This window comes from Oncorhynchus tshawytscha, linkage group LG13 (genome assembly GCF_018296145.1).
Source record: "Oncorhynchus tshawytscha isolate Ot180627B linkage group LG13, Otsh_v2.0, whole genome shotgun sequence".
Classification (NCBI taxonomy): Eukaryota; Metazoa; Chordata; class Actinopteri; order Salmoniformes; family Salmonidae; genus Oncorhynchus; species Oncorhynchus tshawytscha.
In genome coordinates, this window is record NC_056441.1 from 50341481 (window position 1) to 50485659 (window position 144179).

The 144179-nt window shown below is 44.4% G+C and overlaps 4 protein-coding genes across 7 annotated transcripts; all 4 read right to left on the reverse strand.

Moving 5' to 3' along the window:
• Window positions 1-1433: 1433 nt before the first annotated feature.
• Window positions 1434-7365, reverse strand: LOC112244716 (probable zinc transporter protein DDB_G0282067). Its single transcript, XM_042295865.1, has 5 exons — window positions 7173-7365; window positions 5442-6257; window positions 4935-5306; window positions 2995-3451; window positions 1434-2898 (listed from the first exon to the last, which is right to left on the reverse strand). The coding sequence occupies exons 2-5, from the start codon at window positions 6250-6252 to the stop codon at window positions 2580-2582; spliced, it is 1959 nt and encodes a 652-aa protein (XP_042151799.1). The 5' UTR covers window positions 6253-6257; window positions 7173-7365; the 3' UTR covers window positions 1434-2579.
• A 3506-nt stretch (window positions 7366-10871) lies between these two features.
• Window positions 10872-65219, reverse strand: LOC112244683 (protein phosphatase 1 regulatory subunit 37). 3 transcript variants are annotated; one of them, XM_024412414.2, is made up of 14 exons: window positions 64962-65219; window positions 63342-64112; window positions 31205-31302; window positions 26814-26859; window positions 26623-26723; window positions 24749-24868; window positions 22812-22962; window positions 22533-22688; window positions 22136-22248; window positions 18178-18319; window positions 17870-18036; window positions 15660-17634; window positions 15424-15522; window positions 10872-15264 (listed from the first exon to the last, which is right to left on the reverse strand). In XM_024412414.2, the coding sequence occupies exons 2-13, from the start codon at window positions 64060-64062 to the stop codon at window positions 15434-15436; spliced, it is 3879 nt and encodes a 1292-aa protein (XP_024268182.1). In that variant the 5' UTR covers window positions 64063-64112; window positions 64962-65219; the 3' UTR covers window positions 10872-15264; window positions 15424-15433. The 3 variants fall into 3 exon arrangements, with proteins under 3 accessions (XP_024268182.1, XP_024268183.1, XP_024268181.1); XM_024412415.2 differs by having other exon boundaries at window positions 15660-15939; window positions 15970-17634; window positions 63342-65219; XM_024412413.2 differs by having other exon boundaries at window positions 63342-65219.
• Window positions 65220-102186: 36967 nt separating this feature from the next.
• Window positions 102187-112684, reverse strand: LOC112244718 (bone morphogenetic protein 4). 2 transcript variants are annotated; one of them, XM_042295866.1, is made up of 4 exons: window positions 112105-112684; window positions 107529-107634; window positions 105707-106059; window positions 102187-105033 (listed from the first exon to the last, which is right to left on the reverse strand). In XM_042295866.1, the coding sequence occupies exons 2-4, from the start codon at window positions 107594-107596 to the stop codon at window positions 103949-103951; spliced, it is 1506 nt and encodes a 501-aa protein (XP_042151800.1). In that variant the 5' UTR covers window positions 107597-107634; window positions 112105-112684; the 3' UTR covers window positions 102187-103948. The 2 variants fall into 2 exon arrangements, with proteins under 2 accessions (XP_042151800.1, XP_024268242.1); XM_024412474.2 differs by lacking the exon at window positions 107529-107634 and having other exon boundaries at window positions 112105-112681.
• A 23860-nt stretch (window positions 112685-136544) lies between these two features.
• Window positions 136545-138064, reverse strand: LOC112244709 (gem-associated protein 7). Its single transcript, XM_024412454.2, has 2 exons — window positions 137884-138064; window positions 136545-137624 (listed from the first exon to the last, which is right to left on the reverse strand). The coding sequence occupies exon 2, from the start codon at window positions 137603-137605 to the stop codon at window positions 137219-137221; it is 387 nt and encodes a 128-aa protein (XP_024268222.1). The 5' UTR covers window positions 137606-137624; window positions 137884-138064; the 3' UTR covers window positions 136545-137218.
• Window positions 138065-144179: the final 6115 nt, after the last annotated feature.

Sequence of the window (144179 nt, forward strand, 5' to 3'; positions counted from 1 at the left end):
CACAACTCTTAGTACAAAACTCAAAAAAGAGCATAAAAAAACAAAAAACTTTAAGCATATTTACGATTGAATAAGTACACCAACACAAAATCACAGGGTGACTTTTTTCACCAAACCTAATCAGTGTTTCATCTAGAAATAACTTTCATACAAATTATATTCCGTTCACAATACAATGCTGACAATACTTTTCACATGATTCTCTTCTCATGTTTAAATACATTTGATCATCACTGCACTTGATGGTTAAAGAGATGGGTTGGGCTAAAGCTTAAGAGGGTGTGAACAATGCTGAATGGGTGTAGACAAAGAATAGCTCTCAAGTAGGTACCAAAACATACAAAGGCCATTTTCTCAAAAGTGAGGTTACAAGTTTATCAATTTTCAAAGTACAATTACTTTCCAATTGTTCCTCAAATGCAGTGTATGATTCACAATTTTGTAGTTCTGTGTCTCTGCTTTAATCCAATGTAAAAAAACACAATTTCAAATTTTCCTACATAAAAATGAATCAAGGTGGTCGGTCACAGTTGTTTTTTTTCTCACTTACAGTACTCAGCTAGCAAATGCAGCTAGTTAGTTTAGCCTACTCAAACACCTTGCTCAAACAGAAGGATGCTATGTTAGCTAGCCTGCTGACTTTCCAACACAACACTGGAACTCTTCCAACTCAAGGTAAGCTTTTGGTTTGATAAATGTATTGCCACCGGGGCCTGCCAGTGTAAGTGCTAAACTGCATACTGACTGTACACTGTAACGTTACTGCATGATTGTAGCGGGTTACCTAACACGTTAGTTCTATTAGCTATGTTGACTATGATGTTACTTTAGCAAATATGGTGACAACGATGTAGGCTGTGTATAGTGGTTATGATATGGTTTGGCTTGGAAAGTTTTTTTTGCCTGATCACATATAGCTGATGTGTTGTACATTGAAGTCCACAAGCAAAAGGAAAAGGTACGAAGAGGAGAGCGTGAACTGTGTTTACACGTGATCAGGGGTGTATTCATTCGGCTGATTCTTTTGAAATACATTTCATGAAGGGAAGCAAACCAAACGGTGTTAAACATACCTGAATTTGTCCATTAGAAACTCTCGTTTGCAACTGTTGGACTAATGATTACACCCTATGTTAGTATTATCCATGGATGAGGCATGCGACATCAATACAGACCAATGTCAAGCTTGGATTCGCCATGCCAAAAGGCTTTTCCCACGGTGCATGAAGAATGAGGACATTCACTGTGATGTGGATGATCATTTATGGCTAAATGCTCAAGACAGGCTTGATGCAAATGAATGTGTGCTTGTTTTATTTTCATTCATTTAATTTGTTTAATTTAATTTCTTACAGATAGTACACCTATGTTGGTATTATATATATATATATATATATATATATATATATATATATATATATTTTTTTTTTGCATGAATGATTGTAGAGGATGTCTTCATTGATCACACGTTTGATTACACATTGGATAGATACTGTATTACGGAAATGATAGATTTTCTGTCAATTTCGTTGGGTAACGTAAGTGTATCACCTAATGTGAAAACGGTGTAATCTACTGTAATTTACAGTACTGTAGCATATTACTTTCAGCACTTCTAAGGGCGATTTGAAACATGTACTTTGCATTGTTTACTATTGGATTAGCTGCTAGTTAAAACGACTACATTGAAAAGATATAATGATGTTGTGTTACGGTGATTATTACAATGTACTCATTACATATTCAAAGCGCTAAAAAAAACTAACAGCACTTAAAGCTGTTTGTGTGTGTGTGTGTCTCTGTGTGTGAGAAAGTGTTAAACTTCAAGAACATTGATAAGAGGGAGTACTTAAACGCACTTAAAGGCCTACTTAAACATTGGGAGCATTAATAGCTAGCTGTATGTTTCCGTGACTTCTGTTGTTTATGGTGAAAATACTCCTAAAAAATTCTGATGCCATTAACTTGATTCATTCCTGTGATCGTTTGACAGCACCTGAACGTTCAATGTACACAAAATGTGAATGACAAGACAGAACTATGTCATCAATGTGCAATAATGGAAGTGAAAATATGTTTGAAATGGCATTATTGAATAAATTCTTCATAGGGTGAGTGACTTGGCTTACAACCTACTGTGTCTTTGGTATGGCACCGTGTTAATACAATGAAATACAATACCGGCATAATGATGTACTACATGCATAGATTATTCATTATATACAGTAAACATACAGGCACTTTCTGAGCACCCATAGGAATGATGTTAATTATCCCATCCCAAGACACACACACAAGCATAATGACTACTGTGATTTCTACTCTTTACCTGAGAGCCTAATTCTTACATTAGGCTATCTAGCTCTCTAAAATGACCTCAATGACATGGGGATGAAGTCTTTCAGAATATTCTGACAATAATAATATATTATATTCATTCCCCAGGCTGTATCTTAATTTCCCAAAGTGGTTTACTCCCCTTCAGTCCTCAACATCTCACATCACATTCATATGAAGGAAAGAAGGCAAGGAGCCCACTCTTCATTACTGAGATACATCCTAGGGCAAAGGTCCTTCCCTCAAAGAAAGGCATTCTCTATAATCAGCACGTGAGGCTCCTCAGTTTCCCCAGCAGGGGGTGCCAGTGGCTCTGTAGACCCTTCCTCCAGAGGAGCACAGCACATCCTCCCAACACAGCCCTTCCCACAGGCCAGGCTGCAGGCCAGGTGTGAGGGCAGTGGGTGAATCTCCCTATGGATGATGGTGCGGTTGGTGTTGTTGTTATCCATGTTGCCGTTGGCTGAGGGAGTGGAGAGGAGGAACTCTGGTTGTACGGTACAGCAGCTCACACCTACACTCTGTAACACCTTGGTGACCCCCGACATCAGATCACCACACCTGTGGGAATAGATGCATATTGAGGTAACTGTATTACGGACCTTCCAACACCATCTCCCCAACATCAACATTCATCGTATAAAAACAGATAAAAACCTGTGTATCTGGAACCCAGCGTGGCAGTGGACATGTACAGACGCCACCAGGTAGCTCTCTGTCAGCTGCCACACGTGGAGATCGTGCACCGCCTGCACCCCTGGCACACTGGCAATCTGCCGGCCCAGATCAGACACACACACCTGGGATGGGCTGGCCTGGAGCAGCAGCCAACCGTAACGGCACACCTGGGGCAGAGCGGTGGCCAGCAGCACCACCACAGCCACCATGGAGAAGCCAGGGTCCAGGTAGATGAAGGGGCCACAGGCCCCAGAGCCATGCAGGCAGTCTGGGCCCAGGAGTAGCAAGGTAAGCCCGTTGGTGAGGGCCAGGATGGAGCCCAGCAGTGCCTGGGTGAGGGTGATGATGGATGGGAGAAAGGTGGGAAGTTGAACCCTGAGCCTTGTGGGGCTTTCTGACTTTAGGGCTGAGACTGTGGTGGGGCCTGTCTGATTATCTGAGGAGACAGGATAAAAAGGGGGTAAGTCAGGAAGAACTAGACAAAACTGAAATAGTTAGTCTGTCTGCCACTCATTAAATGGCTTAAGATTATTAGTATAGAACATTTTAAAAATGTCTCAGTTTCACTTAAAAAGATTTCACTTTTGTATACCCAGTACCCAGTAGTTCTGAAAGTAGTGTTCACAAGCCAAAAATGTGCAGATATGTGCGCCACGTCATGGCTCTCTCTGTCGTGCTGCTGTGCGTGTGCATCATGTGCATCTTGCTAGCTGTCACTCATATGGCAAAAGCTCATTGGTTGAACTCGAATTAGTGGGGGGCTGGCCCAGGTGGGGGGAGAATGGTGCAGCACAGCTTCCAGAAAAAAAGTTGGGATTAGGGATTGTGTGGCTAATTGAGGTATTCTGCTCATATATTATGCATGTGTGAACTACACATTGATACTTCCAGCCCACTACTAAAAAAATACTTAGCCAAAGTTCTGGACCATGTCTCTAAGGTCCAAAAATTTAACAGCAATGCCATCAAATTAAAGTCAGTTGGGAACAGGTCTTTGATGTCCCAATACCTTGGCATCGGATCTATGAACTGATATGTGTAAAACAACAATTGACACACATTCATCCGTTCACTGCAATCTTAAGATATTTTATACTTGCTACAAAAAGAATGCTCAATATATACACAACATTGTCTGACCGGTGCAGCCTGGAGGAAACATAAGCAATAGAGCATATTCTAGTACTGTCCATCGGTGGCTGGCTTTTGGAGTCAGGTCCAGGAATGATTATGTCCTAATATCAGGGTTCAGATGGACCAAAATATTGTTGGGGGGGGGGTCTGAAAAATTACAATCAGTCAATGGGTAATACCATTGTAGTCTTCGGTAAAGTATTTATTTTATAGGGCAATATCGGTAAGGTTCAGAAGCCTCGTAAGACGTAGCAGTAAAATAGAGGGATGTAATTGCAAAAGGAAATAGCAAAATGGTAATATACTTGGAAAGATGGGTTAATCTGTGGACACCAGTGGGTTGGAGTTCAAATCAGAATTAATGGTGGATTGGCCACTGTGATTGAAAATCCAGCATTTGCAGGAAGAGGAAATTAGGGACATACAAGTATGTATAATCCTTTAACTACATGTACCGTACATGAGTGAAAATAGCTGTAAGTAGCAGTACAAGTATTGTTGCGTGTTAGTTTACTCCAATCAGGGGAGGAGTGTAGGGTTAAATAAAACCATAATAAAAGGGAATTAGAAATGATGCAAACAATTAAATTGAATAAACCCAAAATCTATCTGCAATATTAAAGTTGATCTACACACTAGTCCTCCTTTTGATTTGCTGTTAAATTCCAGACTAGGGCGGCTAAGACCACAAAATGCAACATCTTCCCCAAGCATAGAAATGACTCATCTACCAAATACCAAAATGTACTGGGAAGGCCAAAGACAGGAAAGATAACATTTCTCACCTCTGTGTCCCACACACTTAGACATCTCAGAGTTGGGGTACTTTGGATGACAGCCACTGGCCTCTTGATTTGGGAAGTTGTTTGGTGTCTCTGCAGTTCTGCAGTCTGCAGGGAGTGTGTGTGAGTCTGCAGGGGGTGTGTGTGCTCCATGGCAGTGGTCTGAAAGGGGACCCTGAGGGGCCACGGTACGGAGTAGGGATGTCTGGGGTGGGTGCTGAGAGTCACTGTCAGGGTTCAGGACACTGGAGGTTCCAGGGTTACAGAGTACAAGTGTTCCATCTTGGAAGGCACCATGCAGAGATGTAGTGAGGTTACTGAGGTCATTCTCTCCACCCACTCCAGTGCTGTCTTTGGTCTGGACCTCGGCCTTGACTGTGGTGTGTTGGAATGAAAAACAAACAGACGGTCATTGCTTATATTCCAGTTAACCTGCTAGAATAATGCAGAACTTGTACACAATTCCCTCCCACACTGACATTAATAATAAAAGCAAAGAATGCTCTGTGCCTTTTCCATTCACACCAAGGACAGATCTCTCCTCCCCCTCCCAGGCAGCTCTAGTCTTGGTCCCAAGCCAGCTACCCCAGCTGAGCCCCAGCACCAGGAGGTTGTAGAGCAGGCTGACAACCCCCATCACCGTGGCCAAAAGAGGGTGCTGTATAGGGTGGGGCTGCAGGGTGTGGCTGAGGATATCCAGAGAGACAGAGACACACAGGGCAGCCAGCAGGAGAGCTGAGATCAGAGCCCCCAGGGGCTGGACCCTCGCTTCGCTGTAGGACAGACCACACAGGGAGGCCTGAGGGGGGAGGCGTCGGGGAAAAGGGTTGGCTGGAACAGACAGGGTGGGATGGGGATAAGAGGTTAGCTGGTTGGACTCAGAGTGGTCAGGGGAGAAACAATGGGTGGTTGTAGGGGTGAGAGGTTTGGAGGGAAACTGGGAAGTGGTGGTGAGGACAGGGGTTGAGAGGGGAGGAGAGGGACAGGAAGCTGAGCTGGAAGGGATGGGGGAGACACAGGAGATGGTTAAGGCATATGGGGGAGATTTGACAGGTGACTGAGTGGGGGTGGAGGTGATGGAGGTGGAGGTGGAGAGAGGGGAGGCAGGTGGCGGTTTTGGGGGGCCTCTGCCCAGGGTGGGTTGAGCAAGAGGAAGAGCCATGTGCATGAGGATGAAGAGGGTGTGGAAGACGTCCACCATGGTGATTAGGGAGTCACAGAGGCGGCTGACAACAATCTCACACAGCAGGAGCAGGAAGGTCAGGACCAGCATGCACCTGTGCAGGGAACTGCCGTGGGGGAGCCCCAACCTGCAAGCCATCTCACCTGTCAGACGATACAGACACATTAAAAAAAGTAACATTTCGTGCTCAATATTGATGGAGCAGCCCATCAGATGCAAGTTAATGTAATAATTGTATAGCATTTTCTATCAATGTTCACTGTTGCAAAGGTACAACATACACTGGGTTCCTAAAGGGTTCTTCGGCTGTCCCCATAGGAGATCCCTTTTGGCTTCCATGTAGAACTCTCTGTGAAAAGCGTTCCACCCGGAACCAAAAAGGGTTCTCCATTTCTCCAATGGGGACAGCCGAATAATGCATTTAGGGTCTAGATAGCACCCTTTTATCTAAGACTGTACTGTTAGAAACAAAGTTACAGACCAGGCAAATCCTGTAACCTTTAGTTCTAGCTAATCTGCCCTGTGCTATGAATTGACAAATTTGATTTGAAATGTTTCAAAGGAGCTTTAGCACGTCTCTTGTTCAGTGGAATGTGTTACCTTGCAATGGTCCAAACCAAACTCAATAACCCTCTAGCCTAGCTGATCCTAAAAAGTCATATAGGAATTAGTTTCACAGCATGAATAACCTGCTTGGAGCACACACACACACACACACACACACACACACACACACACACACACACACACACACACACACACACACACACACACACACACACACACACACACACACACACACACACACACACACACACACACACACACACACACACACACACACACACACACACTCTCTGACTGAAATACATAAATCAAAATGTGAAAAACAATTACCGGTGGTAGCCTAATGCAATGAGCAATGATGTGCTTCTAAATCAGAGCAATTAAAATTAGGCTAGTCTGACGACAAAAAAAATCCCTGACAAATGGTTTGCCACTATCACTTTTAAATAGTGTGAATTAATATTTATATTATTGTTTTAGAGTTTCTTTACCTTTGACGCGCGGTAGATCACAGGCGTCAAATAACCACCTGGTAAATGGTGGCGAGGTAATACGTCCACATTCGCGCTTCTGCGTACCGAATTAAAACGTTTCCTCGTCCTGTGTGTTCTGTTCTGCTCTCTCTCCTCTCTCTCTCCTCTCTCCTCTCTCTCTCTCCTCTCTCCCACGCCCACCAAACTCCCAGGTTATAATCGCTGTCATGTGAGGGGATTCGCTCTCATCATCCTTCATTATCCCCAATCTGCTGTCCCGTTCCCTTGTGTGGGTTAAGAGGAAAGCCCACCCACCCATTTAACCCGTTACTGCCAACACATCAAGAAAAGGTCATGCTGAGTGAAAGTAATTTAAACCTGACCAAAGATTATACTATAGTGAACAAAAATATAAACGCAACTTGCAACAATTTCAACGATTTTGTCTAGTTACAGTTCATATAAGGAGATCAGTCAATTTAAATGAATTAATTTGGCCCTAATCTATGGATTTCACATGACTGGCCATGGGTAGGCCCCCCCACTTGGGAGCCAGGCCCACCAACAGGGCAGCCAGGCCCAGCCAATCAGAATTATTTTTTCCCCGCAAAAGGGATTTTTCACAAAGAAATACTCCTCAGTTTCATCAGCTGTCCGGGTGGCTGGTCACAGACAATCCTGCAGGTGAACAAGCCGGACGTGGAGGTCCTGAACTGGCGTGGTTATACATGGTCTATGGTTGTGAGGCCGGTTAAACGTACTGCCAAATTCTCTAAAACAATGTTGCAGGCGGCTTATGGTAAAGAAATGAACATTACATTCTCTGACAACAGCTCCGGTGGACATTCCTGTAGTCAGCATGCCAATTGCACACTCCCTAAAAACTTGAGCCGTCTGTGGCATGAGCCGTCTGTGGCATTGCGTTCTGTGACAAAACTGCACATTTTAGAGTGAACTTTTATTGTCTACAGCACAAGGTGCACCTGTGTAATGATCATGCTGTTAAATCAGCTTCTTGATATGCCACACCTGTCAGGTGGATGGATTATCTTGGCAAAGGAGAAATGCTCACTAACAGGGATGTAAACAAATTTGTGCACATAATTTGAGAGAAATAAGCTTTTTTTGTGCGCATGGAACATTTCTGGGATCTTATATTTGAGCTCATGAAACATGGGACCAACACTTTACATGTTGCGTTTATATTTTTGTTCAGTATATATAGTATCAATAAGAATAAAGCTGTGTCATAATGTCAGGGGGAAAGTTCCTAATAATGTCATATTCATCATAAAAACTCATTGTCATACTTGACAAAAACTCATTGTCATGCTTGAGCGACCACATCTTGTTCTCCAAGACCTGAGCGGATTCTTGTGGCCACCCAAATGGCAAGTTGTGATGAGACAGAGAATAAACAATAGACACTTTAAACATATTTTTTGTTTAACCTGTATTTGCAAAAATTTATTTTACCTTTATTTAACCAGGCAAGTCAGTTAAGAACAAATTCTTATTTCCAATGACAGCCTAGGAACAGTGGGTTAACTGCCAGTTCAGGGGCAGAATGACAGATATGTACCTTGTCAGCTCGGGGGTTTGAACTTGCAACCTTCCGGTTACTAGTCCAACGCTCTAACAACTAGGCTACCCTGCCCTAGTCAAGTCAGTTAAGAACAAATTCTTATTTACAATGGCGGCTTACACCGGACGATGCTGGGCCACTTGTGCGCCGCCCTATGGGACTCCCAATCACGGCCGGTTGTGATACAGCCTGGAATCGAACCAGGGTGTCTGCAGTGATGCCTCTAGCACAGAGATGCAGTGCCTGAGACCGCTGCGCCAGTCGGAAGCCTGAGTCCAACTCAAGATTTATTGACAACCGGTCAGCAAGAGAAGCATATGAATAGCATACAATCTTCAAAATACATGTTAGATTACATCTTACATTCAGCAAGCTAGGGACCTTCCTTGGTCTCAGCCTATGAACTTCATACAGGATTGTCCAGGTTTGTCTTGTGATGGTCATGCTGACATGCCATCATCCCATGATACACAAATAGGAGGCTTAGTCGTGCCCTGGACATATTATGCTATTACAAACAAAGGAGAACCCTTAGATTGAGAAGATCAACTCACCATCCCATGAGCGCCCCTGGATACTGGATACATACTAACCCACATGAGCACCACATACTGAAAAACACAAACCTATCCCTCTGTAACAGAGTGAGAATTCCAATCCGACCTGGGTGCGAACTCACAGCCCTTTTCTTCCCCTCCATCCATGCCAGTGTAGATGCAGCGGTGCCAGGGCCCCATCTCAGACAGGTCCTCCCTGCCAGGAGCTTGGTGCAGTCCAGTGAGCCAACAGGCTAGATGAGGGTTGACACCACAGAAAAGTCCCTTTCACTCTTATACCAACACGCCTGCACATTCCTCAGGCCCAGGGAAAGGCCTGGCGAGGAAACATTGGATCACTTGCCACTGTCCTTAGAAAATAAACTCCTTATAAAGGTTGAATAGTTGGATCCTACAGATTTTATGACCCTTTAATAAAAGAGAATAAGGTATGCGTGACAACAGCCAGAGCAGCAGGTAATTAGGTAGCATGTTATCCCTCATGTTGTCTGCAGTGGTGGAAAATGTACCCAATTGTCACACTTAAGTAAAAGTTAAGATACTTTAATAGAAAATGACTCAAGTAAAAGTCAAGCAGTAAAATACTACATGACTAAGTCTAAAAGTATTTGGTTTTAAATATACTTAAATATCAAAAGTAAACGTAATTGCTCAAATATACTAAAGTATCCAAATATAAGTGTAAATCACTTCAAATTCCTTATATTAAGCAAACCAGACGACACCATTTTCTTGTTTTTATTTATTTAAGCATAGCCAAGGGCACACCAACATAATTTACAAACAAACCGTGCTGTATCTATTATTTTCTTCAGGAATGTACTGAAGTAAAAGTTGTCAAAAATATAAATAGTTAAGTACAGATACACCCCCCCCCCCAAAAAAAACTACTTAAGTACTTTACACCACTGGTTGCCAAAGGGAAACAATTGCCATAAGGGACACATGAGACTGAATGAGTTTGGTCTGTCCACTGACACTCAAATAGTTTAATAGCTAACACTGCTGACCCTTAACTTTCCAAGACAACCACATTAGTTGATCAACTAGACACCAGATTGTTGACTTATGGCACTCCTCTGTCCGACCTCCGGTTTCACTTAGTGTGCTGGGACAGAAAACTACAGCAGCGTCAACCACAACAATTGTACTAAACACAGCTGAGAGACACGGTCGACACTGTGCAGGTGGTCAATTGGGTTTCGGTCTTACAAATGCTACACAACTCATCAACACAACAACTGGGGCATATACAGAACATATAATGAATACATTGAAATATGTATAACGCTTTTCATTACAGAAACTCTAATCAGGGAAAATAAATATAGATGCAATATACAATAACAACAACAGTGGGCAAGCAATCTAGGCTATGAAAATGACAGTCTGTAGAAGTAGGTTTTTAAGGCCCTTTTAAGTTCTCATGGATGGAGTGGCTCTCGGATGGTCAGGGAGAGCATTCCATAGGCGAGGGGCAAGGCAGCATGGAGGCTCGGTCCCCCATAGTTTGGAGACGTGGAAAAGATCCTAGCTCAAAGGGCAAGGCAACAAACATGAAACCAAGAGACATGAGAAATTAGGAAACCCTTTATTTCAACCAAGATTATACACAAAATCCATAAATGCAGTAAAACTTGAACCCAAATAAACAAAAACATGACATTGTACCTTCATAGATAGTTTAGAAGAACACATTATGAGATGTAGGTGAATCTACAAAAACACCCCAGGTCACAATATTGCACAATATCATTGCTTATATGATTCTACCTCATAAGTCTGCCTGTACTCTAAAGACAACACTAGTGTATTTCAGGTGAGGTGTACTGAGAGCAGAAACCCACTGCACTACTTCTAACTTTACTGAAATTAAAAGGTGAACGGGGAGGCTGAGAAAAGCAGACTTAGAACTGAAGGTCACTTTTAATTAGTTTTCAGTGTTGCTTTCCTTGTGGATTTAAGCCTTTTCATGGGTGGCAGTTTGGGCTGGGGAAAAGTAGAACAAAAGAAATACTTGCATAGATACAGTAGGGAAGGGACGAAACATGAAGGAAAAAGAGCTATTACATGTTAATGTTCGCATGGGTGTTGAGTTAAATTTATTCCAGAAGGTCCTGCCCTTAGTCTCTCTATCCAATCCAGATCACGCGTGTCTACTATACAGAAAGAGAATGGTCCTTAAATGTATTTTTACCCTCTGTAATTCAGGGAGCTTTGGAGATGCTGAGTTTCGCTTATGAAGTTTATGTTTAAGGCTTTCTCTAGCCCCCTCTCCTCTCCTCTTTCTCATGATCTTTCTTCATATAAGCAGCGGGGGGGGGGGTTGGATTAATATTGGCTGGAATTCCTTCAGAACCAGATTAGTAATGAAAAAAAAAAAAAAAAAAAAGAATTACCCCCCCCCCCACACACACACACAATCCCCCACGCCCCATGAGCCTGTCTCTGAGGGGGGCGGTGAACTGCCTCACCCCTCAACGTCCCATCTTAAAGTTTGGTCACATTTTTGGAAAGTTCAGATTGAGCCATGCCATCCCAAGAAATCTGGAGAAAAGACAGACCTTTTTGAGTTTTAACATAGTAGGGAATAACATCCATACCAGAATAGTACTGAATGCTTGGCCAAGATGCCACTTCATACTTCAAGTATGCCATGTCATAGTAGGACACGATCGCTGATCCGAGTGGTCTAAATGTTTTTTTTAAAAGAACCATCTCTATATCAGTACACATGTCCTATTGGCAAAAAAAAAGGAGAACATTTATGATAGGAATCCATAGAATACATTGAAATAAGATAAAACAATGGCAAGCATCAAACAGATCCTGTTCTCTCAATACCTCTCTTGAAAGAGGGGTCACTAGTCTGGCCAAGCTATCGGTCAGCTCTTGTACTGGGCCTTGGACCTGGTATGCAAATCAGATTTCCACTATTGTTATTTGTAGTTCCACATTGTGTCCGTGGATTCTGTGTGAAGTGGATTACTACTTTTGTCTTTTAGATCTCGGACAGGTAACATGGTACCCTCTTACATTAAGCCTCATAATTCCTTCAATACAAAGCAGTATCACCTTGCCTAATACAACTCAGACCAGGTCACATCCCATCCGAACGAAAGACGACAGGACAACACCCATTGAGATACACAGTATTCTTATTCCATCTCTCTGACACACCAGAGATCATCACACCAACCTGATACCAACAAAGGTGATAGTCATTTTGCATAGGCAGTCTCTCACTCCATCCATCCCTGCCTTCCTTCCTCTCTCTAGTCTGGTTCTAATGTCTCAAAGCTCCAGAACTTGTTAAAATGTGGGTTAGAACACTCTTGGAGCAGGCTTATGAAACACTACCAGCAGGCTTATGAAACACTACCAAAGGCCTCCTACAAAGACCTTTAAAAAAAAAACTTGAGTCTCTAAAACTGATGTGCTGTGACATTGTCAGTTAAAGCCATACCATTTCCTTCCTCGTATAGAAAGCCATTTTAGGTCCATGTCACCTTGACCAATAAATTCTTCTTCTCTACATCTGAATAACTGGAATATGGCCATTGGCTAATTTGCTTAAACATACAAAAGAAAAAAGACAAAAAAAGAAGAGAAACATGGAAACACTAGCAGCATTTAACTTGCTTGTTGATGGGATGGTACTAACCAGCAGAATAGCAGTGCAAAATAGACTTTCAGACCTACAGTACTTTGTCCTAAATATGATGGTCCGTCAAATTAAATATTTTCCGAAAATTCCAAATCATTTCCACGCAGAACATCCAATGCAGTTCCCAAAGAGTATTTCCAGTGAAACACTCCGTCACTTCATTAGTCAGTACATGCATTTATTTGAGAGAGGAACAAAAGTGATTTGCCATACATATGTGATTACCAGCACATTTCGATTAATTTAACAAATAATTAAAAATGACTAAAAATGAAAGCATTACAAACAGCAGGGGCAGCACAGACATGATTACCCGGGCTGAGAAACAACCTGGTTGACCAGGGGAGAGAGAACAGTGGGATTGAGACAAGGGGCTCTATTCAACCAAAACCTATATACAGAGGATCCCGCAGCTGAGACAAACCTGTCTTCTTCTTGCACTGTAAGAAATCACCTTTTTTTGCCTTACCCTGGAACCTTCTAGATACCGGTTGAATAGGGCCGTTGGTACCTGGCCCATAGGTTCACAGTGGTGGGCATTCAGGCTCACATATGTCCCAAGATGGTACAAGACAGAGGTACCCCTGTGTTCACTCAAAACTTTTACCCACCTGTTTGTGTTCATATCAATGTCCTCCTGGCCTACAAGGAAAACACCAATATCCCCAGCGCTCCCACGTGGCCTTAGCACAGTGGTGTTTAAGATGTCAAGTTTCAACACAGGAAGTCTCTCAGTCAGCACAGGAAGTCTCTCAGTAAACCATCCCTCACATAGCTCCTCCTTAGGAAAACATTCATTTTCATAACTGCACTCTCCCCCCCTCCTTATTGCCATATCCGTTGATACTGCCACCCAGCATACTCTTATCTACCCCTCCCCCCCAACAAAAAAACACCGAAACATAATAATTGCTCTAATTTGAATCTGAAATATACACCAAAATGGGGAAATCTTTAAAAGCAAACCCCACGGAAAATAACTAATAAAATGAGGAAGAGAAGGGGAGAAAAATAAATCACACGAAGAAAAGGCTCATACAACTATAAAATAAATACAAAACGACTGATTTCTCCAAGCAGCAAAACAAAAAGAGATGGAATTAAACCTAGTCGAGTCGAAGGCAACATTTATCCTGTGTTGAGTTGGGAAATGAGATGGCACAGTGTTGTACCTGCAAAATACAAAGAAAGAGGGAGAACTTGAAGGAGAGAGACGGTCAGACCTGCTTTTTATTTATACTCCTATTGAGTGTCACACTACATTTAAATCACTCTGGTCGGAGACCAAAAAAAAAATATCCATCTGGAAAAGAACGTCTGATAACTGTCCAGTCGAGAGAGAAAAAAAGAGAAGAGAAAAAAGGGTAGACTTCCTCCGTAATGAACGGCATTACTCCGTCAAGGCAGACATTTTGTTTTCCAACATTTACAGAGGTTTCCAGAAAGCTTTAGATTGGAGTAACTCCGCTATCTGATTCTTAAAGGAAACCCAACATAATTTGTGACTGAGACCGTGTGCTTTTGGCAGATGACAGATGGTTTGGGTGTTCCCAGGGCGTTGCTGGAGAGACACTGGAGGGGACGATTCCTGAGGGGGCCAAAGCCAACGGAGGGGAAGGAACAGAAAAGAAAGCAATCACTTTGGCAGAGATCCCTTACGAGGTGGTGGTGGGGGGCAGGTAAAACTGTAACACACACATTCCTTGGTTATAAAACCATCTGTGCCCCACTGTCATTGTCAGAGAATGACACACAAAGCCAGTGGGTCCTCTTGTCTGAGTCCCACACAGCTGTGCACACTCTTTCGTCCAGCAGATGGCAATAGTATGGTTTTGTGTCAGTGTGCATACCCACGACACTATGAAGAACACACGTCGGGGTGGAGCTGGGGGTGAGCAGTGTGTGTCCTGTGTCTTTGGTTACCGCAGTGATAAACCCCCTCCGTCCCTCTCTCTTTCTCACCCCCCCAGCATGAGTGTGGTTTCCTGATTGACGGAATGTAGTGACAGGCAAAAGGTTAGTGTGATTTTCTTAGTGTCCGTTCTTGTTTATTTTGTTAAACTTTCTTTACAATACAGTGTGCGCGCGTTTCAGTTGAAGTGAATTCCTTATATGCTGTGACGAAGCTCAATGATTATTGTTTTGGGTCTTTTTTTCTTTTTACTTAGATGACAACTGGTCCTCTGTTTTCATAGAGAGGGGGTGGTGAGGAGTTTATGGTAACGACAACAAAATCGGAGGAGCAACAAGCCGATTCACCGAGACGATACGAGTCCTGTGTTCCTCTCTCCTACAGAACCACTGCAGAACAAACAGATAAGACCGACATTAGAGCACACATTGCATTACTTGATATAGATCGGCCAATCTATTTTTGGGGTGTGTTACCACAAATGTGTCTAGCGTGTGTTGACTGTACATTGTAAAGAGATCCAGGAGATTTAGTAAGTGTAGGTGTACCATGACACAGCTATGGTGCGTCTCTCCCAGTCTCCAGGCTGGCCTCCAGCAACAGCTCCTCCAGGTCCTGACCACAGCTCAGCTCTCCTGTGACACTCACTGCAAAATACACACACACACGTTCTGTCAGACTGTGTGCGTGTCTGCGAGTGTACCACGTGTATACCGTATGCATGTGTCGGTCACACCCGTTGTCCCACTACAGTCAGGGTGTTCCCCCAGAGCCTGTGACTCACCGTGCTCCATCACACAGCTGCCAGGCCCAGGCTTGGGGCCCTCGGGGTCCAGCAGGTGAAGGGCAAACTCTGGCTTCAGGCCGTTGGGAAGGGCCGAGCCCACCACCTCCTCCACGCTCTCCACCTCGTCCGTGGAGCTCTCGTCTGGGGACTCCTCTGCCTTGGGACGGGAGCTACGGCCCTCCACCTCCAGGGAAGTGTCTGTCTCGGCTGGAACAGGTGAGGGCTCAGCGGGAAGAGTAGTCTGTGATTGCCCCTCTGGTTGAAGCTGCTGCTTCTGTAGTTCCTCTAGAACAGGATGTTGTTGTTGCAGTTCCACCTGCACAGGAAGTGCCTGTTGTGCTAGTTGCTGCTGTTCCTCCCACAGATACAGTTCTTGTTCAGTTTCTGCTTCTGCTACACTCTCCGTTGCTCGCTGCTCCGGCGGACTCTCTGGCGCCACCTGTCGCTGTGCCCGTGGAAGTGTCTCTGCAGGTTCCTGTTGTGGGGGCAGAAGCTCAGAGTCTGGCTGCACTGTTTCAGGCTGTGACTGGAGCGGTGCTGTTAGAAGCAGACTCCCCAGGGGCTTCGTGTTAGTCTGTGTAGCTAGCTGAGGTGCTAACGGTTGCGGCGCTAACGGTTGCTGAACTGTGTCACAAGCCTGTTCCGGACTCTGGTCCTGCTGTGGAAGCCGTTCTGACTGCATGTCATCTTCCTCCTCTGTGTCGGTTTGAGACTCTGCCTGTTCATAAAGTGTCTCTTCTACTAGGTCCTGACTCTCCTCCTTTACCACAACCACCTCCTCCCCCTCCTCTCCTTCCAGCGCAGCTTCAGTGGAATGCTGCTCAACAGCAGACTGTTCTAGCCGGGGCTCTGTAGTTGTCTCTACCATCTGCTCTGTCTGTTGGGGTGATGCTAGTGTTGCTGCTGCTATTTCTGTAGGAAGGGAGGGTGAGTGTGATGTCTGGGCTGCTGTTAGCGGGCTCTGCTCCGCCAGTACAGGTTGAGAACTGTCTAGAACGCCCTCCACTTCCTCCTCAGAGGGCTGGGTTAGGAGGTTGGATGGTAGTTCTAGCGTCTCCGACGGGTCATTAGGAGTCTCTACTACGGTCTCCTCTGAAGGGGGTTGCTCTGGCGCAACAGGACTCTGCTCCATCGGTTTAGGGTTGACTGTCTGTGGGTCGTCTGAACTCTGGACCAGCTCCTGTGTCAGTGGTGTGGGCGTGGCCTGGGGTTGTGTTCTCACCTCTTCCTGTGGGGGTTGTGAACCAGGATGTGGTTGCTGTGTGGTTTCCTTCACTAGTGACACCACCGACTCTTTGGAGACCTGGGGCTTGGTCAGGCCAATCTTCCCCAGGACCTGGAACTGCTGTTGGTCAGATGGGCTCTCTACTCTGGTCACCATGAAGATCTTGTGGCCCCTCCCGGGGCTCGACACAGAGATACAGCGGCCCGGCGAGGGGGGCGTACCGGGGGCCCCCGTGGACTCTGTGACGGTGATCCCTGAAATGACAGACCCCGTAGCAGGTGAGGCAGAGGGGACGGGGGGTGTCTGCGAGGCATTGAGGGGGTGCTGAGTTGTCGCCGCCCGGAGTGAAGGACCAGTGTGTTTGGGGGTGGGGGAGACGGAGGGAGCTTTAGAGAGAACCACCTCTTCATCCTCTTCTTCGTCCGTGTCCGAGTCGGACTCCAAAAGCAAAGGCAACACCACTCCCTCAGAGCTCGCTGCCAATTGGCTTTCAGTCAGGCGCTCAGTGTCTTTCACTCCTTCCTCTCCTCCCTCACACTCACTGTCTTTCCCATCGTTATCAACAAGCTCGCCGGAATCAGCTCCGTCCTCCTCTATGGTTCTGTCCTCGGTGGCGATCTCGGCCATGGAGGCCGAATGCATCTGCTGCTCGGTCTCCTCCTTCTCCTTGGCTAGGATGAAGTTCCGCTTGCAGCCGTTCTGGATCTCAGCCAGCAGGGAACGCTGCGTATCGATGAAGCTCTTCACCTGGGAGGCAGAAGGAAAACAGAGGAATGAGAACTAGGTGAGATCAGGGCTTTCTATATTGATGTTCCCTGTCTACTCCAACCCTACTCCCCCCTTCCCTACAAATTCATTTGACCATTTTTTCCCTCTTGGACAACACAACTCAACCTGACAATGTATTACAAAGGACAACTTGCATACAGTCCCCACTTCTCTCTGTACATCTCCCTTTCCCCATTTCCCCCCTCTCTCTCACAGTCTCTTTCTTGGGCTCTCGGTCCAGGTCGAGGCGTAGGAGGGAGGTGTTGACTTTGAGGGCCAGGGAGAGGGCCATGAGGCCCCCCGTCTTGATCTCGTTCTCCCTCAGGTCCAGACGCAGCAGCCGGGGGCTCTCGGCGATGAACTCAGCCACCGCCACGGCACCTGACACACAGTACAGGGGGAGAGGTGGTGGTACAGGGCTCAGCTCAATGCCCTTTCACACACTAACAGCTCCGTTTACATAGACAATGAGGGTTTTTATTTTAAATAGCTGTAAATAGCTAAATAAGGACACACACACACCCTCGCAAGACAGCTTGGTGGACGCCAGGCCCAGCCGGAGCACCGAGCGGTTGGCGATCAGACTGTCCTTCAGCTTGTGGACACCCTCGTTCCCCACAGAGTTATGGCCCAGATTTAGGGTCTCCAAACTCTGGGTACAGGGCTAAAGAGGGAGAGAGAGAGGAACAGATTTTACACATAGCATGGGATAGGGGGCAGCAAATATACTGTGACGTATGATACAAAGTACAACACACTACAAACAGAGGTCTGTATCCATCACCTTGAAAATGTATATGTGTACACAGCGCAGTCGGAAAGAATTCAAAACCCTTCCCGTTTCCACATTTTGTTACGTTACAGACAATTTTCTAAAATGTATTGAATAAAAACATATCTATCTACACACAATACCCCATAATGATAAAGCTATTTATTTTGCAAATGTATAAAAATAAGAACAGAAATACCTTATTTACATAAGTATTCAGACCCTTTGCTATTAGACTCGAAATTGAGCTCAGGTGCATCCTGTTTCCATTGATCATCCTTGAGATGTTTCTACAACTTGGAGTCCACCTGTGGTAAATTCAATTGATTGGACATGATTTGGAAAGGCACACATCTGTCTATATAAAAGGTCCCTCAGTTGACAGTGCATTTCAGAGCAAAAACCAAGTCACGAGGTTGAAGGAATTGTCCGTAGAGCTCCGAGACAGGATTGTGTTGAGGCACAGATCTGGGGAAGGGTACCACAAAATACATTTTGCAGCATTTAAGGTCCCCAAGAACACAGTGGCCTTCATCTTTCTTAAATGGAAGAAGATTGGAACCACCAAGACCCAACCATCCAAACTGAGCAATCGCGGGAGAACGGCCTTGGTCAGGGAGGTGACCAAGAACCCAATGGTCAGTCTGACATGGCTCCAGAGTTCCTCTGTGGAGATGGTTGTCCTTCTGGAAGAGTCTCCCATCTCTGCAGCACTCACCAATCAGGCCTTTATGGTAGAGTGGCCAGACGGAATCCACTCCTCATTAAAAAGGCACACGACAGCCTGCTTGGAGTTTGCCAAAAGGTACCTAAAGGACTCAGACCATGAGAAACAAGATTCTCTGGTCTGATGAAATCAAGAACAAACTAATTTGCCTGAATGCCAAGCGTCACGTCTGGAGGAAACCTGGCAACATCCCCACGGTGAAGCATGGTGGTAACAGCATCATGCTATGGGAATGTTTTTCAGGGGCAGGGACTGGGAGACTAGTTAGGATCGAGGGAAAGATGAACGGAGCAAAGCACAGAGGTCCTTGATGAAAACCTGCTCCAAACCACTCGGGACATCAGACTGGGGCGAAGGTTCACCTTCAAACAGGACAACGACCCTAAGCACACAGCCAAGACAACACAGGAGTGGCTTCGGGACAAGTCTCTGAATGTCCTCGAGTGTCCCAGCCAGAGCCCGAACTTAACCTGATCAAACATCTCTGAAGACACCTGAAAATAGCTGTGCAGCAACGCTCCCCATCCAACCTGACAGAGCTTGAGAGTATCTGCAGAGAAGAATGGGAGAAACCCCCCAAATACAGGTGTGCCAAGCTTGTAGCGTCATACCCAAGACTCGATGCTGTAATCGCTTCCAACGGTGCTTTAACAAAGTACTGAGTAAAGGGTCTGAATGAATACTTACGTAAATGTAATATTTCAGTTGAATATTTTTCATGAAATAGCAAATATTTCACCAAATCTGTTTTTCTTTTGTCATTATGGGGTATTGCGTGTAGATTGATGAGGGGGAAAAAAACTATTTAATTTCAGAATAAGGCTGTAATGTAACAAAATGTGGAAAAAGTTGAGGGGTCTGAATACTTTCCGAAGGCACTGTATGTATGTGTGTGTATACGAATATGTATATATGTATATATACACAGTACCAGTCAAAAGTTTGGACACCTACTCATTCAAGGGTTTTATTATTTTTTACTATTTTCTACAATGTAGAATAATAGTAAAGACATCAACATTACGGAATCACGGTGTTTCTTGGCCCAAGCCAGACTCTTCTTCTTATTGGTGTACTTTAGTAGTGGTTTCTTTGCAGCAATTCGACCATGAAGGCCTGATTCAAGCAGTCTCCTCTGAACAGTTGATGTTGAGATGTGTCTGTTTCTTGAACCCTGTGATACATTTATATGGGCTGCAATTTCTAAGGCTGGTAACTCTAATGAACTTATCCTCTGCAGTAGAAGTAAGTCTGAGTCTTCCTTTCCTGCGGCGGTCCTCATGAGAGCGCTTGATGGTTTTTGTGGCTACACTTGGAAGTTCTTGACATATTCCGGATTGACTGACCTTCATGTCTTAAAATAATGGACTGTCATTTCTCTTTTCTTGCCATAATATGTCTTTTACCAAATAGGGCTATCTTATGTATACCACCACTACCTTGTCACAACACAACTGATTGGCTCAAACACATTGAGCAAAGAAATTCCACTAATTTACTTTTAACAAGGCATACCTGTTAATTGAAATGCATTCCAGGTGACTACCTCATGAAGCTGGTTGAGAGAATGCCAAGAGTGTGCAAAGCTATCATCAAGGCAAAGGGTGGTTACATAAAATATATTCAGATTTTTTTTTTAACACTTCTTTGGTTACTACATGATTCCATGTGTTATTTCATAGTTTATGTCTTCACTATTATTCTACAATGTAGAAAATAGTAAAAAGAAAAGAAAAACCCCGGAATGAGTAGGTGTCCAAATTTTGACTGCTACTGATACTGCTACTGATTATATATATATATATATTAGTAAAAACAAATGTATTGTACGTGGTGCCTATATGTACATGTCTATCCCATTATGAGAGTGTATCGGAGGCAGTCATGTGATCTCGTGCATGAGCGTTAGATGAATGTCCAGAGCGTGTGTTCTGCACCACTAGATCCAGTCCGTGATGGGAACGCTAGCCGACAGGCCTCTCTGAAGACCCGGAATCTCGTGTCTATGTGCCAACATTCCCAGAAGGCCTCAGTATTCCAGACACCCCTCAACGTCCCGACAAAGGGACATCTAAAAAGGGACATCATTCTAGGTTCCTCAGTTCTTAAAGAGCAGCTGCTGCGATTTCATTTCTGTATTTTGATATGACAAGGAAGTATCAGTCGTACCAAACCTGACCACCTGGGGGTCCGACTAGACTTCATTCTAGTTGGGTGATATACAGTATATTCAGAATATCATCCACCCAGCCCTAAAAACACTTTCCCTCAGGCCTGCTGACTAAGTCCTCCGCGCGGGCAAAACAGTATCATTCTCTATGTCAAGGATAAAAGGACTGTTGGGAGCACCACTACTATGTGCATGAGCCACCCTCCCACTGACCGACAGGCCCGGATATAGACGTCACCACCATGCTTAACTAAAAAAGGCCCAGTGCTAAAAGACAGGCCCAGTGCAGCCGTTTTGATCTTGGAATGTTGACTGCACTGGGCCTTCAAAGCTAGGCCCAGTTCTCCAGGCAACCGGATCAGTGATAATGGCCTGTACCCAGCTTCTCTGTCCTGATAGGACGAGCCGAGACAGGCTGGGAAGGGGGAGATAGCAGTGGGAGGGAAAGGACACACCAAGGAGTTCCATTGCACAGCTGCTGATATCACTGGAAGTAAAACTTGACTCGACATCAGTCACATTAGCCATACGGGTGGGATTCTTCAGAGCGAGTTCAATTAACTGTACAACTTGCAGTGTTATGAACCTCATGTACAGAATGGTGTCCAATGTAACTGCCAACGCATGTCTATGGTTCCACAGGGAACCCATATGGATTCATTGTCTGTTTTATACATCGTTTCTGTGGGAGAGATGTGAGGCAGGCTCCAGGAAACAGGACTGCTTAAATCAGCAGAGTCCAGGGAGCACACGCAAACCACAGTTTCCTCAACCCCATGGCTGCATCTCATTTTGTGGCGTGTGTGTTTACCAGTGCAGCTGCGAGGTAGCCCATGCCGTTGTGTGTTAGCTGGTTGTTCCAGAGCACCAGAGTGACCAGGCCTTTCCTCTGTTCCTTCAGGCCTTCACATAGATAGGCCAGACCTGCACACCACACAGAGGGAGAGGTAGAGAGAGAGGTTAGGGGTAATGGCTGAGCGTGGGGTTAGTTTGTGATTCAAATGACATTTGTGGTTAGAGAATGCGGTTCTTCCGTTCTTTAAAACGTGTCCAGATGATTTGTTACAAGGAAACAAGAGACGGAGAGGCACTAATTTTGTACTTTGGACTGCAAGACGGAAAACTCAACACTGGTTTATGAGGTTGTCATGACGTGATAGAGAAGGTGAGAGAGAGAGCGAGATGATAGCAGTGAGCTGTATCCCTACCAGAGTCCAGTATGTGGTTGTTGCGGAGGTCCAGTATCTGGATGTTGCAGTTGAACTTGAGCAGGTTGCCCAGCTGTGCAGAGTCCTGCAGGCCGTTCAGCTTGTTATCAGCCAAGTACAGCTCCCGTAGGTTCATGTTCATCTTCAGAGCCGTGGCTGGAGAGAGGGAGAGATGAGAGGGAAGGAGAGGCAAATGAGTGAAGGATGAGGAAATGGAGGCAAAAACTTCTCGGTTAACACAGTGATGGCGCCCTGCCTCCCATCGTCCCGCAGCGTTACCCAGCAGCATCAGTGGTCGTCCAGAGAGCCCAGCGTTCTCTAGGTGCAGCACAGCAAGACTGCCGCTGATGCGGAGCGCCCGTGCCACAAACGGGGCAGAGTGATCCAGCAGGGGTGTGTTGCGGGCGTCCAGGTACTGCAGAGAGCTCGTCTGGGGGCAGAAAACACATGCAGTAATGTTTAAATCAAATTTCTAGTTAAATGTATTTTATAAATCCCTTTTCACATCCACAGTTGTCAAAGTGCTTTACAGATACCCAGCCTAAAACCACTTTATTTGTATGAATTGTGAGTGCAAAGAAAGGAGCCTCATTCTCTAGATCTCATACCCACGTCGTCATGAGTCACTGGCACATTCTTCTTACAATCAAAAAAAGGTAGAAAAGAAAAAACATGGTCTCCTCCGTGTAGACATACTAACCCATAACGGCAGACACATTCGGGAGGCCTGCAATCTGCAGCCCACGTACTGTCAGCTGTGGCTAATATGGACGGCAGGTAGTCTAACGGTTTGCGCATTGGGCCAGTAAACAAAAGGTTGCTGGTTCGACTCCCCGAGATGACATGGTGGGAAAAAAATGTCAATGTGCCCTCCAGGGGCGCTGGCCGTGACCCCGGCCGCGACCCCATTCTCCAAGGGTGTCTCAGAGAGAGTTGGGATATGCAAAAACAAAAAAAATAATTTCAAATTTGCACATAATACACATTTGTGAAATAGGACAATTATAAGTGCCCACCAAATGATTATATCTGAACACCTATGTGCTCACAAACAGACTTGTACAGAGGATGTCTTTGGAAAATATATTGGATAATCCTCCCAGCATCCCTGGGAATGGGAACACCCCCCCCCCCACCGGGATTAACTGTGACCTGACCTCTCTTCCATAATCCAGGAACTTCCCGTAATCTGTAATCGGAGCTCTGATAGTGATGACTCACGTCACAGCGCCAGTTAAGAGCATTACACCTTGCTGTCACTGGAAAGAGACATTATTCTCTAACAAATACGTGTTACGCCCAGCCTAGCGATGATGCATAGCCATATATCCAGACACACCTGTACACACAACCAGGAATGTATAGTACCCACTGCAAACGCAAAGGACGTCAAGCGGCTTGCTTCGAGAGTACTGCTTCCCCGTGATTTGGCTCAAAGAGGCCTCGGAACTCAGGACCTCTGCCTTGCAAACACATGACCTCCCTCCTGAAGCGTCTCTACCCGTCACGCTATTAAAAAAGGCCTTTTAACTGCGCAGGGGGCTGAGGACTGAGTTTCACATATCCCCATCTGCTACACAAACACACAAGCCAAAAAGCACACTTGTGTACGTACATTAAACCTCCTGCATGCCCGAGCGCCCGATTGCAGCCCCAGGGGGTGCTTCAGTGGAGACCGCAGGCATGTCTCATCCTCACACATACCCAGGGGAGATGTCTTTCTAAACCCACATGGGTTTAGTGTTAATGAAACAGGGGATAGGCTACGTTGAAAATCCAGTTGATCGAAATGCATTCAATACCCTAAACATGCTGCTGGATTCTACTCATTGTCCTTTAAAAAAACACCCATCACTTGCATATTATGATGGCTAAATACTGCACAATTTAAAAGTCTAAATATTGGACTATAAAATGGTGCCTTCCTGTACTATACTTATGCCATAAAATGTATTCTATTCTACTGAGCCATTTACTTTATGTTCCTATTTTATTTCTTCTCACCTTTGTTTGCATTGTCTAGAAGGAACCTGCAAGTAAGCACTTCATTGGACGATATCTACCACGTGTACATACGACTTAATAAAACTTGAAACATTTAGAAAATCCCTATCAATTAGTAGTGACAACAATCACGCATCACATCCACTATTTTGCCATTGATTCATCGCTCGACAACCCCCCCACCCCCCTGCCCAGAGGTCAAGACCTCTCACCTTTCTCATCATGTGGGCTGCGGCCTGCCAGCCGCGGGTGCCGATGTGCTTGTTGAAGGAAATGTTGAGGTGTGTGGCCGACTCATAATACTCAATCATGTCAAAGAGAGCGGACGCACCCTGGGAGGAAGAGAGGAGAGACAGAGGAGGATCAAATGTTAGGCCACACTTTACACTGATCTTAGTAGTTGGGATGTAAGGCAAGATCATGAAAGAGAAATATTCCCTACAAGTGTTGCCATACGTTCTAAATGGGAGGAAGGGCCGACAGTGTTGTGCACAACCTCCGCTACTATGGAAACGGCCAACCGCCTCAAGGGTGAGACCACTGGTTGGTTGGTGCGAGAGACGGACCAAAGGAAAATGGAGAAATAGGCCTATATGGTAGAAGCTGACACTACTACTCAGGCATCAACACTCCAAAAGGTCTGGGATTTTTACCCAGGAAACCTACACCCAGCATACTCATGAGCAGGCGATCATTGTGAGTAGAAGGGAATCTACACACACAGGCAGAGGCCCCATTTGCCTGAAACAGCAGAAATAGTCAAGTCATGAGCCCGGTGGGTAAGTATCTGGCTGGCTGCAGAATCTGCATGCCGACCTCAATCTAGGAATCAGCACATGACTGGGGCCAGGACAGCACAATCTGCACAGGGAACCTTTCCTCAACCCTCCAGAAATCATTAGAAACTGTGGAATCATTCATGCAAATAATACCGTGCCTTTGGAATTAATTCACGCAAATCAAACAAAACAGGGTCTTCGAATTAAATAAGTAGACAAAACAGTCGAGCTAAGACGATGTTACCTCAGGTTCTATCCGACCAGAACCACGACCGTCCAAAAGTAAAGAAACTGAACAAATAAGTCCTGACGGATGCCCCTGGCTGGTTGGTGTAGCTACAGTAAGTCACATTAACAGAGAGCCTGATGAAGAAGTGAGGCAGCTGGAAAAGGGTAACACAACCCACTTCAGAGAGACTGGGCTGATCCATGGCTCTGTCTCAACCACTGCCTCTCATTCACACACTCCTTCGCTCCCTTTCCCTCTGTCGCCCAGGTAGGGCCATCCACATCCAGGCCAGTGACAGCCAGCCCGAAAAACCCACTGTCCCCATCTAAACTCGACCGCGGTGGGGGGTGGGAGGAGAGACTCCGTGAGAGAGCCACTAAAAAAATGTCTTTAACGAGCGAGTGTGAGGGAGCTCAGCAAGTCAGTTCAGTGACATTTTCAGGGCAGTCAGTGAGTGTGGGGGGGGTGTATGTACCACGATGTATTTGTTTAGTACTGTCAGTGTATCTTTGCATGCATGAACATGCTTAGGGGGATAGCAAATGGGGGCATGCACCGTCCTCTCCGCGTGCAAGAATGTGCACTCACGTATAGGTCTACAGTATAGTCTGTGCAAGCATGGACAAAAAGTGTGTGCATTTACAGCACTTGACTGAGTAGCACATGGAGCCAAGCCTACAAAATGTGTGTTTGAGGAAATAAGAAGTGGTCAGAATAGGCAGCGTCGGTTTGTGTCCCTCTGGCCTACAGCATAGCTCCGGTTCTGACCGCCTGGTCTGTCTGCGTCTGACCACGTCTCAACCCAACCCCATCTAATGGTGTTTACATTCACAGAGCTCTTAGACTAATCGCGCGACCCTGGGAGACACTGCACATCCTGTCAGAGGAGAGCGGGACAGGAAACAGACAGGGGGAACGAGAGGACAGGGAAATAAGAGGGAAATAATGAGAGCGAGGAAAAGGAGTTGAAGAGAGGAAAGAGGGTAAAAAATATTTTAAAAAAATAAAGGAAGATGGGAGGGGAAAACCAGGAAGGGAGAAGAGGGGGAAGGAGAGTGAGAGAGGTGGATAAACGTACATCTTCATCCAGGTTGGTCTGCTCCAGGTCCACCACTTTAAACTGGACCCGCTTGAACACCTCCTCCAAGGACTCACACGCCTTATAGTCCAGCTTCTCACCTGGAGGGACACAAGCGGTCACGCCTTGAAGACAGACCTGTGTGCGCGCGTCTGTTGTACGCGGTGCGTGTGTATTCAGTATACACTTACCTTTAAGGTCCAAGCATTCATTTCGATGAGTTAGGTCTTTCAGCTCCTAAGAAAACGCAGGGAAACAGAACAACCCTCAGTAAGACACACAAAGCCAATCACTCAGAGAGACAACACAGTAGGACAATGTCACCATAGAGACAGACTGACTTTCATCACATAAAATGGGGACCAATATGAACCCACGTAAATGGAAAAAAAACAACTCCTGTGTACACAGACCTAAACCGTTGATACAAAGAACAGGTCGGCAGGACACGATTGCTCAATGGGGATTAAAGTGTGTGTGTGTGTGTGCGCCCGCTCTTGCGTCAGCAGAGTACAACATCAAGCCAAGACCTGCCTGAACAGACAGGAAAACAGCAGACAAAGCATTTCTTCTCTTATCTGAACCAGTGTCATAGTAGGATGGCCAATAATAATATCCAGCATTTTATCTGTTGAACGTCCCAGATCCCTACATAGGTAAAGGTTGACTCTTCCCGTTCAAACTCAGTGTGTCTGTGTTGTTACACACACACACACACGGCAGCCATTTTGTGCCAATAAGATGCACGAAATCAAAGGGAAATAGTGCCATCTAAAATGTAGCAGGTCCATGAAACCTGAGCTGGACACATTGTGATTACAGTGTGTTAGAGAGGCCTGTGGCAGGTATTGCCCTCAATCACATCTCTATATGACCCACAAGTCTGTTTACGTGACGCAAGTGTCCTCACTCCACAGCAACCAATTCTATTCTGCACAGTTAGTGTCATAACGCCGCTGCATTCAAAGGGGGGGGCTATTCCAATCCACCCTTCCCCAGCCCACCTCCAACCCCGTCGCCCTCCCTACCACCCCCCCAGCAAATCCCACTGCACTACACGGTGAACATGAACTCAATAACCTCACCTCCCCCACCGGCTGCTTGTCAGATAGTCACCACTGATAACAGTAGCTAAACAGACCTATCTCCTCATATTAAAAGCAAAGTACACCGAAGTGTATTTTCAGGGTATGTGATCTACACAACCAAGAGCAACATTAGGGCCATCCGTTCGTAGGTTACGGTCCATACTTAAAAATTGCAGATGAGAAATACAGCGAAGTCTGTCCAAGATCAGCAGCGATAGATAGCTGCTAGGACCTGAATACAGCCCAGCCATACAGACAGTGTGAGAAACTACAGACAGCAGAAAAACAATGGAAAACAGACCAAAGTAAATAGTCCCCTGGCCCTATAGCCTTCAGGTGGTTTTGACTGTCTGCAGGCGATACTGACAGACACTTCAGCCCAGACAAACACACCCTTCTGGAGAAAATTAAAAAGTCATTGTACTTTAAACTACAGCTGGTTTAGTCACTTGCCATGAAGAATACACAGCCATTAGCACAATATACCATGTTACCAGAAGCCTACAGCAGATGCATGTGAATGTGACAGTGTGAGAGGACCTATTCAGGTATGTGAGAGTGCGTGTGAGCAGCACACAGTGAAGACGCGTAAGACCCACTGAGGTACTGCATAGTGTGTGTGTGTCACCCATTCAGGTACAGATACATTCATCTGAGTGAGCGACTTTCTGGGGCTGATGGTGTGTGACCCTCCGTGGCGTTCTTGGATTGGCAGGTCCTCCACTCTTCTACCTGGCGTGATTATGTGTGTGTGCGCATGTGTGTCTCTCTGAGAGGGGCGAGCGAGAAACTACGTAAAGGGAACACGATACGGCACTGCACAGGCCTCCACAATAGGACTGTGTGGCCGCAGGTATGTCTGCCCCTGAATAATGAGTAGTCCTATACACCTGAATGAGTCACGAGCACGCCAAAGTGAACATTTGTGGCCTTATGAGTGTGCGTATTCTTGAGCGTGTGTGCACATGTGCGTACACATCTATGGTTGTGCGTGTGTGACAGAGGGGAGATTGAATGTCCTCGTGCCGACGGGGAGCAGCGGAGACAGAAATGTGACACAGTGCTGCCAAGCGTCTAAGCCCAGGGGCTCTGGTTGGGGCTACTGAGGCTCAGGTATTCCACACACAGACGCTGAATAGGCTAGAGCCCCTTAAAACACACACACTTAATGTAGGTAACCTGTAGGCCCCTGGCAGGACACCACGTGCACAGTACACACTAAATAAAGTGTATTTAAAAAAGGGGGGAAAAAACTAAACACATCTTTCTTGGCAGCCATTTTTTTGGGGGACGGGTATGTTTATACAGCCGTTTCTTTCAAGGATGACTAAGCAGAAAAACCGGGCCGTGGATCAGAGCAGACCAGCAGCCAACACACTGACGACGGTGTATTCACTGGCTGTTAACCCCACAGTGGAAAGTTACCCGGGCTTTATTTAAGGCACGAGCAGAAGGCCAGCTTAGCACAGTGATGAGTCTTTCCACAAGTGTGCGCAATGTCACCCTCTCTCTCACCAATGACTAAACGCCGCCTGAGTGGGGTGACGGGAGATTCCCTGAGCCTCCGTCACACACACACAAGAGAGAGAGAGGAGGCAGATTGAGCAAGGTTTTTCTTGCGAGGAATGCGCGAGGTAGAGAGGTGCAGGAGGGGTAGACAGGCGACAGACAATACAAGGGGTTGAGAGAGAAGGAAAGGGAGGCAATTCTTCCACCGAGAACATGTGTGTTTGCACAGTACGTGTGTGTGTGTGTGTGTGTGTGGGCAGTGCGAACCGCAAACATCCAACAGTGATAAAGGCTTGTCAGTAAGCATTTCGCAGTAAGGTCTACACCTGCTGTATTCGGCGCATGTGACAAATACGACAACACTTGATCACGTGTAGCTGCACTCGCCATCCCACTGCCGGGCCCCTTCTGTCACTCACCCTCTGACTCTTCCCTATGAGCTCATCCTCACACAACTGCGGATTTAAACCGCCATCCCACACGCACACACCCTGACGCCCATTGTCTTCCTAAGACGAGACACACAACAGAGAAAAACAAACCTGCTCAGGAGACTTCAGGAAGCTACAGAGGGTATTTAAAAAATAAAAAAAACATGCCCATAGTTCTGTATGCAAGCAACAGGGTGTGTATTGACCACCAACAGAAGGCTATTGACCACCGACAGAATGTTAACAGTAGGCTGCTTTAGCTTGTGTGTGTGTGTTTGTTTGTACTGTGCAAGGGTGTGTGTTTGAGAATGTCTGTGTGCATGTGTGAGTGTATGTGTGAGTGTGTTAAGTGAAGGTGGATGGGCGGAAAGAGTTCTGGGGTGGGTCTTGAAGAGTAAATATATATTTTAAAAAATATAAATAAATTGAACCTTTATTTAACCAAGCACTTCCGCAAACACTCAAACTTTCCAATGACACGGCACAGCAGACGGAGACATGCTGGAGTGTGTGGTCGCTGGACAGGAAACCGTGGCAACTTACAGTAGGAGTCACACACACACACCCTCTCTTATGCTACTTATGGCTGTGCCTCGGTCTGGCTCTTCATTTCCATCTGTGATTGCATTTTTGTCCATTTTCTCTCTCGTTCTTCACAAGCAAACATCATGGTATCAATGCGGCATTGGTCGACCTCTCACGCGAACGGAAAGGAAGGAAGACTACTGGACAGTAGAACGACAGCGATAAGCCCAGTACAAACAGCCATGAGCCCTCCCCTTGTTCTGCCCAGACACTTGAGGTGAAAAAGGCCTTTCACGGGTTTCTCCATTCATTCCTGTTGCCAAGACAAAGTGTCTACATAACAGGCTTTCAACTGAAAGAAAAACAAACAATGCCCACTCTTGCATTAACACGTTAATGTGTGGACACACACACACGGCACCGGTATTTAAAAAAAGAAAACAGAGTCGAGGCATTCCCTATCAGACACCAGGAGCTACTTTTTTTATTAGGGATTAGAGCACAAGACCGAGCAAACGGAAAACAACAAACATCAACCAACCAGACAGACACAGCACATAAATCCCCCTGCTGCTGTCAGCAAAGCCCATCTAGCTCCATGACAATCCCCACAGTGGGTGTGAGTGAGCTGCCCCAGCAGGGTGGTTTGAGGTCAGGTGGTGTTTAATTGGGTGCCAGGGTGAGAGAGGGTTCCACTGGTACCAGATTTTGATGAGGTCGTGATGGTGTTGGGGATTTAAAAGTCCAGATACAGGCTTAATCCAGCTCCACGATAAGACTAAAAGCTAAGAAAGCCTGAATTAAGTCTAGTGTTTCAGTGCTGTTATTAGTGGCATGGAGAATGTGTGAGAGAGAGAGAGAGAGAGAGAGAGAGTGAGTTGAGTTGAGTGAGTGAGTGAGTGTGTGTTACTGTGGATCCACAAACTATTAAAAGCCTACACTTTGTTCGGGCTAACCTGAGTGGGTTTCTTCTTTGGATATGAGCTCTATATCTGTGTGTGTGTGTAAGTGTATTTCATTCAAGTTTACCTGCATCTGTTTAAGCACTTTGGGGATGGGTTTACAGTTGAGTTTCACGCAGGCCTGTCTGTAGGCAGAGAGAATCTCATCCACCGTCACATTCTGGGCTGAAAAACAAGAGAGAGTTAGACCAACAAGGTGACAACATGATTACACACACACACACACGTCGATACTCAAAAGGTGGCCTGTTGACGACATCAGTTTGCGTCACAGACATTATAGCACAGTACGATTGACAACATGGTGACATAACATTCTCACATTTACCTGGCTACCTTCTCACCTCTATATATATATATTTTTTTTAAACACATGCAACTGGCGAGTGAAAATCTGTCAAAAACGTTCAGCGATATCACACATTAAAAAACATCTCCCTTGGTGGCTGAGTGAGTCATACACAAGGAGAGCATGTGGTATTTTGAGACACAGTAAGTATATGGGATTTGCAATCTGCTTAGCTAATGGACAGGAAACGAAGCCAACCGGATCCCCTCGCTATAAATGGCTGGTGAGTATTCAGACTGCATCTGGCTCATCAGTGGAGAGAGGGGCACACCGTGGAGACCCTCCGAGGTGCCTCTGTACTGCAGCTTTCTACAGAGTCCAGCGCACGTGTGAGAGACCCACTGCCATCCTAAACACTCGCTCTCAGGACTCACTGCTCAGACGACTGAGGTGCAGATTCAGCCCCGTTGTTTCAGCTCAGATAGACTAATGAGAGATGCGCAGACAAAGAGACAGGTGTGTGTGTCTCAAGTGTATGCATATGCTACGAGTCTGTGTGCGCAAACAAGACATAAAGGTCTGATATTTTGTCCTGCCATCAGCAATTTGGCTACTTACGCTAAGGTGAGACAAAATGTCCCCTCTCTTGCCTTCCTCCCGCTCTCCTTCCCCACCCTTCATCTGAATCCCGCATTGTCATTCTAGTCCCGCTCCCGAGTGGCAGGATGATCATCCTCTTAGCCTAGGTGCCAGTCTGTTTCTGCTCTCCTGCCAACTCCTAATGGAATTGTCATGTTCAGCTTGCCAATGACAATGGATCATGCAAAAGCACAAACAGATCTGGGACCAGGATAAGGATTGTTGAAGATGGTGAACGTTGAAGAAAGAAATTCAATGCACAGAGACTCTGTGTGTGGTTCGACTCCATACAGTATGGTTCAACCATAGACATTCAGGGCGGTGCCGTGGTATTTTTGTAGCTTGGGATCTTCACCCAATCAAAGCCCTCTGAAATGCATCCACAACACACAGATAACCCTTTGTCCTTAGTGGCTTTGAAGAAACCTGAGGATTTTATCAGTCATTCTAACCCCTCCATGGTCAAGTGACAATCGAACAACAGCAATGAGTCTCCAGGGGACATCCCACAGTTAGGCTTACTGTGTCTACAAGCGTGTGTATGTTAAAGAGACCGAGAGAGCACGGATGTGTGCAAACATGTTATTCGGCGTGTCTCCATATTCTCCAAATCACAGCCCAAATAACTCATGACCAGGGAGCACCATCAACGCTGTGTGTTACAGAGATAGAAACACAGGCACTGGGGTAAGTGTGCATGTGTGTGTATATATACACACACACACACACACACACACACACACACACGAAGTCGGAAGTTTACATACACTTCAGCCAAATACATTTAAACTCAGTTTCACAATTCCTGACATTTAATCCTTGTAAAAATGTCCTGTCTTAGGATCGCCACTATATTTTAAGAATGTGAAATGTCAGAATAATAGTAGAGAGAATTATTTATTTTCACTTTTATTTCTTTCATCACATTCCCACTGGGTCAGAAGTTTACATACACTCAATTAGTATTTGGTAGCATTGCCTTTAAATTGTTTAACTTGGGTCAAACGTTTCAGGTAGCCTTCCACAAGCTTCCCACAATAAGTTGGGTGCATTTTGGCCCATTCCTCCTGACAGAGCTGGTGTAACTGAGTCAGGTTTGTAGGCCTCCTTGCTGTTGTTCTGGAATTGATTTGCACTTTTCGCACCAAAGTACATTCATCTCTAGCAGACAGAACGCATCTGAACGATATGACGGCTACATGGTGCCATGGTGTTTATACTGGATTACTATTATTTGTACAGATGAACATGGTACCTTCCGGCATTTGGAAATTGCTCCCAAGGATGAACCAGACTTCTGGAAGTCTACAATATTTTTTTCTGGGGTCTTGGCTGATTTATTTTTATTTTCCCATGATGTTAAGCAAAGAGGCACTGAGTTTGAAGGTACACCTTGAAATACATCCACAGGTACACCTCCAATTGACTCAAATTATGTCAATTAGCCTATCAAAAGCTTCTAAAGCCATGACAATTTTCTGGAATTTTCCAAGCTGTTTAAAGGCAGTCAACTTAGTGTATGTAAACTTCTGACCCACTGGAAATGTGATACAGTGAATTATAAGTGAAATAATATGTAAACAATTGTTGGAAAAATGACTTGTGTCATGCACAAAGTAGATGTCCGAACCGACTTTCCACAAATTTCTTGTTAACAAACTGTAGTTTTGGCGTGGTTGAAAAACGAGTTAATGACCAACTTAAGTGTAAGTAAACGTCCGACTTCAACTACGTGTGTGTGCACGTTTCTCGACACCTAGTAGTGCAGTTGTTAAGCTTTCCCTCGAACGCATGCATTCAAAACAGATAGTCTATTTCAGATAGAAGCAGAACTAAAGCTCTCCTGCAGGCCAGACAGGCCCAACCAGTGATCAGCATCATGAGGCTCTGCTCTGCCTGCCATCAGACGCAGACTGAATGAACAACAGCCTGGCAGGCTGCTCTAAAAGGGCCCTGGAAAGCACACAGACGGAGCCAGAGCTGCGCTGCTTATGCAACACACCTACCACTCACTCACACACTGAGAAAAAGGCTCAGGGCATCAACTGTTAGGCCCAGGCTGTACTATATCAGGACTGATCTGGATACGGCGGAGCAGATGACAGAGGGATAAGGCTTTAAAAAGCAGTCAAAAGAAAACGCGTCTGAAAAGAGGGTGAGTGAGTGTGTGTGCGTTGTGTGTGTGACAGAGCGAGAAAGAAAGAGTGTAGGCTACGTGCGTGTGCTTGCCTTGTCTACCTCTGTGTGTGTGTGTGTGTGTACACACCTGTTGATCCAAGAGGGGCTGTATTGTATTAGAATCACCTGGCTGGACATCAAGGGCAGGCAGCAACCCAATAAAGCAGTCTCAATAGTCACCCGTCTCCAAAACACAATACAGTGTCTCTTATGAGATCTCCTCAAACTGACGGAGATCGAGCATCTCCCTTCAAAAACAAATATCCAGAAGCAGATTGTGAAATCACCTTCACCATCCCTCTCCCTCACATTAAGACCATTCCTTAAACAGAACACACCCAAAACACTCAACTTCACCATAGAACATATCGCTTGCTTTCCTTCTACAAAGTGTAGCCTCCTTGAGTCTCCCCCTCCCCCAACATTGTTACAGCAGATTCAAATACATATCACACATCCTCCAAATGGTCAGGACAGTGAACATTTTCATGTAGACTTAATACTGCTACCTGCTTTTTTAATGTTCAATTGTTAACCCCAATTACACCCTGCACACAAACCCTTTCAGTTCTACCTGTGGCTCCTGTTGCAACAGCCCTGAGGCTCATGTCAGCTCCTGTCAACACTCTGTGTGTGTGCGTGTGTCTGTGTGTGCGTGTGTGTGTGCATGCTTAGGTGTACAACGTGTCCTTGGGAAAGCATTAGGCCTAGCTTGCAGGGTTGTCGTCGAGCAGGAGTGAGTGTACACTCTTTCCAGGGGGGGGAAAGAGAGACGTGAGTCGCAGGAAGGTAGCACATTCCAACAGTCCAGAGGTGGAGAAACTCCCCTGGTTCTCAGAGCACGCCTCACACACATCATCACTTCGTTACCTATTCTCAGTCCTCTAGAAAACTAGTTCTCAGCAAGTAAGGCACTGGAGTAGGAGTGGGAGAGTGTGTTCTGTTGAGAAGCCAGGGCCACACTGTGTACCACACAGCTTCCCTGGCCGGAAACAGCTCAAGGTAAATAGCAGCAGGTAAAGATGTGCTATAAAAGCTACAGGGTCATAAAGTCTGGGCTGCTCCCATCCCCCAGTAATCTGAGAGTTTTACTGCAAACAGCATGGAGCACTAATTCACCTTTAAGCAGCACAATAGGGTTGGTTGATGCCTGGAATGACACGTCACCCCATCGACCTGTCCAAACATCATTGATATACAATTGTATCGTCAATTTTTTTTCCCCTACCCAGGGCGGGGGGGGTAGATCGTCCTTGCCTAGCAACGCAGTAAACAATCTGTAATGCAGCCTGCCACTCAAACCACCGATTAAAGTCTAAATAATTAGACTACAATGTGGAAATCGTCTATCCAATATTGTATTTTCTTGTGGGCAAATAAATTAATAAACCAATCATATGGTGATATGTGGTAACGATAACTTTGAACGATGATTTGGTACCAAACGTTGTAAGCCGACAGTGTGATATGAGACCCTTTCAGTGGTGATTAAGAACAATTTCAACTGAGATCGAGCGTGCATGTCGACCACAGAAGACGTAACTGGGCAGTCTCTTGGGAGAGCTAAGCAAAGTTACACTAAAATGGAATCGGAGGAGATGATGACCCACTGGCAGGGTAGTGAGGGAATGAGGGTCGCTCTCCGCTCTTGGCCAGCATCGCCCTCAAATACCATACACATCTGTGGAAAAAGCATTCCGTCTGAACTTGTTTTCAGTAGACCTCACAGCAGGTAATATTGTTACCCCACTCCGCAGTCTATTAAAGACAGAAAAGGGTGAACATTCTTGTGGTCCGTGCCAGAAACTTTAGGTAGGTTAATATAAAATGACAAGAAAAACAGTCCAAATGGTTCTTTAGTGCACTTTCGGTTTCATTTTCAAAGCCTCTATTCACAGATGCGTCTTATTCAAAATAAATGTAGCCAGGCTAGAATATTCTGTTGTGTCTTAACCAAATAAATTAGTGAAAATAAGTTTGTCATACATATTTTGTTAACTTTATTTTTATTTTTAATTTTTATAGGCAACATTTATTTTTTGTTCCCATAAGCGCTGCTGTGAGAGCTTATGTAATGCCGGTTGCATAATTGAAGGATATGAATAAAACACTTCCACAATAAATCCACATCTGTTTAACTTGTACAAGTAACGTTAACTGCACATTTTATTGACATTAGTCTAGTCTTATAATTCTGGCTGTTTGGTTTGCAAGGATTTTCCTAAAACATTGGTCAGGTGGAGGCCAGAAACTTGTCACGTTTGTTTAAACTTCCATTTGATTTTTCTATCTTGCAATTGTTCAGCCCCAGAGACTGACTGTACAGGTTCTCTCATATCTTTTGTTCTCTCATTATTACCATATCATGTTTTTATTTGGCCTATTCACAAACACAACTTTCTGAGATATAAAACTCTGTTACGGTCGTCCAAATTCATTTGAATGTTGATCATGAAAGACATGCTTCGACCAACAAGTCAACATTCAAATAAAATGGCGACAACAAGGGAAAATGCATCTTTTGGCACTCTCCGCTGTCTAAAATATATATTGTAGGCCTACTTATTGCATTAATAGTAGACTAAGTCTACCTACATATTTATTGAAAAATAAATAGGTAGGCCATTTGGCATGTCGCCCAGCTGTGAGCTGCCCTGTTGTGCGCTGCCTGCGCCCAACTCTGGCAATGCCAGTCTAGTTTAAATAGGTTAAACAATCATGTGTAAAAATTGTTTTTATTTTTTTAAATGATATGTTCTAACATCACCACTAGATGATGTTGGAACATTGCTGCGGGGACTTGCTTCCATTCATTGCAGTCAACGATGTCTGTCAAACACAGTTGATTTCCAATTAGATGGTAATATCGTCCAATCCTACAACACAAACCCGACTGTATGGAGAGAGTGGGGGTGAGCTGTATTGCACAATTCCTGGAGCTAAACAAGACTTCTAAAACCAACATACAGCTTGAAAGGGAGATGCTGTCTGTCTGAGCTCTGAGGACAAGCCAAACTGTGCCAAATACACCATTTTACCCCTCCTTAAAGACAAAAAAAATGTGCAGGCAGCAGGCACAACCCAAACAGGATTACCTATAGCCGGCATTAATAACCTGTTTGCACAAAGGCCATTAAAAAAAAATACCTGTGGGATTTGTTGGCGCTGTTGTGAAAGATAAATTATTTGTCAAAAAAAAGTAGGACATTTGCGTTCTTATTCATTATTCTTCTTTGTTACGCAGTTAGGCTTATTTAAATGTATGCCATCAGGAATAATGTAGCCTATAATGTTCACCACAAATGCAGGTATTTGAGCCATTGAACCATATTTTATGAGCTCAAGCTAACGTTGTTCATCAACAGACGGCCCCTGATTGGGATACATGTTTTAAAAAATGACAGAATTCACCTCGGTGGTGAGGTGGCCAGGCAAGGCGTGAACAAAAGATATGAGAGAACCTGTACAGTCAGTCTCTGGGGCTGCTATGCGATTACAACACTAATGTAGGTATTGGCCAGCCTTCATAAAACCGTCAAGTTTTGCTGCCAAACCTCTCCCAGCTCGTGAGCTTAGCTTGCTGATTCTAATCAATAGGCCTACAACATGTAAATTAACACGAGAAAGGCCTTGAGGGACCCCTTCAAGCCATTTGACATATTTTGGACGTCAACATTCAAAACAGTCAAAATAATTTCATATATGCTATTGCAAAAATAATAATTTGGTTGTGTTTATGAAGCTCGTGTTATGAATTTGGATTAAAACGGATGTATTTTTTATCTACATGAAAAAAACTAAAAATGGAAGAATAATCTTGAAAAAACAAAAAACACTAACACACTACATGACCAAAAGTAAGTGGACATCTGCTCGTCGAACATCTCATTTCAACATCATGGGTATTAACAAGGAGCTGCCCCCCCCCCCTTACTGCTATAAGTGCCTCTACTCTTCTGGGAAGGCTTTCCACTAGATGTTGGAACATTGCTGCAAGGACTTGCTTCCATTCAGCCACAAGAGCATTAGTGAGGTAGGACACTGATGTTGGGCGATTAGGTTTGGCTCGCAGTCGGCGTTCCAATTCATCCCAAAGGCGTTCAAATGGGGTTGACGTCAGTTCTTCCACACCGATCTCAACAAACCATTTCTGTATGGACCTCGCTTTGTGCATGGGGGCATTGTCATGCTGAAACAGGAAAAGGTCATTCCCAAAACTGTTGCTACAAAGTTGGAGGCACAGAATAATTTAGAATGTCATTGTATGCTGTAGCGTTAAGATTTCCCTTTACTGGAAATAAGGGGCCTATAGCCTCAGGCATAAAAAACAGCCCCCGACCATTATTCCTCCTCCACCAAACTTTACAGTTGGCACTATGCATTCGGGCAGGTAGCGTTATCCTGGAATCCGCCAAACCCAGATTCAGAGTCCAATGGCGGCGAGCTTTACACCCCTATATCAGACATTTGGAATTGCGCATGATGATGATTTTAGGCTTGTGTGTGGCTGTTTGGCCATGGAAACCCATTTCATGAAGCTCCTGACAGACAGTTATTGTGCTGACGTTGCTCCCAGAGGCAATCACTACAACTCAGTAGTGAGTGTTGCAACCGAGGACAGACGTTTTAAGCACGCTATGCGCTTCAGTGGTCCCATTCTGTGAGCTTGTGTGGCCTACCACTTCGCAGCTGAGCTGTTGTTTCTCCTACATGTTTCCACTTCACAATAACAGCACTTACACTGGGCAGCTGTAGCAGGACAGAAATTTGACAAACGGACTTGGTGAAAAGGTGGCATCCTATAACTGTGCCATGTTGAAAGTCCCTGAGCTCTTCCGTAAGGCCATTCTACTGCCAATGCTCGTCTCTGGAGATAGCATGGCTGTGTGCTCGATTTTATACACCGGTCAGCAATGGGCGTGGCTGAAATAGCAGAATCCACTCATTTGAAGGGGTGTCCACATACACTATATATACACACAAAAGTATCTTGATTAGATAAGTCTTCAACCCCGAGGCAATACACAGAATTCAGGGGGAGAAAAACAGGGGGAAGGAGGAAAACAGAGGGTAAGCAGATGTGGAAGTGAGGCAGGGGTGAAGAATGGAGGGAATACAGGCAGGGCACTGAGAAAGAGTGTAGAAGGCGGCATTTCTACCGAGGGTGCGGCATAGAATTAGCCTAGAAAGCGTTCGACACTTGGCCCTGATCCCGTCGCACTGTGGTGGAAAGCAATTCAGTAAAAATACTTGAAAGTACTACTTAAGTAGTTTTTGGAGGTATCTGTAATTTACTATTTATATCTTTGACTTTGACTTTACTACATTCCTAAAGAAAAGTATGTACTGTTTACACCATACATTTTCCCTGACACACAAAAGTGCTCACTACATTTTGAAATGCTTAGCAGGACAATAACATGGTCTAATTTATACAATTATCAAAAGAACATCCCTGGTCATCCCTATAGCCTCTGATCTGGTAAACTCCCTAAACATGTTTCATTTGTAAATGAAAACGATATAAACAATGTCAGTGTTGGAGTGGGCCCCTGGCTATCCGTAAATACTTTTTTGAAACAAGAAAATGATGCTGTCTGGTTTGCTTAATATAAGGACTTTGAAATTATTTACACTTAAGTATATTTTAGCAATAATATTTACTTTTGATACTTACATTTAAAACCAAATACTTTTACTCAAGTAGTAGTTTACTGGGTTACTTTCACTTAAGTACATTTCTATTAAAAAGGTATCTTAAGCTTTTACTCAAGTATGACAAATTGGGTACTTTTTCCACCACTGCCTTTGCACTAACTAGCCAGGTTGGGAGAACTAGAACAAAAGCACAGGCCAAAAGGGAGAGTAGTCTCATAACATTCTTCTTTTACTTTACGATTAGGCCTCAACAAGCACAGGAAAATGTGGCTTTGAAAACGTGCCTCTGAACACAACTGAAGAGGAGACAAAGCACACAGCAAAGAGTCAAGCTGAAAGTCAAATATACTGTGTCGAATATGGGACATAGCTTGTCATGTTGTACTGACGTAAAACCCCAAGTGGTCAAACCAACCAAAGGTCAGCCTTTCCCACACCACCTACCTCACCATTTGTCTTTAAATTACATGTTATATTTAAATGTCTGTTAATGTTTGAAATGGATGAAAAGTATTTGTCTGTTTTTTTTGTCGGACCCCAGTAAGACAAGCCGTCGCCATTGGCGTTGGCTACTGGGGACCCTAATCAAATCATAACCATCCGATCATATTATAAGGGCTACCTTATGAGTAGGCCAATCCACTGACGTGCACACACCTTAGCTAGGGATAATCCTTGACATATGAAGAGGACAAACCATTAGAGGCCATTAAAGTGAGATCTGGTGAAACAGGCAGAACCCGCTCGCTTCTCCTGGAGCCTCGTCGTCCCTATTGTGTTTCTGGTCTTGGTAGGGCAGCAGGGAAGGGCCAAGCAGGGAAGTTTCCGAATACAGTGCATTCGGAAACTATTCAGACCCCTTGACTTTTGACATTTTGTTATGTTACCGCCGAATTCTAAAATGGATTAAATAAACTTTTTTCGCATCAATTTTAGAATAAGGCTGTAACGTAACAAAATGTTGAAACGGTCAAAATGCGCTGTATATGGCTCTGGGCCAGTCTATGTGGTCATTTTATATTCTGCAGTAAACCTAGTTCATTCGGAAAGTATTCATATCCCTTGACTTATTCCACATTGTGTTACAGAATTCAAAATAAATAAATAAAAAGTTATTTCACACCCATCTACACACAATACCGCATAAATACAAAGTGTAAACATGTTTCCATTTATTTTTGGCAAATTTACTGAACATGAAATACACCCTAGTCAACACGTTAGAATCACCTTTTGCAGGGATTATAGCTGTGAGTGTTTCTGGGTAATCCTCCATGAGTTTTGCACACCTGGATTGCACAACATTTGTACATTATTCTATGAAAGCTCTTAAGTTGATTGGTGATCATTGCTGGACAGCAATTTTCAAGTCTTGCCATTGATTTTCAAGACGATTTAAGTCAAAACTGTTACTCGGCCACTCAGGAACAACTCCAGTGGCCTTGTGTTTTAGGTTACGGTCTTGCTGAAAGGTGAATTTGTCTCCCAGTGTCGGTTGGAAAGCAGACAACCAGGTTTTTGCCTGTGCTTGGCTCCATTCCGGTTAATTTTATCCTCGAAAAAAATTCCCTAGTCTTTGCCAATAACAAGCATACCCATATTATGACGCAGCCACCACTATGCTTGACAATATGAAGAGTGGCACTCAGTGATGTGTTGGATTTTCCCCAAACACAACGCTTTGTATTGTGGTTGAATCGGTGTTTGAAATTCACTGCTCGACTGAGGGACCTTACAGATAATTGTATGTGTGGGGTACAGTGATGAGGTAGTTATTCAACAATCCATGCAACTGATGTGACATAAGCTAATTTTGACTCCTGAACATATTTAGGCTTGCCATAACAAAGAGTTGAATACTTTGACTCAAGACATTAACTTTTCATTTTTAATGAATTGGTAAACATTTCATTAAAAAAATATTTCCACTTTGAAATCATGGGGGTAGTGTGAGTAGACCACTGACACAAAACCTCAATTTAAATCTATTTTAATTCCAGCTTTTGAAAAAAATCAAGGGGTGTGAATGCTTTCAGATGGTACTGTAGTGGTCATCTAAATCAGGCTGTAAACAAATTTGACCTTTAAGCTGACAGTAATGCCTCCTTTTACCTCTAGATACAGCCTACTGAATATTTTTACAGAGGGGAAAATGGCATTTCTGGAGTACGTCTACGCGACTACTCATTCAGAAGGGTTTACTGTGCAAGCTAGCTGCATCCTAAATGATTCCAAGTGCAGTCTGACCCCAATTTCTCCCTGTGTGTCAATCTCCCCTTCCCTTCCTTCCTCCTCTGCATTTTCCCCCTTTCACCACAGTGGCTGGGAGGAGCGTAGAGGGGAGTGTGGAGACACTTATAAGTGCTGAGAGGGACAGTCTCTGGGTGCCATAGAATTAAATTTGGTAGATTCAAAGCAATGTTCTGTGGTAGGTGGACCGGCCGTGTCAATGTTTGAATGTTAGTTGATCAAACACCTGTAAGAATTGGGCTGATTCTCAGAGTTCTACACATGGAGCAATGCTTTTCTATTGAGCAGACAGTGAAATCCCCTGTAGATTTTTAGAGCCATGTCCGTTCTACTCATTCTATGCTGGGCACGGTGTCTGTGAAGGGACTAGGACTGGGTCCAGGTGTCCCTGACTCAGCCAAGCTACCACAGATGAACACAGTCTGCACTAGCAAGAGCATCCGAGTCATCTGCGGACCGCATGTAGGACTGAGACTTCAGAGGATAGCGTTGTTTTCAATCAAATGGGAGGGAGGAGGAGGAAAGAAAGCGAGGGGGAACAACTGAATGCTGCTTTGACGATAACAGCATATTACTTTTGATGTTCTGTGGTAAATCTCTTCTGAAAAATAACTTTGATCTCGGATGTCAATTAATATTACCGTTCTGCAATGACCGACACAAATTAACGTGGTAGACAAAGCATGGAATGACTGATAGTCAGTGCACGATGGAAAGTGAAGGTCACCTGAGCTAATCATTTGTGGCTGAAGGGTCACTGACTGACTCAGGGTGTTGATGACATGGTGACACAGACATGCTAATCCATGCCAACTGGCATGGTGGTCTTTAATGATCAAGGTTGACAAAAGACAAAAAAGAGACTAGGAGAGGAAGAGGAGAGCCATGCACACCTGATGAGAAACTGCACTTGTCACTCAAAGAAAATCCATGCAACACTGCGGCATGCAACATCACAGGTTCTTTAATAGACACTCCATTTCATTCTGTGACCTGTATCGGTCAGCTCCCGCATTGAGGGGACAAGAAGAAGTAGAAAAGGTAAAGCAGCCATTTTGTAGGGTTGAGAGGTCCCCAGGCCTGGGCGTAGGGTTCAGAGGGAAGCGACAGGAGGACTGGGCCTGGTGAAGCAATCAGTCAGCAGTCACAGGCCATTGACTGTGTGGAATGAGGGGAGCCCTCTGGACGAACGGAGCAGGGACTGGACCTGACGGCCTACTTAACAACTGAGTGTTGAGAGTCTTAAATAGCGCCCTGCTCCCCCGTCCCCATCCCTGCCATTTCACACCACCATGCTGCACAGGGTGGTAGCAGCGTCATTCACACATGACAGCTGACACTGGTCACAAGGGGCGAGGAACGCATGGTCCATGAAAGAGAGAAAGGCTTATGCTACGGGGCAGAGCTCTACTGACAGTCGCCTGGATGGATGCCTGCTGGATAGGCCTGTTCCCGACTAAACAAAATCTTGTTCGACCTAGAGTCGTCTGTTCTTTCGACCAATCTATTGTTTAACATTTTTAAACATGTATTTTTTTTAATGTATTTTTTAAAGACACAAGAGTGAGCAAGAGATAAAGATAGCCTAACCAGAAGAATAAAAATAACCTGTTCCCAATCCTCCTCCAGATTCTGCCGTTAATCTAGGGGTCGGCAACCTTTTCCATTTGGAGTGCCAATTTATCTTACCATTTCTACTGATCTGCATGCCAGTTCTGATTTTCATGAGTACATTTTTGTGGAACAGTTTCATTTAATTTATAATTAAGTCTTCGTATCTCAAAATCCTTATGGTTAATCAAAATTCTAAAACTAACATCTATAGCCATTGGCAACTATGTAAAAACAGCCTACATAAAGCCAACAAATACAAAACAATGCCGCCTACAGGTAGAAAATATCCTGATAAAAATAAATATATCCTAGAAATCACATTGGCTACTAATGGCTCGTCTGCAAAGAACCCGAAACACTATCAACTATTTACTTGGGCCTGGCAAACAATGTATGAAATATTCTGAGCCCTCAGTTTCCCATGCCAGTGAGCTCTGGACAGACATAGCTGTAGGCTATTTCCGCAAGGGATAAGACATAATCAGGTAGGCCTATTTCATTACGTTTCCACCGAATAAGAGCATGACATTTATTGCCCCTTTTACGCCTAGTGGTTATCAAAAGAGAGCTGGAAATATTTTTTAAATAGGCCATGTTGAGGAACTATTGCCATTCTCAATGATGTAAAAACAGACTTGTTTACTTGCTGTTGAGGTGAAGAAAAACATACTTTGTCTTAACTCACCACCACCGTGGCGCTTCTCAATCAGAAAATACTATCAAGATCCCCAAATGGGCACATTTATTGGCCTACATTTGCGCACAGGACAGGTAGCCTAGGCTTACTTCTATGCATAATCAGTTGTCGTCCTTACTCAAGATTGACAGGAGGCTACAAACAAAAGACAACGAATAAATTGACAACTCGTCAATTTACGTTGTGCGGTCCTCAAACAATGAGAACAATAAAATACTAATAATAATATTGAAGGCATTAACAAAAATGACTGTAATCAAACAAACACTGTAGATTAGAAATGATAGGAATTAACAGTAAATGTACTACTGGTGATAGTGGTGTGCCATCACAATGGATTAGTCCAGACAGGAATGAAAGAGAGGTCTCGTGTGCATTACAAAATATATATAGTTGCAACTGCTCGTCTAAAAATAATCTTCGTCGCCCAACAGCCAAACAACCGACCAGTCGACTAAATGAGGTCAGCCCTACAGCTGGGGGAGGGTCAGGGTGGACAAAAAAATCTCACAAAGCAGGGAGCCCCCTACAGCTCCACATAGGAGGAAAAATAGGTGGATGGATACCTGAATCCATCTGAAACACCCGTTGAGGTAGTTAAGTACATTTTACATAATAGAAACTAGGGTTGGGTTTATCCAGATTTTCATATTGTCCTCTCATCGTAGGGTTTACGATATTAGTGGTTTAGTACAGAAGGGGGCGCCATAAAACAGGGAAAAAGCCCATTAGACGTCTACTACAAGAATGCTACAACAAGAATGCTAACAAAATGAACACAAGTAAGAGCGAAAATCCATGAGGCTGCTAGCGAAATATTCTAACGGGTGAAAACTAAAAACGAACTACAAAGACAGGTAATCAAACTCCTTGACCATAACCCCCAAAAATGTACGTTACAGCCTTATTCGAAATGTATTGTTCCCCCCCCCCAATCTACACACAATACCAAATAATGACATTTTGAATTGTTTGCAAATGTATAAAAAAAAACAGAAATATCACATTTACACAAGTATTCAGACTCTTTACTCAGTACTTTGTTGAAGCACCTTTGGCAGCAATTACAGCCTCGAGTCTTCTTGGGTATGATGCTACAAGCTTGGCACACCTGTATTCTCCCATTCATCTATGCAGATCCTCTCAAGCTCTGTCAGGTTGGATGGGGAGCGTCGCTGCATAGCTATTTTCAGGTCTCTCCAGAGATGTTCGATTGGGTTCAAGTCCGGGCTCTGGCTGGGCCACTCAAGGACATTAAGAGACTTGTCCCGAAGCCACTACTGCGTTGTCTTGGCTGTGTGCTTAGGGTGGTTGTCCTGTTGGAAGGTGAATCTCCTCCCCAGTCTGAGGTCCTGAGCAGGTTCTCATCAAGGATCTCTCTGTACTTTGCTCCGTTCATCTTTCCCTCAATCCTGACTAGTCACCCAGTCCCTGCCACTGAAAAACATCCCCACAGCATGATGCTGCCACCACCATGCTTTACCGTAGGGATGGTGCCAGGTTTCCCTCAGACCTTCTGGAAGGTTCTCCCATCTCCACAGAGGAACTCTGGTGCTCTTTCAGAGTAACCATCAGATTCTTGGTCATCTCCCTGACCAAAGCCTTTCTCCCCCAATTGCTCAGTTTGGTAGACATTCAATGCTGCAGACATTTTTTGGTACCCTACCCGAGATCAGTTCCTCAACACAATCCTGTCTCGGAGCTCTACCGACAATTCCTTCGACCTTACGGCTTGGTTTTTGCTCTGACATGCACTGTCAACTGTGGGACCTTATATAGGCAGGTGTGTGCCTTTACAAATCATGTCCAATCAATTGAATTTACCACAGATGGACTCCAATCAAGTTGTAGAAACATCAAGGATGATCAATGGAAACCAGATGCACCGGAGCTTAATTTCAAGTCTCATAGCAAAGGGTCTGAATACTTATTTAGATAAGGTATTTCAGATGATTTTTTATAAATTTGCAAACATTTCTAAAAACCTGTCATTATGGGGTACTGCGAGTAGATTGATGAGGATTTTTTATTTTAAAATCCGTTTAAAAAATAAGGCTGTAACGTAACAAAATGTGGAAGAGGGGGCTGAATACTTTCCAAACGCAGGAGCTACCGAATGTCATTTTTGGTGAGTTAGGACATTTACAAGTGAATGTGAACGAGTCACATTGTGCAAATGAACAAAGTTTTGACTCATGCTTTATGACGGAGGAACTGGCTCTGGAGCAGCATGTGCACACGCTGTGTCTATGTGGAGTCGATTGGGCAAAGGGCCCGTCTGCTCTGCTCGAAGACGATGGGGGAGGAGCAGACGGGCCGAGAACAGAGGAGAAAAGAGGAAATCAAGATACAAATAACTCGTGCAAAAGGGATTTGACTTGCAGAAAGATAGCACAATGATGCCCCGTCACCTTATTAAATTCTGCCACTTACTTAGAAAACTAGCAAGTTAACTTTTCACGCAGCAAAATTATTATTATTATTTTTAAAGACAAAACTCATAAGAAATATCTTGCTGCGTTTTCTAGACGCAGATCTAAAATGCTTCTTATTGTCATTTCTGCTAGACATCAGACAAACTCTGTGCTTCAGTTGCACCTCTCCATTCGGATGAGAATTCACTAATGGCATTCCATCAGCAGACAGCGCTCTGACTGACGGTGTAGCTACTTTTCTCCAGTAAAATGCGATATTAACTTTAAGGCAAACAATAGGAACTGTACACTGAACAAAAATATAAATGCTGCAACAGGCAAACATTTCTAAGATGTTATTGAGTTACAGTTCATATAAAGAAATCTGTCAATTGAAATAAATTAATTATGCACTATGCCTCTATGGATTTCACATGACTGGGAATACAGATATGCATCTGTTCACAGATACCTTAAAAAAAGGTAAGGGCGTGGACAAGAAAACCAGTTAGTATCTGGTGTGACCCCCATTTGCCTCATGCAGCAAGACACATCTGCTTCCCATAGAGTTGATCAGGCTGTTGATTGTGGCCTGTGGAATGTTGTCCCACTCCTCTTCAACGGCTGTGCAAAGTTGCTGGATAGCGGCGGGAACTGAAACAGTGTCATACGCGTCGATCCAGAGCATCCCAAACATGCTCAACGGGTGACATCTGGTGAGTATGCAGGCCATGGAAGAATTGGGACATTTTCAGCTTCCAGGAACTGTGTACAGGTCCTTGCGACATGGGGCCGTGCATTATTATGCTGAAACATGAGGTGATGGTGGCACGACAATGGGCCTTAGGATCTCGTCATGGTATCTCTGTGCATTCAAATTACCATTGTTGAAATGCAATTGTGTTCGTTGGCCGTAGCTTATGACTGCCTATACAGTAACCCCCCCCGCCACTATGGGGCAGTCTGCTCACAACAAACCGTTCGCCCGTGGCTCTCAAAGGTGAGCTTTTGCCCACTGAAGGTGGTTACGACACCGAACGGCAGTCAGGTCAAGACCCTGGTGAGGGTGACGAGCACACAGATGAGCTATCCGGAGACTGTTTCTGCAAAAATGATTTGGTTGTGCAAACCCACAGTTTCTACAGCTGTCTGGGTGGCTGGTCTCAGAAAATGCTGCAAGTGAAGAAGCTGAATGTGGAAGTCCTGGGCTGGCGTGGTTACGCGTGGTCTGCGGAAAATATATTTGTTTTCCCATTGTAAACTCATTGCACTTCTGCTGTCATCTGATGAAAACCAAGCTATTTTCTGGCGAATGTGGTTCGATAATGCATTTTCTGTGAAGGAAAACTATAGTTGCATGTCCCTGATCACTCAATTGACGAAAAAAATACATGGTTGGCTTTCAAACGCAAACCCTTCAATAAACAGCTGGACTCACATGCTCCCACTTTATCCCATTGTGCTATTTACAAAATACGGTAAGCTTCATTACGTAAAATAATGTGACAGGTTAAATGAACACGATCTGCTTCATCGTATTGCACAAGTAAACTGAAGGTATTTACTTAAAAAGAAGCAACAAATATAAAAATTGATTAAATAGCTAACGGTATTGCGTGTATTGAAAAAAACATTGTGGCTATTTCCAAATACCCCGGTATACGGGGTAGGAACCCACCCAACACACACATCATTTTGTTTCGGTTATTTTAATCCAATCTTAACAATGAGGAAGATGAGCTTCTAACCCCCCACCCACACACCTGGGCTGACATCCTTGGGCTGATCCAAGGCCAGCAGCTGACTGACCATCTCTGAGCGCTGCTTTTCCCCCTGGACCACGTCTGGCCCCACTCACTCACTCAGGGACACATGACTGTGAGAAACAAGAACAGAATGTCCAGGCCAGGCTGTCTAGAAGAAACCAACACAACCACAATGACGCCTCAGGAGGGAGAAAGTTGGAGGGGGGCCTGAGAAGTCAGCAGTCCTGGATTTGGTAGCGATGTGAATCTAGCAATAGCAGGGAATCAAGTGCTCCATGGAATGTGGTTATGAAACGATTCCGTGCTAATTCAGAGCTAGCCTGCTGGTCAATAATTAACAGAGGGCACTTAACGGAGAGACTAATGTTAGGGAAATGGACAAACTTCTGTTTTTCTCACTGCCTGAGTGAGAAAGTGCCCATATGGGGCGATTTCACCTTCAGACGCAGGCAAACTGTTGCATTTGACATCAATTTAAAGTTCATAACATCCGTTATAAGTGAATTAACATGTGTCATTATAACAGGTCATAAAGAGCCATCTCCTCTTGAGGAGGCAAGAGAAACCTTTTCTTCCATCTTAGTGACTTGTTGATCTGTTATTAATTGTGGTGACAACAAGCAACATTTCAATTTAAAAGACAGCTTCACGGTAATTGTGATGCCACTGAGCCTCAACGCTGTAGCTGAGGCATTGTCAGGCACAGAGGGATTGTGATATCATGGGCTTAAAACAGTACAACTGAACTGGCTCTCCACAGGGCCTTGTCTATTTATAAGTGAGCAGGCATTTTGTGACGAGCGCCGGCCAGCACTGTTTAAAACAGATAAGGGTGATAAGTGTTTTATGTGGGAAGCTAGTCCTCCTCAGGCAACAACAAAATAATGTAATAGGTAAAAATAATGGAGGTGGCTGAAGAATACAGTTTGGGACAATAACAAGGTTGTCAGCTTAAACACTGCAAACTCCTAGAGGTAGAGGTCGACCAATTATGATTTTTAGACGCCGATACCGATTATTGGAGGACCAAAAAGGCAGATTTTTTTTGCTTACCAGGAACACATCAACAACAGCCACGCTCGAAGCATCGTTACCATCACTCCACAAAAGCCACCCTCGAAGCATCGGAACAACTACTCCAAGTCTCAGAGCGAGTGACGTCACCAATTGAAACGCTATTAGAGCGCACCCGCTAACTAGCTAGCCATTTCACATCTGTTACACCAGCCTAATCTCGGGAGTTGATAGGCTTGAAGTCATAAACAGCGCAACGCTTGAAGCACAGGGAAGAGCTGCTGGCAAAACGCACGAAAGTGCTGTTTGAATGAATGCTTACGAGCCTGCTGCTGCCCACTACTGTTCAGTCAGACTGCTCTATCAAATATCAAATCATAGACTTAATTATAACATAATAACACACAGAAGTACAAGCCTTTGGTCATTAATATGGTCGAATCCGGAAACTATCATTTCGAAAACACAATGTTTATTATTTCAGTGAACTACGGAACCGTTCGGTATTTTATCTAACGGGTGGCAACCCTAAGTCTAAATATTCCTGTTACATTGTACAACCTTCAATGTTATGTCATAATTACGTAAAATTCTGGCAAATTAGTTCGCAATGAGCCAGGCGGCCCAAACTGTTGCATATACCCTGACTCTGTGTGCAATGAACGCAAGAGAAGTGACACAATTTCACCTGGTTAATATTGCCTGTTAACCTGGATTTCTTCTAGCTAAATATGCAGGTTTAAAAATATATACTTCTGTGTATTGATTTTAAGAAAGGCATTGGTGTTTATGGTTAGGTACAGTCGTGCAACGATTGTGCTTTTTTCACAAAATGCGCTTTTGTTAAATCCTCCCCTTGCGTTGCATATATAACAAATTATATGCAACGCAGGACACGCTAGATAAACTAGTAATACCATGTGTAGTTAACTAGTGATTATGATTGATTGTTTTTTATAAGATAAGTTTAATGCTAGCTAGCAACTTACCGTGGCTTCTTACTGCATTCGCGTAACAGACACTCCACTCCTCGTGGAGTGCAATGAGAGGCAGGTGGTTAGAGCGTTGGACTAGTTAACTGTAGAGTTGCAAGATTGAATCCCAGAGCTGACAAGGTAAAAATCTGTCATTCTGCCCCTGAACAAGGCAGTTAACCCACCGTTCCTAGGCCATCATTGAAAATAAGAATGTGTTCTTAACGGACTTGTCTAGTTAAATAAAGGTGTAATTTTTGGGGGGCCAAATCGGGTGTCCAAAAATACAGATTTCCGATTGTTATGAAAACTTGAAATCGGCCCTAATTAAATCGGCCATTCCGATTAATCGGTCGACCTCTACCTAGAGGTACGTTGTTTTCATAAGTGGAGGAGAGCAGCTCCCCCGTGTAAACACGCTGGTCAAAATGGTGTCCTCTGAGCACACTGGCTACAGTCCCAATATCCATGACTGAAGTTCAGACATACACAGTTAAAAGGGCAGGGTTCATGTCATGACCTCAAGCTGCAGGGGCAGAGCAGGACAGACAGTACAAACAGTACACAAATCACACTACAAACTGCAGCCAAGTAAAAGCGTTGGCCCAGGCTCAACAACAAAGCGTTTAGGCCTGTCAGGTCCAACTCTGGTCCAGAGGCACATCACATAGCCTAACGTCACTAAAGAGGATAATCAGACATCAAGGGTCAGTTCATTACTGGTGCCAATTTCCAAGTGGGCCTTCTTTGTTTTGACATGAGATCCAGCATTCAATTTATTATTTTCTTCAGGGGAAAATTGCTTTCACTTATAACAAAACACAGTGTAGCTAACAGAATCAGAATATTTACAAATATCAACTAATCTCATTTGTATGATACGTCAATGGAAGAACCAACAATAGCCCACATGCTTCTAGCATAATGTAAGGCGGTACTTGGCCTAACCACAGGGGTAGTTGAGAAGACTAATGAGACCATAGGCTTACTGGTAAAAATGTTAATGCACTTGAGGGGGTACGTCAGGGGTACTCCGGGCAGAGCTAAACTCAGTTGGTGGTACAGTAAACAAAAAAGGTTGGGAACGAAGCACTGATGTAAAGAGTCAGCACATGGTTTTCCCACGAATGCCCGAGAGAAGGAGAAAGGATGGACGAGAAAGGGGAAGGATGAGAGAGGGAAAGGGAGTGGGAATAAAGAGGGAGGAGAGGAAGCAAAGCTGCTAAGAGTCATGATGGGAAGTTCAGGAATCTGGAGGAAATTATGCAACATTCAATCCCCAGCCAGGACTGGGGAAGTGCTCCAGGACAAAAGAGGCTAGGACTCCTTGTACAATCTCACTGCAGGGTGACACTATGCAGGGAATAGATTCATCTATCAATTTGTTCAGGTTAAAAAATCCCCTTCAATATTATCAAGGGTAGTCTCTACAACACCCAGTGGATGTGTATTTCAATTAGAGGTTGACCGATTATGTTTTTTTTTTTTTAAGCCGATCCCAATTAAAATCGGCCGATTTATTTTTTATTTGTAATATGACAATTACAACAATACCGAATGAACACTTATTTCAACTTAATATAATGCATCAATAAAAATCCATTTAGCCTCAAATAAATAATGAAACATGTTCAATTTGGTTTAAATAATGCAAAAACAAAGTGTTGGAGAAGTAAAAGTGCAATATGTGCCATATAAGAAAGCTAACGTTTGAGTTCCTTGCTCAGAACATGAGAACACATGAAAGTTGGTGGTTCCTTTTAACATGAGACTTCAATATTCCAAGGTAAGAGGTTTTAGGTTGTAGTTAATCTAGTATTTATAGGACTAGTAACCAGAAGGTTGCAAGTTCAAACCCCCGAGCTGACAAGGTACAAATCTGTCGTTCTGCCCCTGAACAGGCAGTTAACCCACTGTTCCTAGGCCGTCATTGAAAATAAGAATTTGTTCTTAACTGACTTGCCTAGTTAAATAAAAGGTAAATAAATAAAAATAATAATACATCAGACTTAATTATAACATAATAACACACAGAATAACGAGCCTTTGGTCATTAACTTCTTGATGCTACCCATCCCTGTCGCTGGATCATTTTCGTCAGCAACCGCTGAATAGCATAGCGCAACAGTCAAATAATATTAATAAAAAATATTAATATTCATGAAATCACAAGTGCAATATTGCAAAACACAGCTAACCTTTTGTTAATCCACCTGTCGTCTCAGATTTTGAAATTATGCTTTACAGCGAAAGCAATCCAAGCGTTTGTGTAAGTTTATCGGTAGCCTAGCATAGCATTATGTATACTTAGCATCATGAAGCTTGGTCACGAAAATCAGAAAAGCAATCAAATTAACCGTTTACCTTTGATGATCTTCAGATGTTTGCACTCACAAGACTCCCAGTTACACAACAAATGTTCCTTTTGTTCCATAAAGATTATTATTATTTTTTTGTTTTTTTGTTCAGAAATCCACAGGAAGGAGCGGTCACGACAACGCAGACGGAAATTCCAAATAGTCTTCATAATGTCCACAGAAACATGTCAAACGTTTTTTTATAATCATTCCTCAGGTAGTTTTAAAAATATATATTCGATAATATATCAACCGAGTGTGTAGGTTTTTCAATAACAGTGGGAGGAACAATGGCGGACAATGGCGGCTTCACTCTGTAACGCAAACACTCACTCTGAGAGCCCCCACCTATCCACTTACGCAATGTGATCTTTCACGCTCATTTTTCAAAATAAAAGCCTGAAACTATGTCTAAAGACTTGACACCTTAGGGAAGCCAGAGAAAAAGGAATCTGGTTGATATCCCTTTAAATGGAGGATAGGCATGCATAGGAACAGAAGGGTTTCAAAATAAGAGACACTTCCTGATTGGATTTTCCTCAGGGATTCGCCTGCAATATCAGTTCTGTTATACTCACAGACAATATTTTGACAGTTTTATGTTTTTCCAAACATAAAAATAGTGTCCCCTAGCTTCAAGAGGTTAATATGATTTTAAGGAAGGCATTGGTGTTTATGGTTAGGTACAGTCGTCCAACGATTGTGCTTTTATCGCAAAAGCGCTTTTGTTAAATCATCCCCCTGCGTTGAATTGATGCAACACAGGACATGGTAGATAAACGAGTAATATCATCAACCATGTGTAGTTATAACTAGTGATTATGATTGATTGATTTTAATAAGATAAGTTTAATGCTAGCTAGCAACTTACCTTGGCTTCTACTGCATTCGCGTAACAGACAGGCTCCTTGTGGAGTGCAATGAGAGGCAGGTGGTTAGAGCGTTGGACTAGTTAACTGTAAGTTTGCAAGATTGTATCCCCCGAGCTGACAAGGTGAAAATCTGTCCTTGAAAAAAAAAATCTGCCCCCTTCTGCCCCTGAACAAGGCAGTTAACCAGTGGGGTGCCGTGGGCCTGGGGCCTGGGCCTTCAGTGAGGCCCTACACAGTCCCACACAAATTAATCCACCTCTTATTACCATCGTTATGATACCATTGCTCTGGACACTATACAGTTAGACAGAAACGCAGTACTACCAGGCGTTGCGTCGCACCCAAAGCAGTTTCACCGTGATGATAAAGACACAACTATTCACTGAAAATAAAAGAAAGAAAACAAATAATTTGCAACATAGGCTATTTGCCATTTTATTTTGTTAATATATAGGCTATTTAATATTAACGAAATAAAATGCAAAACATACATACACATTTAATAAAAAATTAAATGCATTGTATGCCTACTCACCAAAGACTGACTATTTGAACACAAAATCCATCCTCCTTTCTTTCCCCAAGAAGACTTCAATGACTCTGTTGTACAGTCTATCTGTACGTTTTAGTTCCACCAATAAGTCATTTTCTATCGACATGGAGGCTAATTCTGAAAGCAGAGTCTGTCCAGTAGCATTTCTGGAATACGTTTTCATTCGCTTTAAGGCCGAGAATGACCGCTCGACAGAACCCGTGGACACAGGGATAGTCACTGTCACACATGCCAATGTGTAAAGTTGCCCCATGTCCTCATTCAGATATTTCTGCTTAAGGAAATCAAGGAGATCAGAGGGACTTTTCCCTTCAAAATCAGTCATAGCATACATTACAGTCAGTTCTGTTTTTAGCTTGGATAGGTCGAACAGTGTTCCGTGACTCTCTGGTAAGCTGGAGAAGGCTGTTTGCGGGAAAACCCCCCGGTAGGTCTGAAAGTGCTGGGGGTCCAGGAGGGAGAGAAACATGCATTTTTCGTGGTCTTGAAACCTGTTTCGTATCTGGCAAAGAATGTTGTCCAGAATATTGCTGTGGAGTTGTTGGTAGTATGTGCGAGGGTCTCCTTGTGTTGGGCCTCTGCGTGCGCTGGGTGAAGTTGAGATGCGCGCTGTGTCATCGTAGATTTGACTGAACCTGCGCCTCTCTCGCTCAATTGTAATAATAGGCATTCCCAGCAGTACAGATTGCAGTGCTTCTCAGAGCCTGTGAGCCATTGATAGCGCTCGTAGTTGGAACTTTGAAAGTGGCAAACAAACCCCTTTCCCGCCTGTGACAGGCTTTGTAGCGTCGGCGTCGGGCGACCTCTCCTTACAATGTCGAACTTTTCTTGAAAAGTTTGTCTTGAGAATGGCGTTATAATTATATCCTCGACCAAATCGATATCTTCCCCTCCTTCCGCCATTGTGGGTTGAAAAAACAGCTTAGTAGTACGCAAATTAATTTATCAAATTCAGATTCCTAGTTCTGAGGTTCTGCATAGACCTGCCCATAGGACCTGCCTCTCAATATTGGTAATCCAATCAAAAGACATGCACGCACTACGCCTGCTAGCTGGCTCCTGTGTAACACTGGAGCCAGCCAGCAGGCGTACAATAGCCAACTCTAAAGCTGATTGGTTGACACTAAATTTTAATTTCCATTCACTTTAAGCTACAAGCGCCCGCACTGTTGATTCTGAAGGCCTGAGGGCAGATTTTAGACCCCTGGCAACACATGATGGCTGAATATGATTGGATAAAAGATCTAACAAAGACCAGCCCTCCAAATCTCAACCTGGGGCTGGAAGCAGTGCAACCAAGAGGAAAGCTATGAAATGAAGAGTACTCTCTGGGGAATAATTTAATATATATTTGTGGGAAAATATATATATTTTTAAAAGTATATTCTGATGATGTTTAGGCCAGCAGAGAAGGCTTTGCTGGCCCTGACGTCCCACCACTGCAGTTAACCCACCGTTCCTAGGCCGTCATTGAAAATAAGAATGTGTTCTTAACTGACTTGCCTAGTTAAATAAAGTTCTTAAATTTTTTTTAAATCGGCACCCAAAAATACCAATTTCCGATTGTTATGAAAACTTGAAATCGGCCCTAATTAATCAGCCATTCCGATTAATCGGTCGACCTCTAATTTCAATGGCAAACTACATTGTGACATCTACCTACATCTATCCACAAGCGCCGCAGAAACTAAACAGACACCATCTCGTAAGGCATCTTGTATCCTAGAAGCCACATAAACTATGACCATTCTGAACATGTCAGCATGTGAGACAACAAAGAAAGGCTATACAATTTCATGACTTGTAGCTACTACTACAAACAGGCCTAACCACTATGGAAATAAGAGCCGACAGTTTGATTGATTTGATTGATTTTGATGTCAAAATATAACACCTAGTGAATTCATCTTATGCCTACCTCTAGTCTAGCACAGTGTGAATAAAATGGAGAAGCATCCCGTCTCTGGGTCTGCTCCAGGTGGAGAGAGCAGCACTAAGCACTTGAGGCCAAGTTTGTTCCTCCTGACTGCTTAGATGAGGTTTGGGCAGTGAAGAGCTGATCCTAGACCTGTGAGTCAAGGAAGTCTCCAGGCCGGAGCCATGGTGACGATGATCGAGTCCAAGTGAACCATGAAGAGGCTTGGGGGGGGGGTGGAGATACGTTTCATTTCCTGGGCCACGGTTGGATCAGTCACTGCCCATCACACCCGCTCAAGACACACTTCTCCATGAGTGAACATGACCCTGGGAAAGACAGCTGAACCAAGAAACGCACAGAGACAGAGAGATCTAGGCTAAGCCTACTCCTTCATGCAATATCAAAGAAGAGGAAGGAATGACAAAAGACAGACAAGGATACTGGATGGGGATCGAGGACACTGCATGCTTGTTATGAATACTAGGCCCATGCCTCAAACTTCCTGGGATGTCTAGATCTGGATGTTTCAGATGGTGAAAATGGAAATTATGAACGTTTTGAGGGAGTAAAACATCAGTAGACAACATCGCTCAGTCTTCTGCAGCACTTACGATAGACGGGTTATCATGATGATTAAAACTCATTTAACATTGGCCCGAGATATCTACCACTTAGGGCTGGGTGGTATACCGTATATTGACTCTATACAGGTATTGATGCACTGACAGCTTTGAGTATTTACTTTACCTTCTATAACAGTATTTCAATGTTTGGTTTGTTAAATGTGATACGCAGCTCTGGCGTGTAATGTCAGTTTCTATAGTTTACGCTATTTGCTACTTCAGTCATCTCTCCCCCTCTGTTGCATGCCACTAACCACACCAAGCCCTCTGTCACTCGAGGATAGAGCAGTTGCTCGACAACGGAGTAACGAGCACTTTCTTGCCGTTCCCTCTGCATGGTCAGACCGACGGGCTCCCGAGTGGCACAGCCGTCTAAGGCACTGCGTCTCAGTGCTAGAGGCGTCACTACAAACACCCTGGTTCGAATCCAGGCTGTATCACAGTCGGACGTGATTGGGAGTCCCACAGGGCGGCACACAATTGGCCCAGCGTTGTCAGGGTTTGGCCGTCATTGCAAATAAGAATTTGTTCTTAAGTGACTTGCCTAGTTTTAAAAAAAACGTAAATAAAATTTTAAAATAAACACGCAACAATGTTGGTGGCTTGCTACTTTCCACAAGGGTTCTATACACTGGCTATTCCCAAGCTGGGTAGGTAATGCCGTCGCGGGTACACCAAATAAAACTGTGATTCACATTTTCAAACCGTCCATTTAGATTTTATATACATTTGAGTGAGTTTTTTTTAGCCTCGTTTCACTGCCAAAAATAATATTAAACCATTTAGTGTTCAGCGAAATAACAACACAATGTCAAATACAGGTAAGGTAGCCTAGTCAAACAAACATCCAATCACATTGACCGTTACTCTCTCACGACATTTTGAAAGGAAACATGTCCATTTGAAAAATAAGCAACAGGAGTTTTTTTTGAGCGAGAATTAATACAACTTTCGAGTAGTAAGACATGTATAAAAGCAACATACCATAAACTTCTTGGATATAGGGGGCGCTCTTTTAATTTATGGATAAAAAAACGTGCCCGTTTTAAGCGCAATATTTTGTCACGAAAAGATGCTCGACTATGCATATAATTGGCAGCTTTGGAAAGAAAACACTCTAAGGTTTCCAAAACTGCAAAGATATTATCTGTGAGTGCCACAGAACTCATGCTACAGGCGAAACCAAGATGATACTTTAACCAGGAAATGGGCAGAATTTTTGAAGCTCTGTTTTCTATTGTCTCCTTATATGGCTGTGAATTCGCCGGGAATGAGCCTGCCCTTCCTATCGTTTCTCCAAGGTGTCTGCAGCATTGTGACGTATTTGTAGGCATATCATTGGAAGATTGGCCATAAGAGACTACATTTACCACGGGTCCGCCCGGTGTCCTTTGTGTAAATTGGTGCGTAATCTTCAGCCGCAGGCATTTTCTCCTGGGATTCAGAGGGGAAAGCACACTTCCACGAACGATATATCATCGAAGAGATATGTGAAAAACACCTTGAGGATTGGTTCTAAACAACGTTTGCCATGTTTGTCGATATTATGGAGTTAATTTGGAAAAAAGTTCGGCGTTTTGAAGACTGAATTTTCATTTTTTTGGTAGCCAAACGTGACGCACCAAACGGAGCAATTTCTCCTAAACAAATCATCTTTCAGGAAAAACGGAGCATTTGCTATCTAACTGAGAGTCTCCTCATTGAAAATATCTGAAGTTCTTCAAAGGTAATGATTTTATTTGAATGATTTTCTGTTTTTTGTAAAAATGTTGTCTGCTGATGCTAACGCTAAATGCTACGCTAGCCGCGCTAGCTGTTACACGAATGTTTATTTTGCAATGGTTGAGAAGTATATTTTGAAACTCTGAGATGACAGTGTTAACAAAAGGCTAAGCTTGAGAGCTAGCATATTAATTTCATTTCATTTGCGATTTTCATGAATAGATAACGTTGTGTTATGCTAATGAGCTGCGGGGATAATTACACTCCTGGATACAGGTTTTTTTCGTAGCTAAACGTGACGCACCAAACGGAGCGATTTCTCCTAAACAAATCATCTTTCAGGAAAAACGGAGCATTTGCTATTTAACTGAGAGTCTCCTCATTGAAAACATCTGAAGTTCTTCAAAGGTAATGATTTTATTTGAATGATTTTCTGTTTTTTGTAAAAATGTTGTCTGCTGATGCTAACGCTAAATGCTACGCTAGCCGCGCTAGCTGTTACACAAATGCTTATTTTGCAATGGTTGAGAAGCATATTTTGAAAATCTGAGATGACAGTGTTGTTAACAAAAGGCTAAGCTTGAGAGCTAGCATATTAATTTCATTTCATTTGCGATTTTCATGAATAGTTAACGTTGCGTTATGGTAATGAGCTTGAGGCTGTATTCACGATCCCGGATCCGGGATGGCTCGACGCAACAGGTTAATAAGAAGGGGCTAGAAGAGTCTTATATGGTGAGCTACCGAGTGGCTGGGACAGGCAAGCCCCATATTATTGTGGAGGACTTAGTTTTTCCTGCTGCTGCAGATAAGGCTGGGGAAAAGGTCAAAAAATCTAGAGGCAATGCCTTCATCAAACAACACTGTTTCACGACGCATCAGTGACATGGCAGGAAATGTTTTGAAATAATTACTGCTTCGCATACAAGCCAGTGAATTATATTTGTTACAGCTGGATGAGTCAACAGACATGGCGGGGCCTGGCACAGCTCCTGGTATATGTCCGTTACATTTATGTGGAGTCAATTAAGGAAGACATCCTCTTCTGCAAACAAGGACAACAGAATAATATATTTTTAAAGTACTGGACAGCTTTGTGACATCAAATGGACTTTGGTGGTCAAGATGCGTTGGTATCTGTACTGACGGAGCAAAAGCCATGACAGGGAGACATAGTGGAATGGTAACACACGTGCAAGCAGTTGCTCCCGATGCCACTTGGGTATACTGCAGCATCTACCGAGAGGCTCTTGCTGCCAAGGGAATGCATGGCGGCTTGAAAGACGTTTTGGACACTACAGTGAAAAAATGGTTAACTTTGTTAAAGCAAGAAAACTGAACTCGTGTATTTTCTGCATTATGCAATAATATGGGCAGCGACCATGTAACACTTTTACAACATACAGAAAAGTGCGCTGGTTATCAAGGGGCAAAATATTGACACACTTTTTTTTAAATTGAGAGACGAGCTTAAAGTTCTCTTTACTGACCATCATTTTCACTTGTCCGACTGTTTGCACGATAACGAGTTTCTCACACGACTGGACTATATTCAATATGCGGGACAAAATTGGGGCTATGATTAAGAAGTTGGAGCTCTTCTCTGCCTGCATTAACAAGGACAATACACAGGTCTTTCCATCAATGTATTATTTGTTGTGTGCAAATGAACTCAAGCTTACGGACAATGTCAAATGTGATATAGTGAAGCATCCGAGTGAGCTGGGTGCACAATTACGGAGGAACTTTCCAGAGAAAAAAAATACTCACACTCATTCTAGTGTTTAACAAATATTGTCAAAAAACAACATTTGAGAGTGCGCTGACCCTGGTGCTAAAGGGGGTATGCAGCTGGAGGTTGAATGTTTGAAGGGGTACAGGACGATAAAAAGTTTGGGAACCACTGCTATACACTATTACGTTTGTGTATCTTATGGTCTGCAAACTATCTGCTCGTTTGTCTTTTCTTTGCAAGGTGTTGCTAAAAAATAGTGATTGCCACTAATGATAATCACTAGTTAGCTGGCTTTCTAGATTGCTAAATGTTCCAAGAGTCAGAGCAAACGCAGATAACTAATAATGTCTGGTACCAGCGCTGGTGTAGGCCTAGATAAGCATTGTTGTACAACGGTATCTTATCTTAGAGAGGAATAGGCGAAGCATGAATGTTAGCTAGCTACACAAAGTAAGAAAACATGTCATGTAACATTAATTAGGGTCACATGGAAACACTGACCAAGACATTCGTTCTTACCCTGTCAATAATTCCTCCCGGGTTTATTCCAAGATGCTGACCACTATATTCTAACTATTGATGGGTTCTGACTTCTAAACTTGAAATATCCTTATTCATGTTACTGTGGGAGACGGAAATGCAGAACATTTACATTGTCAGAACATGTTATTGTTAGACATCCTATGGAAAGGAGAAGGGCCACAGTCTGGTACAAGTCAACAGGACAGCCGTGAGTTTGGGAAGAGTGAGGAATTTAGGCAGAGGTCAGACGAAGTGAGAAAGAACAGGCATCGCTAAAGTCCTGTCTAGCAACAGATATGTATTGGCTGGCCAGATTTGTGAGGAGACTCCGCATAGGAGGAAAGTTTAAATACCAGTGCTTGTGTAAATATGTCTGTCTTATGCAGCTGCATGGTCCAGTGGGTGAATAAACTTGGTTTGAGCTTTACTCGTCGTCCGTGAGTGTTACTCTGCTTATTTAGAACCTAACACTATAGAATCAGAATAATTATTATATTTCCATGATTCCAATAGTTCACCAATTAACTGTCCTATATTGTTTGCCCATATCATACTTCGTGGCACAGTGTGGAAATGATCATTAAAGTGCAGGAAATGCAGAAATTGATGAAAATTATTTTTGCTTGGAGTAGGCTTGAACACTATAAATGGAGAAAGGCCCATTGAAACCACTTAAGTTGTGTTTTGCCCACCTAGGGTCATGAACTACGCATAAAGCATATTTACAACTATTATTAAAAAACATAAAATACCATCATAAATGTCAAAGACATCGTGGTGTGATATTTTGTCCATATCGCCCAGCCCTACCACCATTTTGTCCTATTTACTGTTGGCAGTGTAACTGACATGACTGATGGTATTGTATTGACAGAAATATAGGAATGCACACACTAATCAAGATATCAGTCATGCATCTACCCTAGATGGCAGAATGTTATCTTGAATCATGTGATGTCCCTGGCACCCTCCCTCTTCGGCCACTAGACCTTTGAAACTGATAACTTCTTGGCGGCCATGTCCGTAACCTCAGGAACTGCCGTGATGTAACGGGGGGGGAGGGGGCGTTGCCATGGATTTTTCCCATGAGTAAACCCATCGAGATAATTCCTGTTTTGATGTGAAATCTAATTGCACGAATTAGGGTATTTCTATTCCTATCTGGGAACTCATGTAAAACAAACTGAACTGTGTTCAGTTAGTGACATGGTAAAGGTCACCCACTTGACCCTCATTGGACACAACTGTCTGAGTAGGTTTGTTTTGGTGTTAAAGTACTATGAAGCTATCCAGATAATTTCAAGTCAATTGAACATTGAGATTGAAAATGTATGTCAACCTTGCTGCTCCCCACCCACACCTGACCCTCCTACATTAAAGAACCTAGTCTGCAAGTGCTTGGGGTGCCTACAGGAAATGTTCAATCAAGAGAAACTGCAGCATCCTTATAAAAATAAGCCCACAGGCATACAAACACTTGACTTGTTCTGTATGCAAAACAGAAAGACAAATAGTCCATTCAGAATTAATACACCTCTATCCACATAGCAGATGTAAGGAATATCACTACAAGCCACATACAACAACACAGGCTAATACTGAGGCGTTTTCCCTAAATAAACAGTGCCCACTACTAAAACGGCATGCATTTAAGGAGTGCCTGGTCTGACTCATGAGGAAGACACACAGAGACGTCTAAGGGAACTCACTTCATTTTGAGCTGGTGGAGAAGCCCATGTGGAACCATTACCCACCTTGTATTCTCATATGTCAAGCCATCTGTGTAAGATGATTAAATTCTTCATTTTGACAAGGGAGTCTGATAAATTTATATAAATCTAGGTACTCACTACCGTAAGTTGCTCTGGACAAGAACGTCTACTAAATGACTCAAATTTAAATGTATTGCCTGGGGATGAAATTGACAATGGTGTGACTGCAGATTGGGGTCTAATGGTTGCTATGGAAGGCAGAAGAAAACACCAAATTAGACTGAACTCCATGGCCCTATAAACACCTACTTTGTCAAATTGTGGGTGCTATAGCTTGCAAAATAAACAAATGTAACTCTAGGTGACGACATAATGCTGTTTGTTATTAACATTAAGACTGTTTTCATCAATAAATTATATCCGCTTCATGTTTCATGGTATCACGCCAACCCTACAATCCAACACTAAAAGTGCAAAGTCTAGTGAGCGTCAAAACCCTCTATTAGGCCAGGGACAACAGAAAGGTACACTGTGACAGTGTCCCTCTTTGCCAGTCAGAGTTCAAGAGCACCAGTCTGCACTGTATGGCATCCCCAGCTTGAGGTCACTGCAAGGCTAAGGACGCCACACATACAAGGCCTAAACATATATGAGTAATATAAGCAGATATAGCTTAGAAAACAGTGTTCGAAATTACCATGTCTCCAAGGGTCCTTGGGCTCCACTGCTCCAGAGACAATATCCTCGTCTGAAGGAAAAGTCACCCTCTTGCCATTTTTGTGTTTATCATCCCCCTCATCCAGGGCTGGAGAGATGACCTCTCCTGGGGCAGTGACAGGTGGCGAGTGCTCCTGTTCTGAGGGTTTCTCAGGTTCCTTGTCGGTGACAGCGTCTGGAGTCGATGAATCTGGATTGGTACTGCTTGAGGATGCCTCCTCTGCTAGGGATGGTCCCTGGTCTGTAGGTTCTGACTCCAACATGCCACTTTCATCCAGACTCAAATCCACACCAATGTCCATATCCCCACCATCATCCCCTTCCTCAATAGCAAACATGAGGGACAATGGTGATGTATCCTTGATACTCTCATCTTGGCGTTGGTCGTCATGATAAACGTCAAAGTCAGAACCGACTATTGCAGAGGTATCTGGGACGCTGTTGTTCTTATTCCCATTCACTTCGTCGATTTCTAGTGTCTCTTTTGACCGGTGGTTGTCCTCCCTTCGCGGGTTGTCTGTGAGCTTGGCTAGAGAGGACGTGTTGGCGGCTTCGTTGCCAATGCCTTGTTTACACAAATCTCCATCCATCAGTTCCGAAAGCCGGGGAATGATCTCTTCCGAGTTATTGGTAGTATTGTCACCAACATTATTCTTCATTTTGACATTGCACAAATCCAGAGCTTGCTCCTCGACATTCATATTTTCATTTCCAGGAAGACAGTGTTGGCAATTGACTGGATTCAAGAACTCTGTACTTGACACAAGATATTTAAAGTGATGCCTTTGAGTAGATGTCAGTCTAACCTTTGAATGTTGGTCTTTGATCCTTCAATAGCTAACATAATTTGTAAAATAAATGCTTTCATCAAGAATGTTTCCAACTTTGTCAATGACAATATAAGTGCTTTTTGAGTGTTAACGTAATTGATTGACAAAAGAGCTATTTGTCCCCACACACAGAACTATTTCAAGAGATAATTTCGCACATTATTGACAACTTTCAAGCAAGCAAATTTGACTGGTTTGACAAGTGATGCGTGCCTGCAGCTCAGGATATTTATAGCCTGAAATTGTAATTTCAGAAAACCTTTGATAAATTGACCATATCACATGTCCAAGAACGGTAAATTGTTGTGAAATTATCAAGAGATAAAGGCAACACCTCGTGTCAAACGACCGTGACAAATCCTCCTAACCGAGAAACAATGTATTCTGCTGCTAGTCTCAATCTAGTTTATACTTGTTTGGCTAGCTAACTTAACGCTAGGTGACCACGATAGATATCGACAAAGTGCATGGATAGCCGTTTTATGTTACAGTATTCTGTATTTTGTTGGTCAGCACACTCTAAAAGTGGATGTGGAAGCTAGCTAACGTTATAGTTATATTTTGGGTGACCAGCTAGCTAAAACTGTACCCACGGTGCCTCCATTACGTTAGCAAAATACTATTTCATATGCATGAAGCTAGCTAAAGTAGTTGCCCGACAATGACATCTAGACCGGTGTAGCACCTTTCGGTAAACCCAAATGCTTTGTTTTTGAGTCAATCATTCTAGTTCAAGAAAAATCATTTCCGAATGTCGTTCGTGGTCTCACCAGAGCACCTCGCATCACAATCCTCGACTAGGCAAGGAGAAAAACAAGCGTCATAGTCCGGAGCATGTTTCGTCCTCGTACCCAAATGATTTAACTGTTGAACAATAATCTCCTTTTTGGTTGTTATTTTAAAACAAAGACATGCCGCTTATTGACGTTCCCCGAGAAGCGCTTGAATGCAAAGACGCTGTTTTCTCTCCTCGTCCTTGTGCTAGCTAACGTAACGTTAGCTTACTCGAGTCCAACAACTATTTGTTGTCCATACGTCATCGCATATCCAGGGGCATGGAGTTTCCACTAGTTACCACAGCCACAAAGTTATGTCGAAAACATTGAAACCAAAATTATATTGTTGGTTCTAATTTAAGGTTAGGCATAAGGTGTGTGGTTAGGGTTAGGTTTAACATCAGATTTTAAGAAGACAAATTGTAGAAATAGACAGTTTTTATTACTTTGTGGCTGGGTTAACTAGTGACGACAGGGGGGGTGCATGTTCAGGACACGTTACGTCGCAGGACGCTGCAAATAGAAATGTAATACATAGAACGGTCGTAGGATCGCTAATACGTTTGACACAGAACACTTCTAGTGCCTATATTCTATTTCTATTTGCAGCGTTATAAAATGCAATAATTATTATGCCCCTTGCTGGTCATTTGATGTAAGTACTTTCGCATAAAACAATCAGTTGAATCATAGATATTTACTGTCACAATATATGCTACAAATATTTGTGTGCTGATGTGCTGTCTGACAATAACGTTTTCTGAGGGTTAGGAGAATATTTCATTAACTCCATTAACACCAAACATACGCAGGACATGGTTGCCAATGTTCTCAGAACACGTCACCTGATGGTCCCAAAGAAACATCCCCCCCGCCAAAAAATGTTTTCATTACACATCACACCTTCTTACTGTTGCAGAGCCCATCAAGGCCCTGATTAGTGAACCACTGATCCATTCATAGTGCTCAGTCTGTTGCCAAGGTTAGGGACAAAAGCAGTGCTTTTAACATACAGTGTTTTCAATTGACTTAACATACATGATTGCATTGTGGGTGGCAGGTAGCCCAGCAGTTAAGAGTGTTGGGCCAGTCACTGAAAGATTGTTGGTTCAAATCCCTGAGCTGACTAGGTGAAAATTCTGTCAATATGCCCTTGAGCAAGGCTCTTAAACCTAAATTACTCTGGATAAGAATGACTGGAAATGTTCATTTATACAGTAATTATTATTCAGTATGTCTTCACCTGGGATTTGAACGCACAACTTCCTAGGTTCACAGCATTCCAATCTTTTTGCTCCGCCACCATGTCTGCATCAGTTAGCAGTTCATCTGACTATTCTCTCATCATTGATGTGATTTACTTATTATAGCAATGTTAAGGCTTTCTGTATAGTGGTCTAATGTTGGTGGGGCATTTCACCCTGTTTTAATGTTAATCCTGAATCACCATGATCAATAAAACATTTTTATTGAGTACTTTTAACAGCTGAGATTTACTTCAATGTGCATTCACCCTGTTGCTTACACCTATCCAGTTGTTTCAGATCTACACAAGAGCCTAGGGAAAAGGGGTTGGTGTTTGCTTCAGGACAGGCCCTTACTAAGCTGGCCTGATAAGCACATTCCCTAGAGATATCCCTTATTGGGACAGTGGTTAGGGCATCTGTCATTGGTGCTAGTGACCTGGGTTTGAGACCTGCTAAGGTACTCACACTACTCAGACATTCTAAGCAATATATGTTAATGTTGTTATATTGCAACAAGGTACAACACCCCTAACTGATCAAATTAAAATCAGTTTCTCATTGCAAGATGGGAATTTGTAGGATTACCCCTTGAGCATGAATGTCACGCCCTGACCTGAGATATCTCTGTTTTCTTTATATTTTGGTTAGGCCAGGGTGTGACTAGGGTGGATACGCTAGTTGTTGTATTGTCTAGGGAGTTTTGTATTGTCCAGGGGTTTTGTATTGTCTAGGGTTTTTGTATGTCTAGGGGTTTTGTAGGTCTAGGTATTTGTTTGTTTATGGTGGCCTGATATGGTTCCCAATCAGAGGCAGCTGTTTATCGTTGTCTCTGATTGGGGATCATATTTAGGTAGCCATTTCCCTTTGGTGTTTGTGGGTTCTTGTTCTATGTTTAGTTGCCTATCTGCACTCATTAATATTAGCTTCACGTTTCGTTCGTTTTGTTAATTTGTTCAGTGTTCATTCTTTTAATAAATTAGAATGTACGCATACCACGCTGCGCCTTGGTCTCATTCGTAGGACGAACGTGACAGAAGAACCCACCACAAAAGGACCAAGCAGCGTATTAATGAGGAGCGGACATCCTGGGCCCGGGAGAAAGATGGGTGGAGGACATCCTGGACCTGGGAGGAGGTAATGGTAAGGGACAAGACCCTGCAATGGAAGCAGGTGGAGATAGCGCAGGAGGAACGGCGACGATACGAGGGGACACGGTTAGCACGGCAGCCCCAATAATTATTTTTGGGGGGCACACGAGGAGATTGGCTGAGTCAGGTTGGAGACCTGAGCCAACTCCTCGTGTTTACCGTGGGGAGCGTGTGACTGGTCAGGCACCGTGTTATGCAAAGATGCGCACGGTGTATCCAGTTCGCATTCATAGCCCGGTGCGCTCTATTCCAGCTCCTCACATTTGCCGGGCTAGAATGGCATCCAGCCAGGACGGATGGTGCCGGCTCAGTGCGGCTGATGTTCAGTACACCTCCCTGGACCAGGATATCCCGTGCTGGCACTGTGCACTGTGTCTCCTGTGCGTCTGCACAGCCCAGTGCGTCCTGTGTCAGCGCCCCGCACTTGCCGGGCTCAAGTGAGCATCCAGCCAGGACCCATTGTGCCAAGCTCTATGCTCCAGATCTCCAGTGCGCCTCCACAGTCCAGTACGTCCTGTGCCTGCTCCCCGCACTCACCCTGAGGTGTGTGTCACCAGCCCGGTACCACCAGTGCCTGCACCACGCATCAGGCTTCCGGTGCACCTCCACAGTCCGTACGTCCTGTGCCTGCTCCCCGCACTCACCCTGAGGTGTGTGTCACCAGCCCAGTACCACCAGTGCCGGCACCACGCATCAGGTCTCCAGTGCGCCTCCACAGTCCAGAGCTTCCGGCGACAGTTCCCAGTCCAGAGCGTCCTGTGTCAGCGCCCCGCACTTGCCGGGCTCAAGTGAGCATCCAGCCAGGACCCATTGTGCCAAGCTCTATGCTCCAGATCTCCAGTGCGCCTCCACAGTCCAGTACGTCCTGTGCCTGCTCCCCGCACTCACCCTGAGGTGTGTGTCACCAGCCCGGTACCACCAGTGCCTGCACCACACATCAGGCTTCCGGTGCGCCTCCACAGTCCGTACGTCCTGTAGCTCCTTCCCGCAATAGCCCTGAGATGCTTGTCTTCAGCCCAGTACCACCAGTGCCGGCACCACGCATCAGGTCTCCAGTGCGCCTCCACAGTCCAGAGCTTCCGGCGACAGTTCCCAGTCCAGAGCTTCCGGCGACAGTTCCCAGTCCAGAGCTTCTGGTGACAGTTCCCAGTTCTGAGCTTCCGGCGACGTTTCATAGTCCGGAACCTCCAACGACTGGCCACAGTCCGGAACCTCCAACGGCGATCCCCAGTCCAGAGCCTCGCCTCCGGCAACGGTCCCCAGCCTCCGGCAACGGTCCCAAGTCCGGGGCTTCTGGCGACGATCCACGGTCCGGTTCTACAAAGGCGGAGGGATCAGTGTAAAAGGGGGGAGGGCGGCAGCCAGAACCAGAGCCTCCACCAAGGCTAGATGCCCACCCAGACCCTCCCCTATATGTTCAGGTTTGCGGCGGGGAGTCCGCACCTTTGGGGGGGTACTGTACCTTTGGGGGTGTACTGTCACGCCCTGACCTGAGATATCAGGTCGGGGTGTGACTAGGGTGGATACACTAGCAGAGGCAGCTGTTTATCGTTGTCTCTGATTGGGGATCATATTTCGGTAGCCATTTCCCTTTGGTGTTTGTGGGTTCTTGTTCTATGTTTAGTTGCCTGTCTGCACTATTCATATTAGCTTCACGGTTAATTCGTTTTGTTCGTTTGTTCAATGTTCATTCTTTTAATAAATTAGAATGTACACACACCACGCTGCGCCTTGGTCTCATTCATACAGTTTGACGATTGTGACAATGAATTATGACCACATTTCCACTACCTCATACATTATCAGTACTTAATCATTTTAAATAGCTGAGCATCTCTACACTGTCTTCTTAAAATCCACACATCTGCGTTTACACAGGCAGCTCGGTTCTGCATTTCTTTTCTATTAATTGGTCTTTTGACCAATCACAGATCTTTTCATATCAGATCTTTTTCAGAGCTAATCAGATTGGTCAAAAGACCAACTATGGAAAAAATACCAGATTTGAAACAACGCCAGCACAATAACTGTTCGTTGGGAGCTTCATGAAATAGGTTTCCATGGCCAAGCAACAGCACACAATCCTAAGATCACCATACGCAATACCAAAGCGTTGGCTGGAGTGCTGTAAAGCTCGCCGCCATTGGACTCTCGAGCAGTGGAAACGCATTCTCTGTAGTGATGAATCCCGCTTCACCAAATCAAATCAAACCAAATGTTATTTGTCACATGTGCCGAATACAACATAACATTTCACCTTACAGTGAAATGCTGACTTACAAGCCCTTTACCAACAATGCAGTTCTAAGAAAAATAGAAATCTAACAAACAATTAAGGAGCAACAATAAAATAACAGTAGCGAGGCTATATACAGGGGGTTCCGGTACAGAGTCAACGTGCGGGAACACCGGTTAGTCGAGGTAATTGAGGTAATAAGTACATGTAGGTAGAGGTAAAGTGAATATGCATGGATAATAAACAGAGAGTAGCAGCAGTGTACAAATGGGGGGTGGGGTGGGGACAATGCAAATAGTCCGGGTAGCCATTTGAGAAACTGTTCAAGAGTCTTATGGCTTGAGGGGTAGAAGCTGTTAAGAAGCCTTTTGACCTAGACTTGGTACTCCGGTACCACTTGCCGTGCAGTAGCAGAGAGAACAGTCTATGACTAGGGTGGCTGGAGTCCTTGGCAATTTGTTGGGCCTTCCTCTAACACCGCTTATTATAGAGGTCCTTGGAGGCCGAGCAGTTGCCATACCAGGCAGTGATGCAACCAGTCAGGATGCTCTCGATGGTGCAGCTGTATAACCTTTTGAGGATCTGAGGACCCATGCCAAATCTTTTAAGTCTCCTGAGGTGGAATAGGCGTTGTCGTGCCCTCTTCACCACTGTCTTGGTGTGTTTGGACCATGATAGTTTGTTGGTGATGTCGACACCAAGGACCTTGAAGCTCTCAACCTTCTCCACTACAGTTCCGTCGATGAGAATGGGGGCGTGCTCGGTCTTGGTTTGGCAGATGCCAAGAATACACTACCTGCCCCAAAGCATAGTGCCAACTGTAAAGTTTGGTGAAAGAGGAATAATGGTCTGGGGATGTTTTTCATGGTTCGGAATAGGCCCCTTAGTTCCAGTAAAGGGAAATCTTAATGCTACAGCAGACAATGACATTTTAGACGATTCTGTGCTTTCATCTTTGTGGCAACAGTTTGGGGAGGGCCCTTTCCTGTTTCAGCATGAAAATGCACCCGTGCACAAATTGAGGTCCATACAGAAATGTTTTGTTGAGATCGGTGTGGAAGAACTTGACTGGCATGCACAGAGCCCTGACCTCAACCCCCTCTAACATCTTTGGGATGAATTGGAACGCCGACTGTGAGCCAGGCCAAACCACCCAACATCAGTGCCTGACCTCACTAATGCTCTTGTCTAAATGGAAGCAAGTCCCCGCAGCCATGTCCCAACATCTAACGAAAAGCCATCCCAGAAGAGTGGAGGCTGTTATAGCAGCAAAGGGGGGACCAACTCCATATTAATGCCCATTATTTTGGAATGAGATGTTCGACAAGCAGGTGTCCACATACTTTTGGTCATGTAGCCTATGGTGCAGCGAAATGCTTATGTTTCTAGCTCCAACAGTGCAGTAATACCTAACAATATAAAACAAAACACATAAATCCCCAAAATGTTATTAAATAAATTAAGAAATATCAGAATGAGCCATGTCAGAGTTAAGGAATATAAATACACACGGAACAAAAAAAAAGTGTTGGTCCCATGTTTCATGAGCTGAAATAAAATATCTCAAAAATGTTCCATACACACAAAAATCTTATGCATGCCAGTCTGTCTTGGCTAAGAGTTGAGGAGACACTGGCTGCATCACCTCTTTTAATGAGAAACATTAATGTGTTGAAAATTCCAAATTCTTTGCATAGTCAACTTTACAAACAGCTCTGACACAGATACTTACCCCAACAGACATGCCACCAGGGGTCTTTTCACAGTCCCCAAATCTAGAACAAATTAAAGAAAGTGTACAGTAATATATAGAGCTAATATTGCATGGGACTCCCTTCCATCTCATATTGCTCAAATGAACCGCAAACCTGGTTTCAAAAAACAGATAAAGCAACACCTCGCGGCACAACATCTCTCTCCAATTTGACCTCGATGTTTTGTGTGTACAGTATATATTGATATGTAGGCTGTGTGTGCCATTTTTAAATGTATTCTGTCCTTGAGCTTTTCTTGTCTATTAATGTTCTGTAATATGTCATGTTTCATGTTTTGTGTTGGCCCCAGGAAGAGTAGCTGCTGCTTTCGCAACAGCTAAGGGGGATTTTAATAAAATAGCAAAATACCAAACTCTCAGAAAACTGGATTACCAGGTAGGCTGGGTGATGCTTCGGCGACTGTAAAAGTGCCAGAAAAGACCACCACACCTTGAAAGTAGTCTGGAACAGTCTCCAATGAGTAGAGCCTCTGCCATTCTCTCACACTGCAGTCCACATCCTGCAGGAGCCGGGACAGGTGGAACAAAAAGCTGGTGAAATGATGTGTCATTCAAATACCATTGGCCAGCTAGCTAGCAAATAAACATGACTTAAACTCCATGAGTTACCATCCATATATTTCAGTTCAACCCTCAAATATTTGGTATTAAAAACATACATAATATAAACAAATAATGAAAATATGTCAAATATTTTGCAGAGCTCTCTGCCTAGGCGACCTCACGGTGCCATGGCAATCACGGAACCTAAGCATGTAACCTAAGCCACCCATTGTGGAGGTCTTATCAGGTCTTAAAAGTTGGACCCGCACCCGAATGGACACAAGGACAATCAGACCCAGACTCAAAAGGACCTATCATTAAAAAAAGATGGCCCCTGAGTCAAACGGACCATAGAACAATCAGACCTGAACTCCGAATGGACCCGACGACAATCAGGTCTATCAGCAGTAGTTACATAGACCCTAAACCCAATGACAATCAAACAAGACCCAACCCTGATGTAAAAGTTTGATTTTTGGACCAGGACCCGATCAGTTACCGGGTCAACATTGGCATGTATTCATAGATCCCAAGGGAAGCCAGGGGAAGCAAAGCTTCCACAAAAAATGTAGCAAGAAAAAGAAAACATATACAGTACCATTCAAAAGTTTGGAAACACCTACTCATTCAAGGGATTTTCTTTGCTATTTTCTACATTGTAGATAACACATATGGAATCATGTAGTAACCAAAAAAGTGTTAAACAAATCAAAATATATTTCAGATTTTAGTAGCCACCCTTTGCCTTGCACTTGAAGAAATGTGCAAAGTTCTTGAAATGTTCTGTATTGACTGACCTTCATGTCTTAAAGTAATGATGGACTGTCGTTTCTCTTTGCGAATTTGAACTGTTCTTGCCATAATATGGACTTGGTCTTTTACCAAATAGGGCTATCTTCTGTATACCACCCCTACCTTGTCACAACACAACTGATTGGCTCAAACGAACTACGAAGGAAAGAAATTCCATGAATTAACTTTTAACAAGGCACACCTGTTAATTGAAATGCATTCCAGGTGATTACCTCATGAATCTGTTTGAGAGAATGCCAAGAGTGTGCAAAGCTGTCAATCGAGGCAAAGGGTGGCTACTTTGAAGAATCTAAAATCTGAAATATATTTATTTGTTTAACACTTTTTTGGTTACTACATGATCCTATATGTGTTATTTCGTAGTTTTGATGTCTTCACTATTATTCTACAATGTAGAAAGTAGTACAAATAAATGAAAACCCTTCAAATGAGTAGGTGTGTCCAAACTTTTGACTGGTACTGTATATACATATTTATCTTTTGTCTCTCTGTGTTTCATAATTTTCCTACAAATCGCAAGAGGCTGGATGTATTTAACCGGAGAAAGCGTACGAAACAGCGCTCCTCTGTCTCTGTATGTGTAGGCCATCTATCTGATGCGGTCTGGTCAAAAAGAGTATGACATCGTTGCCGCCCATAGCATTTAATGCAAGGGAAGCCAGCAAACATTTTGGCTCCCTTGATTTAAAAAAAGGTTCAAATAATAGCCAATCAGCATTTAGCTAAACTGAGTGAGCTCAATGGTGAATGGTCCTGGCGCACCAAAATAAAGTGTCAAGGGAAGCCAGTTTGGATCATTGACAGAAACAACTTAAATTGTTGCATCTCTTTGTGTTGTTGTCCTCCGGTAGCTAGCTAGCTAGCCACAATTGGCACTTTCCTAAATTAGTCATGGATGGAGATAGGGATTTGGACTTGGAGGTTTACTTATTTTTCTGTACTGGTCAATGATTATAACGATGATTCTGATCTATCCATCAATTCATACATTGTTGTAACCCTGGGCTGAGAGGATGGAAGCTAGATATGTAGCTAGATGTAGAAGGCTAATGTTAACTAGTTAATTTTGTCCATGAAAGGAAGTTAGGCTAGCGAGCAAGCATTTTAGCCAGGTAGCCTAGGACAACAATAAAAAGAAAAGCATGTACTGTATGACCGTTTTGTCAACATGAATTAGGATGGCTTTCCCATTTCTCAACAAGTAGGGTGAGTTAACATGTTTTTCTACATGCATGAACGGCACGCACACACACACACACAAACAGAACCATGGATAGCCACATCATATTTAGCTTGCGTTGATTGGACTAAATTGTTTTTGGCATCTTTTACTTGTCACTGTATTAGACTAAGCAGAGGTGATTTGATGATGTTGAAGATGAAATGTCGGAATAGTGGAGGCAGCTCCTGTTGTTGTCTTTCCGACGTGTTAACTCTCCGTGGTTCTAAATCAATAGTTGTTTAGTGGTCCGAAAATGTCAGAAACGTTAACTTGCTTGACCACGCTGTAGGTCATGTAATTGTTTGTTACATGCTAAATGCTTTGTGGACTTGACAAGAGGACAGAGGTTGCTATCCGTGTTTGGGATGAAACAAAGGTGTGGTTAAATCTATTCTTCCACGATCTTCTTATTGTCTCAGCCTCAGGCCTATATATCACTGTGTCAAGGCATAACAAATCAATTATCGCAACCCTTAGGTTTTAATGTGGCTTTTATCTCTGGCTTGGCTTCCCCAGTCATTTTACCCACGCACCACTACTACGGTTCAGGTCTTGGGTATTCAGGTTCGGGTGGACCCATGAAGACCTCTAACCCACTGGGCACAAACTGTTTGATTCAGCATTGTTTTAATGTAATTGGTCAGTGTATTGTGCTGTGGAATCCACATAGAAAATACATTGGATTTGAAAAAAGTCATCAACTGTTGTTTTGAGAGTGAAATTTCAAACACAGCATTATGTTATCGTGATAACAAACCTTGTGTAAAATAGACAAATCTTGTATAAAAATAGGTTGAATTTGTACCTTTAAACAAACTAATGTAACATCTAACCTTAAAATGAGTAACACATCGAGGTCACATTGAGGTTACTGAAACCAAAAATGCATTCTTACAGTATGTAAATCATATAAAGAGTGCATGTTCATGATAGCATGCAATGCATAGGTTGTAACAGGTTTGTGGAAATCTCGACAAATGATATAATAATCTGCCTAACATCTTGAAAGGCATTAACCAAAATTCAGACATTGGTTTTTCCATTGGAATTTGGCTGTGCTTTTAGATGGTTGAAAGCAGAGTGATAACACATTGGAAATTCAACTAACTTTTAGCTGCTTTTTGAGTGGGTGAACATCAGTTCTAATGTCATTGATCAATGTCTCAACCAAATGGTACCCAGTTATCCACACTGAAATGACGTGGTGTGCCCAGTGGGAAGTGTAGGGTTCTTCATAATGCAGAAGAAATACATTATGACTCCTTTCTGTTTATTATTGACATTCAACTCTGCAAGTTTAAGTTTGTTCCACCTGAGCGCTATGATGACACAACAAATGCGTTTGATGCATCTTTTTTGTCGTCTTCTCATGCCTCTTCGGGGGAAAGTAATGCCAAAGTAAGTAAAAGTAATCCGATTATGTTACTGAGTTTGGGTTATCCAAAAGTTATGTTACTGATTACAATTTTGGAAAGGTAAGTAGTAACTAATGGAATCAGATAACGTTACTCAGCTTGGGTAATCCAGAAATTAAGTTACTAATTACAATTTTGGAAAGGTAAGTAGTAACTAATGGTATTACATTTACAGAAGAATGTAACCTATCCAACCCTGATTGACAGGTGTGCCTATTCTTGAGATATTTACACCGTGTCAAGGTACACCAACAACTGTATGTGAAACATTTCCTGCATTTTGTTCCAACTTTTCTCCTTAATCTTGAAATACAATACATTATACCAGTAGTTTTATTTTGACCACCCTGACAGCAGAATGATTGTGTGTTAACCAATCCTCACACAAGAGGGCAGTAAGTAAGCAGGGTGCTTTTATGCCAAGAAAAAGAAAGAAACATTTATGGTGAAAGTGGATATATGAAGCCTAATTAATTCATATGTTAGGACACTACAGACACATATTCCACTCATGGCTTTATTGACCTTTTTAATGGTGTGTGTAATCACAAATCAGATGCTGCAAGCTCAAGTACACAGTACAAATATGATACAAATATAAACATTTAAAATATTTTTAATTTCCTATAAAAAAAGACTGTAAGAATAATGCTTGAAATGTAGTATAATCAAATTATAAAACAACTAACTAAGATTTCACCTTCCTTATAACTGTAAAATATACAGTATTTAGAGAAAATGATCAAATGTGCATATTTTGTAAAGGCCTTTCTTGATCAAAGCATCTGCCCCCATCACTGTGAATGTCACACAGCTCTAGCTTGGCTTCCTGAACTCCCTAGGAACTCACCTTTCGTTTCATATTATTGTCCGTCTATAACAAACAGAAAGGGTTTTTTGTTTCAAATCTACGAATTATTTCAGATTAATGGCTGTTAAATCGATCTCTGAATGTGCTACAGTGATAAGCTGCTGCGTTATGATGTAAGGATTGCAGGCATGTGTTTTGACAGTGGCTGTGAAGTAGGGTTCAGCCAGGAGTTGATGGACAGTCGGAAGAGCGAATGAAATAGTAGGAGGGACATCCCAGCTTCAAGTGGATTCAGATTTCACATCCTACAGTGTGTCACCCAGGCTAAAAAAATATACTACTGTGTCCATGGGAACCAGGATACAAGCCATTTCGATCTAAGGTGTCCACAGATCGACTTATAAGTGAGAGACAGGGGACTACATCTATCGGTTATTAATAATGGAATGAATTTCTGAAGTGCCTTTCACAAGCTCCCTCCTAGAGCTTCACATATTGACTCACATCATCTGGACCATTACCAGTGTGAAGCACTGCACTCAACGCAGACAACTCTAACGGAGAGGTCCTGAGAAATATTGCCTAATGTCTGTTACTATGCAAGATATCGAGTATTGGACATCCCTCTGTTTTTGTGATGGATGCATGCCTCTCTTTGAAGGAATAGGCCTATATACATGAATGAGTCTAAAACAGAGTTTCAGAGCTATGGTAATATCACCATGGTCTGGCCACATGGTCAGGCCAGTGTATTACCCCACATTAGAACAGTTCACTAGATTTGTCTCCGAAACATAAACACCATCTGACATGACGTGCGTGACCCCCTGCGTTTGCATGAGGACTGAAAACAGTTACCAGGCTGCTCTAATGTGTCTGGGATTGCAGATTAATGCAACAAACAAGGATTTCATTTACCGCTGGCGCGCAGAGACAGAGCAGGACGGGAAACCGAGACCTCCCACGGGTGGACAAAAGTAAATATTTTAACATCAAATTGGAAGCCCTTGAAGCAGCTTGTTTTTTGAAGTCATTTCTGGACTTTCTCTATTTCCTCTGCAGTCATTAATGGCTTGCTTTGTCACTGCCAATCTCCTGGTTGCCCAGTTTGAGAAAAACCAACTGTATCCGCTGTGCGTTTCCCCCTTCCCTAAATTCTAAAAGAAAAAAGGTGGAGGGGAAAGAGAGAGGGACAAAGAGAGATAAAGAGAGAGAGAGGACGTTTTGAGTAACAGTTCAGATTCACTTTAAACATGGCATTAGGCCAATGGCTGCACCGCGGGAAGACAAATTAACCTCGGACTTTCCCATAGGTTGCCCTTGGACAGATTTGATCTGATTCTATTCAATCTCTCATTCTTTTGGCAAGTGGGAGATAGGGGAGGACTCACTAGCTGCCACAGACAGGTGGCTAGCTACAGATCCGCCTGGTCTTCCTGTTAGGTGAGTGTGTGGAAAGTGAAGCCAGCCATCACGCTATGCGAAGATCCCAACATAATTTATTTGCACACCGTCTAGGTTTTCATCATTTGAGATGTCATGGTTGGGACCAGCCATTTGTTTTGTCTGCATCTTGTGACAGTCGTCCTCAGGATAAGGGCAGAAGGCTCTCTGTATTTATTAGTGACAGTAGCTGGTCTATTTATTAGTGACAGTAGCTGGTCACAGTGACCTGCGTGACGAGTGAGGAGAGAAGATGGAGAAGAGACGAGGGGACGTAGAGTGAAAGAGTCTGATCTCACATTTGGAAAGTTCAAAAGGTCAGGAGTAACAAGAATACTCATGCAAACCATATTGGAGTAGTCGTGAATTTTCCTCCAAGCAGACCGAAACAGGTTTATTCAGATCCCCATTAGCTTTTTCCCGAAGCAGCAGCTATTCTTCCTGGGGTCCACACAATAACATAAAACAAAAAAAGTATTCAGACATAAGTATTCTGACCCTTTACTCAGTACTTTGTTGAAGCGCCTTTGCCAGCGATTACAGCCTCGAGTCTTCTTGGGTATGACGCTACAAGCTTGGCACACCTGTGTTTGGGGAGTTTCTCCCATTCTTCTCTGCAGATCCTCTCAAGCTCTGTCAGGTGGGATGAAGAGCGTCTCTGCACAGCTATTTTCAGGTCTCTTCAGAGATGTTCGACCGGGTTCACGTCCTGGCTCTGGCTTGGCCACTCAAGGACTTTCACAGACCTGTCCTGAAGCCACTCATGCGTTGCCTTGGCTGTCTGCTTTGGGTCATTTTCCTGTTGGAAGCACTCAGGCCTGAGGTCCAGAGTGCTCTGGAGCTGGTTTTCATGATGGATCGCTCTGTACCTTGCTACGTTCATTGTTCCCTCGATTCTGACTAGTCTCCCAGTCCCTGCCGCTGAAAAACATCCCTAAGGAATGATGCTGCCACCACCATGCTTTACTGTAGTGATGGTGCCTGGTTTCCTCCAGATGTGACGCTTGGCATTCAGGCCAAGGACTTCAATCTTGTTTAATCAAACCAGAGAATCTTGTTTCTCATGGTCTGAGAGTCCATCTGGCCACTCTACCATAAAGGCCTGATTGGTGGAGTGCTGCAGGGATGGTTGTCCTTCTGGAAGGTTATCCCATCTACACAGAGGAACTCTGGAGCTCTGTCAAAGTGACCATCGGGTACTTGGTCACCTCCCTGACCAAGGCCCTTCTCCCCGATTGCTCAGTTTGGCCGGGCAGCCAGCTCTAGGAAGGCTCTTGGTGTTTCCAAACTTCTTCCATTTAAGAATGATGGAGGACACTGTGTTCTTGGGGACCTTTAGTGGTGCAGACATTTTTTGGTACCCTTCCCCAGATCTGTGCCTCGACACAATCCTGTCTCTGAGCTGTACGGACAATTCCTTCGACCCCATGACTTGGTTTTTGCTCTGACATGCACGGTCATCTATGGACCCTTATATAGACAGATGTGTGCCTTTCCAAATCATGTCCAATCAATTTAATTTACCACAGGTAGAGATGATCAATGGAAACAGGATGAACCTGAGCTCAATTTCGAATCTCATAGCAAAGAGTCTGAATACTTATGTAAATAAGGCATTTCAGTTTTTATTTTTAATATATTTGCAAACATTTAAAAAAATATTTTTCACTTTGTTATTATGGGGTATTGTCTGTAGGATCCTGAGGGAAAACAATGAATTCATCGATTTGAGAATAAGGCCGTAACACAATGTGGAAAAGGGGAAGGGGTCTGAATACTTTCCGAATGCACTGTACACTGAGTATACCAAACACTAGGAACACTTTCCTAATATTGAGTTGCACACATACACGCTCCACATCTCATTTTATAACCGGTCTCCTCCCCTTCATCTACGCTGATTGAAGTGGATTTAACAAGTGACACCAATACGGGATCATAGCTTTCATCTGGATTCACCTGGTCAGTCTATGTCATGGAAAGAGCATAAGTGTACTGTACCTATGTCAGTACCTGTATATGCACACTGAGTGCACAAAACAGTAGGAACACCTGCTCTTTCCATGACATAGACAGACCAGGTGAATCCATATGATTATCCCTCATTGATGTCATTTGATAAATCCACTTCAATTGGTGGGACATTTCTCCTCGCTCTGCTGATGAGTATTTTGCTCTGCTCCGTTCGTACAGGAGTAATAAAGGACCAGTGCACTAATTTGGTGGGCAAAAGTCTTTCCCCCTACCTGTTTTTTATTGTTATTTATCTGGAGGTGCTGCAGCCCCCTCAGCAGCCCTACTTCCCGCGGCTACGGGATAGTGTGCACTGCTATGGCGATTGCATCATCCATGGATCTGTTGGGGCGGTATGCTAATTGTAGTGGGTCTAGGGTGTTGGGTAAGGTGGAGGTGATAAGATCCTTAACTAGCCTCTCAAAGAAATTCATGATGACAGAAGTGAGTGCTATGGGGTGAGGTAGTTCATTTAGTTCAGTTACCTTCGCTTTCTTGGGTACATAAACAATAGTAGACATCTTGAAACATGCTCTGAGGACGCGGCTTGGGATGCCATCTGGGCCGGCAGACTTGCGAGGGTTAACAGGCAATGTAAAGCCATAGCTAGTGAGTTTCTTCAATCACAATTTATGATCAATATCAACAGGACCCAGCATCTTCAATGAACGATGGAGATTAATGAGGTTTTCTTCCCATGTTATAATTTAAGGTACTCCAAAGTCTTTTTCCATTGTGTTTTATGTCATTTATCTTGATTTGGAATATAATTTCTTCTTCTTTTTGTTAAGTTTAGTCACAAAATGTCTCAATTTACAGTATATCAACAAATCAGCTGAGAGGCTTGTCTTGTTGCCACCTCTTTTGCATAATTTCTTTAAACCATCCAATTTTGAAATTCATCAACAATAGGAGCCAATGGCGTTAGCATATCTGGGTACAACACCTGTCATCACAAACCGCCACCTGCCGGCCTTAGGTGTGTAGCTGTGGCTTACACAGGTGCAGTGCAGGGAACGGGAGCGTGACCTGCTCGAGTGCAGAACTTCCATGGATGGGAGTCAGTCGGGGGGGGCCTCTCCCACTGGTTGGTCATAAATCCTGGAACGTGGCGACTAGGAGGATTGCGTTGTTACTTTGACTCATGCCTTTTTCCTCTCCTCTGCTTTATGGGGATGTCAGGTGAGGACTGGGGGAGGTCGGCCCTGGGTCCCGAGGAAGGAATCAATCTTCTAAATAAACCAAATCCAAAAGTCAATCTCTGATCTGTTTCACACACGCAAGGAATGGCTGCTTGTGGAATCAAGGGCCTCCACGGTGTAGCTAAAACGGAATAACCCTCCCCGAAAATGACCAAACCGCTACACATTTTAGAGTATCATTGGCAATGGCTTTCATCATGGACAATTTTCTACAACCGACAGTATTTCACGGATTCACAGACAATAGGGATAATAATGTAGTAACCATTACGACGAAACAGATAATGAGTCCTACTTGCCTGTAATTGGTGGTAATGACCCAATTACAATTTCCACAGTTTGGCCGATGAGTCACTAACAACAATATCCATGGATAGTCTTTATGGCAACCCACAGTGGAGCCTGTGTCTCTCAAGGACACTTGGTCCTTCCGGGCCCTTCCACTGGTCCCCGAAGGGATAATGGAGCCTGGCTGCTAATGATTGGTTTACCATGGCTTCTTTCACCGGGTGGAGCTGTCCTCCCTCCCACTAAACATGATAAACAACTAATGTCCCCGATGTTTACTGTTTTTACTGCACTGCACCCAATGTATTGCCCCTGTACTGTCTTGCCCCCCACATTCATATTGTCTATTTTCCTTTGTGTTGTTTTGTGTCAATGTAATGTCTCTATGTCTGTTTCTCAGTATTTTACACTTATTGTCTAATTGTAAAGTGTGTGGAGACTGTATAAATGGACTTGTGATTTGATTTGAACTAGGGCCGAACATTCAAACCTGATAGCCTGACCAAAATTGTACATGGGTACACCAGATACCAGATATGAAAAAATGAATTGTATCGCTTTGTACCTAGGCATCAAATAAAGAGAGAATTAGGGGCAACCAGAGATGGAGAAAGTTACAGAAATTATACTTAAAACCTTGCTGACCGGGGGATGCAACTTGATCTATGTACACAAACACACTGTAAACTGTCTACTGTAAACTGTTAAGAATAAACTCAGACCATGCACATACGCATACTACAGACTAAAATACATAGTTGTTTACACATGCACGCAAGCACACACACACACAAATAAACTCACATGTACGCTTGCACATAAACACACAAATATTCACACACATGAACGCTAACATGCAAATACACAAATACACACATGAATGCTTACACATAAAAAACACACTTATACATGTGTGCACATTGCACACACACAGATCCAGGCCATATGATGGGGAGCGTCTCAGTTCCCAGGCCTTGATGTGGAGGCCAACTCTGGCCCTTTCAGCTGGCTCCACCCACTGGGCACAGACGTCAATTCAATGTCTATTCAATTGAAATGACGTGGAAACAACGTTGATTCAACCAGTGTGTGACCAGTGGGCAGTCCTTTCAACGCACCACTGGGATACTCAACAGAACTGGAGAAACACACGGACGCTCACAGAGCATGAATGAAAATGAAATATAGTGGAGGAATTTGATACACAGAGCCTATCCCTGCTGGAAAAAAACAGCATAGACCAGCATATGCTGGTGATCAGGGCTGGTTTTGCTGATGACCAGCCTTCGCTGTGTTTTGGACACTGGTGACAAGCGTACCAGCTAGAATGAAAAATGTATACTATTTATCTTCGTGTAGCATAAAATGTGTTAATCAATCAATGTACATGCAAAAACACAACAAAGAACATATTATAAAAATCTAACTTCAACAGAGGATGCTGGAAAATATGATGGGTGTGGTTTTGCAGACCAGCATTGACCAGCTTGGTCACCAGCATACCAGCACAAGCTGGTCACCAGCATAAACTAGTCACCAGTATACCATCTGTGCCCAGCTAGACGGCCAGCCTAACCAGCTAGACCATGCTGGTCAACCAGCATAACCAGCTAGACCATGCTGGTCAGACCAACTTGACCAGTATCCAACCAGCACTGACCAGTATAGACCAGGATGGATTAGTTTGAAATATATGCTGGCCTATACCGTTTCTTTAAAAAAATGTTTTAACACTACTCTTGTGTGACTCTGCTTTGATTAAGATTGCTGTCTCTGGCAGAGGTTTACTCTTACTGGGGGATGCTCTGCTGCTTCCCTAAACTCTGTCTGTCTGTGGAAGTACAGTAGTTCTGAAAGTCATCATGTTAAACTGGGACTACTTTTGTTGCAGGACTTCTGTGTGTTCGTTTAGTATTCCTCCATCCTGGAGAATAGGACCAGTCTCGTTCTGGGAATGTAATATCTGTATGCGTGCTCTGTCTCCAGAGTTGGTCTTTCCTTTGGAACCTATTTCTGGATCTCTTTTGTTTTAGGGGAGTCTGGAGAGAGGAAGCCTCAGTCAGGCAGGTTAGCATAGGGGTGGGTACAGGGGCGTTAGTGATGCTAGCCCTCTCAGGTCTTCACGGTGCACTATGCAGACATCGCTCCAACCTTTCCTGGTTGCTAATATTCTAATAATTTGCCTAATTTCAGTTTATCTGACAAAACAAGCAAGTATAGTGTGGAGAGTCATTGTACCATCTAAACAGCTGTGAAATGTTTTTTCCAGCTGTTTGAAGCTGGCGTACAAAACCGAAAGTAAAAGATGCAAAAACGAAACAGAAAAACATGAAGCATAAAAAAGTGCACATAGAACACATCTACTGCTTCTTAGACTTGGTTTCAATGAGAATGAAAGATCTGTAACTCACATTTCTATGTGAACTTAGTAGCGTCGCCCAAAAGGTTACATATTACAGCTTTAAGCCAGCTTTGATGGCTACCATATGTCCACCCGGTTTCCCAATCAAAACGCTTTTCTCTTTAAACATTATGAAAATACAGGGCGGGCCCTGGGAGATATAAAATCAAAGGAGGATTTGATCTGTCACTGAGCACCTGTGTGTGGGGACTGACAGGAACAGAGATGGGCTTCGGCTCCACTGCCACGTCATTAGAAGAAAAAGAGGGAGAGAAAGAGTGGGAGGTTTTCCAGCACTGCAATCCATCCAGCCACCCATCCGTCCATCCCACCTGTGCTAAGCCTCCGTCCGCTCTTGCTTTTTATTCCACCATCTGTTTTTTCCATCTCTCCCTTTCTCTCTCTCTATCCATAACTCGTTGCATCTCTCCTTCACACCCCATGTCTCTATCCCTCAATCATTTTTCTTGTGTAGAGATTTCTCTAGTGTCCTGCCTCCCCTGTCCTGTCCCTCCAGCTCACACACACACACACACACACACACACACACACACACACACACACACACACACACTCCATTTAAATATCCATTTCCGTCTGACTGTGATGTGCTCTGAAGGGTTTCCTGTTCCCAGCGTTCTCACTTCCCTGAGAAGCAGACCTGGCACTGTGTCCCTTCCCATCCTGTTCCAGTCCCAATCCCCGTTTTCTTCCTACCCTATTCCCAGCTAGAGAATAGGGTCAGGAAGTGAGAATAGGGTCAGGGAAGTGAGAAAGTGAGTCCCCATCCATACAGGTCACTGTTAATTTAGCATTAGTGGCCTTGTGGATTCTGTCAGGGAAAAGTTGTTGCGCTAACCTCTTCATTCTTACAGACACTATCCCCTCGTCACCAGGACATCTTCTATGGCTCACCTCTAACATGCTAGACATATTGGTCTATTTCATAGCCGGATATTTCATAGAATTTGTAAGGTATGATTCCTCGGACAGGAATCAAATAGAAAGGGTCAAATAAGACTTGAACACGTACCACCGTTGTGCTGCCAAGGTCGTTCCATATGTTTTTATCCATCACCGCTACTTCTGCGTTGCTACAAAAACACTGTTATAAAAATATGAAAACGGAGATTTAGATTTATTATTACTTAGGTAAATCTTCTGTGATCTCAGATTTGTAATAGATTTACACACTGACGCCACAAAGCCACAAACAGACAAGAAAACCGGGCATTAAAGCGACCACAAATCTCTGTTGAGGAAGAGCCCAGATGCTCAGAGGTGGTCCAGAACAGGCGATGGGCAGACGAAGGGAGAGAGGAGGGAAATGGGCGACATGGACGTCTGTGGAACGGATTTGGTTCTGTGGTCGATTGTTTTCACTCAACCTCCCTGTCTGCCATCACATAGAGGAAAGAGAGGTACTGGTACTTTCACATCCCCAAACATTTACTTGTACGCTTCCTCCTCTTCCCTTCTCCCATTACCTCCTCTCCTCTCCTCTCTGCTCATCTCCCCTCTCATAACCTCCTCTCCTCTCTGCTCATCTCCCCTCCCATTACCTCCTCTCCTCTCTGCTCATCTCCCCTCCCATTACCTCCTCTCCTCTCTGCTCATCTCCCCATTACCTCCTCTCCTCTCTGCTCATCTCCCCCATAACCTCCTCTCATCTCTGCTCATCTCCCCCATAACCTCCTCTCCTCTCTGCTCATCTCCCCCATAACCTCCTCTCCCTCTCTGCTCATCTCCCCCCATAACCTCCTCTCCTCTCCTCTCTGCTCATCTCCCCTCCCATAACCTCCTCTCCTCTCCTCTCTGCTCATCTCCCCTCCCATAACCTCCTCTCCTCTCTGCTCATCTCCCCTCCCATAACCTCCTCTCCTCTCTGCTCATCTCCCCTCCCATAACCTCCTCTCCTCTCTGCTCATCTCCCCCCATAACCTCATCTCCTCTCTGCTCATCTCCCCTCCCATAACCTCCTCTCCTCTCTGCTCATCTCCCCTCCCATAACCTCCTCTCCTCTGCCTTCCCACATACCCCCTCTAGCATACCTCCTCTCCTCTCTGCTCATCTCCCCTCCCATAACCTCCTCTCCTCTGCCTTCCCGCATACCCCCTCTAGCATACCTCCTCTCCTCTCTGCTCATCTCCCCCCATAACCTCCTCTCCTCTCTGCTCATCTCCCCTCCCATAACCTCCTCTCCTCTGCCTTCCCGCATACCCCCTCTAGCATACCTCCTCTAGCACCAGGGTCAGCTCACTCTCAAATGTTGTTTTTTGGCATCATTTAAAGCCTGCCACACACACACTATACAATACATGTATTAAACATATGAATGAGTGTGCATTTTTATTACAACCCAGCTCGTGGGAAGTGACAAAGAGCTCTTATAGGCCTAGGGCACAAATAATAATATAACAATAATCAATCATTTTCTCTTTATTTAACCATCTTACATATAAAACCTTAGTTGTTCATCGAAAATTGTGAATAACTCACCACAGGTTAATGATAAGGGTGTGTTTGAAGGATGCACATACAGTTGAAGTCAGAAGTTTACATGCACCTTAGCCAAATACATTTAAACTCAGTTTTTCACAATTCCTGACATTTAATCCTAGTAAAAATTCCCTGTCTTAGGTCAGTTAGGATCACAACTTTATTTAAGAATGTGAAATGTCAGAATAAATAGTAGAGAGAATGATTTGTTTCAGATTTTATTTCTTTCATCACATTCCCAGTGGGTCAGAAGTTTACATACACTCAATTAGAATTTGGTAGCATTTCCTTTAAATTGTTTGACTTGGGTCAAACGTTTCAGGTAGCCTTCCACAAGCTTCCCAAAATAAGTTGGGTGAATTTTGGCCCATTCCTCCTGACAGAGCTGGTGTAACTCAAATCAAATCAAAATCAAATCCAATTTATTTATATAGCCCTTCGTACATCAGCTGATATCTCAAAGTGCTGTACAGAAACCCAGCCTAAAACCCCAAACAGCAAGCAATGCAGGTGTAGAAGCACGGTGGCTAGGAAAAACTCCCTAGAAAGGCCAAAACCTAGGAAGAAACCTAGAGAGGAACCAGGCTATGTGGGGTGGCCAGTCCTCTTCTGGCTGTGCCGGGTGGAGATTATATCAGAACATGGCCAAGATGTTCAAATGTTCATAAATGACCAGCATGGTCGAATAATAATAAGGCAGAACAGTTGAAACTGGAGCAGCAGCACGGTAACTGAGTCAGGTTTGTAGGCCTCCTTGCTCGAACACACTTTTTCAGTTCTGCCCACAAATTTTATATGGGGTCAGTGCTTTGTGATGGCTACTCCAATACCTTGACTTTGTTGTCCTTAAGCCATTTTGCCACAACTTTGGAAGTATGCTTGGGGTCATTGTCCATTTGAAGACCCATTTGCAACAAAGCTTTAACTTCCTGACTGATGTCTTGAGATGTTGCTTCAATATATCCACATCATTTTCCTCCCTCAAGATGCCATCTATTTTGTGAAGTGCACCAGTCCCTCCTGCAGCAAAACATCCCAACGACATGATGCTGCCACCCCTGTGCTTCACAGTTGGGATGGTGTTCTTCGGCTTGTAAGCCTCCCCCTTTTTCCTCCAACCATAACCAACAATGGTCATTATGGCCAAACAGTTCTATTGTTGTTTCATCAGACCAGAGGACATTTCTCCAAAAAGTAAGATCTTTGTCCCCATGTGCAGTTGAAAACCGTAGTCTGGCTATTTTATGGCGGTTTTGGAGCAGTGGCTTCTTCCTTGTTGAGCGGCCTTTCAGGTTATGTCGATATTGGGCTCGTTTTACTGTGGATATAGATACTTTGTACCTATTTCCTCCAGCATCTTCACAAGGTCCTTGCTATTGTTTTGGGATTGATTTGCACCTTTTGCACCAAAGTACGTTCATCTCTAGGAGACAGAACGCGTCTCCTTCCTGAGCGGTATGACGGCTGCGTGGTCCCATGGTGTCTAGAATTACTATTGTTTGTACTATTGTTTGTACAGATGAACGTGGTACCTTCAGGCGTTTGTAAATTGCTCCCTAGGATGAACCAGAATTTTTTTCTGATTTCTTTTGATTTTCCCATGATGTCAAGCAAAGAGGCACTGAGTTTGAAGGTAGGCCTTGAAATACATCCACAGGTACACCTCCAATTGACTCAAATGATGTCAATTAGCCTATCAGAAGCTTCTAAAACCATGACATCATTTTCTGGAATTTTCCAAGCTGTTTAAAGGCACAGTCAACTTAGTGTATGTAAAACTCTGACCCACTGGAATTGTGATAGAGTGAATTATAAGTAAAATTATCTGTCTGCAAACAATTGTTGGAAAAATGACTTGTGTCATGCACAAAGTAGATGTCCTAACTGACTTGCCAAAACTATAGTTTGTTAACAAGACATTTGTGGAGTGGTTGAAAAACATGTTTTAATGACTCCAACCTAAGTGTATGTAAACCTCCGACTTCAACTGTAACTCTGCAATGTTGGGTTGTATTGGAGAGAGTCTCAGTCTTAAATAATTTTCCACACACATTCTGTGCCTGTATTTAGTTGTCATGCTAATGAGTGCCGAAAATCCACTCTCACATACTGTAGGTACTTGCTTGCAAAGGGCGTCAGTGTCTTAACAGTGCGATTTGTCAAGGCAGGACACTCTGAGCGCCGCCCAATCCAGAAATCTGGCAGTGGCTTCTGATAAAATTCAATTTTCACAGAACCGCTTGTTGCAATTTCGATGAGGCTCTCTTGTTCAGATATCGGTAAGTGGACTAGAGGCAGGGCATGAAAGCGCTAACGAATCCAGTTGTTTGTGTCATCCGTTTCGGGAAAGTACCCGTGTAATTGCACACCCAACTCACTCAGTTGCTTTGCTATATCACATTTGACATTGTCCATAAGCTTGAGGTCATTTGCATACAAAAAAAATCATACAATGACGCATCAGATTCACAACTGTCAGTATCCATGCTAGCTGGTCTAACAACAAATGTAGAATTACTGATGCTGGCATTGGGTGTGCTTGTGGAAGCAGAACAACTTGTGTCGTCGACAGGTGCAGGTGTAGTACTGCTGGTATGTGTCTCTAAGGACGCGGGCCTTTCTTGTTTTGAACCATTTCTCAATTTTCGAGCAAACGGAATGAGCAGCAGCTACGTTTGGCTACATATGGACAGTTAGTGGAATTCCCGCGAGAGAGGTTAATGGTTCATGTGATTGGATGTTAATTATTTGACTAGGCTACCTGTATTTGACATTGTGTTGATATTTCGCTGAACACTAGATGGGTTTAATTTAGGCAAGAAAAAAACCTCACCCAAATGTATAGCCCCTTTGGAAAATATAATTGGACTGTTTGAAAATTAAAACAAAAGACAATTTTTTATATATTTAAAAAAACTGTGAATCGCATTTTTTTGGGCGTACCCCCGACAGCGTTGTGCGTACCCCATTTTGGGAATACCTGGTCTAGACTTGTTGTTCTCCTTCTGGTGACGAACAGATTTGTGATTTATCTGACTGTGCTGTTGCTCAGGCCAAAACAGGAAGGAGGGAGGGATCGATGGATGAAAACGGGTGTTAATTGCTCAATCACAGTTTTGCAGGGCCTTACGTTTTTGTTGAGTGCTGGTCTGGTGTCGGTCCAGAGTCAGGCTGACATTTTGGATTGTGTCTGGCCCTGGCAGCCAGAAATGTGTAGTATATGAACCAGTCATCGCCATGTTGACAATGTCACTTCCTCCTTGGTATAGAGAGCGGAGGGAAAAAGTTATTGAGGGTGGATGTTTTGGTGTTCTCTTGCCATAATCAACCACAATCGTTTTCCCTATGCAATGAAACACAATACAGTCACATATTAAACGGAAACCGTTGTAGTAATGTTTTCATCGAGCTCTGTGCCAGGTGACTGTGAAATAAGGACAATCTGGTCATGGCGCGCTGTTATAACTCTCATTGTTAAAGGAGACTTTGTCCATAACGAGTGAGCGTTTTGGATGAAGCGCACACTGAAGTAATGGGGTTTCCTCTCTTTCTCTTCCTCCCCAGTTGAGCTCTGAGTCTGAATCACCCACGTGAGAACATGGGGGCTAGTCGGCTATACACCTGAACGTGGTTCACGCTAAGTTCCCGGAAAGCAGAAACCATGTGATTGATGTGTTGACAGAGGATCTCTCCCATACATGTCTCCGATAGTAAAATGTGGTTGGAAAGAGATTTGTATTTGACACATGGCGGTACCATATGACATTTGCATTTTCTGTCACCACATTTGACATTTTAGTCATTTAGCAGACACTCTTATCCAGAGCAACTTACAGTGGTGAGTGTAGACATTTTCATTAGTACTGGTCCCCTGTGGGAATCAAACCCAAAACCTTGGCATTGCAAGTGCCATGCTCTACCAACTGCCCCACGGGACCATCAGATCAGTCGATCTGCATCCACAGGCATCACCAGATCTTGTGGTGAAACAATGCTTGACATATCAGTCATCCATCTCCTTGTTGTTGAGTCTTCAGTCCGTGGAGGAAGGAGAGAGGAAGAGAGAGAGAGAGTGCTGCATTTCCAAGTACAGCAGTAGCTAGCAAACTGAGTCTACTGGCCAGCGAGGATACGGTACGCTGCATTTACAATAACTAGTTTGGCGTGGAGACCGGGTCTGGGCATCCAGGGAGGGGTTTTGCTTTGTCTTCATGCCGTACCAACCCTTCCTACCTTTGGAGTTGCAGCTCAGTGGTGCTGGAAGCGAGGTCGTAATTAAAGGGAAAGGAATGGCGTAGGTCGCTCCAAACCAGGCCCACGCCTTCCCTGGGTTGGGGTGTTGGGGCGGGGGTGTTATCCTTCCCACCTTCTCTCACCAGGATAGATGGTGCTGGAGAGGGTGTTTAGCATAACATAACATTATCATGCCTTAGGTCTCTGGACTTCCATCACTGCCCCGGAGGCAGGTGGGAGTGTTGATGTTGTAACACTCCATGAGGCGAGCCTTGTGAACTGTATGGTAATAATGAGACACTCGACATGTCCGGTCCCCTTCATGGGAGGGGGTGGTTAGTGATGGGCTTGGTGTTGTGTAAAAATTAAAAATTCAACTGATCATTAGGGCTACGCTTGAAGTAGTTAATTGTACATTATTGGGCTATGCCATGAGTATAGCCTGTGTAGTGTCACACAAAGTCTTATATCAGGGGTTCCCAAACTTTTCTGTCCCGTGACCTGTTTATGATATATTTTTTAAAAATCTCGACCCCATCATATAACAAAAAAGTTATGTGAACAACGACCGATACTAACTTTTTAAATAATATAATAATAATAATAATAATATAATAATATAATAGTATTTCAATCTGAGGAAGTACGGTTTGAAATTCAGGAAAACTTCATGGAAGATCAATCAGGCAATAATTGTGTATGATCTTCTGTGTAGAAAAGAACATCACGTTCTTCTTTCACCAGTCTATCACTGGCTGGTTCTTTACACTCTGTTCTAGGGTTTCTAAGGGAAACCAGGTATGTGTTCCTGGGAGTCTTATTTTTCTGGAATGCGGTCATAATATTTTGTAGCATAAACCATTCAAAAGTGAGAGACACATTTCTGGGAAAGGGACACTCTTATTACAACCCAATTTAGCGGCTCACGTAACCCTGGTTCTATGAACCAAGCACCCATTCCCCCCCCAGTTTCTCCCACGACCCCTAGGTTGGGAAACGCTGGCTTATACGGTGACAAGAGGCACTAAACGCATCCAACCATTGTGTGCTCTATGCTCTGTACACATTTGTTTTATATAAGCTTTACCCAATTTAACATTCGCTGCTTTGAGATGAATGACCGAAGGAGGGCGAGAGTCGTAAAAAGCAACAAACACACTCACACAGTGAAAAACAGAACAGACAAACCACAACAGAGGGGGATGAGGGCGGTGGTGGGGGGGAGGATGGAGGGAGGGTGGGCGGGCGGGCGGAGGAAGAGAATGCACGATCGGGCCCAGATCTGTCGGGAAGCGGTAGCTTGGGCCGGACGAATTCACAGATGTTTTTAAAGTACTAATCTAATCTCTATGCCAGGCCTTTTCCCCCTCCCCTCCCCTCTCCCTTCCCTCCTTTTTTCATCCTTCTCTTCCTTTTTAACTCGGGATGGGCTGAAGCCCATGTTAATGTTCCTCAGGAGCACCATGTACTGCTCAGAGATCGCCTGCAGTTATTCATGCGCCTGTTATCGGCCCTGTTCTCAGGCTTAGACACATGTGCTAATGCAATGAGGGAGATTTGCCTGAAAAAAAGGAGATAAAAAAAAAAGATCCCTACTCTGGCAAAACACAAAGCCACCTTAAAAAAAGGGAAGAAGTGTTTCTTGTTTGGTTATGTCACCCCTGGTGACCATTCATCACATTCGATGAACTCAATTTTTTTACTCAAGCAGTTGTTTTATTCAGCTTATCCTTGTCTCGTTTACCCATATTCTGACGATCAAAATGTTACAATTTTGCTCCCAGTAAAGAATCAAGGGGATCGTATTGCCATCGCTTAGTAACATATTGGATATGTTTAAGGGCATACTTTGAATTTTGACTACCGACTCCCTCTCTCCCCCCGTCTCTCCCTTCCTTTCCCTTTTCTCCTTTCCTCGCCACAATTCTCCCTTTCATCCTTCCTTCAATCTCTTGCCAGGGAGGAAGAGTATTCTGTGTAGTACAGTAGCCACATTGAAATATAGTCACAGCTCCCCCCGACTCAACGGATGTACATGTTCAAGAAATGTACTCTCCTAATGTGACAGCAAACCTCAACCCTGTGGCTGAACCTGTATCACCCCAGACATGCAAGAGGAGAAACAAAGAAGTACTATCAGAAACGTCCACAAGTAATATCAATGAAGTAAGAGGCCAATGAAGTGTACAAAAGTAAGTGGGAGTGGAGTATCCTATGACGCATTAATTGTACAGTACTGCAGACAGATTCGATATGCAACACAATGACATCTATCATATGTAGGCATATAAAAACAAACACAACAGTGAATTCATCAAGAGGAGCAGCTGCACAGAGAAGCTTTGTTTGGTTGTTGTGTTGCTGGGCTCTGACTATATGTTTGCCACAGACCGGGGCACCTGGGGCTGGGCAGTCCTACTGTTGACCCTCAGTACCTGGCCACGTAGTGCATTGAATGATGATTCTATCCTGGCAACGATCCACAAACACCCCCCTCCCCCCAACACTCCCTTTCCTCTCTGGGCTTCAGAACATCTGGAGAAGAGTGACAACCTGCAAGTAAACAGACCAACAGCTGTCCTCCACCGGCTCCTCTCTCTCTCTCTCCCTCTTTCCCTTTCTCTGCCTTGCTATTTCTATCTATCTCTGTCTGTCCGTCTCCTTTCCCTCCCTCTCCATAGCACCCTCTCTCCTTGGATCTGGTCCCACTAGGCAGTTGTTGATGGACATTTTTATGCCATTGTTTGGTCAGTTTGTAGGGCCAGATCAAGGTGAAAGCTGAATATGGCAGATAGTTGAATCAGTCAGTTAGAAGAGATGAAGAGGGTGTCAATGTGGCTCGTCTGAAGCCCCTCTTTCTGGGAGTCAGGGTTAGAAGAGGATCAAGTCATTATTAAGGGGGCTGTTCCATAGAGAGACGATAGTCTGGTCTAGATGGGTGGGGGGTTGAAGGGATGAGGAGGTGAGGAGTTTAGGTAACGACAGGATTCAAAACACTGCCTTTATTGTCAACAAGTTGCTCATTAAAGCAACACTCAGGGAAGATCACCTCCCTCCTCTCAACTCCAGTGTTGACAGCAAAGCAAAAGTCGGCAGAGGGGAGAATATGGAGGGGCGAGATGGAGGGGAGGGATGAATGCGATTTCCAGTTGAGCAAGGACAGCATTTGCATCGTGAGACACCTGTAAAAACATCATTTTTTAATCCGTGACTGTGGGGGACTGAGGGCAAAACGGAGGGGGAACGGGAGCATGGCGGGCCGGAGGGTGGGGATTGGGGGGGGTTCATGTTTTTCTCTCACCCCTAAGTTGTTATCCAGCCTTGAATTTCCATGGCGAGGAATCTGATTTAAGACTGCGATAGGGATTCCAGGAATAAACGGGATACAGAGATGCAAGCACGAACAAAAACCACCAGCTGGTCCTAACTCACCCCCAAACAAACCGCCATAATCCCCATTTACACACAGCATCACCCCCCCCAATTCCATAAAATGACCCCAGCCCCCATACCAATCACACCACCTGTGACTCCCACCCCAGCACTCCCGGTGCTCCGGTCTGCTTCAGGATGGGGATTGGGGTCAGCCTTCCCAGCTTTATTACAGGCTGGCTTCCGGTCAGCCTAAAGGTTTGACGTGCCGCAGCCCCTGCCTCGTTCTGCGACCCTCTCACTCATCCAGGTTTTGTTGTTCCTTCCAGAATGGGTCCATCTTCGAAACCCAAAACCCTGGCAATCTGTTTTATGTGTTCCAGACCAACCATCAACTCAGCAAACTGTATTCAGTTAGCACATGACGTTCTGAGAACCATATGTTTCTAAGAGCTTGGTGAGAGCATGGTTATCGTATGGTTATTTTGCATACAATCTTTCTACAATTTTCTGGGAATGGTGAGGGATAGTTACTTGACTTTGGAACCATCTCAGCACATTGAAGGAACTTGACAAAATAATGTTATTTTCTTGGTATTTCATTCCTTTAACATAACGTTTCCTGAAGATCAAACATGGTTACATTTCATTTCAATTTCGGTAATGTTTTAGGAATGTTCTACAGCTGGTTTGAACTTGGGAATGTTCTCAAATAGTTCTGAGAACATTAGGAAACAACGTTCTTCTGTGGGAATTTCAATAATTCAGCATAACGTTTTCTACAGGTTCCCCCATGGTTCTATTTAAAGTCATGTTCTCAGAACATTAAGAAAACGTTCAATAATCAACACAGGAAAACAGTAACGTTCAAAGAACGTTCTAAAAATGTTATTTAAGGCAAAAAAGGCAAAAAAATATGGATATTTCTGCAAAATAATATTTTTACTGTCAGGTCTACTCCCACTCATCCCCTCCAGCATTGGACATCGCTGGCCGGGCAACCATCATTGTGCGCACCTGCTCCTCATGATTAGGCTCACCTGGACTCCATTTCCTCTCTCATTACCTCCCCTATATCTGGCACTCTCTAAGGTCTAATTCCCTAGGCAGTGTTAATGTTGTTCCATGTCTGTTTCGCTACACTCGTGTCTTGTATTGTTCTCTGTTACGTTTATTATTAAACTCACTACCTGCACTTGCTTCCCGTCTCCCAGCGTCATTGTTACATTTACGTAGCTGAGTGCCCACTTCTCTGCCTACATAGCTACTGTGCTGAGTGCTCTACTGCTGCTCCTCTCTCCCAGATTGACTTTGTCTGGTGTCTAGTGTAGCCTACAAACTTTATATTGTACACAAAACTGTTCAAACTATTGCATTCAATAACTCAGTAAGCATAAAACCAATTTAATTTTATTTTTTTCCAGAGGGATGTAGGCTACATGCAACTGTTGACATTTTTTACACAAAATACATTATCGGCATGTCCATACAAATGTTGTTGTCAGTATTGCAAACATGAGCGCGACACAAACAGGCAGTCGAGCAATTTTATGTTCTTTTTAGCTATTGAGTTACACGCTATTATATCAGTATATATCGCATAACTAAGGCACCGGGGGATGCAAAACTAACCCATTGTCAGACTCTTTTTTTCCTGATACAGGCTGGGCTGTCACACCCTGATCTGTTTCACCTGTCTTGTGCTGGTCTTCAACCTCCACCAGGTGTCTCTTATTTTTCCCCGTTATCCCCTGTGTGTTTATACTTGCGTGTTCTGTTTTTTTTTTTTTTTTTTTTTTTTGCTAGTTCGTCTTGTTTTGTCAGGTCTTAACAGCGTGTTTCTCGTTTCTATAGTTCTTGTTTTCTAGTGTTCCCGGTTCCGACCTTTCTGGCTGCCCTGACCCTGAGCCTGCCTGTCGTTCTGTACCTTTTTGACTCTTGGATCACAAACCTTTGACTCTTGGATCACAAACCTTTGACTCTTGGATCAACCTGGCCTTTTGCCTGACCCATTGTTATAATAAATATTCTGAGAACCGAACCATCCGTCTCCTGTGTCTACATGTGTGTCATATCCTGAGTCGTGATATCGGCTGCCTAGAACGTTTGGCTGCCCAGAGGTGGAACGCATCAAGATACAGACACTTGGTCTAATTTGCGATTCAATTCGATTTTTTTCATCATTGCAAACATTGGCTAAGCTGCACAGGAGGTCGACAGGCAGTCAAGTAGTGTTTTTTGGACACACAAAATGTGTCCAAAGTGTAGGAACTGCGTCCTGCTTGTGCAACTGCAATATCCATTACAACAGACAGATCGAGAGGGTTGTAGCCTTCATTAATACACTGCATTCTGTAAGTATTCAGATCCTTGACTTTTTCTACATTTTGTTATGTTTAAGCCTTGTTCTAAAATTGATTATATCGTTTTTTCCCCTCATCAATCTACACACAATACCCCATAATGACAAAGCAAAAAAATAAATGAACATTTTGCAAACAAATTTTTTAAAAACCCTGAAGTATCACATTTACATAAGTATTCTGACCCTTTACTCAGTACTTTGTTGAAGGACATTTGGCAGCGATTACAGCCTCGAGACTTCTTGGGTATGACGCTACAAGCTTGGCACACCTGTATTTGGGGAGTTTCTCCCATTCGTCCTCTCAAAGATCTGTCAGGTTGGATGGGGAGCGTCGCTGCACAGCTATTTTCAGGTCTCTCCAGAGATGTTCAATCGGGTTCAAGTTCTGGCTCTGGCTGGGCCACTCAAGGACATTCAGAGACTTGTCCTGAAGCCACTCCTGCAATGTCTTGGCTGTGTGGATGTCGTGGAAATATTGAATCAAATATTTCTCAGATACCGGAGCTTCTGAATTCAAACAGACTTTATTACAAAAAGTAACAAAGCCGAGCAATTCCATGGAACAACTCAATTATCTTGCCACAGACCTCAGGCCTTATGGGGTTCCACCTTCAGATAACACACATGGTCACTCCCCTCTATGTAGATGATTAACACCTCTTGGCCTCTCGCCACCATTATCTTTCTGTCTCAATTCTTGCTTGTTTACAGATTCTATTGGTGGCGTATCCATAGCAATGATACAAAAAATAAGACACACACATAATGTGTCTGACCAATGATACTCATAGGACTACACAATGGCTCTCCCCAAGCCTGTAATGGCACAGACATACATATACTGTACAATACAACTACATGCCCTAAAGCCAGTCACAGGACCAGGCAATGACTTCCCTCAGGCCTACAACAGCACAGGCATACATTTTCTGTTTACTTCTGTTTTTACATGTCTAGTGATTAACTCTATGTTGATCCAGCTCTGTTCATTCACCTGGCCTCAGCCTTTATTCTGCTTACACATGTCTATTAATTAACCCCGTGTTGATTCTGCTCACTACTTCTGGGAGAACAGTCCAGATACTGGAAAATCACCCATAGTCATGAATTTTCTCCTACAGTGCTTAGGGTTGTTGTCCTGTTGGAAGGTGAACCTTCTCCCCAGTCTGAGGTCCTGAGCGTTCTGGAGCAGGTTTTCATCAAGGATCTCTCTGTACTTTGCTCCGTTCATCTTTCCCTCGATCCTGAATAGTCTCCCAGTCCCTGGTGCTGAAAAACATCCCCACAGCATGATGCTGCCACCACCATGCTTCACCATAGGGATGGTGCCTGGTTTTCTTCAGACGTGACGCTTGGCATTCAGGCCAAAGAGTTCAATCTTGGTTTCATCAGACCAGAGAATCTTGTTTCTCATGGTCTGAGAGTCCTTTAGGTGCCTTTTGGTCAACTCCAAGCGGGCTGGCATGTGCCATTTACTGAGGAGTGGCTTCCGTCTGGTCACTCTACCATAAAGGCCTGATTGGTGGAATGCTACAGAGATTGTTGTTGTTCTGGAAGGCTCTCCCATCTCCAAAGAAGAACTCAGGAGCTCTGTCAGAGCAACTATCGGGTTCTCGGTCACTTCCTTGACCAAGGCCCTTCTCCACTGATTGCTCAGTTTGGCTGGGCGGCCAGCTCTAGGAAGAGTCTTGGTGGTTCCATACCTCATCCATTTAAGAATGACGGAGGCTACTATGTTCTTGGGGACCTTAAATGCTGCAGACAATTTTTTGGTACCCTTCCTCAGATCTGTGCCTCGACACAATCCTGTTTTTGCTTGGTTTTTGGTTTGACGTGCACTGTCAACTATAGGACCTTATATAGACCGGTGTGTACCTTTCCAAATCTTGTCCAATCAATTGAATTTACCATAGGTGGACTCCAATCAAGTTGTAGAAACGGATGATCAATGGAAACAGGAGCTGAGCTCAGTTTTTCAAAAATGTCTATAAAAGCAACTTGTGTAATTACAGGATCATTTATTACATTTATTACAACCACTAGCAAAAATGATAATGAGTACTTGCGGAAAACTGGACCAAAGCTATTGTACACATAATCGAAGAATATTGTACAGAACAGAAGGGAAAATAAAGATGCTCTTCCCCTCTGCTCTCAAAACAACACTGTATACCAGGTAGAAGGTCACAATGACACAACGCTAATGACAAAGCATCACAATGCTTATAGTGGAGCGGAGGGGGAGTGTAAGCACAAGCTACGTTAGAAAAACAAATGTGTGAGGAAAATAACACATGCGCAGAAATAGGCTTCCCAAGGGGCGGGAGGGGGCGGGCGTGGGCAAAAACTCTGTATCCGTAACCATGGCCTATTTAAAAACGTATACATTCTGTTCTCAGCTTGAACAAAATCCTCTATCTTGCTAAGTGAGTTCAGGTGTATTGGTCATGCCCACTAATTGGTCAAACCTGATCTTTAAGAGTGCTTGTTTCCTTTGAAATGTGTTCTGTTTGAATAGACTAAAATGAACAGCTTCGTATACGTATAAAAACAACAACATGGCATTCTAGCTCCATCCTGATGGTGCAGTGGACTAATTCCATGGATAGAGAACAGAAAGCTTGAATCTCAATGTCGCTGTGCCACAATAAAAAATACATGTGTTTGCATGATTATTGCCTAAGCAAATGAATATTTCCATGTGTCCTATCTCTGCTTGGAGTTTAAAACAGTTAACCTAAGCTAGCAGTGTTATTAAAAGTCTTACTGAAACATGTTCTCAGAACGTTATTTAATTACCTTCTAATCACCTATCATTTCCGTTCTCAGAATGTTAATAAAACCTCCCAGGAAAACTTTTGAGGAAACAGAGTAAAATGCTCTAAGAACCTCAGAGCAACCTGACATTTTCACGTCCGTTCTCAGAACATTTAAAAAACGTTCAGTTTTACCATTCAGGAAACTTATGTCTTCGTTCCCAGAACCAATGGGAAACCAAAAACGTACGTTCCCACCACTTCCAAGGAACCAAATGTGCTAACTGGGGAGGCTTTGACCACAGCTGCTATGGAGGTTTTATCTTATGACAATATGTATCATATATTGTACACGTGGGGGGATCCACGATTGAAAACCGTGTCTGATATAGTACATGGAAACCTTTGAAGCTGAGACATATATTGCACGTTTGTGACCAAACTGTACTGCTGTTGTGAGTTTTATTGAAATCACAATGACCTCAAAGACCTGGAACACATACATCATTTTGGAGCATGTACTGCTCTTACCTACATCCCTGATGTTATCCCACTACAGAGTTTTAATCTAGTCTGAAGCATATTTTGGGCTATTCGAAATATAACTCAAGCCCAGTGTCACGTTCTGACCTTTATTCCTTTGTTTTGTCTTTATTTAGTATGGTCAGGGCGTGAGTTGGGGTGGGCAGTCTATGTTAGTTTTTCTATATTTTCTATTTCTGTGTTTGGCCTGATATGGTTCTCAATCAGAGGCAGCTGTCTATCGTTGTCCCTGATTGAGAACCATATTTAGGGAGCCTGTTTTCCTTGGTGTTTTGTGGGTGGTTATTTTCAGTCTTTGTGTGTCTGCACCAGATAGAACTGTTTTGGTTGTCACTTTGTTGTTTTGTATTTTTTGAAGTGTTCAGTTTTATTAAAAAGATGAACACTAACCACGCTGCGCTTTGGTCCTCTCCTTCTTCCACCGACGACAACAACCCTTACACCCAGAGCTTTTTGCTTGATAAGGTCACCATATCCTGTAGCCAGACTAGTCAGTCCACTGGTTCTGACGCTGAACCATGTTTTGGGCCTTGTGGTCCTAAACGTGGCAAGTCTAGGGCCGGGATTCAATCCAATCGTGGATTTGGATAATGAGCCATTTAAAGGTTATTTCAGGTTGAGCCGACATATGCAACGTTTACCGTGCATGTGCTTTCCGCGAACGTGGGAACACTGCCTTTAAAATGTGCATTGCTGACAAAATGCGCTCGGATTAAATGCCAGCCTAGGTTGGCACGTCGCAATTTCCAACATGGTAATTTGTGTGTGCTTTGTGTGTGTGTGTGTGTGGGAGTGTGTGAGCAAGTGTGTGTGGTTGGGCGGATATGGACAGTGGGTGGGCTGTACAGGTGAACTGGCGGTGGTGGGAGTTATTCCCATATTACAGGGTGAATGGGGAGAAGCCTGTCAGTTAGTAGGGCATACCAGGGATGGGGCCTGCTCTGTTCTGGGCTTACCTTGGCCCTGCCTGTGTGGCTGGTTGGATTGGCATGTTGATGGAGACGGAGTTAATTTCCATGAACTCCACACTCCAACATGGAGGCACCTCTGGGCCTATCCCTAGTCCCTGGATCACATGAGCATTCTACTAATGCTCTAACACTACTGAATGTTCCAATTAAACTTCCATCTACACGTAGCACAGACTTTGAGTTCCATAACCGAGGTTATAATCACAACCGTACTATCTGAACGTTCCAGGCATTTGTGGCTGGAACTGCACTGGGCCTCTTGAACGCGGCTTGGTTCCTGTAAAGCGGTTCTCGCAAACTTTTCACTGAATGCGGCTATCTTCTGTATGTCAGAAAGAGGGCTATGTAATGTGAGAAATGTGTACTCCCTTGTCTATCCGGGGTCCATCGCAGATACATCCAGGCACCTGGTTGGAGGTGCGGCCACGGGGCCCTGTCTCTGTGGGCCGGGTGGGTTTGGAAGCCCCCAGTAGCGTGTGATTTAGGGCTGAGGGAAGGTGTTCCACGGGGTTGACTGGGTCAAGGCCATTGCTATCCAGGCTCACAGTGCCTACACACCTGACAAAATAAACTGGCCATGTCCTGTCTCCACTCCCCAGTCCTGTTCCATCCGCCTGATACCCTGAACCACAGTCATAATCCAGCACCTGGGAGAGAGGAGGGTTTGGGGTGAGGGAGGGGTTACGGGGGGTGAGAGAAAATGGAAGGGTTGAGGGATGGGTTAGGTGGAGGCAGGGGGCAAGGGAGGGAGTGAGTAGTCTTGGCTAGGGGTGAGACGGGTGATAAGGGAATGGGCTGAGAGGGGGGAGAGGGGAGGGTGGGATGAGGATTGGGTCAGGGGGTGAAGGATGGGTTGGGTGGTGTGAGAAGATGTGTGAGGGATGGGTTGGGGGGAAGGGTGGCTTAGAGGGGAGTTAGGGGAGTTAGGGCAAAAGGAGGGGTTAGGGAGGATACAGACCCTCTGTGGAGCAAAGGTTATCCTCCTGCCAGTGCATGGCTGACTCATGCTGTGTGTATTTCATGAGATGGTTTTCACTACTTACCTAAACACACATCTACACACACAAACACATTAATGCTCTCTCGCACGCATGCAGACAGACAGATGCACGCACGCGCACACACAGGAGCCCCGTTGGCAGTGTGCTGCTGTTGACAGCTGGTGAGAGGCGATATGTAAGAAGAATCTGGACAGCTCCAGCTGCAGCCAGTGAGCTCTGGACCACGTCCAGCGTCTGACAGAAGAGGAGGAGGGTCGCCCCTCCCCGGGATGGAGCAAAGCGGCTGTGGGTTTCACACTGTTCACCTCCCAATACTTCACAAGCAGTGAGCCAATCCATCTGGAGGAGGGGAAGGGGGGGGGGTAGTTCCTTTCAACACACAGGAATGCGGGATCGAGAAAGCTGTTGAGTTGGTTTGACCCCCACATTCACGACGTGAGGAATGACCCGTTGCCGAGCACACTGACTGCTGCGAGCTCAGAGGCGCAGTAGCTCTCTGCGTAACATCTGGCGATCAGAAACACATGTGGGCTGCATCACAGGCCGGGTGTGAATTGACAAGGTGGTGCAGTGGTTTTGCCAGTAAGGGATGTGGATCTGCCCCATGAATAGCCTTCTCCTCATGCCCTTCTATCACAGGCCTGTGTGTGTCATTGGGACTATATAGGTACTCGAGGCCTACAGCCAAATCTGGTTTGTTCTGGTTTCATCAAGGGACCACTGGCTTCCTTCCTTGGCTCAAATGTCTATCTAGAGGCAATTTGTGATTGAAAGAGATTCTGACCAATGAAAGGATTTCACAGTCCCCCTCTGCTCTTCCCTTGTCTTTGTGCATAGACTCAGAGCAATAGGTCCTCAGAACACTAGCAGAGGAGGAACAAGGAAATGTGGTTGATTTTCAAAACCCAATCATGTGACAGAGGTGCTGCTTGGTCTGTTTATTACAGGTGTCGTCACGTTTTCAGACAATGTCAAACATTTTACAGACTGTTGTTTAAATGCTTCCATTTAAATAGAGGGAAAAGCAAAATGCTGGAAATACTCAAAATACTCAACTCATAACAGGAGAACACCTGCAAAGCCCTCGTCCAAAAGGCACTGGAAATCAACTGCTTTAACATTAGCCGTTCTTTAAAAAATAACATGCACACCTCCAGCAAAGACATCTGTGTTCGACGATGACATTGTGTTCTTGTTACACGATTCAGTAGAATACAATACACAGAGCCTTGATATGTGGCATTTCTTGAGCTTATGACTGCGTCATTACAACACTGTGTTTTTGTATGTGTAGTACACCAAAAGCCACCATAACTTGCTGTACCAAAGCTACTATAAGGGACGCAGGTTTTAGGTGTATTACGGTACTGTACATGTGGCTTTGTAGAGAGCAGATATCTTAAATATTTTCAAGGTTAAATACACCATATGTGGTTGCTATTTAAATACCTAATGTGACTCGTTAAGTTAGATTTACCATTTAATGGAATTACTTTGATGACAACGGTTTTCTGAATTTTTTTCATCTCTGCAAAGGAAATGTACAACAAAAAGTTATCTTTAAATAATAATGATAGTAGTACATTCAAACAATAGCATAATAATTCCTCTGTATTATTGTTGTGGTTTAAAAAATATATATCTCATGACGGGAAGATTCATGTCTGTCTGCGAAAAATCCATATCTATTCAGTCTGCGAGGAGTGTCCGTCAACGTCTCTCTTGATGAGAGGTCAGTAGCTGTCCGTTGGCCCAGACAAGTTAGCCGAGTTAGTTTGAGGATGATGTCAACTGATGCAAAGGCTATATGTATCATCCTCCTCATATGGGCCACATGACAGCTTTCTCTGTAAGCCACTCTTGATATCCAACCATACAGATAGTATACTGATATCTTCATCTCTTGCAGATAGTATACTGATATCTTCATCTCTTGCCAGTCCCCTTCCACTCCACTGATTGAGTGCGTCTCCTTTACAGATTGATGCTGGAAGGAGGTGAGCGACACACTAAGCACGGAGAGACACAGACACAGACACGTTACAGACACGTAGAGGGCTGGCAAGGCAAGGGAGCACTGAACAAGCACAGGGCTGTCAGCGAGTGGAGTGCTATTGAAGGAGAGGAGGTGGGGCTAATGGGAGGATTCTCTTCTCCTCTACTCCTGGCTGTCGTTCCCCTCTTCTCCTGTCAGCAGCATCCTCTTCCCCTACCGGGATGTGGAAGACTGCTTCATTATTTCTCTCCCTCTCCGTCGTTCCCTCTGTCTTCTCTTCATACTCTCACTCTGTGGTACTTCTGAAGCACTGCACTGTGTGTCCTAAGGGGGCTCCTCAGTCTCTGTTTTTCCTCTCTCTCTCTCTCTCTCTCTTTCCATCTCTCTCCCTCTCTCTTTCTTCTCCTCTTTATTTCCACTACCGACAGCTGTGGCCCTCCGACACCATGCACTTCTTAGAAAGCACTTGTTCCTGCTGGATTGGGTTCTACATTCCCGTCTCTTCTCTTCCTGCCTCATCCATCTCTCCGGTCCCCCGCTAGTCCTAGTATTTGCATCCCTCCGCCACAAGATCCAGGTCCTCTTGTTTCACTTGGTCCTGCTGGGCTGGGTTCTGTCCTTGCCCTCTGTCTTTACGCCATCAATCTCTCCTTCCATCTCTCTCCTCCCTCCCTCTCTTTTGTTTCCCGTCACCGGCATCCACAGCCCTCCACCACCATGTCCTGGTAGTTTTTGAGCACCACGCGGTCCTGCGGGTCCAGGTAGAGCATGGCGATGGGGCTGAGGGCGGTGGGCACGCAGCAGGCCCGCGGCACGGCTCCGTTCACCGAGTTCACCAGCGTCTGCACCATGGCGTGGCTGGATGAGTTCATGTGATCGGCGAGCGGGAAGCGACACTCCCCCAGGCAGAAGAAGGCGTCGTAGCCGCTAGGCGCCACAATCCACTTGTTCCAGCCCACGTCTTTGAAGTCCACGTAGAGCGGGTGGCGGCGGCAGCGGGTGCGGGACAGACGCTTCAGTTTTGCTGCGCGGCCACCATTACGCTTCACTCTTCCACCCTCGTCCCAGCTACCGCCCCAGCCAGGGCTGGCACTCCGGTCCCTGTCCCTCTCCCTGTCCTTGTTTCTGTCCCTTCCCCGGTTGCTGCTGCTACTCCTGCCCCTTTCTCTGGCCCCCTTCCTCCCCCTCATCCTCTGGGCAGTGCCAGAGGTTCTCCGGACATGGGCGGCTAGTGCCTCCCCACGCCCGTCATGGCTGTAAGTAACCAGCAGGGGTCTCTCTTGTGCCCAGCTGTGTTCGTCCTGTCCCAGAGATCTGCGCACCCTCAGGTGTCCCACTCTTCGTCCTTCCTCCCCAGTGGAAGGTGGTAGAGCATCATGGTCAGGGGGGGTGAGGAGGGTGGTGTTACCCAGAGGGGTCACCTCCAGGAGGAAGGCCAGGCTCCCAGTCTGAGCGTGGGTCCCCAGGAAGAGTTCGGTGCTGAGGCTGAATGCCTCCCAGGAGACAGCTGGCTTGGTGTTGGGGGCCCGTGTGAGGACCCGTGACTCCAGCAGAGTGGGCTCAGACTCAGAGTCCCCAGGGCTTCCAGAGAGGAACAGGCTGACCCTGTGGGCCCCAGGGCCCGGGCTGGCCCCACCACCCCGGAAGAAACGTAGCTCTGCAGACACCACACGCTCATCCTGGGGGATGGACGACACGTTGAAGGAGATGGGGAACCTGTTGTTGCTCGCGGTGGTCTGCCTCTTTTCAAGAGGGAGTGAGGGACTGGTAGACTCTGAGAGAGAGAGGAAGGAGGGAGGGAGGGAGGGCGAGAGAGAGGTTAAGATAGTTCAGAGAAGAAGGTTCAATTTGTAAAACAAAACTGATGTTCTCTGCAGTTCCATGGAGGTCTCTCCTGTAGGATTTCCTATATCGAACATTTTAATCTCACAATGTCGAATACAAGGTAAATTGACCTGTCAACCCTTAACTTTAAATGTCAGACACATTCAGTGCCATAAACAGCTAGATAAGCTTTTCATTGCACACACTAGCATCAGAATAGGGCCTCCACTTGTTGCTGGTTAGCTTGTGACTGTTATGGAAACATCCACGTTATCAAATGGAAAATAGAGGGTCTGACTTTGGAGCCTACTGACTGCCAAGGTGGAGTCATAACAGAAACAGACTGGGTATCACGGCCCTGTCGCCATCAATGCCATCTAACCCGGACTGAAACTACAAATGGGATGTGTAGAACAGTGTCCATTAAAAAACGTGTTGTGGAACTGATCCCAATCAGTGGCAGGACAAGGTAGAACAGCGTTGCAAACTATCCACACAGAGCCTCAGATTAGGAGTGCTGATCCAGGATCTGTCCATATGATCTTATTCATTATGATCTTAAAGGCTAAACTAATCTCAGACGCTTTGGGGATATTGGGCCCAGACCACATGTGTAATGTTACCTGTGTGGTGGAAGCTGCGCACGGTGTTGGCCTCCTGGACATGCTGGCTGGGGTAGCTGAAGTGTGGATCCTGGACTAGGTGGTACTGCTGGGAGTGGAAGCGATAGAGGTCCACTATGTACTGTGGGACGGGGGCACCTGGCCGGGGGTTGGGGTGGGACTGCAGGCCCAGGCGGCTCAGCAGCAAGTTCTGGATGGTCTGGGCCAGGCTAGGGTCCAGGGGGGTTGGTGATGACGATAACAACGACGACACACTACCATCGGGCTCGGTGGCTCCGCCCTGGCGACCAGACGAGGCTTGAGGTAGCAGCAGGACCATCAGGACCAAGAGGTTAGCAGGGAACATGGTGGATCTGCATGAAGGGAGAGAGGGGGAGGAGTGGGGGAGGAGAGGGTGAGGAGAGGAGTGAAGTTAGGGTTTATTTCAGGGAGAAGAGGAAACGGAACGCTTAAGTCGTTCACTTCTTGACGCTTCCAGTGGTGCTCTTTAGAGTCCCACGTTGTTCATTGAAATTCCTATACCATATGTTTAACGTCTTTCAGTAAATTGGAGTGTGGGGCTTTGAAACACCACTACTCATAGCTTAAATCCTTCGAGAGAACGTTTTATGACATTCGGGATATGTCATTAGTACTACACTCTTGTGAATGAATTGATGCATCTTGGTGACAAATGTAGCTTTTTTTTTGGGGTCCGAAAGACAAGTCGGGACACCTGAGAAGAGGCTGAAATACGAGACGCAAATACAGCTCTGTCTGTGCGGAGCTCATCAACTGTGAAACTATTATGTAAGATCCACTAGCGTGCTGGGACCAAAGTTGATCATGTTGCAGGTTTGCTCGTGGGTTGGACCCAGTTGATACAATGTTGCAAGTTCGCTAGCAAAAGTTCAAGACAGAGCGAGGCAGAGAGACAGGGACAGAGAGAGAGAGAGAGAGAGAGAGAGAGAGAGAGAGGAGGCCTTAAAACGAACCCCAATCGACTTTCACTGGCCTTAAAACCGTGACAGGGAGGTGGGGGTGTTCGTTTCATTTGGCATCATCTTTTATTTTCATATTTACCACTGTAGCAGTACAAAACGTGCTGTTTAAACAAATAGGAGAATGGTTCAATTAGAGACCCCCCCAAAGCAACCCTCACGTAATTCACACACTGCTTGTCGGGCTATCATGCAGTAAGTCTGGTGCGACATCAGGAAATGTACTGCTGGAGTCCATGTGAAGTTGTTTGCTGGATACACATGGCTGTAAAAACAGCACCACTTTGTTTTCCTTATTGTCCATGTATTGCTATGTGTTGCCAAGGCCCCATCTCCTAGGAAACTCAAGCACAGGGGGATAACAGTGATTAAGCAGAGGATATATTCAGTGTGTGCAGTGTGTGTGTACATGCGTAGGAGAACCTTAGTAGTAGTCCTGCTAAAAACCACCAATGAGCTAAAGCCAGTTGACTTTACTGGAGAATAATAACTCGTGGAGCTACTGTACTTTGTATCTCTATTGCTCTAATTTACTTCCCACAGCTTACCTATACAGGAGCTTCAACCAAATAATGAGACCATCGTTGCTTACTGGCCTGTCTGCTGCGCGGGGATAAAGGCCCAGTGCTGGAGGTCATAGCGTTAACGCCCCATCCAGCCGGGTTACCACCCCAATGAGTGACTAATTACAAACTACAGGCCTTAATGGCCTTGTGCCCTCTGGAGTCAGGAACTAGAGGTCAGAGTGCGGTGTCTGACCTGTCTATTGTTCAAAGTAGGATGAAGTTGGAACTTAACTTGCGAGTCAGTTTGCCGTTAGGATTGGGGGAGGGTAAGCTGACCCTAGATTTGGTTCAAAGCATTCAAAGTTTGGAGGTTCACGTAGAGACTGAGACCTGGGCTGGGCCATGACTTCTCTCCTCTCAACTGGTCTGCTTTACCATCATCCTACAACGAAAGAAATGACAGATGTCGTCATTATTCTAAGAAGAAAAGATACGTCTCGATGAATGTAAACGACGTAGAGCTCAACGTCCTAGTTTTCCCTGCAGACTCGAGCAAAGTGTTTTCTAATACTGCACTTCTGCACTCTCCCTATCTCATCTCGGAACTGAGCTGAGAATCGATTAAGTCCGACACAGCTAGATAACTGAGGCGTTTATGGCACAACGAACACATAACGACGCCCTAATGACAGCTAATCATGCTATAGTGTCAGAGTAGGGTTTACAAGAAGTTCACAGGCTGTGTGTGGCTTTGTGTGTGTGCGTGTGCGTGTGTGTATGCGTGTGTGTGAGTGAATGTGTGTGTGAGTGTGCATGTGAGTGTGTGTGTGTGTGTGTGTGAGCAAAAACAGACACAGTAATACCCTGGGAAAATAAGCTGTGAGCGTGGGACGCTGCTCACTAGCCATTAACTCAGGCAGCCCCACCCAAAGTAATGTCCTTCCGCCCGATGCCTCTCCACTTGAGGCAACGCTACAGGACAATTAGAGTACGATTAGAGATTAGAGAGCCACAACTGTACAGCCTTTCCCGTGGCGTCCCAAGGCTCGTAAACTAGATTGAGGTGGTGGTTGTGGGGGGGAGTCAGAAGACACCCTGCCATACATCCATCTAGAGTACGTCCCCCATCTCCCTGTGTTTCTCCAGCTAAATTAAACTGAGAGAGAAGCCACTAAACTCCATTTGGCCTCATTATCTGCCATCCTCTCCGTCAAGCCGCCCCCCCCTCTCCATTCATCCTGGTTGGTGACATCCCTGCATTAGCTTTCCCTCCCTCCACCTCTCTCTCCGCTGAAATGGGACTAATCAAGTCTTCCGGGGGAGGTGAGGGGTGAGGTGGGGAGAGGGGGTGCTCTCAGACATATTAGATGATGTCTGACCCGGAGCAGACGGTAGAGTGACCCCATGCGCACGAAGACGACGAGAGATTTGTGTGTGTAATCAGGCATGGAGGTCTGCTCGCTGGCCCTCTGAACCCACAGATCAAAACAGACCAACAGAAGTGTCTCTCTTTCCGTCTCTCTATGTCTCTTCACGCTCTGTCTTTTAGTCTCTCGTTTTCTCAGTCCCTCTTTATCACCTTCATTTGTCGCTGCATCAATCCCCCCCTTTCTGTTTATCTGTCCCCCCCCCAATTCTCTCTTAGTTCCTCTCCATTTCTTTCCCCTCTATTCTCTGTATATCTCCTCTGGCGGGGAGAGGAAAGACATATGGACAAGGACAAGGGGTGATAGAGAGACGAGTTAAAGAGAGAGAAGTGAAGATAGACAGATATATACAGATATATACAAAGATATACAGATATATACTCTGTATATACGCTCCCCTTCTCTCTCTTTGACTCAGTCTCTCTATCACCACTTGTCCTTTTCCATATCTCTTTCCACTGCCCCCCTCCCCCTGTGTTCCCTGTCTCTCCATTCTTCTTTATCTGCATGTCCCTCTCTTTCCCAACCTCTGTTTTTCATTTTCTCCCTATCTTCATTTCTCTCTCCCCCCTCTCCCTTATGTTGGTCTTTTTCCTAAGCCCTCTAAATGAATGGTGTTTTTGCGGAAGAGTGCTGCAGAGTGTTGCCGGGGCGAGAGGGCCCAGTGTCACCGCAGCCGGCTGATTTATCCGCGGCCGCTGTCTTCGTGTTACGCCTGGTCCCGCCACTTTCGTTTCCTGTTGTTCTTCCCGTGTTTCTTTTCCCCAGATTCCTTCTCTCCCTCTCCCTCCCTCTCCCTCTCTCTTGCTCTCTAACAACACACACACACACACACACACACACACACACACACACACACACACACACACACACACACACACACACACACACACACACACACACACTGGCTGCCCTATGTCATAATGACTGTATGTCGTGGAAATCTTCAACTCACCCACACCAACTTGGACAAGCTCACGTTACACACATCGCAAGAACGTTGTTTTTTTTCTTCTTTCTAACTTGCTCAACCAGCACCTGTGTGGACCATTCTCATAATCACCTGAAAGTCGACACACCTACACCTAATGCATCTGGAATGTTCCTCACCCCTCTCTATACATCGCTAACACACGACGCAGCTCTCTGATGACCACGGCATTCACTGCTTTATGATTTCATGTATGAGGCTGAAGCTAGGAGGACAAAACATTTTTTTTTTATCTCGAAGCGTGACAGATGAAATCATTAGAATAATATTCCTGGTTGCCTGCTGGGTGGTTTTAGAGTGTATTATAATTTATTCCAGCTGGGGCGATTAATAGGCTAATGACGCGGGCGGCCCCAGACTTTCAGCCCGCCGCTCGCCTTCCTCAACAAACCTTTACGCGTACGCACCACGCAGACTGAGTGCAAACACGTACATGCCAAGAGGAACAGATGTGTTTTGTGTGTGTGAATGTGTATGCGTGTGATGGACAAAAGCCAATGGATTTGAATGTTTTTTTAAGGCATAGCGCTGTGCATCCATCATGCACACGTACAATCACAACAAAAATATGCTTACACACACACGTGCACACACACACACACACACACACACACACACACACACACACACACACACACACACGGAGGAGAATGCAGACAGGGTTAAGATGACAGCAGACGATGAGGCTCCCTAAGGAGAGGTGGAGTAGACCAGACACTTTCCGGCTACTGGGGAATCAACCAACTGTCTCACAACATCACCAGAATCTGCTACTGCGAGGCACCTGACCGCAAGGCCCTTCAAAGGGTGGTGCGTACGGCCCAGTACATCACTTGGGCCGAGCTCTCTGCCATCCAGCACCTCTTTACCAGGGGGTATCAGAGGAAGGCCCCCAAAAATTGTCAAAGACTCCAGCCACCCAAGCCATAGGCTGTTCTCTCTGCTACCACACGGCATGTGGTACCAGTCTGGAACCAACAGGACCCTGAACAACTTCTCCCCCCTGAGCCATGAGACTGCTAAAGACGACTGCTAAAGAAGACTGCTAAAGAAGACTGCTAAAGAAGTCTGCTAAAGAAGACTGCTAAAGAAGACTGCTAAAGAAGACTGCTAAAGAAGACTGCTAAATAGCTAATCAAATGGCTACCCGGACAACCTAACTCTCGTGCACTGACTGTTGGCACATTGGACCCACACACTCACACATACTTACACTCACACCCCAACACACACACACACTACATACGCCCACACACACATGCGTGCTGACACTCTCACACACACACATTTTCACACTCACCACATACACTGCTGCTACTGTCTATTATCTATCCTGTTGCCTAGTCACTTTACCCCTACTGTAACATACTGTATGTACATAGTAACCTCAATTACCTTGTAGCCCTGCACATCGACTCGGTTCCGGTACATGCTATTTTGACTCGTTATTGTTCTCCGTTATTCACTGTGTTTCGTTCCTCTTGTCCCTATTTCTATTCTAATGTTTTTATATAAATGTATCTTTAACTCTGCCTTGTGAGAAAAGGGCCCCGTCAGTAAGCATTTTGCCATTGGCCTACACCTGTTGTTTGCGAAGCGTGTGACAAATAACATTTGATTTGATTTGGGACTTGAGCTACCTGGTCCTTTGGAAAGACATTAGACAGACACACAATGTACAGTATAGTAGTCACTACTGCCAGGGCTTTCGTTCCCAGGTACATTCTCACAAGAGTCTATAAGTAGCACATAAGGTGCAGAGCATCAACAAGTCAACTTTGTCTCCATTCTATTTCAACCTGAACTGTAAGTCACCCGGAAAGGCGTTCGGCTCTTGTACGTCTTCATCTAATTTCAGCTCGGACATTCACAACTGCACGCCTCCGTTTTCACACTTTTCCCCCCCCTCGCCGTGATCTACACGTTTCCTTCCGAGCTACGTTCAGACGATCTGAGAGTCAGGGAGCTAAGTGACCGGCAGCAGGAGGCTACGTTTTGGTGAACAGGGGGCTCGCCGAGGGCCGAACATTGCAGAAGCATTTGGTGGAAACCGTGACATGTCCGACACGTGACATCAGAGAGTTCAAAGACTTCACGCGTCCAGTCGACACAGGACCCGAGGTGGAAAAGACACAAACAACACTGAAAAGCTGGATTCTCCGTTAACACAGGGGAATAATTCATGCCTTTACGCTCCTACAGAGGGGACACGTTATGTCTTCTGAAAACATAACAGTCACATTGTTCTCAGACCTTCGGCTTCCAGGCGTTTGATTTAGAGCAACACAGCATGCCAGCCTCTGCGGGCGTGTGAGCATGTGTTTGTTCTCCCTAGAGTGGCTAATGGTTTGAGCAGTGAAGTTCCCGTGGTCAGGCAGAGTTGGCTTGGCAGACATGGACAGTATATGTGTGTGTTTGCGTATGTGTGAGAGAGTGTGTGTTTATGGGTGTGTGTGTGTGTGTGTGTGTGAGTGAGTGAGTGTGCAGTACTCACGTCCAGGCGTGGTAAGAGGTGTGCAGAGTCCATGGTTTATCCTTGAGCTCCAGTGTTACGAACCCTCGCCTCTCGCTCCCACTCGGTCGGACAGAATGGACAAAGTAGACTCTTTCCCTCTCTTTCTTCCCCTCTATCTCTGCTTCTCTCTCTCTCAGGTTAGCCTGTGTCTGTGTGTCCTCTGTGAGTGGGCTGTGAATGAGGACGGTGTACTCTCCATGGTTCTCCCCCTGTACTGCTGGGCTCTCCCCCCTCACTCACCCTCTCATCCTGTTGTCAGTTTCAGATAAGCGGCCTCTTAAAACATATCCACCGGCTTTCCCCTGCCTGCCTGACCTCTTCAAACAGGCAACTCCCTCTCTCTGTCGCCGACACTTCCACCTCTGCTCAGACACAGAGAGACAAATATACACGCAATTTATCTACTGTATGGACCTGCACAAGACAAATTAGTCTGGAGACTGTTCTGTAACCGGCAAAAAATTCCCTCTGGTCCCCAGCTTCCGAAATGTGCCTCTTTCCCTTCCTCTCTTTCGTTGTCTCTCATTCTCTTTTTGTCTCTCCTCCCCTTTTTCCCTCTCTCTCTCTCTCTCTCTCTCTCTCTCTTGTGCTATACAGAGTCCAGCTGGTAAACTCAGTGTAACTCTAATTGACTTTCCTGGTCATTTGGATCCTCCCTGATGGTGATGTCACTAAGTCAGACCACCCCCACTACCATCAAACAAACACACACACACACACACACACACACACACACACACACACACACACACACACACACACACACACACACACACACACACACACACACACACACACACACAGTTAGAGATAAGGTCAGGGTGGACTGGCTAATTCTTTTCCTTCATTACTTTTACAAACCCACCCACTGATTTTCATGGACACCGTTTTCATTATCAGCTAACATGCTGAGATGATCACAGACAATACAATCTCCATGATCAATTCATGAGTATGTTACTGAATAAGACCAAACATATTCTCTTACCAGACCAAGGTATGAATGGATGACTCATAGGGGAGGATAAAGTCACTACAATTTGGGGGATGTGATTGGATGGATCGAGCCAAAAAAAGGTACATTGTAATTCCCCGCCGCCTTGTTCAAGCAAGGGGCAATCGTCCTTCCAGCGGCGGCCACCAAATTGGTATTCATCGGGCAGGGCTACGAGGAAACGTCTCTTTAGGATGCATCGTCTCACATATTAGATTTCATCTGGAGATTCACCCCCGAACAGACACTCAACCCAACTCCCATCAATTCACCCAGTCTGATGAATTACCCTGGGCCAGAGGGACAACACACACACCTTCCCATCTGTGAGCTCAGACAATTTACAGGACTGTTATCTAATGTTATCCGCATCATCTGAACAATTACACTGTTCTTTGCTTTGATCATGACGTACAGTATTTTTCATTGTACATCTGGATTGGTGAGGACATTATTATCCAATAAGAGGCCACTAGGAAGCAACATGTGCTGTGACCATAACATGAACCAACCCAGTCTCTCAGTGAGTAGCCTACTGCATGTACCTTTCAGTGAGTAGCCTACTGTACGTGTCACGTTCACTGTCTTCAAACTCCCTGTCATAAATGAGCCAAGGCGCAGCGTCCATGTAATTCCACATCTTTAATAAAGTGAAACCTTCACAAAAAACAGGTAAACAGAAACCGAACGTGGCGCAACAGTGGCACACACAAACACACACAGAAAATAAATAATTACCCACAAACACAGGTGGGAAAAAGGCTACCTAAGTATGATTCCCAATCAGAGACGATAGACAGCTGCCTCTGATTGGGAACCATACCCGGCCAAAAACAAAGAAATAGAAAACATAGAATGCCCACCCAAATCAGACCCTGACCTAACCAAATAGAGAAATAAAAAGGCTCTCTAAGGTCAGGGCGTGAGAGTATGTACCTTTCAGTGAGTAGGCTACTGTATGTACCTTTCAGTGAGTAGGCTACTGTATGTACCTTTCAGTGAGTTGGCTACTGTATGTGTAAAGCGAGTACGAGTACCGCTCCCCCCTAATTCAGCTCTTACCAAGGCTCAAACCCAGGACCTCTGCCTTGCAAACACACGTGACCACCCTCCTGAAGTGTCTTACCCAATTGCGCCACAGAAATTACTCCAGGCTGAGGAGTGAGTTTCATAGACTCCCATCTGCTACATATGGAACCTTCAGTTAGAGTAGGCTACTGTAAGGACCCTTCATCACGGGAGCAGTGGTATAACTCCACTTCTGCCCCCAGGTTTCCCGTCCTCTGGAAAAGACGTCCGCTGTCCCACGTTCCCCCCTCCACATTCCGACGGGGGTGGAGGAGCTTTTAAAGTAATACCTCACCGCTCTCTTAACAAGCCGACCGGAGTCTTCCCCCCCACCACCCCCCGATCCATTTCCTGTCCACTACACTGACTGGAGTCACATTTGGAGAAGAGGGGACAGAGACTAGGGCCCTTGATCCCTATGTACCCTTCACTTCAAATTGTTACCTATATCTTCATCATGGCGTACTTTAGTTTTCAGCACACACACTTTATGTACAAATATTGTACGGTATGAACATTGTTGCCCCTTTGTGTGTGTCTGACATAGGAAAAGTCATCAAAGAAATGGACCTTACACACAAGGGCTTAATTCTGTTATGGTTTGATGAATTGAACTTCAACACGGCTGACAACCATCCAGAGACATCGCATCCATGTCACTGCTCAATTAATCGCTGAATTAAAGACGTAATGGATTGTAGAGTCAGGTGGGACTGAAAATAGCATAGCCTTGGCGTGAAAGCAGGAAGTGAGGTGAGGAGAAGAGCAGTAAAACTGTATTGACGATGGCGTATCTTGGGTCTTAAGTGATCCTTGGCCTCAGCAATAACACAAACGGCTGAAGTGGAGCTGTTCAGCGTGAGTATAAATGCTTCTCAGGCGATAATGGGAGGATTTACGAGCCACTTTATATCTGTGACAAAGTTCCAAACTCCTTATCTGTTCCCAACTAAACATCTGTTTGTTCAGGTAACCTCATTAAACTGAGAACTGCACACACATGATGCATGACACACGTTCTTTTGATGTCACTCTGTCAGTATATGAGATGGCTGATGGTGTGCTCTAAAGCCTATTGTGCACTGGTATTTCTGTAGCGATATTGCCTGAAAAAAGTTCCATTGAAAATAGGCAACTTGTACGTACAGATGTAGGATCTTAATTTGATCACTCTTTTGTTGCTGAGAATTTTCCTGCATGGCAGGAAATGCAAATGTGTAGAGTATTCGAAGTTTAAAAGGCTTCTAAAGTTTGGCATTTTCACTTTAAAATGTCAGACTTGATTTGCCCAAACAAAAAATGTCAACACTCTAAAGAAATGTCCATTAATTATAATACACATAATAATTCACATTTCCTGTTGCTGCAAGATCATTTTCCTGCAGTAGCAAACTTTACCAAACTTTAATCTTTAATCGTTTGAAGGAAAGATAATTGGAAGTGCACACAGTTGCTATTAAAATGTTGAGAACAAATGATACTGGGTTTGGCCTCTGAAGGAATGACACTGCGAGAGAAAAAAGTGGAGTGGATGATTTGTGAGTGTTGCGTGCTGGGAAGGACAATTTGATCTTGATGTCCGAGAGTGGACTGCAGTGTGAGGGATGAGGAGGAACAGAGGAAGACTTTCACATGAAAGAATTGGGGTAACTCATGGCCCACAAAACACACACCATGCACGTCTGTGCACTCTCGTGCACACAAACCACACACCAATAGGCACACACTCTCACACGCACATGGTTAGACAAACACATGCTCGCATGGTCAGACAAATGCGCTCACACACACACACAAGGAGCTGATGTTTTGCATTCGCTGGTGATGAATTCCAAAGTGCATTTTTGCAGAGATAAGATTCCATTCTCCTGAGCTCACTGTTTTCAAGACAGAGTAAGGGAGAGGGAGATGGTGGCAGGAGGGGGTCACTCATGGCAACACCCCTCTGGCCTCCCTCCCCCTCGTTCATTCAGACTCCCCCTCCACCACCACCTCACCGGGAGACTATGAGAGCCAACAGGTTTCCTCTCTGTGTCCTATTGACTGAAACCTTCCTGCAAATGCAGGACAAAACCTGCTGTACCAACACTTTCCTTTCAGGTTATATGATGACTCACTTTTACTTTCTCCCTTACACACACACACACCAACGCACAGAAATACGTGCACACACACGTGCATGCGCATGCACACACACACACACACACACACACACACACACTGACTGTCCGACATCCTGCCCCTTCCACCCTCAGAAACACATTCCAATTATCATGCAAATGCTGAAGACAAGGTCGTTGAGATTGTGTGGGTGTGTGTATGCGTGTGGGGGAGTGTTCGTCCTTGTTATCAAGACAATAATTTATAAATGTGTACGGAGGTTAGAGGAGTGGATGTGAGAGATAAACAGGGCACGTATAAAACTCACTCTCTCTCTCTCTCTCGATGTGACAGTTCACGCAGCTTTAGTATTCGGATCATAGTTCTGATGACGGAATTCCGAATGCGTCGTACATCTACATTTAAATGTGTCTACCGTGTCCACAGTGTGGCCGGATTCCCCTTTCCCGCGCTATATTCAAATTGCAGCATATATTCTACAGACGGTGGAATAGGCAGAATATGATAATAACACAACACCAATTGAAGGCAGTTGTTGGCTAGTTAGCTGTAGCTAACTAGCCAGTTAACTTCTGTAGCTTTCCAGCTAGCTAGCAAGCAACGCTAAAGATATTGCAAACGGTTTAGCATATCTCTAGCCCAAAAAATATATATATTCTAAATATTAGCTAGCTGGCTAGCATTTACGAGGCCAGCTCACACGTATTTCTTCCAACACTATACTGAAAAGGTGCCTCTATCCCAAAACACACGTTTTCTGGAGACTTGTGGGGGAGCGCTGATGTCGTCGCCCACTGTATGCACTTTCAGTAGCCTGATTGCGTCCAGACAGAGGAGAAATCCGCATGCAATGCCTCCTTGAGTACCTCCTGAAGTGGTAAGCCAGATCTGAACACAATCAGATCACAAAGTGACTTTTGTGCATCTAGACCCGTCTTTTCAATGCGATCTTCGAGTCACGTGTAAGTGTCAAGTGTAGACACGACCTCTGTGATCCCCATGACCTCTCAGAAGCGTGGCAGTCAGACCGCACTAATTCCACCACAGGGGACTTCCCCACTAGCAGCATCCAAGCTGTCTAGAGCAAGCCAAGACTTTTTATCATCCATCTGGTCAAACTGTCTATGCAACACACACACACAAATGACTGCCTGCATAGGACAGTGATCTCTGAGAGGAATAAAGCTTTGGCTTGATCGACTTCTCCAAAACCTGTCCACTCTCATCAACAATCGTCAGCAAAATATCTCACTCAACATTGAAATATCTGATAGCTTCTTCATTCAAGGTTATACACAGTTCTGTGTTGCCTTGACGACGACCCCAAAACTATGCCCTGTGTCTGGGGTGACAGGGCTGTGGTACTTCCCCTTCCTGTGTCTACTGTAATACATACAGCTCTGAACCAAGGTCAGCTATTTATGTTTGAGGTATTTTCAGACTTCCAAGAACAACAAACTGCATGTGTGAAGCAGTGCCAGAGAAGAGTGGGTGATGAACCATTGATACATTAGCTGTATACTTTTTAACGCAGGTGCCAACACCACCGTTGAGGCCAGACTACGTCTCCCTTCCTTGGCAAGCTGAGCACACAGTGAGTAGCGTTAACAGCAGTGGTGTGTCTTAAGAGTATTTTCAGAGTCAGTTTGACTCACCTCACCCGTAGACGTTTTTTTCCCCTTGGTCCTCTGTTCCATTCTCATTTTTAAGGGTAAATGGGATATATTATATATCTATGATAATAATAGTGACACAACAATTGTGAGACAAAAATATATTATACATTTCAATTACACAAGATTAGTATGTGCTACTTTTATATTTTGTACATTTGGGTGTGCTAGCTTTTATTTTTCTGACGCATCTCCAGATACACAGTGTGGTCTTTGGCAGACCAGGCTTCGTATACACAAAGCGTCAAAGAGTAGGAGTGCTGATCTAGGATCTGTCCATAAAATCCTATTAATTATGATCTAAAAGTCAAAACTCATGCTAGATCAGCATTCCTACCCTGAGACGCTTTGTGGAGACGGGCTCGGGACTATGTAAGCTTCGTCACCCTCAATTTCCATGGTGCCCATGATGTTTGTTCTCACAGACAACATTCAGCAGTCAGTCAGTCAGTCCGGCCATCAATGCAATCTCCCCATCTGTTTATCTGTAGTGGGAACGACAAGTACATTAGCCGTAAACATAACTGTCCTTAACAGACAACCAGGGATGAGGAGAGGGATGTTCGCATCTCTGTGTGTTTGTGTTAACTGGTATGTGTATGTCTGTCTGTGTAGCTGTGTGAAACATAATTTCTCTCTCTGTGTGTGTAAGCACATGTAGAATGTGTGTGTGTGAGTGCTTGCGTTTGCACAGCTATGTGTAACTATGTGTACAATGTGATGCCCATGCCTCAATTCATGGAGTTGTGTGGGCATTTCCTTATAGTATATATTTGAGTAGTGTGTGTGTTTGGAGGGGCTGGAGGAAGGGGGGTCTGTAATAACAGGAAGCTGGTCCTCTGTGTTGATATAAACCTGTCTGTTTGACGGGCCATCTGAAATAAATAAATAAGAGCCCAGAACCCAAACTAGCAGAATGTTCTTTAAAAAAAGAAACTTGAGGGCTCCCTCAAACCCAAACAGGAACACCTGCAACTCGCCCCGAGCCTGGTCCGTTGTCACGACAACCACTCGCATTGTGTGTAAACAGTTTACAGTAGAACAGGGTTGGGAGCAGGGAGAAGAATGTACAGAAGTGGGGGGGATTTGGATGAGAGAAAACAGTGTGTGTGTGTGTGTGTGTGTGTGTGTGTGAGAGAGAGCGAGAGAGAGAAGCACAGGTTGAAGAGTTCTTTGAGTAGGAGTGGTGGTTGGAACTGAATCAGGTGGCCTTGTAGCGGGACAAGGGAAACGCTATACAGTACCAGTCAAAAGTTTTGACACACCCACTCATTTAAGTTTTTTTTTTATTTTGGCCATTTCCTACATTTTGAAATAGTGAAGACATCAAAACTATGAATTAATACATATGGAATCATGTAGTAACCTAAAAAGTGTTCAACAAATGAAAATATAATTTTAGATTCTTCAAAGTAGCCACCTTTTTCCTTGATGACAGCTTTGCACAATCTTGGCATTCTCTCAACCAGCTTCATGAGGAATGTTTTTCCAACAGTCTTGAAGGAGTTCCCACATATGCTGAGCACTTGTTGGCTTTTCCTTCACTCTGCGGTCCAACTTATCCCAAACATCTCAATTTGGTTGAGGTCGGGTGATTTTGGAGGCCAGGTCATCTGATGCAGCACCATCACTCTCCTTCTTGCTCAAACAGCCCTTACACAGCCTGTAGGTGTGTTTTGGGTCATTATCCTGTTGAAAAACAAATGATCGTCCCAATAAGCACAAACCAGATGGGATGGCATATCGCTGCAGAATGCGGTGGTAGCCATGCTGGTTAAGTGTGCCTTGAATTCTAAATAAATCACTTACAGTCTCACCAGCAAAGCACCCCCACACCATCACACCTCCTCCTCCATGCTTCACTGTGGGAACCACACATGCAGAGATCATCCGTTCACCTACTCCGTGTCTCACAATGACACAGTTGTTCGAACCAAAACCCTCAAATTTGGACTCATCAGACCAAAGGACACATTTCCACCGGTCTAATGTCCATGAACGCCTGGTTCACGCAGTCTCCTCTGAACAGTTGATGTTGAAATGTGTCAGTTACTTGAACTCTGTGAAGCATTTATTTGGGCTGCAATTTCTGAGGCTAGTAACTCTAACGAACTTATCCTCTGCAGCAGAGGAAACTCTGGGTATTCCTTTCCTGTGGCGGTCCTCATAAGCGCCAGTTTCATCATAGTGCTTGATGGTTTTTGCGACTGCACTTGAAGAAACTTTCAAAGTTTTTAATGTCTTAAAGTAATGATGGACTGTCGTTTCTCTTTGCTTATTTGAGCTGTTCTTGCCATAATATGGACTTGATCTTTTACCAAATAGGGCTATCTTCTGTATACCACCCCTAACTTGTCACAACACAACTGATTGGCTCAAACGCATTAAGAAGGAACATTTAACATTTAACACCTGTTAAGTGAAATGCATTCCAGGTGACTTCCTCATGAATCTGGTTGAGAGAATGCCAACAGTGTGCAAAGCTGTCATCAAGTCAAAGGGTGGCTACTTTGAAGAATCTCAAATATAAAATATATTTTGATTTGTTTAAAATTATTTTGGTTACTACATGATTCCATATGTGTTATTTCATAGTTTTGATGTCTTCACTACTATTCTACAACAACAACAAAAAAACATTGAATGAGTAGGTGTGTCCAAAAGTTTGACTGGTTCTGTATATCGACGAGAAGAATGCACAAATAAGAACAACAAGGTTCCCAAAAAGGCAAAATTAGCAGTTCTTTGGAAGATGGTTCGCCCCCTCATTTGACCTTTAAATGGTACAGAGGGCAAGGGAGGGGCGAGAGCTCACCTGAGTAGCGTCATCCATCCAACTCAGGGTTAGATGAAAGTTCAGCGGTGTCATAAAGTATGACCTTCCACATACAGTGCCAGTATAATTAGTTACAGACCCATAGATATACAGTACAGCCAGATATCTGTTTTTTCATTTGGGTGAACTATCCCTTCATTTGGGTGAACTATCCCTCTATGGTTAGTTCTATGGTTGTGTAGTAGCCTGGTTGCCAGTCTGGAGCAAGACATGATATTCCTCTTGTCCTTGTCACATATGGGCTCCCTACACTAGAGCCCGTTTTCACAAATGGTTGTTCCATTTGATTTTAATCACTTTTTGACCATTTCACTTATGATTTGAACGAAACCTTCCATACATATTTGCCCATGGTAGAAGTGTGGTCAGAAAGTAACTTTGTGGACCTGAATGCCAAAACATTCAGGAGATCAAAGTCCACCCATTTTGCATACCATGAGACATCCATGTCTTCATCACTGGAAAAGATTAACGGGGGAGTTTGATATCATTTAAAAGTTTACAAAAAGGGTTGTCAAACAATTAAATAATTTCTTTAAAAAATATGTTTTTTAATAAAAATTGTCATTTTTTTTAACCTTTAACATCAATTATCTAAAAACGCATAAACTCAGATTGGTTTCATTTTCGCATATGTTGTAGCTTAAACCCTAATTTATAATCTGAGATGAATGTGTTGTGCCTGCCATCAGTTGAGACAGATCATGCTCTTTAATACAGGGTGGTTGTCATTTCAATTATAGAAATATAATTCACAGAATGGACCTATACCTTCAGATCACTGCAATTTAGCTTGTACACCATTGAAATGGTAATTTAATGTAAAATTGAACTTCCAATTACTACCACAAAGATGGCCGTCGGTCCACCCAACGTTGAATGTCAATTTAAATGCGGATATCTATTCTATTATCTATATTTCTATGATTTCAATAGGTTTCTATGGAAAATTGGCAGTGTAATTTAAAACTGATATTCCCATGCAAGTCAACATTCTCTGATGGGTGGACCTCCATCCATCTTTGTAGCACCATTTGAAAGTAAAAATCTCAATTTTATTCAACAGATGGTGGGCACAACAAAAACACCTCAGATTATGTAAATAGGGACTAATCTACAACATATGCAAAAATTGTTTTTAAATAATTGCCATTAATAAAAAAATAACCATTTTCATTCCATTAAAAAAAAGAAGAAAAAAAATCATAAAATAGTATGACAAACCTTTTTTAAAGCTTTTAAATTATTTCAAACTCAACCGTTTCCATTGATGAAGACATGGATGTCTCATGGTATGGCAGGGTATGCAAAAAGGGTCAACTTTGGGCACCTTTGGGCCAAAAAGTCACTGTCTGACCACTTCTAACATGGGCAAACATGTATGGGAAGTTTTGTTCAAATTAAAAGGGTTGCAGTCAAAAATGATTGAAATCAAATGGAACGACCCCAACGCTTCCCAGAGTAGGAGTACTGATCTAGGATCAGGTCTCCTCCACCTGTCCATATAATGGTATTCCTCTTAGATCAGCACTTCTACTCAGAGGTTTCGTGGATATGGGCCATGGTCTCAGATTCCTCTATTAAAAATAATTTATTGAAATTGTATAGCTCTTTTCATTACAGAAAATAATCTCAAAGTGCATTAAAAGCAAACAAACAACACATTTAAATTGAGATGATGAAGATGGAATGTCTCTAGTTTGGTTCGGATGATGGAAAGTCCGGGAGACAAACATTCCTGGAGCTCTTCATCAGTGCACCACACCAGACCTGCTTTTCTGGCGGTCAGTTCCTCCAAACGTCGCTCCTCCTTAGATACTCCACCACATCTTGGCAGTGGTTAAGAACAGTCCCCGAGCCTCCTCTGCCATCACTGGGCACAGCATACAGTCCTTGTTGTGGTTCATCCTGACAGATGAAACATAAAAAGCAACCGGGATGAAAATATACTTTTCACCCCAATTCTGCAAATTTGAGAGTCAAGAATGTCAGGATGTCTCTACTGACAGTGACATGCCTCTGCTGCCTGTAGGGAAGCTGCTGGGTCAGAGAGGACCAGGGGATGTATGCTCCTGCAGTATCAGTGGGGTCCAGTGGGTAGTAAAAGTGCCACTCAGAAAGACAGAGCAGGTGATCATATTTCTCCCCCAGATTGTGGGATAAAACACAAGCCTCATCTGATCCATAAAATACAACAGCCAAGCTCACAACTCATGAGGCTGAAGGACACACTGGATACAGAGTGTCCGTGTGTGTGAGTATGAGTGTACATGCCTGTCTGTGTGTCTGTATACAGTTTGTGTGTGCGTCTCAGAATATGTGTTTCAGAATGTGTGTGTATATGTGTTATTTCACTCAGTCAGAGCCCTAGCTCCAGATGTGCGGGGGTCACAGGAGGAGTTTAGCTCTCCCAGATGTGGCCAGGTGTTGCCTGTGGCATCACGCCACCAGACCCATGGCTTCCCTCCACACAGGGCTTCATCTAGCGGTCACAGGGTCATGTCTGTCTGCCTGTCTGTCCAATCAGCACTCCAGAATGGGAGGAGAGGAGCACCAGGGTAGGACAGGGCCAGGCTGAGGTCCAGCTTCGCTGTGGCAGGAAAGGGACACTGAAGTTCTACACCACACACTAGGGCTGAGGAGGGAGGGAGGGAGAGCTGGGCAGGTTACGAGGAAGGGGAGTATTAGTAGAGGTTTGGGACCAGTCAAATCAAATCAAACTTTGTCACATGCGCCAAATACAACAGGTGTAGACCTTACCGTGAAATGCTTACTTACAAGCCCTTAACCAACAATGCAGTTTCCAGAAAGAGTTAATAAAATATTTACCAATTAAACTAAAGTAAAAAATTATAAAAAGTAACACAATAAAATAACGAGGCTTATACAGGGGGTACCGGAACCGAGTCAATGTGCGGGGGTATAGGTTAGTCGAGGTAATTTGTACATGTAGGTAGTGGTAAAGTGACTATGCATACATAATAAAACAGCAAGTAGCAGCAGCGTAAAAACTAATTGGGGGGAGGTGTCAATGTAAAAAGTTTGTGTCGGCATCCCGAGTGGTGCAGTGGTCTACTGCATCGCAGTGCTAGCTGTGCCACTAGAGATCCTGGTTCGAGTCCAGGCCGGCTGGCCACGACCGGAAGACCCATGGGGCGGCGAACATTTGTCCCAGCATCGTCCGGGTCAGGGGAAGGTTTGGCCGGCAAGGATGTTCTTGTCCCATGGCGCAATAGCGACTCCTGTATCGGGCTGGTCGCAATGCACGCTGACACAGTCGCCAGGTGTACAGTGTTTCCTCCGACACATTGGTGCGGCTGGCTTCTGGGTTAAGCGGCCATTATGTCAAGAAGCAGTGTGGCTCGGGGGGGTTGTGTTTCGGAGGACGCACGACTCTCAACCTTCGCTTCTCCCTAGTCCGTATGGGAGTTGCAGCGATGGGACAAGACTAACTACCAATTGGATACCACAAAATTGGGGAGGAAAGAAGACTTTTTGTCCTAGAATTGGTGCTCCGGTACTGCTTGCCGTGCAGTAGTAGAGATAATAGTCTATGACTTGGGTGACTGGAGTCTTTGATCGTCTTTTTGGGCTTTCCTCTGACACCGCCTAGTATATACAGTAGGTCTTGGATGCTTGGTCCCAGTGATGTACTGGGCCGTACGCACTACACTCTGTACCGCCTTACAGTCAGATGCTGAGCAGTTGCCATACCAGGTGGTGATGCAACCGGTCAGGACACTCTTGATGATGCAGCTGTAGAACTTTGAGGATCTGGGGACCAATGCCAAATCTTTATTAGTGTCCTGAGGGGGAAAAGGTGTTGTCGTGCCCTCTTCACAACTTCCTATAGTCCACGATAAGCTCCTTTGTCTTGTTCACATTGAGAGAGAGGTTGTTGTCCTGGCACCACACTGCCAGGTCTCTAACTTCCTCCCTATAGGCTGTCTCATCGTTGTCGGTAATCAGGCCTACCACTGTTGTGTCGTCAGCAAACTTAATGATGGTGTTGAAGTCGTGTTTGACCACGCAGTTGTGGGTGAACAGTGAGTGTAGGAGGGGACTAAGCACACATCCCTGAGGGGCCCCAACGTTGAGGATCAGTGTGACAGACATGTTGATGCCTACTCTTACCACCTAGGGGTGGCCTGTTAAGAAGTCCAGGATCCAGTTGCAGAGGGAGGTGTTTAGTCCAAGGGTCCTTAGCTTAGTGATGAGCTTTGTGGGCACTATGGTGTTGAATGCTGAGCTGTAGTCAATGAACAGCATTCTCACATGTGTTCTTTTTGTACAGGTGGGAAAGGGCAGTGTGGAGTGTGATTGAAATTGCGTCATCTGTGGGTCTGTTGGGGCGTTTTGCGAATTGGAGTGGGTCTAGGGTATCCGGGATGATGATGTTGATGTGAGCCATGACCAGCATTTCAAAGCACTTCATGGTTACCGTTGTGAGTACTACGGGGCAGTAATCATTTAGGCAGGTTACCTTTGCTTCCTTGGGCACAGGGACTATGGTGGTCTGCTTGAAACATGTAGATACTACAGACTCGGTCAGAGACAGGTTGAAAATGTTAGTGAAGACACTTGCCAGTTGGTCAGCACATGCTTTGAGTACACGTCCTGGTAATCCGTCTGGCCCCGCGGCTTTGTGAATGTTGACCTGTTTAAAGGTCTTGCTCACATAGGCTACAGAGTGTTATCACACAGTCGTCCGGAACAGCTGGTGCTCTCATGCATGCTTCATTTTTGCTTGCCTTGAAGCAAGCATAAAATGCATTTAGCTCATCTGGTAGGCTCGCGTCACTTTCCCTTTGTAGTCCGTAATAGTTTTCAAGCCCTGCCACATCCGACGAGCGTCAGTGCCAGTGTAGTAGGATTCAATCTTAATCCTGTATTGATGCTTTGCTTGTTTGATGTTTCGTCTGAGAGCGTAGCAGGATTTCTTATAAGCGTCCGGATTAGTGTCCTACTCCTTGAAAGCGGCAGCTCTAGTCTTTAGCTCGATGCGGATGTTGTCTGTAATCCATAGCTTCTGGTTGGGATATGTACGTACGGTCACTGTGGGGACGTCGTCAATACACTTAATGATGAAGCCGATGACTGAGGTGGTATACTCCTCAATGCGTCTGTGCTAGCAAAACAGTCCTGTAGCGTATTATCCATGTCATCTGACCACTTCCGTATTGAGCAAGTCACTGCTACTTCCTGCTTTAGTTTTTGCTTGTAAGCAGGAATCAGGAGGATAGAATTATGGTCAGATTTACCAAATGGTATGTGTCTCTGTGTGTGGAGTAAAGGTGGTCTAGAGTTTTTTCCCCCCTCTGGTTGCACATGTGACATGCTGGTAGAAATGAGGTAAAATGGATTTAACTTTGCCTGCATTAAAGTCCCTGGCCACTAATTGCACCACTTCTGGATGAATATTTTCTTGTTTGCTTGTGTTCTTATACAGTTCATTGAGTGCGGTCTTAGTGCCGGCATCGGTCTGTGGTGGTAAATAGATGGCTACGAATATTATATAAATGAGAACTCTCTTGGTAGATAGAGTGCCTTATGATAAGCTGTAGATCACGCTACCTCAGGCGAGCAATACCTCGAGACTTCTTTAATATTAGACATTGTGCACCAGCTGTTATTGACAAATGGACACCCCCCCCCTCGTCTTACCAGACGTAGCTTCTCTGCCCTGCAGATGCATGGAAAATCCTGCCAGCTCTATATTATCCGTGTCGTCGTTCAGCCACGACTCAGTGAAACATAAGATATTACAGTTTTTAATGTCACGTTGGTTGGATAGTCTTGACCGTATATCATCCATTTTGTTTTCCAATGATTGCACGTTGGCCAATAGAACAGATGGTAGTGGAGGTTTAATTTTCAGAAGGCAGCCCAACGAACAAAATAGCACAGTTGGATAGGAGCCCGTAAACGGCAGCCATCCCCTCCGGCGACATTCTCAGTTAGGAGGGTATGGGGGTGATTATGAGGGGGCGTGGAGGTGCAGAGGAGGTTGGCTGGAGGGTAGAAGGCAGTGGGGGCTAGGATGGAGGAAGATGTCATCTCCTCGTTATCTAGGTTCAGTGTTTATCCAGATTCCAGCTCTAAGATATCATCAGTAAATAAGCGGCCAGGGAGACGTGCTCTGGGACCCCGCCAAAAATGACCCACCCCCCCTGCCCTCCCCTGTAAACACACACACACACACTATCCGATGCCAAACTATGAGCTCTGAGTGACAGGGGTAGAAGACCATGGGGTGGGGGTTAAGGGGGGCATTTCTTCTAGCACTAAACAGACCAGGCCAAGCAGTACAGAGAGCCTGGATAGGCCTGGACAGAGAAACAGCTGCTCTGAGTGGGATGAACAGAGTAATAGAATCAGCACTCACTTAGACATATAAAGGCGTACCACATTAAAACAGTATAACAATGATAGATCATGATCATATCAATTATAAAGACTCAATTATAAAGTCTCTTCCTCATTCTCCTTCCCACTTGTCCCTCTCTCTTTCTCCATTCTCTAGTGACGGACCACATTATCAACATAATGGCTCTTTCAAAATGACAGTGTAACGTGGTTTGATTCACTTCATATTGACCAAGTGGTTTTGAGTCTGCCCTCTCCCCATCTCAGCCTCCCTCTATTAATCTCCCCCTCTCAGCCTCCCTCTCTCCATCTCTCCCTGCGACAGAGTGATGAGACAGTAGAGAGCAGGCAAGGTTGGGTTCCCCTGGTAATTTCGGAGGGGACGGAAGTAACCTGCGTGACGAAGGTTGGCAACCCCAATTTGAGAGAGGGAGGAGGAGGAGAAGGATGATAAGAAGAGTGGGAAGAGGTGGAGGGGACGGCGATACCTAAATCAGTCGCTCGCTAATGGGCAGATGTCCTGGTCTTTGACAAGTAAATTAAGCCTCATGAAAAGAGGGAAAGAGAGAGAGAGAGGCCAGAGGAAGTGAACGAGAAAGACACACACTACATGACCAAAAGATTGAGGACACCGGCTCGTCGAACATCTCATTCCAAAATCATGGGCATTAATATGGAGTTGGTCCCCCCTTTGCTGCTATAGCAGCCTCCACTCTTCTGGGAAGGCTTTCCACCAGATGTTGGAACATTGCTGCGGGGACTTGCCTCCATTCAGCCACAAGAGCATTAGTGAGGTCTGGCACTGATGTTGGGCGATTACGCCTGGCTCACAGTCGGCATTCCAATTCATCCCAAAGGTGTTCAATGGGGTTCAGGTCAAGGCACTTCCACACTGATCTCAACAAACTATTTCTGTTTGGACCTCGCTTGTGCACAGGGGCATTGTCATGCTGAAACAGGAAAGGGCCTTCCCCAAATTGTTGCCACAAAGTTGGAAGCACAGAATCATTTAGAATGTCATTGTATGCTGTAGCGTTAAGATTTCCCTTCACTGAAACTAAGGGGCCAAACCCAAACCATGAAAAACAGCCCCGGACTATTATTCCTCCTCCTCCAAACATTACAGTTGGCACTGTGTATTAGGGCAGGTAGCGTTCTCCTTGCATCCCTCAAACCAAGATTTGTCCATCTGACTGCCAGGATTGTATGCTGCTGCTCGGCCATGGAAACCCATTTCATGAATCTCCCAATGAACAGTTCTTGTGCTGACGTTGCTTCCAGAGGCAGTTTGGAACTCAGTAGTAAGTGGTGCAGCGGAGGACAGATGATTTTTACATGCTATGCGCTTTAGTGGTCCCGTTCTGTGAGCTTCTGTGGTCTACCACTTGCGGCTGAGCCATTGTTGCTCCTAGACGTTTCAACTTCACAATAACAGCACTTACAGTTGACCGTGGCAGCTCTAGCAGGGTATACATTTGATGAACTGACTTGTTGGAAAGGTGTCATTCTATGACAGTGCCACATTGAAAGTCACTGAGCTCTTCAGTAAGGCCATTCTACTGCCAGCGTTGGCCTATTTCTTATTTTTTAAATTCGACCTTTATTTAACTAGGCAGGTCAGTTAAGAACACATTTTAATTTTCAAGGTCAGGCCTAGGAACAGTGGGTTAACTACCTTGTTCAGGGGCAGAACGACAGATTTTTACCTTGTCAGCTCAGGGATTCGATCTTGCAACCTTTCGGTTACTAGTCCAACGCTCCAACCACTAGGCTACCTGCCACCTCCATACCATCTATGGAGATTGCATGGCTGTGTGCTCGAGTTTATACAGCTGTCAGCAACGGGTGTGGCTGAAATAGCCAAATCCACAAATCTTTAGGGGTGTCCACATACTTTTGTGTGTATATATATATTGTAGATTGAGATTGCAGTCTGGACCGGAGAGGGGGCTGGTGGGCTTGAGTATGTGTGTGAGATAAATTATAAGCAATTAGGTCTACCTCCTGAAAATGCGCTTTTGATGATGTGTAAAAAAAAAAAAAAAGATGAGTACAGGAAGGAGAGTAGAGGGGAGAATAACCTCCTGTAGTGTAGCAAGTACTGGAGGATGAGGGGGCGTTGGGGGGAGGAGGAGGGGACTGAGTGTCGGGAACCGTCCTCCCTTCCGTTCTTGTGGGATCGTCTGAAGATCAGTGCAGCGCTCCAGTCACAGACACAGCGTTAATGACCACAGGAAGAAAAACCTTTAAATGTATGTGATTCTGTCCCTGATAGCTTTATGAGACTGCCACTTCTCAGTGCCAGGGTGCTTTCCCTTGGAGATAAATTAACACACATCTCCTTTGCACCTCTGTTAAAATAACCAGATTCAGTCATTTAAGGGAATGCAAGAATGTCTAATGCGTTCTTGCTCATCGAACAGGAATGTTATTCAACATAACAAGATGTTGAAATAAGAGGCCTTGGCATAGCAGGGTCAGGCCTGGGCCCTTGCCCACACCGAGCTCCAACAGGAAACTGCTTCTCAGATATTGCCTGTCTACTTCCTGTTATTGTCTAATTAAAGGATTATTGCAGTGAGATCCTAGCAGCCTGGAATGGTCCGTTAATACTGTTGGACCTGTAGTTCTTTGGCCTGGACGTCTGCAATGAGGTTCAGGAGTGGTTGGGAGACCAAGGAAGGTCCCAACTTGACTGGAAATATGAAACATTTTTATCTTCCCTTGGCCTATGAACATCCTAAAAGCCTGTGCCGCTGATATCAATATGGATGACTCCATTTAACCCATTTGGAGGGTTGGATGGACCCTTTGACATCATGCTTATCCACAAACATACCAAAATGGCAGCTTTGCTTTCCTGCCTTCCCCTGATTGGCTGAGGAATGAACTTCATAGCTTGTGAAGCGATCCAATCATCAGTTGGGAGCTCTGTTGGTGGGTCATCAGCATCATAGTCATTAGCAGCATCTTCCTGTGTTTAGGCCTGTGGGAATGGGAGTGGGACAGTTAGGGCTCTCTAGGCTTTGATGTAGATAAAGTAAGATAACTTTAATCTCTGACTAATTAGCGAACCCCCTTCTTCGTGTTTTTCTGTCTAGACAGAGTACATGCGACCCCCCTTCCGTCCTTCCCTATTAGGTCACTCAGGAAGCAAAACTACGTTCCCCCACTTTACTATGATGTGTTGGAAAGCAGTCAACCAGCAGCTGATATGCTCAAACCATAGATTGTCTGTCAACACGCTCAAACCTAGGGAAGAAAGAAAAGTTGGAATTTTCATTTATGAACATGTTTCATATACATAGCAAACATACTCAGACAACACTAATAGATAAAATATTTCCCGGGATATGTTTGGTTCAGGAACACATACTTTACACAGATATAGTATTGTATAGTATTATATAAATGAGCAGGCTTGAGGCCTCCTGGTATGAGCTAAGTGGGTTTGTTTGGGTTTGGAGCCCAAACGTCTACTTGCCTGGGTCTCTCTGCTGGCATGGTCCCCTGCCTTGGTCTTTATCTCCCTGGCCACTTGAGCCGGGGAAGTGAGCCTGCCACATGGAGCGCCTGGCCCTCACAATCACTGGAGCTCCTCCAACATTCCCTCACAGGCTAGTCAAACAAACCTGGGGCATGCCGCCTGCCCGTGACTCAGTCAGTCCCCCCTCGGTCTGCTCTGCTCTGACTGCTGCACTGCGCCACAATGGGCACATTCCAGTCAACATCCCCAGTGGCCCAAGGAGCCACCGTCTTAATCTCCTGTATGGAGAAACCAAACAACAACATGTCTGATGGAGGGCGTTGTGACCCAATCACCACTGTGTTTTCATATTATTTCATATAAGTGCAGGGCTTTTTCCATGGAGAAACTGTCGTGCTTTCCATCCACATAAAGCACATGTGGCAGGGTAGCCTAGTGGTTAGAGCGTTGGACTAGTAACCGGAAGGTTGCAAGTTCAAACCCCCAAGCTGACAAGGTACAAATCTGTCATTCTGCCCCTGAACAGGCAGTTAACCCACTAGGCCGTCATCGAAAATAAGAATTTGTTCTTAACTGACTTGCCTGGTTAAATAAAGGTTAAAAAAAATGTTTTAGGTAGCACCTCTTCTCCAGCTGTTTGATCACAAACCGCTTGCCTCTCAAAAAACAAGAGGCCGGAGACTGGAGAGAGCATGATCCAGGCCCCACAATAGGACAGGCTTTGGTCCTTTCAGAGCCAAGATTAACAGCGCATTCGGAAAGTATTCAGATCCCTTTACTTTTCAACATTTTATTGTGATACAGCCTTATTCTAAAATGGCCTCCATCATTCTTAAATGGTAGAAGTTTGGAACCACCAAGACACTTCCTAGAGCTGCGCCGCCCAGCCAAACTCAGCATTCGGGGGAGATCGCCCTTGGTCAGGGAGCTGACAAGATTCTCTGGTCTGATAAATCCAAGATTGAAGTCTTTGGCCTGAATGCCAAGCATTACGTCTGGAGGAAACCTGGCACCATCCCTACGGTGTAGCATGGTGGTGGCAGCATCATGCTGGGGGAATGTTTTTCAGCAGCAGTGACTGGGAGACTAGTCAGGATCGAGGGACAGATGAAGAGAGAAAAGTACAGAGAGATTCTTGATGAAAACCTGCTCCAGAGCATTCAGGACCAAACTGGGGCCGAAGTTTCACCCTCCAGCAGGACAATGGCCCTAAGCACGCAGGAGTGGCTTTGGGACAAGTCCCTGAATGTCCTTGAGTGGCCCAGCCAGAGCCTGGACTTGACCACAATCAAACATCTCTGGAGAGACCTGAAAATAGCTGTGCAGAGATGCTCTTCATCCAACCTGACAGAGCTTGAGAGGATCTGCAGAGAAGAATGGGAGAAACTCCCCAAAAACAAGTGTGCCAAGCTTGTAGCGTCATACCCAAGAAGACTTGAGGCTGTAATCTCAGCCAAATGTGCTTCAACTATGTACTGATTAAGGGTCTGAATACTTATGTAAATGTGATATTTCAGTTATTATTTTATTTATACATTTGCAAACATTTCTAAAAACCTTTTTTGCTTTGTTATTATGGGGTATTCTGTGTGTCTAGATTGATGAGGTAAAAATACAATTTAATACATTTTAGAAAAAGGCTGTGGATAAAGTCAAGGGGTCTGAATACTTTCCGAATGTACTGTATACCCATGTATCTGCCTCTGTATTTTGAAGTGGGGAAAGAGGAAACGGATCCTTTCCCCCTCTCATGGTTGTATCATGTAGGACTGTTATACCAACGTGTTTCTTTCCACTACGACACTGATGTTATGTAGGTGAAGGAGCTCCTTTCTGATGAACTCATGGACACTCATTTATTGGACACAACACAACAGCGTGGATGTCCTAACAGCTTTAAAACAGTTACACAGCCCATTGCCAGTAATGGCTATAGGAATGCGTGGACAAAGAGCTGTGATGGGATGGTGAGGCTGTGGCACTGATGTGTTCCTGAAGCTGCTGAAAGGGTTTCACAAGAACTCAGCAAGGTGAAACCGATCTGTTTCAGGTTCCATTGACTCTTCAATTAGGTGTGTGAATTCCTCATCTGACTGCTGGCTCATTGGTAAAAGACCAAGTCCATATTATGGCAAGAACAGCTCAAATAAGCAAGGAGAAACGACAGTCCACCATTACTTTAAGACATGGTCAGCCAATCTGGAACATTTTAACTACTTTGAACATTTCTTCAAGTGCAGTCGCAAAAACCATCAAGCGCTATGACGAAACTGGCTCTCATGAGGACCGCCACAGGAAAGGAAGACCCAGAGTTACCTCTGCTGCAGAGACTAAGTTCATTAGTTACCAGCCTCAGAAATTGCAGCCCAAATAAATGCTTTAGAATTCAAGTAACAGACACATCTCAACATCAACTGTTTAGAGACTGCATGAATCAGGCCTTCATGGTCAAATTGTTGCAAAGAAACCACTACTAAAGGACACCAATAAGAAGAGACTTGCTTGGGCCAAGAAACACGAGCAATGAACATCTGTCCTTTGGTGTGATTAGTCCAAATATGAGATTTTTGGTTCCAACTGCAGTGTCTTTGTGAGACGCAGAGTAGGTGAACGGATGATCTCCGCATGTGTGGTTCCCACTGGGAAACGGAGGAGGTGGTGTGATGGTGCTTTGCTGGTGACACTGTTAATTATTTATTTAGAATTCAAGGCACACTTAACCAGCATTGCTACCACAGCAATCTGCAGGAATACGCCATCCCATCTGATTTGCGTTTAGTGGGACTATCATTTGTTTTTCAACAGGCTGTTTCAGGGCTATTTGACCAAGAATGAGAGTGATTTAGTGCTGCATCATATGACCTGGCCTCCACAATCACCCGACCTCAACACAATTGAGATGGTTTGGGATGAGTCGGACTGCAGAGTGAAGGAAAAGCAGCCAACAAGTGCTCAGCTTATAGTACCAGTCAAAAGTTTTAGAACACCTACTCATTTAAAGCTTTTTCTTTATTTTTACTATTTTCTACATTGTAGAATAGTGAAGATATCAAAACTATGAAATAACAAATATGGAATCATGTAGTAACCAAAAGTGTGTTTTATATTTTATATTATTCAAATAACCACCATTTTCCTTGATGAAAGCTTTGCACACTATTGGCATTCTCTCAACCAGCTTCACCTGGAATGCTTTTCCAAAAGTCTTCAATGAGATCCCATATATGCTGAGCACTTGTTGGCTGCTTTTCCTTCACTCTGTGGTCCAACTCATCCCAAACCTTCTCAATTTGGTTGAGTTCGGGGGATTGTGGAGGCCAGGTCATCTGATGCAGCACTCTATCACTCTCCTTTTGGTTAAATAGCCCGTACAGAGCCTGGAGGTGTGTTGGGTCATTGTCCTGTTGAAAAACAAATGATAGTCCCACTAAGCCTAAACCAGATGGGATGGCATGTTGCTGTAGTAGCCATGCTGGTTAAGAGTGCCTTGAATTCTAAATCATTGACAGTGTCACCAGCAAAGCACCCTCACACCTTAACACCTCCTCCATCATGCTTTACGTTGGGAAATACACATGCAGAGATCATCCGTTCAGAGATAAGCCGTGTTGCTGTTGAAACAAAAATCTCAAATTTTGACCCATCAGACCAAAGGACAGTTTTCCACCAGTCTAATGTCCATTGCTTGTGTTTCTTGGCCCAAGCAAGTCTTCTTCTTATTGGTGTCCTTTAGTAGTGATTTCTTTGCAGCAATTCGACCATGAAGGCCTGATTCACATAGCCTCCTCTGAACAGTTGATGTTGAGATGTGTCTGTTACTTGAACTCTGTGAAGCCTTTATTTGGGCTGCAATTTTTGAGTCTGGTAACTGTAATGAACTTGTCCTCTGCAGCAGAGGAAACTCTGGGTCTTCAATTCCTGTGGCGGTCATGAGAGCCAGTTTCATCATAGCGCTTGATGGTTTTTGCGACTGCACTTGCAGAAACGTTAAAATTTCTTGAAATGTTCCGTATTAACTGACCTTCATGTCATAAAGTAATGCTGGACTGTAGTTTCTCTTTGCTTTATTTGAGCTGTTCTTGCCATAATATGGACTTGGTCTTTTACCAAATAGGGCTACCTTCTGTATAACCCCACCCCCTACCTTGTCACAACACAACTGACTAGCTCCAACGCATTTAGAAGGAAAGAAATTCCACAAATGAACTTTTAAGGCACACCTGTTAATTGAAATGCATTCCAGGTGACTACCTCATGAAGCTGAGAGAATGCCAAGAGTGTGCAAAGCTGTCATAAAAGCAAAAGGTGGCGATTTGAAGAATATAAAATATATTTTCATTTGTTGAACACTTTTTTGGTTACTACATGATTCCATAGGTATTATTTCATAGTTTTGATGCCTTCAATATTATTCTACAATGTAGAAAATAGTCAAAAATAAAGAAAAATCTTTGAATGAGTAGGTGTGTCCAAACTTTTGACTGGTACTGTATCTCTATGCACAGAGTCCTCGACCTCATGCCTTATGTTAACCAGTAATGAGTAATAATTGTAATTTCTCAACCCCAGCTCTCCTAAACCAAAAACTGAATCCGTGAACCCCTTATGAGGCAGTCATAGAAGGAAAACACCTACATTCCCTAGAAGTAACTGCCCAACAGTTTTAATGGAGGATTTTATAGGCAGGGGCAGGGTGTGACTAACTGGATGTGGCCATGTATTTTTGTAAGTTATCACAGACACTTGACAGGAAGTAAGAGAGGGCCACAAACAGGAAGGAGTGGAATGTGCTTCCTGTTGGATGGTGTTAGACAGGGCAGATTCCTTGTACCATCGTGACAGCCCCTCTCCTCTTGTAACACTGGCACACAGGGATGTTTTTCCACTGGGAGAAGCAGAATCCAGGAAAGAGAAACTCAATGGTAGATAACATTGAGAAAGTGTGCCCACTATGCAACAAATGAGGCAGACCACCAGACTCAGTCCACAGCACAAAAATAGGATTATCATAAAGTGACCAATCACACTCTTCTCACTCAAAGGAGACAGTAAACGAACTGTACACACAGCAACTAGCTGTATCATCACTTAGTTGCCGATACACTACTGCAACGAGATTACCGTTCAGACCACTTCTGTTTGTCAGAGCTTGGACATCGAGAGTGCAGGCTGGGAGGGAGTTGACCACTGCTGCCACTGCCTGGGAATATGAAATTAACATTGGTCTTGAGGGCCTTCTGATTTAATAACAAGGGCCCTATGACGTCACAGGGTTTTACTCATACTTCCGGGGGGGGTCAGTATCATTCAGGCACAACAGCACACCGACCGCCTAATGCCATTCCAATAAAAGTATTTATTGGAGACGCACACAAACACACCTTTTAGGAAGATTAAATATTACTGATGCCTCTTCATAAGGGCAATTTGTGAGGATGACGAACTCTACACTATTGATCACTCATAAGGAGTTTCAACTGACAAATTTGTAAACTAAGATGTCACATTGATCCACACACAACATATGCAAAGAGCTTTGACCTTAAACACAGTCATTTATAGTGCATTAAACAAGTGTCTTAAAAGACTGGGCAGTCGAGATCAATTAGGCTAAGTCTACTTTCTTCTCATCCATATTAACTTAGAAAACCAGAGGTTGCAATAGCATCTGGGCTGACTGGCACAATACTGGAACGTAGGCCAACATGTCAGGGTCCTATCAAAATCAAAATATTAATTTGAAACTATAGGACAACCAGTGACCACTGAAAGTTAATATTTCATTCAGTGAAAGGAATACGATAACGTCGACATTACCAACACCTTCATCTACAACATATGGCCTACTTAATCAACACATTGTCAAATTCAACGCAAGTGACAAAATGTTTATTCAAAGTAGAAAAAAACAAAGTGCATATATGCCCGTTGACAATGTAATAGGCTTCAGTGGTAAACAAACATATCTCAGCAACAGATCTTATCAGAAGGAACAAGACAAGAACCACATTGTCCTATACTCAAGGAACAATGCCAAGATTTTCAGGTTGAGAGACAATTCAATTCAAATTCCACCTGCAGACATGCGTCCTTGTTTCTTCCTAATGAAATGGACTGGACAGCCGAGAACTGCTGAGTGTCAGATAACCTGGTGGTATAAGAGCCCCCTGACATGTCTGTTGCAAAGACAGTGCCGACAGCGCCCTCAAGTGGAGGTACAATGAATTGGAAACAATGAAAAAAAATCTAATCATAGACTGTATATCAGTGTTCTCAATACCTGGCTGGCCACATAAAAAAACAACATATGGCAATGGCAAGTCTCCCTCATACTCAAAGTAACAGAATAATACATGGAAACAGCTTGCTACATATTCAGCCAGACAGAACACCCTGTGTAGCAATGGAACAGTTATCAGACTCCCCCAAAAACACCCTGTATGTGAAACGAAATCATATTAAAAATAACATTTCAAATCGGATTTCTTGGACATCTGTTCAAAAACATCATAATTAAGTGAACAGCACAAATTGGTGAACAGCACTGTTCAGAGATCAAAGGAATATGAAATGACATCCTGACATCTGAGCAGAGCTTCTTTCTGCACCCCAATGGGGGTATGCAGTTCTGAAACTTGGAAGTTGAGCACGTCAATGTCCGAAGCTCCAAACTTGGCCTCAACCTTGACTCTCTCGTACATGTGGAATTGCACCTGCTTGTTGGTCATGGCTATGAGCGTTCTCAGGAAGCTTTCTCTCAAAACCGACCGTGCACGCTGCTCTTCTCTAATTTGGACTGAGTCGGTCCCTGTTTCAGTCGAAGCTGAAATAGTAGTTGGACACAGCGCGATGAAACGGGGTGAGTTCGGGTCGAATCCGCGGCCATTCGGATCAGGTCCTCTCGGGAGGCGAAGCACAGATACGTGTGGTCTCATTTCGACTTTTTGTCACTCTCTGCAATCACAAAGTAGGACAGGGATGTTGGCATGATGTGCACAAAAAGTTTGAAGAAATTGCAACTAGATTCATAACGACACAAGTTAGCTAGCTGTGGTTGCTCTGCCATTAGTTGGCTGTGTTGTCCCATTCGCTAACTAGCCAGCATGCTGTCTTATAAGAGTATGAGTACAACGCTGTAGAGCAAAACAAGGTAACATTAGCTAGTTTATGTTCATAGCTTGCAAAGGGAAGTCACTCGTACTTAATTACTTACCGACTCAAAGTACGAAGATTATATCTGAAGTTGGCAAAGGAGTACGTTTTATGAGTGCCGTTTGAGTTGGTTACGCGTACATTTTGTTGTCCCTCTGACAAATGTGACCGGAAAATGTCGTGTGTTTTTTGGTTCCGCAGGAGGACCTCTCGACGCAATCTTTGACACTGATGCCGCCTAGCGAATAAATAAGGGAGCACTCAAAAGGTTGATGTACACCAAGGTGTTAGGCAGGCTGTGACTAGTTAGGCTGCTGGGGCCACGTGAAGCATTTAGCTATCCTGTTTACAGTAGTGTTTGTATAAAATATGTATTCCTCCTCCTACTTGATTGATTGATCAATGAGCGTGCTCCACTGAGAAATCATGAATCAAATTGAAACAATGTGAATTTCAGGTGACAATAAAAATGATGATACATTTGAATGTAAAGAATTGCACTTTCAAATAAAAAATGTTGTGTGTTTTTTTTGGCCTCACCCATCTGAACAGTTGGCTGTGAATGCCCTCACCCATACACTTAAGATGATTCTTAGGTTCTGACCCTCTACTACAGGGTGTCTGGTAAGAAGAGGCGGATGTGATTACTGTGCTTACTGTTTACACACACACACAGTGCCAAACCAACCACATATTCCTACATTCCTATGTCAAACCTTAGGTTCAGATGTACTGTTATACTGCTCAATAACTGCATTCAAGATTTTTCAATGTGCATGTTGTTACATCTTTTAAAATTGTTTTCCAGATTTATTTTATTTTTTATCTAATGTTGTTTTTTTTCTTCATTTTTTTAAACAAATGCAACCAATTTTGACTTTCAAGCTTGGCCATGTAGTGGGAACCATTTTTCAACACTCAATAAGTTAGATCCATTATTTCAAATATATTCACTATGTCAGCAATGTTAACTTACATTGCATTATCCAGTAACCACATACACATTTAATACACATCTTAGTTTTCCACTAGCATTCCACTAAATGAAAGACGATAGAAATGAACTTTTGACCATTGACAGCTGACAGTATTTGCTCTGACTTCTTCTTCTGTTGGAGGTCTGGGATGTACGCCATGTGATTTTCTTTGCCATGTGCCTTTTTCAACAGATTTTCTCTTTCTTTCTCCCCCTGTTTCTTTTCGTTATAGTTCCTTGCCACCTCGTCCAGGTGGGCCGTCACCCTCTCCTTATTCTTCTTCACTTCTTCCCTACTCTCTGCTTTTCTAGCTCTGAGCAGCTCTTTCACTTTGTTCTTCTCCAACTTTTCTCTTTCTTGACTCTCCCTTTTCTCCTTCTTTGCCCCGACTCTCTGGGAACTGTTTGTTTCATATGTTAGACAGTGATCTGGGATATTATTATTAGTCATTCTCTAGCATGCAGTCTACTTAATCTGATGAATCGGGCTAGTATAACCCTTAGGAGGTGATTTATGAACTCCCTGAACTGTGACTGGTTAAATGGAGTGCTGTACCTGAATGCTTTGTTCACCCTCTCCACCATATCTCTCTTCTCTATTGCCCATCTGTCTTTCTTCCATTTGCATTTTCTCAGTTTCTCTACTCTTTCTCTCCCGCTACTCTTCCTTTTCCATCTCCCATCCCTTCTTCTCTTGTCCATGCAGGCAAAAATCCTCATCTTTTCTCTTTCCAGGGCCTCTATCGCTCTCTCCTTTTCTCTCAGTTCAATCATCCACTCCTATGCTTCCTGTGTGCTCCTCTTAATCTCCTCCTTCTCCTTCATCCATCTTTCCCCCTGTTGATCCCAGATTCTTTGTAGGCCAGCCTTGGCCCATCTCCCCCTGTCAGCCTACTAAGGTCTGATTCCTCTCCAGGTCTGCTTTGGCCAAATCTGTCTTCAAACCATCTCTTATGAGATTCCATCCATTCCTCTCTCACAGCCTCTCCTTCTCCACCCTTTCATTCCCAGCTCACAATCTCTTGTTCTCCACTGTCACGTTTCTCATCTTGACTTCTAGATTTTCTTTCTCTGCCTCTAAGCTTTCTCTCTGTTTCTTCAACATCTCTCTCTTCCTTTCATTCTCAGCTAACAGCTTAGTACTCTCCACTGTCACCTCTCCTATCTCGGCCAAGTTCAGTATGTTCTGCACCTTCAGCTTTGCCATCTTGAGCTCCATCTTCTTTCTGTCTGACACTAAGCGTTTAGCTTTTGTCATTCTTTTGTTCCTCCTTCACCTTGTTGCCTTTCTCAATCTCTTCATATTCAGTCGTCTCTTTCTCCATCTCACTGACTCCTCTCTGCATCGATATACACTGCTCAAAAAAATAAAGGGAACACTTAAACAACACAATGTAACTCCAAGTCAATCACACTTCTGTGAAATCAAACTGTCCACTTAGGAAGAAACACTGATTGACAATAAATTTCACATGCTGTTGTGCAAATGGAATAGATAACAGGTGGAAATTATAGGCAATTAGCAAGACACCCCCAATAAAGGAGTGGTTCTGCAGGTGATAACCACAGACCACTTCTCAGTTCCTATGCTTCCTGGCTGATGTTTTGGTCACTTTTGAATGCTGGCGGTGCTTTCACTCTCGTGGTAGCATGAGACGAAGTCTACAACCCACACAAGTGGCTCAGGTAGTGCAGCTCATCCAGGATGGAACATCAATGCGAGCTGTGGCAAGAAGGTTTGCTGTGTCTGTCAGCGTAGTGTCCAGAGCATGGATGCGCTACCAGGAGACAGGACAGTACATCAGGAGACGTGGAGGAGGCCGTAGGAGGGCAACAACCCAGCAGCAGGACCGCTACCTCCGCCTTTGTGCAAGAAGGAGCAGGAGGAGCACTGCCAGAGCCCTGCAAAATGACCTCCAGCAGACCATAAATGTGCATGTGTCTGCTCAAACGGTCAGAAACAGACTCCATGAGGGTGGTATGAGTGCCCGACGTCCACAGGTGGGGGTTGTGCTTACAGCCCAACACCGTGCAGGATGTTTGGCATTTGCCAGAGAACACCAAGATTGGCAAATTCGCCACTGGCACCCTGTGCTCTTCACAGATGAAAGCAGGTTCACACTGAGCACATGTGACAGACGTGACAGTCTGGAGATGCCGTGGAGAACGTTCTGCTGCCTGCAACATCCTCCAGCATGACCGGTTTGGCGGTGGGTCAGTCATGGTGTAGGGTGGCATTTCTTTGGGGGGCCGCACAGCCCTCCATGTGCTCGCCACAGGTAGCCTGACTGCCATTAGGTACCGAGATGAGATCCTCAGACCCCTTGTGAGACCATATGCTGGTGCGGTTGGCCCTGGGTTCCTCCTAATACAAGACAATGCTAGACCTCATGTGGCTGGAGTGTGTCAGCAGTTCCTGCAAGAGGAAGGCATTGATGCTATGGACTGGCCCGCCCGTTCCCCAGACCTGAATCCAATTGAACACATCTGGCACATCATGTCTCGCTCCATCCACCAACGCCACGTTGCACCACAGACTGTCCAGGAGTTGGCGGATGCTTTAGTCCAGGTCTGGGAGGAGATCCCTCAGGAGACCATCCGCCACCTCATCAGGAGCATGCCCAGGCGTTGTAGGGAGGTCATACAGGAACGTGGAGGCCACACACACTACTGAGCCTCCTTTTGACTTGTTTTAAGGACATTACATCAAAGTTGGATTAGCCTGTAGTGTGGTTTTTTTAAATTGACTGGTCTGGTTAGGTTCACCAAGTGTCCAGTAGAGGGCACAGCTACCCCAGGAATCCACTGAAGTCTATACAGTAGAAGACACTAAATAATGCATGCTATTGTCTGACTGGCCTAGCATATATGGACATTAAGATCAACAATTGAGCCATCTTTATTGTCAAGGAGGTGTTATTAGCTGGGCTAGCGTATATCAACACCATTTTTGGACATGATAGCCTAACGTTAGCCTTTCATATCCAAAAATGGTGTTGATATAGGCAAGCCTATTCTACTATAGGTTGAACTGAAAATTGCAGACATTCACATCAGATAGTGTCCTCCCAAACCCTGGGAAGCCAGGCCCTGCCAGGCTCACCCTATCAGATTGAGCAAAAGTCAAAAAAGTATACTTTTTTTTTTTTAACTCCTCAATTTTTCAGGACAGGTTCTTTGAGTCACTCAGACCAAAACACAGGCTATAGGATAGGCCTAATACAGAAATATTAGTCACTACAATGAATATAGGGGAAATTATATAGACATGCAGTGGCGACACGTCATTCAGCGCAGAGCCCTACCTGTTTTGAGCCCCACATGTTTAAGTATAAATACTTTTTTTGCCTGTTTTGTGTGTTATTTTGGCATTAATACGTGTCACATATCAGTTTGCAATGCAATGCAATGTAAAACTAACATGGTCTCTTTTTTGCTGTCTTGAGTAAGGCAGCTCCAAAATGCAGGTGTTTCAGTTTAGCTCAGCTCTTTCTGTGGTTTTGGGGCAGCCAGCAGAAAATACAGAGCGTAGGAGTTGGTAATGTTCTTTAGTTGCGCCGTGATTGGCTCAGTGTTCTGTCACTCAATCGGGCCACTACATCACCGCAACATCTACGCCGAGAGCTAGAAAGTTCAAGCCCCTTGGGTGCTGCCATAGAGGTACATTAGAAGTGCTCATCCAAGAAGGCTCAAGGTCATTGGCCACAGATAAAACGACGTCAAATCACATTAAATCTACCGTAGCTTTTATTGGACTGATAATGTCAACGTCATCCTTTCAAAATCTTAGCTAGCAAGCTTGACAAGCAGTCATCATCATGCATCAAATTGACAATCTTAATGGAAAATCCTTTTCAATATTTATCGTTACTAAATAAAACTTATCGGTGCTCATCAGCCATTGGACATAAACATTAAACAACAAGTTATAAATCACAAATTGAACAAGCAGTGTGTCAAGAAGCAGTGCGGCTTGGCTCTCGACCTTCGCCAAGTCCGTAGCGGGGTGGCAGTGATGGGACAAGATCGTAACTACAAATAGGATATTACGAAAAGGGGGTAACACCATGGGACAGAAAGGTTACAATACATTGGCCATGCTGTCAATCCAGCATGATTTATACCGCGTTCAAAACAACTGGAAACTCGGATCTGGAAAATCTCAGACTTCAGTGAGTTCAAGACAACTGGGAACTTTGATAAAACTAGCTCTGACGGGGAAAATACGGAAAATTATTTTGAACGGTCATCCAACACGGAATTCCAAGTCGGGATTCGGGTCTTGTTCTAGAGCCCACAAGAAGGACCGCGGCGCCACCTTCCTGTTCAAGTGAGCACAGCACAACTAGGTGAGTCCAAAAATATAATGTATGCTGTTTTATAAATGATGTAATATGCCAGAGAGATATGCATACTTTAGCCAACAAAGTAATACTAAGTGTACTGTATGTTGTGTAGTAAACTGTAAGTAGCCCATGTGCCTCACCCTAATAATTTGGCCCCTTTCCTACCTCATAACCTCCCCTACTGTTCTGAGTTGATGGTGCACATGTAGTTTATAGCCTGTTTTAGAGAAATGTAAACATTGTAAATTGTAAGAGCTTTCATTGTCTGCGCCGGGTGGGTATAATTTGTGGAACGTTCCAACAGGAATCCGTTCCAAAAACTTCGTAAATAACAAGGTTGCCAACAAGCAACGCATACAGAGTCGTATAACAGTAGAATGAGATACCGGGTAGGGAGTGAGCTATGTAATTACGTTTTTCACTCACCACGTTTATTCGGAAAAAAAAGTCTCTTCGTTCTAGTAGCCTCCACCATTTCTCATTCGTTGGTTTAGTTATTATTTCCGGTGTTCCTGCATTTGCGGGTGAACTCTGTTGCGCCTCAATTGGGGAATCGCTGTGGTTGAAATGTAACTAATGACCTCAAGCCCCAGTATTTTATTAGCTAGGTTTTTAATTTATTTTTTATATTTTTTATTAACAACAAATCAATACATAAAGCACATGAGGGAACACAAGCATACATATATTACAAACAATGGACAATCGCGCTAGGGGGTACAATATCACATTACAATTACACAAGGACCTTAAGGGACATGCATATACTTACAATTCTAACAGCTTTTTTGTTAGTAGAGCATTTAACCGTCTTAAAATACAGTTCAATTTCTTTTTGTAGGGTACGAAAATGTGGTTTTCTGTTTGTAAATTTACATTTGTGTATATGAAATTTGGCCAAAAGAATAATGAAATTAATTACATAAAAATGATTCCGCTTATTTCTATTGTATGTAAAGAATCCAAACAGTACATCTCTCCACAATAGTATAAAATCTTCATAAATGTGTTCAATTATAAACCTACTGATGTTTT

What these genes read in the sequence shown, in the direction of transcription:
- LOC112244716 (XM_042295865.1), bottom strand. Translation starts at nt 6,252, where the DNA reads ATGGCTTGCAGGTTGGGGCTCCCCCACGGCAGTTCCCTGCACAGGTGC. An exon ending in TAAGTGTGTGGGACACAGAG is followed by an intron (nt 3,452 to 4,934) that starts GTGAGAAATGTT and finishes CTGTCTCCTCAG; the next exon opens with ATAATCAGACAGGCCCCACC. An exon ending in GCTGGGTTCCAGATACACAG is followed by an intron (nt 2,899 to 2,994) that starts GTTTTTATCTGT and finishes CTATTCCCACAG; the next exon opens with GTGTGGTGATCTGATGTCGG.
- LOC112244683 (XM_024412414.2), bottom strand. Translation starts at nt 64,062, where the DNA reads ATGAATGTCGAGGAGCAAGCTCTGGATTTGTGCAATGTCAAAATGAAG. An exon ending in CAGCCCACATGATGAGAAAG is followed by an intron (nt 22,963 to 24,748) that starts GTGAGAGGTCTT and finishes TTCTGCCCCCAG; the next exon opens with ACGAGCTCTCTGCAGTACCT. An exon ending in CAACCACATACTGGACTCTG is followed by an intron (nt 22,249 to 22,532) that starts GTAGGGATACAG and finishes TGTGGTGTGCAG; the next exon opens with GTCTGGCCTATCTATGTGAA.
- LOC112244718 (XM_042295866.1), bottom strand. Translation starts at nt 107,596, where the DNA reads ATGGCCCAGCCCAGGTCTCAGTCTCTACGTGAACCTCCAAACTTTGAA. An exon ending in TGCTTTGAACCAAATCTAGG is followed by an intron (nt 106,060 to 107,528) that starts GTCAGCTTACCC and finishes CCCTTCATGCAG; the next exon opens with ATCCACCATGTTCCCTGCTA. An exon ending in GCGCAGCTTCCACCACACAG is followed by an intron (nt 105,034 to 105,706) that starts GTAACATTACAC and finishes TCTCTCTCTCAG; the next exon opens with AGTCTACCAGTCCCTCACTC.
- LOC112244709 (XM_024412454.2), bottom strand. Translation starts at nt 137,605, where the DNA reads ATGAGACCACACGTATCTGTGCTTCGCCTCCCGAGAGGACCTGATCCG.